We start from the raw sequence: 142401 nt of genomic DNA, 5'->3' as shown, positions 1-142401 counted from the left end.
AGCCCCGAATCAGGCTCCCTACTCAGCAGGAATCCTGCTTCTCCCTCTCCCACTCCCCCTGCTTGTGTTCCCTATCTCTGTGTGTCTCTCTCTGTCAAATAAATAAATAAAATTTTAAAAAATAAAATTTTAAAAAATAAATATCTAAAAAATCTAAAATCTAAAAAAAAAAATGGGCAAAGTTTGGGGTTTTTTTTTTTAGATTTTATTTGTCAGAGAGAGAGCACAAGCAGGGGGAGCAGCAGCAGAGGGAGAAGCAGGCTCCCCAGTGAGCAAGAAGCCCAATGCAGGAATCAATCCCAGGACCCTAGGATCATGACTGGAGCTAAAGGCAAATGCTTAACCGACTGAACCACCCAGGCGTCCCTCAGGCAAAATTTTATACTGGGCTTATTTTGAGCATTCTTAAAGTTCTGGTAGTGACCCAAGCATCTGTATTTTCTGAGCGGAGAATTGATACCTCTCCAACACAAACATCCCTCTCTTCAGTATTATTAAACTAGACTGGAAGCAGAACTCCAGGTGAACCAAATACAGATCATTCAGATGAGTAGCCACAGTGGCATCACCCCTTCTCCTTATTTCTTATGCCTTTCTTCGTATTCCTTTTTGCTTCATCTGATGTCAGGTCTGCAGTTATAACCAATGTAACCATCATTCTTTTTATTATTTCAGTTTGAACCTGGAGCCATACAAGACACCCCATTTTTAAAAAGATTTTATTTTTATTATTTATTTGAGAGAAATAGAGAGCATGAGTGGAGGGGGAGGGGCTGAGGGAGAGAGAGAAGCAGACTCCCTGCTGAGCAGGGAGCCAAAAACAGGGCGCAATCCCAGGACCCTGGGATCATGACCTGAGCTGAAGGCAGACGCTTAACCTACTGAGCCACCCAGGCACCCCTACACACCCTATTTTGGAGTAAGGATGATTTTTGTCTTCATGAAACTTTGAGATCACTGGACTTGAGATCGACAGTTATTTAGTTTTCAGTGGAAGAGAAATGTAGTAGCAGAAAAAACCTAAGAAGAGCAAGAGATTAGGAAATATTGCTGTGCTTCATTTTCCTGTAGGAATCCCCAAAAACCTGGGGCAGGGGTTCGGGCAATAGTTGCCCACATAGATGTCTACTGCATAAGGCTTTGAGATCTTCCTTGATGTACTCAAGGCTGTGCTGCCTACGGGACCAGAACTCTAGCAGAATCTGGCTCTACTTTCAGGAAACAAGACGTACAAAAATGAAACAATGTGTAGAAGTAGCAACTTCATTATCTCTTTGTGTATCCTTTTTGAACTCTAGCCGTGTGCCAAATACAGATACCATTATGGACCTTGGAGATACAAAATTGAATAATACATGGACCCCAGGAAAGGAGTACATTATTACTTCATTCTATGAGTGACCAGTATTATCCAGTGCCTTGGCTCTTCAAGGTTTCTCCCTCTTTTCCTTCCTCCCTTTACTACCCCCCTTTTTAAAAAGTTCAATGTTAAAAGTATGAGATATTTTATCTTAGACAGAGAATTGACTCAAGAATAAGAAAGTGTTGGAATCAAAACTCTCTGAAAACTTTGAGATACTGAATTAATAGTTAGATAAGTAATCTAAAAGATGAGATACAGAAATAGCTCTTCAAGTACACTAATGATACTTAGCCTTTCATTATGAGACGTCTTACCAGTTGGCATGAGCTGCAAGAAAATAAAAGGTTCAGCTGATGTAAAAGTTATTTATTGCCACATAATGGATCACACAAAACTTAGTAGCTTAGAATAACAGCTATCTTATTTGCTCATAATTCTGTAGGTCAGCAGTCTGGGCTAGGTTTAGCTGGGCAGTCCTGCTAGTCTTGCTGGTCTTATTACTATTCCAAGACAGCATAAATGGAAACTGCAAAGCCTTTCAACACCTAGGCTCAGAAGTCACACAGTGTCACTTCTGTCTCATTCTTACGGACAAAGCAAATCAGCAGGCCAGCCCAGATTCATGGGAAGGAAAACAGATTCACCTCTTAATGGATGGAATGGCAAAGTCACCTGGCAACGGAAGGATGGGAAGGATGGGAAGACATTGTTACAATCAACTTTGCAAATATACTCTATGCCTCAAATTAGCTACAACAGCTAAAAGACAGGACCTGAAATAAACTTCATCAGGAACAGATTTGGAAACCACTAATTGTGGTTTTAAACTGAATTGTGTTAAGGTATTGGGAAAAAGAATGTCAAAAACTAAACAGTCAAAAACCCTTGTCACAAGGCTTTGTTTACTCAACATAATCTGTCTCGTGCTTCCAGATCTCCCACTCACTCTCAACCCTCACCATTCTGGTTTCCAACCTCACCAGCTCCACTGAAATTGCTGCTTCCAGGTGTTGTTGCTAAATCAGATGGACACCTTCAGACTTCTTATCTGACTTTTCATCAGCTTCCACTGCCCACTGTTGTTTCTTTAAAACATCTTCCTCCCTTGATTGCTCTGAATTACTTTCGTCTTTATTCCTCTCTGACTCCTCCTCCCAACACGCATGCACGCAGGCTTGATTTCCCACTGTTTCTCTGTCCTTCCACAGCATCCTGTACATACCTGTTTCTTCATACTTACGTGTTATGAAATTACCTATTTTCTTATCTGTCTTACCGGACTTTAAGTTCCTTGAAGGTAAGTACCACATCTGTAAAGCCCGGACCTAGCACATAATGCCTAGTACTCAATAAATCCTCAGTAAGCTTTTTTTTTTTTTTTTTCGGTATTTTTATGGCCTTATTAACATAAATATGACATCTATTCATTTTCTTTGCTGCACACCTTGGCATGGGGATTGGTGACTCTGACAGCCAGTTGGGCTGCTCTTTCCACATGGCTTTACAATTCTTGGAGGACACATTATGAGCAATTCTGCACAGTAAGATTTGTTGCACATCAGCAGCACTTCAAGCTCCTTGACCCTGTGGACTAAGAATTTCCAGAAGCCACTGAGAAGCATGTGCTTTGTTTTGGTGTTGCTCCCAAAGCCAATGCTGGGGCATCAAGATCTGTCCTGCAAACCTTCTGTGCACCCTATTATCAGTGCCTCTGGATTTCCACCAGTGGCACCCAAGTTTTTTTTAAGATTTTTTTTTTTTTTTTTATGAGAGAGAGAGAGAAAGAGAGCATGAGCAGGGAGGAGAGGGAGAAGCAGGCTCCCTGAGAGCTGGGAGCCTGACATGGGGCTCCTTCCCAGGACCCTGAGATCATGACCTGAGCTGAAGGCAGACTTTTAACCGATGGAGCCACCCAGGCACCCCTGGTTGCACTTTATTTTGATAATATTGGTCTGACGGTGCCAGATGAACTTCCTGGTCCTCTTTTTAACAATCTTGGGCTTTGCCAGAAGTCTGAGGGCAGCCATGATGCTGAGTAGAAGACAGCTGCCACCTCCACAGGCAGTGAGTGACAAGAAAGAGGGGGGCCTTAGTAAGTTTTCACTGAATTAAATTGGGCTGTGAGGGAATAAAGAAATGTATGTTGCTTGTAGCAACAAGTGATATAAGACTCTTCATATTTATAGCCTTAGCAATCCCGCATTGGAAGAAAATACTTTCGGGAAATAATATGAAAGAAAAGGATCTTTATTGTCAAGAGTTAGAAAGAGCCATATTTATCATTGCCGGGGGAAATGCAAATAGTCAAAATTCTAATGAATTAAGGATCCAAACTATAAACTGTGGTAAATCAATGTGATAAAATATATAATTATTAAAAAGATCAGTGAGTGGGTTAAAAAAAAAATAGGGAACTCCAGAAAATAACAAGTGTTGGCAAGGAGAGGAGAAATTAGAATTCTTGTGTGTTGTTGCTGGTGCCCTAAAAAGTTAGACAGAGTTACCATACGACCCAGCAATACCGCTCCTTGGTATATGCCTCAAAACCTGTACATAAATGTTCAGAGGAGCATTATTCATCATAGCCAAAAAATGGAAGCAACCTAAATGTCCATCAACTGATGAATGTGTAAACAAAACAAATGTGTATCCAATCGATGGGATATTATTCACCCATAAAAAGGAATGAGGGACTGACACATGCTACAACATAGATGAACCTTTAAACATTATGCTAAGTGAAAGAGGCCAGGCACAAAAGACCGTATGCTATGTGGTTTCACTTGTATGAAATGTCCAGAATATGTAAATCCATAGAGACAGAAAGTGGATTAGAAAGTGAATTAGTGATTGCCAGGGGATGAGAGTGAACAAGATTGGGAATAACTACTAATCAGTATGGTGTTTCTTTTAGGGTGATGAAAATGTTCTGGAATTAGTGATGGTTGCACACCCTTATGAATATACTAAAAACAATTGAAATGCACCCTTTAAAATTTTATGGTAAGTGAATTTTATCTCAATTTCTAAAAGTAAAATAACAATATATTCCAAAGAAAAGCACAAAATAACATATGCATACTTCCTACAATCAGAAGTCTATTGATGACCAGAGAAAGACAGAAGAATATCATGAACTCAGTGTTTATAATTTATGAGCTTTTTATTATTTTAGGTAAAGTTGCTTTGAATAACTTTTTAAGACCTATCTACCAGAACATTATAGCAAATTTGCAAAGCTAAAACTGTAGAACTCTAAAATCCTGCAGTATGTATAAAACTGTAAAGGTCTAACATTTTACAAAGTAGGAAGGGACACATGTTAATAGGGTGCTTGTTTAGGATAACCTGTCTCTTATCAGTGGGGAGACAGTTGTAAGTTTTTGATGTAAGCAACAGCAAATTTCTCATGCTGGATTTCTTTTTCTGGGAAATGAGAATGGGGATAAGAAAGGCCAAAGAGGATCATTTGAGAAGTAAGCCATTAAGGTAGCCACCAGCCAGTCCCCTCTTAAATCAGTAGGTAGGTAATCAACAGAAAGAAACAACAGGGACACCTGGGTGGTTCAGTCGGTTGAGCATCTGCCTTCGGCTCAGGCATCAGTGGGGAGTCTGCTTCTCCCTCTGCCTGCTGCTCCCCCTGCTTGTGCTCGCTCTCTCTCTCTAACAAATAAATAAAATCTTTTTTAAGAAAAAGAAACAACAGTGTTTCTAGAAAATTTTGAAATAAAGAATGAAGACATTAAAATGGATTCACAAAGAGCCCAGATTCCTAGAAAGAAACAAGGCTTGTAACTAAGGAAATAGATAAAAAAGCCAAGGGAAGATTAAGTAGGATAAAGCACTTTTAATCAGTAATTTTAAAAATCCCATTTTTGTACAGCCACAGCCTTTAAGCTTAATGAAGTGCTAGAAGTAAAGACTTTATTTTAGAAATGAAAGCCTAGAAATATAGTAGAAGAAATAATTCTCTCATAAAGAAGGTGTCTGTGGCTAGAGTCCCTGGCAGCCATGGCCATCATCACCCTGGCCCTGGAGAGGAATTGCTCTCAAAGGTACAGGGAAGACTGAGGAGGAGCTGGAAGAGGATGACAGGATCTAGATAAATTACCGTAGGCAAGATCATGAAGTCTGACAGAGGTGTGCCCAGAGGGGGTTGGGTCCAAGCCAGAACTACTTTGGGACTCTCCTTCCCTGAGGCTCAAAAACTGTGCAGGTTTTTCCTGGGCAGCCTTCCTTTATGACCCTGGCTCTTCCTGTGGTCTTCAAGACTGAAAAGATGCAAATACTTCTCAGTCCTTCTTGAGCTCAGCACAGGGCTGTCAGGGGGAATGCTGGGAGCTCTACCTTCTTGTCCCAAACAGATCAACATTGCTTCTGCAACAGCTGAGCTGTCTTGGTGGGAAAAATCTGAAATTCAGTAATACTTGAATTTGAATTCAACATTATATATTAGTTAGGTGGTGGAGGAGTAGGAGACTTTAGTTTTATTTGGTTCCAGGAATTCAGCTAGATAGCTATCAAATCATTCTGAACACCTGTGAACTCAAGCAGAGATCTAAGAAAATAGCTGCAACTCTGCAAATAGAAAAGCAATTACTTTCTCCAAAAATGACAAGACAGGAAAACTCACCTCAAAAAAGAGGACAAAAGGCAGTACTGACTGCCAGGGACCTTATCAGTATGGACATAAGTAAGATGTCAGAACTAGAGTTCAGAATAATGACTATAAAGATACTAGCTAGGCTTGAAAAAAAGCACAGAAGACACTAGAGAATCCCTGGAGAAATAAAAGAACTAAAATCCAACCAAGTTGAAATCAAAAAGGCTATTAATGAGATGCAATCAAAAGTGGAGGCTCTAACTGCTAGAATAAATGAGGCAGAGGAGAGAATTAGTGATATAGAAGACAAAATGATGGAGAATAAAGAAGCTGAGAAAAAGAAAGATAAAAAAACTACTGGATCGTGAAGGGAGAATTGGAAAGATAAGTAATATGGTAAAGCAAAGCAATATTAGAGTAATTGGGATCCCAGAAGAAGAGAAAGCGGGGGTGGGGGGGGAGGTAGAAGGATATGGGAGCAAATTATAGTGGATAATGTCCCTAATCTGGGGAAGGAAGCAGCCTTCAAGTCCAGGAACCACAGAGAATCTCCCCCTTAAAATCAATGAAAATAAGTAAACACCTTGACATATAATACTGAAACTTGCAAATCTCAGAGACAAGCAAAAATCCTAGAAGCAGCTTAGGACAAGAGGTCTGTAGCTACAAGGATAGAAACTTTAGACTGGCAGCAGATCTATCCACAGAGACCTGGGAGGCCAGACAGGACTGGCATGATATATTTAGGGTGCTAAATAAGAAAAATATGCAACCAAGAATACTTTATTCAACAAGAATATCACTCAAAATAGGAGAGATAAAAAGCTTCCAGGACAAAGAGAAATGAAAAATTTGTGATCACTAAACCAGCACTGCAAAAAATATTAAAGGGGATCCTTTAAGTAAAGAGAGAGCCCAAAAGTAACATAGACCAGAAAGGAACAGAAAAATATACAGACAGAGACTTTACAGGTAATACAATAGCACTAAATTCAAATCTTCCAATAGTTACTCTGAATGTAAATGGGCTAAATGCCCCCATCAAAAGACATGGGATATCAGATTGGATAAAAAAGCAAGACCCATTGATATGGTGTCTGCAAGAGACTCATTTTAGACCCAAAGACACTTCCAGATTTAAAGTGAGGGGGTGGAAAACCATTTATCATGCTAATGAACATCAAAAGAAAGCTGGGGTGGTAATCCTTACATCCGACGAATTAGATTTTAAACCAAAGACTGTAATAAAAGATGAGGAAGGATACTATATCATAGTTAAAGGGTCTATCCAACAAGAAGATCTAACAATTGTAAATATTTATGCCCCTAACATAGGAGCAGCCAATTATGTAAGCCAATTAATAACAAAATCAAAGAAACACATTGATAATAATGCAGTAATAGTAGGGGACTCTAACACCATCCCCCTCACTGCAATAGACAGATAATCTAAGCAGAAGATCAACAAGGAAACAAGGGCTTTGAATGACACACTGGACCAGATGGACTTCACAGATATATTCAGAGCATCCCATCCTAAAGCAATAGAATACACATTCTTCACACATAGAACATTCTCCAGAATAGGTCACATCCTGGGTCACAGATCAGGTCACAACTGGTACCAAAAGACTGGGATCATTCCCTGCATATATTCAGACCACAATGTTTTGAAACTGGAACTCCATCACAAGAAGAAAGTTGGAAAAAACTCAAATACATGGGAGCTAAAGAGTGTCCTACTAAAGAATGAATAGGTCTACCAGGAAGTTAGAATTTAAAACAATTCATGGAACAAGTGAAAACAAAAACACAAGTGTTCAAAACCTTTGGGATGCAGCATAGGCGGTCCTAAGAGGGAAGTAGATAGCAGTGCAAGCCTTTCTCAAGAAACAAGAAATGTCTCAAATAAGCAACCTAACCCTACACCTAAAGGAGCTGGAGAAAGAACAGCAAATAAAGCCTAAACCCAGCAGGAGAAGAGAATAAAGATCAGAGCAGAAATCAATGAAATAGAAACCAAAAGAACAGTAGAACAGACCAACAAAACTGGGATCTGGTTCTTTGAAAGAATTAATGATTAATAAACCGATGGCCTGACTTATCAAAAAGAAAAGAGAAAGGACCAAAATAAATAAAATCATGGATGAAAGAGGAGAGATCACAATCCACACCAAAGGAATACAAACAATTATAAGAGCATATTATGAGTAACTATATGCCAACAAATTAGGCAATCTGGAAGAAATGTATGCATTCCTAGAGAGGTATAAACTACCAAAACTAAGCCAGGAAGAAACAGAAAACCTGAACAGACCCCTAAGCAGCAAGAAAATTAAAAAAAAAAAAATTTAAGATTGTATTTATTTATTTGTCAGAGAGAGAGCACAAGCAGGCAGAGTGGCAGGCAGAGAAGCAGGCTCCCCACTGAGCAAGGAGCCCAATGTGGGACTCAATCCCAGGACTCTGGGATCATGACCTGAGCCAAAGGCAGCAGCTTAACCAACTGAGCCACCCAGGTGTCCCAACCAGCAAGGAAATTGAAGCAGTCATCAAAAATCTCCCAAGAAGGAAGAGTCCAGGGTCAGATGGCTTCCCAGGGGAATTCTACCAAACATTTACAGCAAAATTAATGCCTATTCTTCTATGCTGTTTCAAAAAATAGAAATGGAAAAAAAACTTCTCAACTCTTTCTAAGGCCAGCATTACCTTGATCCCAAAATCAGACAAAGACCCCACCAAAAAGGAGAATTACTGACCAATATCCCTAATGAATATGGATGCAAAAATTCTCACCAAAATACTAGCCAATAGGATCCAACAGTACATTTAAAGGATTATTCAGCACTACCAAGTGGGATTTCTGGACTGCAAGTTTGGTTCAACATCCACAAATCAGTCAACATGATACATCACATTAATAAAAGACAGGACAGAGCCATATGATACTCTCAACAGATGCAAAAAGAAATTTGACAAAGTATAATATATATATATACTATATATATCTATCTATATATATATGTATATATCTTCTTTTTAATCAAGAAAGTATATATCCTTTCTTGATTAAAACTTTCTTGATTAAAACTCTTCACAGCATAGGGCTAGAGGGAATATACCTCAATATCATAAAAGCCATATACAAAAGCCCACTGCAAATATCATTCACAATGGGGAAAAATTGAGTTTTCCCTCTAAGGTCAGGAACATGGTAGGTATGTCCACTCTCACCACTGTTGTTCAACATAGTACTAGAAGTCCTAACCTCAGTATTCAGACAATAAAAAGAAATAAAAGTCATCTGAATCAGCAAAGAAGTAAAACTCTCACTTTTTGCAGATGACATGATACTCTATGTGGAAAACCCAAAGACTCCACCCCAAAATTGCTAGCACTCATACTGGAATTCAGCAAAGTGGCAGGATATAAAATCAGGGCACAGAAATCAGTTACATTTCTATACAGGAACAATGAGACAGAAGAAAGAGAAATTAAGAAGTTGATCCCATTTACCATTCCACCCAAAACCATAGGATACTTAGGAATAAACTTAACCAAAGAGGCAAAGGATCTGTACTCAGAAAACTATAGGACACTCATGAAAGAAATTGAAGAAAACACAAAGAAATGGAAAAATGTTCCATGCTCATGGATTGGAAGAACAAATAGAGCAATCTTTACATTCAGTGCAATCCCTATCAAAATACCATCAACTGGTTTCACAGGGCTGAGACAAATAATCTTAAAATTTGTATGGAACCAGAAAATACCCCCAAATAGCCAAAAGAATGTTGAAAAAGAAAACCAAAGCTGGTGACATCACAATCCCAGACCTCAAGCTCTATTAAAAAGCTGTAATCATCAAGATGGTATGGTACTGGCACAGAAACAGACACATAGATCAGTGGAACAGAATAGAGAACCCAGAAATAGACCCTCAACTCTATGGTCAATTAATCTTTGACAAAGCAGGAAAGACTATCCAGTGGAAAAAAGTCTCTTCAACAATTGGTGTTGGGAAAATTGGATAGCCACATGCAGAAGAATTACACCATACTCAAAAACAGACTCAAAATGGACCTAAATGTGAAATAAGAATCCATCAAAATCCTAGAGGAGAACACAGGTAGCAAACTCTGTGCCTCGGCTGCCTCGACTTCTTGCTAGACACAGCTCCAAAGGCAAGGGAAACAAAGCCAAAAATGGCCTATTGGGACTTCCTCAAGACAAGAAGCTTTTGCACAGTAAAGGAAACAGTTGACAAATCCAAAAGATAACTGAAAGAATGAGAAAAGATATTTGTAAATGTCTTATCAGACACCACCTCAAACCAGTCAGAATGGCTAAAATTAACAAGTCAGGAAACAACAGATGTTGGCAAGGATGCAGAGAAAGGGGAACCCTCTCACACTGTTGGTAGGAATGCAAGCTGGTGTAGCCACTCTGGAAAATAGTGTGGAGGTTCTGCAAAAAGTTGAAAATAAAGCAACTGTGACCAGCAATTATACTACTAGGGGTTTACCCCAAATATAACAAATGTAGTGATCCAAAGGGGGACGTGCACCCCAATGTTTATAGCAGCAATATCCACAATAGCCAAATTGTGGAAAGAGCCCAGTTGTCCACTGACAGATGAATGGATAAAGAAGTGGCATATATATACAATGAAATACTACACAGCCATCAAAAAAATGAAATCTTGCCATTTGCAGCAATGTGGATGGTACTAGAGGGTATTATCCTAAGGGAAATAAGTCAACCAGAGAAAGACAATTATCATATGATCTCACTGATGTGTGGAATTTAAGAAACAAGGCAGAGGATCATAGGGAAAGAGAGGAAAAAATGAAACAAGATGAAATCAGAGAGGGGGACAAGCCATAAGTGACTCTTAAACATGGGAGACAAACTAAGGATTGCTTAGAAGGGGGGTGGTGAGAGGATGGGGGAACTGGGTGATAGACATTAAGGAGGGAATGTAATGTAATGAGCACTGGGTGTTATATAAGCCTGATGAATCACTGACCTCTACCTCTGAAAGTAATAATATATTACATTTTAATTAATTGAATTTAAATGAAAAATAAATTTTTTTGAAAAAGAAGGAAGGGCACCTGCGTGGCTCAGTTGGTAAAGCAACTGCCTTCAGCTCAGGTCATGATCCTGGAGTCGTGGGATCGAGTGCCACATCATGCTCCCAGCTCCATGGGGAGTCTGCTTCTCCCTCTGACCTTCTCCCCTCTCATGTTCTCTCTCACTGTCTCAGATAAATAAATAAAATCTTGGGAAAAAAAATAAAAGAATGGCCGAAAGAAGTTCTCTAAACAAAAGGAAAATGATAAAAGAAAGAGCCTTGAAGCATCAGGAAAGAAGAAAGAACATGGCAAGTAAAAATACGGGTACATACAATAGGCATTTCTCTGAGTTTTTAAAATTATATTTGCTGGTTTTAAAAAAGTATAACACTGGTGTGGTTTTAAATGTATGCAGGAGAAATATTTAGGACAACTATATTATAAAATGGGGGAAAAGAAATGAGATATAAAAGAGGTAAGAAGTTCTACACTTCGCTCAGAGTAGTAAAATAAGGACCCCGGTAGAAACTTCAACCAAGGGAAGTTCTACAAAATCCCAGTCAGTCTGGGAGCCGAAGGAAACACGATGGCTAAATGTATTGTGATTTCCAGGATGAGATCCTGAAATAGAAAAAAGATATTAGATTTTTAAAAACTGAGAAATCTGAATAAAATACAGACTTCAGTTTAAAATAATGTATGAATATTGGTTCATTAATTGTGGCAGATTTACCATACTAATGTTTATAATAAGTATATGAGTCTATGAAAACTCACTCTACTATCTTCGCAGTTTCTCTGTAAATGTATAACTATTCAAAAATTAAAAGTTTCCTTTAAAAAATTGCTACATCAGGGGCACCTGGGTGGCTCAGTGGGTTAAGCCTCTGCCTTCAGCTCAGGTCATGATCTCAGGGTCCTGGGATCGAGTCCCACATCGGGCTCTCTGCTCTCCAGGGAGCCTGCTTCCTCCTCTCTCTCTCTCTCTCTCTGCTTGCCTCTCTGCCCACCTGTGATCTCTCTCTGTCAAATAAATAAAATCTTTAAAAAAAAAAAAAACTTAAAAAAATTGCTACATCATAAAAACAATCTTATCTTTTAGCAGAAAAAGCATAAGGATGAATCAAATGGCCTTTTTTTTTTTTTTTTAAGTAGCCCAGCCCGGAGCCCAGCCCATATGGCCTGAACTCATGACCCCGAGATCAAGATGCTGAGATCAAGACCTGAGCTGAGATCAAGAGTCAGACACTTAACTCAGCCACCCAGATGCCCCCAAATATTCTCTTAACAGTCAAAGGAAGGAAGGTTTCCTCATCTCTCTGTCCATGATCATCATCATCATCATCATCCATTTTAACTATAACACATAGAAAGTAACATACTTGCGATCCACACAGCACCGCAAATTAACAGATGTTAATCTTTTGCCACCCATGTTTCAGGACTTTTGTTTCTTTTTTGTTTCAGCTGAAGCTCTAGATCTTTACTATCTCTTTCCATTTTATCCCCAGAGGTAGCCACTATCTTGAGGTTATCATTCCTATTCATATTTTAAACTTTCATTACATGTGTTCACATCCAGATTCAGTGTGGTGGTATGTGCGTGTACTTGATGGTATCCCACTGTTCCTAACCATTTACAACATTGTTTAGATTTAACATTGTTTTGAGGTTGATTCACATCCATACATATAGATCTAGTTCATTCATTTTAATATCTGCCTGGCTTTAAGGTATGGTGGGGGTGCCCGGGTGGCTCAGTCAGTTAAGCATCTGCCTTTGACTCAGGTTAAGATCCCAGGTCCTGGGATCAAGCCCCTTGTCGGGCTCCTGTGCTCAGCAGGGAGTCTGCTTCTCTCTCTCCTCCTCCCCACTGCTCGTGCTCTCGCTCTCTCAAATAAATAAATAAATATTGTTTAATTTTTAAAAATAAATAAATAATAAAGTATGGTAGTACATTGTAAAACTATCTATAATTTGTTTATTAATTCTACTATTTTTGTATGGTAGGTTACTTCCACTTCTTGGGCCATTCTTCAATAAATGTCTTTTCTAAAATTTGTTTAAAATTCACAGACTCAAGAAAAAACAATCTGAGAACTACATTAAGTAAAAATCAACTTCTTTGTATATTTCTTCTGTGTGTGAGAGAGCAGCATGAAAGTTGTGGACATTTCATATTTAGAAACAATAACAGGAAACGTAACACTTTTAAAGTAAATAACTCAAAAGCAAAGTATACAGCTTGGTTCATTTCATGACCAGAAAAAGAGCAGTGAGTACTTTCAGTTTCTAAATTATACATTGTCTTTAGTTATCTTAATTTTTTTCAACAAGCCTGCATTGCTCTAATAAACTAATATCAAAGGTTTTTTTGAAATAAATTATTTTCTTGCTTTTATATTTTTGATATATCCTTGTCACCCTAACACAGGGGAATTTTAATTGAATGCAAAATCCTATTTGGTGGGACTTATTCTTTAGGTGTGAGATAAAGGTCCAAACTAATCCTGCCCCACACTGAAGGAGACAGCATGGTACTCAGCCTCATTTTTATTTGACCTGAGTATTATCAGGTCAGGAAGTGACCAGTTCACTTCCTATTGGCAATTATGACCCATCAAATGGCCTCTACCCATCTCATTACATCAGTTAGACTTGAGGAGGTTGGATTTTATCCTGTAAAGGATGTTTTATTTTAAAGATTTTATTTATTTAAGAGAGAGAGAGAATGAGCTGGGGGTGGAGCAGAGGGAGAGGGAGAAGCTGACTCTCCAACGTGCAGCGAGCCCAACAAGGGGCTCGATCCCAGGACCCTGAGATCATGACCTGAGCCAAAGGCAGAGGCTTAACTGACTGAGCCAACCCAGGTGCCCATGTAAAAGATATTATTAAGTGTTCTAAGGATACTTAGTTCTTCTGTAATGCATCTGGAGAAGGGTTTAGAAACATATGTAGTAACAGTGTAAGAGTGCCATCCATCTGCTACAAACAAAGCAGTCTTTTTAAAGGTAATGGATATGGGGCATCTGGGTGGCTCAGTTGGTTGAGTGTCTGCCTTCAGCTCAGGTCATGATCCTAGGGTCCTGGGATTGAGTACCACATCAAGATCCCTGCTCAGCAGGGAGCCTGCTTCTCCCTCTTCCTGCTGCTCCCCCTGCTTGAGCGCTCTCTCTCTCTCTCTGTCAAATAGATAAATAAAAATCTTTTTTTTTTTTTAAGATTTCATTTGCTTATTTAACCAAGAGGCAGAGATCACAAGTAGGCAGAGAGGCAGGCAGAGAGGGAGGGGGAAGCAGGCTCCCTGCTGAACAGAGAGCCCGATGCGGGGCTCAATCCCAGGACCCTGGGATCATGACCTGAGCCAAAGGCAGAGGCTTAACCCACTTAGCCACCCAGGCCCCCCTAGAGAATTTTTTAAACAAATGTAATAAAGGGGTGCCTGATTGTCTCAGTGGGTTAAACATCTGACTCTTGATTTTGGCTCAGGTCACAATCTCAGGGTTGTGAGATTAAACGCCACATGGGGCTTGGCGCTAAACCTGGAGCCTCTTAAGACTTTATCTCTCCCTCTCCCTCTGCCCCTACCACCCTCTAAAAAAAGGAAAAAAAGTACTAATGATGGTTATAAGAGATATGTGCATGCTACTTTGAGAAGAGTGTATTAAGGAAATCTCTGTCATAAGCCTTCTGTAATGCACTTAAAATTGTGTTTAAAACACGTGCAATAGAGACAGGGGTTAAGTGTGCTGTATGACTGGGACCTTGACAAAAGTATTATTCCAGAGTAATTTGAGTGACTTGAGAGATAAAGAGTTCAAGAAGACAACCCCATTGAGTTTTATGAAATCCTGGAATCATCCCCTGTTATGCATGTCTGAATCTGACCCTAAAATAGCATACCACCATACACTTAGAACTACAGTGAGACAGACCATCACCAGTGCCCATACTGGCCACTGGGGGCGTGTATGCAGCAGATCTGAATAGCACTTAAGACTTTTGGAAAGGGAACTGATGTTAAAAATACAATCCACACGTGGTCGGTCAGATCTCATGACCCTAATCAACCAGGTCAATCCCTGCAACACAAAAATATCAACATTTTCCATTGGATTTAAACAACATAATATCAAATGTCCAGATACAATCCAAAATTACTTGGCATATTAAAAAAAAAAAAAGGGAAATCTCAACTCACATGGGAAAAAAAAACAATGAACAGACAGCAATACTGAAATGACACAGATGTTAGAATTATCTTGAAAAAAAAAAAAGACATTAAAGCAATTATTATAAAAGTGTCGTAAGTATGAATATTCCTGAAACGAATCAGAGGATGAAGTCTCGGTGAAGAAACAGAAAACAGAAAGATCCAAATCGTAATAACAGTAATCAAAAAGAATTTTTTTTAAGTTACTGCATGGATTCTATTTGTTTCATATTACTTTTATAACAAATTACTACAAATATAGTGATTTAAAACAAAACGAATGTCATATCTTACAGTCATGAGGATCAGACATCAGAAGTGAATCTTACAGGGTTAAGATAAAGATGTCGGCAGGGCTGCATTTCTTTTAGAGGCTCAGGAGAAGAATCCATTTCCTTGTCTCTTCCGGCTTTTTCTTTTTTTTTTTTTTTAAGATTTTATTTATTTATTTGACAGAGAGAGAGATCACAAGTAGGCAGAGACAGACAGAGAGAGAGGAGGAAGCAGGCTCCCTGCTGAGCAGAGAGCCCAATGAGGGGCTTGATCCAGGATCCTGAGACCATGACCTGAGCTGAAGGTAGAGGCCTTAACCCACTGAGCCACCCAGGCGCCCCCTTCTTCCAGCTTCTAGAGGCTACCTTCATTCTTGGCTCATGGTCCCTTTCTTCAGTTTCAAAGCACATCACCCCAAACACAGCTTCTGTTGTAGATCTTTTTTGTCCCCCACAGTCCTGTCTTCCTTTTATAAGGATGCTTGTGATTACTTTGGGCCCACCTAGATAATCCAGTATAAACTTCCTATCTCAAGATCCTTAACATAATCACATCTGTTATTTGCAACAGAGAAAGAAAAAGAATTGAAAAACTGAACAAAGATACAGGGGTCTATGAAAAAAATAATACAGGGGGGAAAAAAGTCTAATATTTGTCATTAGAGTCCAAGAAAGAGAGGAGAAAGAATGTGGTACAGAAAAAATACTTGAAGAAATAATGGTTGAAATGCTCAAATTTGATGGATTACATAAAGCTACATATGCAAACAGCTCAGTGAATCCAAAACAGGATAAGCCTTTAAAAAAAAAACCCAGCCATGCCACATCATAACAGTTTCAAAATGAAGGGAAAAAAACTTTAAAGCAGCCATGGAAATGACACATTACTTACCAGGGAACAATAACTATGGATTTTGCATTAGAAACCAGGAGGGCCAGAAGGAATTGGAACAAGATTTTTTAAAGCACAGTTAGTTGATCCTTGAACAACTTGAGGGTTTGGGGTGCTAACTCCAGCACAGTCAAAACTCTGTATATAATCCTTTTGACCTCCTCATAAACAACCACTAATAGCTGAGTGGTGGCTGGAAACCTTACTGATAACATAAGCAGTTTGTTATCATGTACTTTGTGTGTTACATGTATTATATGCTGCATTCTTACAATAAAGTAACTTAGAGAAAACAAAATGTTAAGAAGATCATAAGAGAGTGGAGGGGGATGGGCAAAAGGGGTGACAGGAAGTGGAAGGTGCAGGCTTCCAGGTATGGAATGAATAAGACACAGGAATAAAAGATACAGCGTAGGGAACCTAGTCAATGGTATTGTAATAGCATTGTATGGTGCCAGATGACGGCTACACTTGTGTGAGCTTGGCATAAGGTACACAGTTGTGGAACCACTATGTTGTACACCTGAGACTAAGATAATATCATGTGTCAACTACTTCAAAAAAAAAAAGGAAGAAAAGAAAATCTTAAAGAAAAAAAATGCATTTATAACACTGTACTGTTTTGAAAAAAGATTGCATGTAAGTGGACCCACGCAGTTCAAACCTCTGTTTTTCAAGGGTCAGCTGTGCTACTGTGATCACGTAATTCAACTCCTTCATTGTATTGGTGTAAAAAGCAAGGTCTCTAGAAAGATGAAGTGGGTGTCTTGAATCACAAGGTTCTTTACTCCTGTCACTTGATATAATGACCACTTTTCCGTCCTCGCAGCTTCCTTGGCTTTTCTGAGCATGTGTCCTACACATTCCTTCAGCTGGAAATAACAGAAACCTGCTCTAACTAGCTCAAGCAAGAAGGGAAATAATTAAAAGAAGCTGGGGGCGGGGGGGGGGGGGTCCCTGATGGAACTCAAGATCAGGAGTGCAAAGGAGCTTCAAGAATAAATTGAAGTTAAAGCAGTGGGCTCTCTTCTTGTTTCTTTCCATTTCTGTCCACACGTTAGCCTTACTCTTCCTTTGAGCACAGACCGTTTCCCCAGTCCAAATGACTGAAAACCAGTAACTGCTGAGATTTACGTGTTGCGGGTCCAAGCTCGGGCTCTCACCAGCTCAGGGCTCCCAGAATATCTCAGAAGAGAGTAATGTTCCAACGCATTAGGTGTGTCCTCATTGACTGTAGTCGGGAAACAGTAGCATGACTGTACAAAGTGACTACTTCCATGGTAAACCTGGGATTATGGGTGGAGGGAAGTTCTAGGAAGTGAGTCAGAAGATAAGTGGGATAGAAGCGGTAACATCAGGCTTCCAGAACAAGTACGTACCATTTTTTTGTTCTTGACACACAATTACCCTAAGGTGTGTAGCAAGGTGTTGGAACAGATTTTCTGGGTTTACTGATTTTATAAAATCTACTCATTTGTATATATTGTCATTAGTTAAATGAAGTTTTCCAGTTTTCTCTTTCACTAGAATATTGAAATAAATCTTGTTATAATCTTGCATGGTGTTGGCATGGAATGTTTACTCTTTTCTTCTCACATTTCCACCAAGGGGAGGGAATGTCTCCTCCCCAGAAGTATAGATAGTCTTTGTCCCCTCTACCTCTTCCCAAGCAAAAAGTGATTTCACTGCTTGGTAAGAATGCAGAATAAGCTCTCGATGCTCACTCTTTGGGAATGGCCAGTCATTCAGACTCCTCCTGAGCAACCCTGTCCCTACAAGAGAGACCCGGAGATGCGTGGCTATGTCAGGAACTAGCTAGGTAAATTTAGCTCAGGGAAGATGTATTGGGAAATGCATCTGGCTGAGGTCCAAACCACCTTCTCTCTGTCAGCTCTTCCAGTAATGAAGCTCCTCTTGATCCCCAGATCAAGAGTTGTTGAACCTTGTTGATCATTGTGTCTGCTTCCTTGTGTTCCTTCCTAAACCTTGTTGATGCTTGTGTCTGCTTCCCCATTACTTTCCCCCTTTCAAACCTTAACACGTAGTTGTTCACTCACAGAAAAAAGAATTGTTCTTCTTTGTGGAGTTATATTACCATTTTGCAGCCTTTTGTGATTTGTATGAGACATTTCGTATTTTTCCTTGTAGATCACAGCTTTTGTTCCCAGTGGTCACATTTGCTGATTTAAGGACATCTAGATAAGTAAGGTATTCATGAGCTGACTTTGAAAGAACTGCTTTATTCTTAGGCACATACTCTCCTTACTCCCTCCTGTTTTTATATACATTCATTTCCTCTCCTCCTTAGGAAAAGAAGCCTTTTTGAAGAACTGGGATCTTTTTGAAGAACTTCTTTGTGGGATCAAATGCTATCTCATACTATCTTTAATGCATTTTTGTGGCTAGAAGTTCCTATGATTCTGTATTTAAATGGATCTATCTTAATTTCCTTTATCTAAATTCCTTAGATTCAAAGTCAGAAGACCTGGCTTAAGCTTTGGTTCTGCCATCCACTAGCTGTGTGACCTCCTAGCTCCTTTTCCTCTTTTATAATTTGAGAGAGCTGGCATAGCTGGAGTAGATAACAGTGAGGCAGGGAAACTGAAAAGGCTCCATTTCTGCTGTTTTCCTGCTAGGCCCTATTTACTCACATTCTATATTTCACTTGGCATCTGAGTAAAACCCAGAGAAGCTGCATTTCCACTCCAAGGGGGAAGCAAGAGAGTTAAGCATTCTCTGAGTTCCATCCTTGGCCCCCAAACACCTGCCAATGGCTAAGAAGAGCCGGGTACCAAACATGTTCTAGAACATTAGCTTCTAACAAACCTGAGTTGACGTAGGCATCAACGTTCCCTACCTACAGCAGTTAACGAAATAGCACCTATAATTCACTGGTCACTGACCTTTGGTCGGATCCTATCCTGGATTCCTGAAGGAACACATATCCGGGACCCCTTTCCAATGGAAATCCTTAACCCTCAGCAACCCCTAACTGCCCCCCTCCAACTCTCTTTTCCTTTCCCAGTCTCCCAGACACACGGTCTGCTATTCTCCGTCACTCAAGCTACTCAGTGAACTCCTTTCACTTCCCTCTTGCTCTCATTTTACTTCTATCCTGTGCAAAGCCAAGGAGCCTCTTGGCTGGGCCTGCGGGACCCCCTTCTGGATCCTTGGACCCAGGATCTCAGGTGAGGTCCCTTCCCAACCTAACAACCCATCATTTAATATTTCCAATAATGTCATGCCCCATCAGGTGGAAAGAGAAAGAATTTAGGATTCATATGGACTAAAGGTCTAAACTACATTTATTCTTTAGTAATCTATTAGTAGTTTACATAGTAATAGAGGTAAAACCTCCTAAAATAACCTGTTTGGATACAGAGGAGAGAAACCCAGATTATAAACCTTTGCTATCAAAGACTCTGCCAACTTGGCCTGGAGGGCTCAAAGCACCAAGGAATGGAAAGGAAATTTCTTTTGCCCAGGGTGCAACCTAGGAGCCCAGAAAAGCTGCCCGCATGGGTGGAAACTTAACTGGTTTCCAAACATCATTACAGAGGTCAATAGCCTCATGGTTGACCTTTGACTTGGGAGTAGAGTGGCAGCAATTAAGGACCTGTTCGCCTGAACCCCACCCTAAGCCTGAGACCTGATTCTACCTCCAGGTGCTTCCTGCCAACCTGGGGACGCCTGGGCCAACCTGAAGGACCCTGAACTTGGTTGATCTGTAAGAAAGAAGTTGAGACTAAAAGATTTGGTTTTTGGTTTTTGTTTAAGATCTATTTATTCATTTAAGAGAGAGTGTGTGTGCATGCAAGCAGGGTGGGAAGGGACAGAGGAAAAGTATCTCAAGCAGACTTCCCGCTGAGCAGGGACCTCTCCCCTCCCCAGATCAGGACTAAGATGAAATCAAGAGCAGATCACTTAAGCAACTGCGCCACCAAGGCACCCAAGATCTGATATTTTTATTAGAACTTTTTTTCCATTATGGAATGATTGAAAAATCATTGAAAAATACAGAACACAGAAAAACATGCCAAATCCCACCATTCAGTTTCAACCACCATTAATGTCTTGATGTGTTTCTTTCTTTCTTTTTTTTTTTTTTAAGTAGACTCCTCTGGGTGTGGAGCCCCCACACAGGCAAACCCACCACCCTAAGCTGAAGACCTGAGCTGAGATCAAGCTTCAGATGCTTAACCCACTGAGCCTCCCAGACGCCCCTTGGCGTGTGTCGTTTATCCACTGAATCATTTAAAACAAATATCACTTATGGCTGTCTGGTGGGCAGTGTGAAGCCCTGAGGAATCCGAAGTTAAAGTCAATGGCACTTCCCAGAACCTGTAGCATTTCTGTCCAATCTTTCCTCAGTAATTTTTTGTACAAGCAAAAGTGCTTGAAACTTCTCTCCAATTACAGAAACAGTTCCACCTCTCTCTTCTGTAGTTCCTGCTCCTTGAAAGACCCTGTCGAGCCCCGTCCAGGACCACCTTAGGCTTGGATTGATGCACTCTGGAGACTGTGGCAGAAGCTGGTGGTGGCCCATATCCCCCAGCCCCTCTGAGACCACCTGCAGCTGCCGTGGACGGTTCCCAACATGCTGCTGGCATCCCCCCCTCCACGTTCTCAAACCTAATTCTTTATCATTCTCAAGTTTTCTGAAATCAATTATTAACAAAGTCTTTGTTCCCATTATGTCGTTGCTCTGTGTGTCCACTATGTCTTAGCAGCCATCCTAGCAAGGGGACAGTTGAGGAGGTGGGGGAAAGTAGAAATGTACTGGGGCTAGATTTTTACCCTAGATTGTGTGTGTGTGTGTGTGTGTGTGTGTGTGTGTGTGTATGAGCATGCACATGTGTGTGTTTATGCATGTGTGTGTGTATGTGTGTGTGTGCATGTTTAAATCTACTCTTCCTTCTTTTAATTGGGAAAATACATACCTATGTTTAGAAAAGATATTTATCAAACAGACACATCTGCACCCTTAATCCCCTTCCCCAGAAGCAACAGTTGCCAACGTTCTGAGGTGTTTTCCCGGAAATATTCTAGGTATAAAAAGCATAGATGTTGAATACAGATTCCCTTTTTTTAATGTAAAAGATGGCATAATACACACTTCACACTGTGCCATATATATGGGGATTCACCTCAAAATAGAGTTACCTCACTTTTTTTCCACAGCGATGTTCAGTTGTTTGGAAATGTCCCTTTTGAATGGACATTTTGGTTGTTTAATTCATTTGCTATCACGAACAACTCTGCCTTGAACATCCTTGTACACACATTTTTGTATGCATGTATCACTACACTTCTCTCAACAATGAATATAATCAGTATCTTGTCTTTTGATAATTAGTAGGTGACAGAATATTTTATTTCATTTTTTTACTTTTTTCTTTTTTTGTTTTCTTATTTTTGTCTGTTTTTTCTTTTTTATTTCAGTTTTATTTTCTTATTTCAATGTGGTTTTTTTTTTTGGTTTTTTTTTGTTTTTTTTTTTTGACAGAGAGAGACACAGCAAGAGAAGGAACACAAGTTAGGGGAGTGGGAAAGTGAGAAGCAGGCTCCCCACCAAGCAAGGAGCCCAGTGTGGGACTCGATCCCAGGACCCTGAGATCATGACCTGAGCCAAAGGCAGATGCTTAACAACTGAGCCACCCAGGCGCCCCTCAATGTGGATTTTTTATATGTTTGTCAAACTATTGATAATTCTTTTTCAGTAAAGAGACTTTTTCTATTTTTTGCATATTTTCTATCTTACTGATGTAAGATAAAAATCTCTTACGTTAAGGCTGGCCCTCTACTCAAGCATCATGCTACAAACATGTTGTCTTTCACCTTTTCACTGCAATGTGCTTTTCCTCCCCAATTTATAGCGTTTTAGACAGCCTAATTTATTTTTTTTTCTGCTTTCTGGGTTTTGTGTCATATTTAGAAAAGACATCCTCACTTCAAAACTATTTCTCCCAGCATTTTTCCAGGTTCTTGGTTAAATTTAAGAGTCCAGAAATTATTCTAGGCCAGAAATCAGCCCTAATGTTTGTCTTTTCTGCATTGGCTCTGGGATCCATGATCCAGATTTCCCACGTCCCTGGCTTACTGGCACATTGCTCGTTGTGACCTGGGACCCTCAAGCCCTCTCCTGTACACCGAGTTCTTGGTTCAGACCCCAGGGGGAAGCCGTGCAGACCATTCTCACTGGGGCCCATGGGTTCCAGGTGGCCCCACGGGGAGCTGGATGCCCATGTGACTCAGTCACAGACTATCGCACTTCCTCTGTAAATTCGGCTGGCTCCGGTCCCCTCTCCCCTCCCATCCCCGCTGCTGAGCTTTGCCAGCCCTTCTCTGAGGGAATTTGCATCATGCAGCAACCGCAGGACTCTTGAGGACTGCCTCCCTGAGCCATGGTCTGTGCAGCTCTCCCCGTGCTACTCCTGGCCATGACTCTGCCCCCGGTGGAGTCTCCAGTTGCGCAAGTATCCCAACCCGTGAGTAAGACTGGGACGAGGACCCAGGGAAGGTCTCCAGAGCTGACACAGGGGCCTGTCAGCTTGAGAGGCAACCGGTGTGGATGAAGGGACAGGTAGAGGAGCAAGGACTGAAGGGAGAGGAAGTAATAGAGAAAAAGAGAGGCCAGTTTCTTATAAAAATCTCTGAGAGGTCAGTCTTGTTTTCCAGGGAGTGGGAGAGCTTTTGTTTCTTCGAGTCACTGTGAACTCCAGTGATGCCAGCTGCACTTTGGATGAAGGTTCTCCCAGTCAAGCTAACAATTTAAAAATGGAAAGAAAAGAAGAATTTTCCAGAGTTGGGAACCATGGGCATAGAGGACAGGAGAGACTCTGAAGACAGCGAAGTCGAGATAGCACTTTGGGATCTCTGTTTTCTCCCAGGAAGACATCTGCATCTCTATCCATATCCATATCTGTGTCTGTTTTTAGATAGTACGCATGTTCATATACAATTTTGAGAGAGGGGGGAGTTAGTGAGGAAATGATTTATAGGAACGAGAGACGAAGGGAAGATGCTGCCTTATGCTCACCCTCGTGGCAATTCCTATGGAGAAAACAGAATTTCCCAAGCCGCTGGGCCCCAGCTGGCTCTGCCCAGCCCTGCCCAGCCCTCCCCAGTGGCGTTGCAGACACTGCCGTTTCAATTAGCTTAGAGGCCCAGGGAAGGTAAATTCAGGAAGGAATTAAGCAAAGCATGTTGACTCTGTAGGGTGTGCCGGGTTCTGGGTTCAGGTGGGATTTGCAGGCCCTGGTGGAGTCCTCTGGGCTTCAGCCCTGGTGCCTCCTACCGGAAGCTTGCGTTCCTCTCCTGATGTGCCTGCTTGGGTCTAGCTAGGCGAAAGAAGAGCTTCAAAGAGATGGAGACATGCCAAATTACTCAGGCTGGCCTGAGTCCCCTAAGGAAGAAGGTGTCTCTGGGAGAAACTTGGGGTCAGCCTCCTCTCAGAGGTCTCTCCTCTGTGCTCTGTTCCAGGCACAGAGTCAGGCTGGAGGGGAATCGGGGCAGCCATTGGACCAAAGGAGTGGAGAAGGTGGTGAGTGGATGGAGTAGACAGGAGGAGGAAGCAGGGAGTGGAGGGAGGGCAAAGGGAGAGGACAGCGAGCAGGGGATGAGGCTGAAGATGGCCCCCAGAAGACTGGATTCATGGCTGCTCATGGTGGACACACAGATCCAGAGGCCAGTTCTCTAGCTGTGAGGCCTTGAGAAAATCATTCCCCTTGGAGAGCCTCATCTATAAATGAGGGTTTGGGGGAGGGTAACATGGAGTTGTGTGTGAATGCACCGTGGCTAGTGAAGGGTTACAGCTCTCTCAAGTCTTGTCAGCTCCTAGCTGGGCTGTGGGAGGTGGGATCTGCCTAGGGTCTGGGCAGGGACCAGTCAGGTATGGGAGGCAAAAGGGGACCAGCCCATAGCTTTGCCGCCTCTCCTCTCCAGCTGCCCCCCTCTACTCCTGTAGAATCAGTCCTGGCCTCGATCTATGTACAGCTGGCCTTATCAAACCAGTCCTGGCCACTGGCAATCTCCAGGACACTGACTCACCCCCTTGCCTCGGCTTCCTCTTTCCCAAGAACTCTCACTGGCCTCAGCCTCACGACAGGTAGGGGGGATTCTACGGAGCCCTGTCTCTCAGTGGCCCGTCCACCACTTGTGGGGGATGGGGGCTCAGAGAGAAGGGGACACGGGCTTCCTAGGTCTCCTGCAGCCAGCTCACCCTGACCGCTGCCAGCCCCTTCCATTTCCTGGAGGGCCTCCATGGGCAGGCTCCTTCCTCACCTCCCCACCAGACAGACCCTTCCCTTCCTGTTCCATGTCCCCATCTTCTAAACTTTGGCAGAGGCCCAAGAGGCAGACAGTGGTGGGTCAGATTTCTCCACCTGCCCCACCCCTGATGACTTGGCCCGGCAGGAAATCCTCTGCTGCTTTTCAATCTGAGGAGGCAGTCCCTGATGGCTGAGGCCCTTGTGACTTTGGGATGGCTCCAGACAGCCAGCCCTAGAACCTCTCAGGCATCAGACTACCTGGCGCTCTCCCACAGCCTGTCCACTTCTTGTCCCCACCCTCTGGTGCAGAGTGTAACGTCCACGGGGATGGGCAAAGCTATTGTGCGTGCCTGTCTGGGTACCAGTGGAACACCAGCGTCTGCTCCCATCACCGCCCCTGCCAGACCACCCACAACTACAGGCCCTGCGGCTGTCTGGTCTTTGGCTCTACTGAAGCCGGGTACTGCCAGTTGCTGCCACCTGGTAAGGAGGGTTGGGAACTTGGAAACCAATGAGCCCCAGTGTGTTTTCTCCCCTCTGACCCCTGTATTTCTGCCAGCTGGCCCAAGCCCAGATTTCTCCACCGGGCAGGAGAATTGCCAGTTATCCTGGGGTGGGGGGGGGTCACAGCCTTGAGCTTGGGACCTGAGTAGTGAGACTAATGAACAGTAGGGCTCCTGAGACATATGGACAAGGAGAGAAAGGGCTAGAGTGACTGTTGTTGACCCTAGAGGGCCAGGAAGGGGCTCCAGCAGCCCCAGGTTGCCTAAGGGAGGGAAAATCATGGGCCACAAAGCTTCCCTGTTTGGCTCCCTAAGACAGAGTTCTCCAACTGGACAGCAGCAGCCACACTCATCCAGTGACAAAACAAAGTGACAGAGTACTGGGGGCTGTGGGGAGGGAGTGAGGAGGAATGGGCTCCCGAAGATGGGGAAAGAGTGAGAGCTTAACCGCAGAGGGCCACAATTCCTGCTCCAAGGGGCCCCTGCCTCCTGCGTCCCTGCAGCCCCCGGAAGGCTGAGCCCGAACTCCTGGGTGCGGACGCCGGGCACCACTCTGAACCTCACCCTCGTCAAGAGCCGTGAGACCACAAACCTTAACTGGTTCCTGCGGCCCGCGGGCAGCCCCACCCCCATCCTCCTGCAGCCAGGGACACATGTGTCCCTGGCCTCCAGCCCGGGCCAGGCTGTCCTCAGCATCTTCAACGTCTCCCATAGATGGGCAGGTAGCTAGCTCCTCTGTCTTCCCCTTCTCTTCAGCCTTCTCTTCCCCTGATCCCCTCGCCTTCCTCCTCCTCCCTCTCTTCTCCTTCCTGCTTCTCTCTCCCCTTCCTTTCCCTTTGCATCTGTCCATTTATTCATTCTGGGGAAACAAAAGCTAAGGGGCCCGCTGATGGGAACAATCACAAGAGGAGAATGCCGAAGGTAGGGGGTCAATCTCGGCAGTGAACAGACAGTGTGTTCATGTCAAAATGTTGCAGTGGCGGCAGGTGGTTCAGGAAAGACATCCCCTAGCAGGAAAGGGGTTCACCTTGGAATTCATGGCTCCAGGCTATTTAAAAAGGAGCCTCTTCTCCGGGCCTCTTCCTCCTAGAAATCCTTTCGGGGGCAGGGATCTCTGTTGCTGGGCTTGAGAGGCCCCAGGGAAGGCAGACCTCGGGTGTAGCTTCGGGAGCAGCAGAGCTTCTGTGGCACAGGTGGGGCCTGCAGGAGCTGGGAGGTGCAGCAGGTGTGTATCCGCAGGTGAGTACCTGTGCTGCTTTGAGGCTCAGGGATTCAGGTGGGAGCTGTCCCAGGTGGTGGAGGTGCCGCTGCAGGCAACAGATGTGGCTCGGCTTCCAGACCAGCTCTCCATTTCCTGGGCCACCTGCCCTGGCTTCCAGCTGACCTGCTGCATCCCTCGCACACATCTGGCCTACACAGCTTCCTGGAGTCCCGGAGAGGGCAGCAAAGGTACGGAGGGGCTGTCGGGGTCAGGGGACAGGTGCAGCTGGCTCTCCAGTTCACAGGAAGCAGAGGCTGCAGTGCAACCTGAGTTCGGAGTCCAAGTCCAACCCTGTTTTTACCCCACGAGCAAACCTAATTGTATCGATCCAGCAATAACCACATGAGCGTAGATAACTTTGCAAAATGTTTTCACACAATCTTAATGAACTCTTGCAATATACTCTGTGAAGTTCATTTGATGATAGACCCTGTTTTACAAATGAGGAACCTGGCTTCATGTCCTGGGGTTAGTTAGAGACCCCTCGGGTGTCCCTCACCAAAATCCAAGCCTTGCCTCCGTAGTTTGATGCTCGTGTACCACTCAGCTCTCCCTCACTGTGTCATCTGCTTCTGAAGTTTCTAGAAAGACTGAGAGGACCTCTCTTGGCCTGCTGGGTTCCAGGTCTATTCCAGGTGCAGTAACTGTTCCCTCTCTCGCATCATTTGCAGCCTCCTCGGCCAGCGCGCCCGGCTCCCAGTGCTTTGTGCTGGCTGTCCAGCGCTGCCCTGCGGTGGACACCACTTACACTTGTGAGCTGCAGAGCCCAGGGCTGGCCCCTCTCATGGTCCCCATCTCTGTCACCATCATCCAGGGTATGTGGGGCTTGGGATCCAGCCGGCTGACCTCTCACCTCCTTGTCCTGGGTGCTCCTCGACCCTGCCCTGGGCCCCACAGCCAGTCTCCAGAGCCTGGTCATTCTTCTGCCCCAGAAAGGCTGGGGCTGGACTGTGGTTGCCAATCCTCCCCGATATCATTGTGCAGATGGAGACACCACCTGCCCAGGGGACTCCTCAGCTATTGCCTGGAATGTCACCAAGGCTGGCCACGTGGCACAGGCCCCATGCCCGGCAAACAGGACGGGTGTGGTGAAGCGGACCTGTGGGCCGGATGGGATTTGGGAGCCCGTTTATAGCAGCTGCACAGACGCAGAGCTCCTGGCCTTGCATCGCAGAGCCTGGGTAACGCTTCAGGCCCTGCTGCCCACACGCCTCAACCTCCATGCCCTACCCCTTTCTCACTCAGGACCTCACTTCAGAAGCCTTTCCCCCTGAGGCCGGCCTGAAGGTCCTTCACCTTCTCTGAACTGGAGCCTAGCAGAGCCAGGGAGTGTGGCAGGGGCCGGCGAGGGCCCAGTGCTCTCATTGTGGGGCATGTGCTATTCTCCAATCTTAATCCCACCAAGTGTCTGTCCCACGAAAGTGTCATTTCCTTCCATGTGGCTCTCACAATCTTGGTTTCCTGTTCCCTTGGGACTGGTGCGGGGATGGGGAGGAAAGACTGGGATAGAGGAGGAACGGCCCCTCCCTAATGAGGACTTGCCCACCCCCCTCCCGAATTCCTGCTGTTTTGTCTGTCTCAGCTGCTATGGGCAGGCCAGGGCCAGCCTACTGTGGAGGTGCCCCAGATCCTGGCACGGCTGTCGGAGCAGGTGACGGCGGTGAGCTCTCCCTCTGACTTGTTGGCACTGCTGGGCACCATATCATTCCTGGCCCAGGTGGTGGTGGATGCTAGAATACAGCTTACCCGCAGGGCCCTGCAGGTGAGCTCTCTGAGCCGTGGTGGGGGCCAGCTGGGTGGTGGGGGCCTGAAGCTCTTTACCTCTGGGCACTTCTGTCCCCCTGATATCACCATGGGCTGTCAGACAGCAGACCTTTCTAGAGTCTGAGTATCTGCTCCCCTAGTCCTTCTCTCCCCTTGGACACCAGTCTTTAAGGCCATGGAACGTGGAAAAGGTCTGATGCTGGGAACACATGGGAGGTCGGTGAAGGCAGGAGTGGGTATGAAGAAGTGAGTTCAGAGGCATTCATGAAGAGGCACCCTGCACCAGAAGCCCCTCTACCCCGCCCCCTGAAAAACACACACACACACACACACACACACACACACACACACACACGATACCTACATGGAGATACTAGAACACTCTTGGCTTGGCTAGACTCACCTAACCCAGCTCTCACTATGGGCAACAGTTGGTGACCAATAAGAGGCTTCCTAAAGAATAACTAGGGACAATGACACAACACACTCTTCCCCTCTGGGAATGTGTATCCCATGTGGGTGGATGGACGTGCATGTAGCCTTCTACTTCAGAACACCATCCCCTCTACTACTGGGGACCATTCTTAGCTTTATAGACCTATAGGGGTCAAGGAATTGGAAAGGGGCCCCTTAGGGTCTGGGTGACCCAAGGGATAGAGGGGAGAGAAAGACTGTCAGGTGGAGAGTCTGGATTGCATCAGGAGACCACATACTTGAAGCCATCCCAGTAGTGAGCTAAACAGCTCCCCATCCTTCCCCGACAGAAACTCTTCCTTCATGGGTCTCTCTTCCTATCCCCCTTGCTCTCCACCCTTGGGTCTTCTGCTGGACTAGGAAACGTGGGTTCGGGGCCTAGAGTTCCCTGTGCCCCTCGCCCAGTGCTGTGGGCTCTAGAGGCCAGGGCTCCGCTCTCCATTGGGATCGCTCTGTTGGGTGTCACAGGGTCTGCTGAAAACCACAGACAAGGTCCTCGACATGGACACCGACTCTCTGTGGGCCCCAGCCCAGGCCCAGAAGCCCTCGGTGGGCTCAGCTCTCCTGATGGCTGTGGAGACCCTGGCGTGCCACCTGTGCCCACAGGGTCAGCCCTTCTCCTTCAGCTTGCGGAACGTGCAGCTGCAGACCCAGCTCCTTGGACCTGCGTTTCCTGCTGACTACAGAGCCTCCTTCTCCACTCAGCCCCCCTTGCAGGCACGCATTCCCAGGCGCTCACTGGCCCCGCTGCGCCATAATGGAACTAACATCAGTGTTACTAGCCTGCTGCTGCGGAAACTGGACCGTCTTCTGCCCTCAAACTATGGCCAAGGCCTGGGGGACTCTCTCTATGCCACTCCTGGGCTGGTCCTCTCCATTTCCATCATGGCAGGTGGCCAGGCCTTCAACCAGGGAGAAGTCATCGTGGACTTCGGGAACACAGCTAGCACTCGCATTCCCCACTGTGTCTTCTGGGACCACGGTCTCTTCCAGGGCAAGGGGGGCTGGTCAGATGAAGGGTGCCAGGTGCAGACGGCCCACGCCAGCCCCACCACTCAGTGCATCTGCCGGCACCTCACTGCCTTCTCCATCCTCATGTCCCAAAATACTGTTCCAGAAAACCCCACCCTGGAGCTGCTGAGTCGGGTGGGCTTGGGGGCCTCCATCCTGGCACTGCTCGTGTGCCTGGGCGTGTACAGGCTGGTGTGGAGAGTCGTGGTACAGAACAAAGTTGCCTACTTACGCCACATGGCCCTGCTCAACATGGTGCTCTGCCTTTTGGCTGCAGACACCTGCTTCCTGGGAGCCCCACTGCTTCCTCCCGGGCCCCGAAGCCCGCTCTGCCTGGCTGCTGCCTTCCTCTGTCACTTCCTTTACCTGGCCACCTTCTTCTGGATGCTGGCTCAGGCCCTGATGCTGGCCCACCAGCTGCTTTTCGTCTTCCGTCAGCTGTCCAAGTGCCGAGTACTCTCCCTGATGGTGGTCCTCGGCTATATGTGCCCAATAGGGTTTGCAGGGGCCGCCCTGGGCCTCTACCTACCCCGAGGGCAATACCTGGGGGAGGGGGCATGCTGGCTGAATGGGAAAGGAGGGGCGCTCTACACCTTCGTGGGGCCAGTGCTGGCCATCGTGGGTGTGAATGGGCTGGTACTAACCATGGCTGTGCTGAAGCTCCTGAGACCTTCGCTGTCAGAGGGGCCCCCGGTGGAGCAGCGCCATGCCCTTCTGGGGGTGACCAAAGCCCTGCTCATTCTCACCCCCGTCTTCGGCCTCACCTGGGGGCTAGGCCTAGCCACTCTGCTGGAGAAAGTCTCCATAGTTCCTCACTACATCTTCACGATTCTCAACAGCACCCAGGTGGGTGACTATGTGGTGGCTGTGCTTGTTGCCCTTTGAGATGGTCTAAGTCGTTCCCAGTCCTTTCTCAAGGAGGTGTCATGGCAGAGCAGAAGAAACAGTCTTAGGAATTTTAGAAGACTTAGGTGTGGACCCCAGTTCCTCCCCTGAATATCTGGAGAACTTTGGACAGACCTCTGTGAGCTTTGGTTTTCTTATCCGTAAAACAGTGTCTGGTTTTGCCAGAGAGGTCAGGGAATTGTCAGCGCCCAAAACTTTGATATCTCCTTTGTCACCAAAGCAGTAAGAGAAGCATCTGAAACAGATTTTATGCACCACATGATGTGAATGTGCAGAAAACTCTAGATGGGAAGCCTCGGGACATGAATTAGGGAGACAGAGGCTGAGGGAAGAGGAGAGGGAAAGAGCTGGTTTTGGTTGATTCCTTCCTCCTTGACTAACTTATCCACGTATCTCTCTTCTTAGGGTATCTTCATCTTGCTGTTTGGTTGCCTCATGGACAAGAAGGTGAGTCTGCCCACCCAGCCCCCGTCTGACTTGCGGTGCCCAGGTGAGGACTTGGGCTGGCATAACCGGAGCATCATGTTACCTGCAGATACGAGAGGCCTTACTCCAACGCTTCTGCCGCACCCCGCCTCCCAAGTCAACCATCTCCCTGGTAAGTTGCTGCCTTCAAACCCTCAGTTCTCTCACTGAGAGCAAGTTACAAGCAGCTGTTCCACAGCCTTCCTAAGAGGCACAGCTAGAAGCTGAGAGGAGGCTGGGGCTCTCTTTTAGACTAAGGATGTACCGGGCTCAAACTCCCCAACCATGGAGAAAGGAGCCCCATCAGAGCAGTTAGAGTCAGGTTCCCGGGCTCCTGATTCCAACCTGGACTCCTGGGGATTCTCTTTGTCCCTGGCTTCTCCATCTGAAAGCCTGCCTCCGGTTACTATATGAAGGGAATAGCTGGGATCGGTAAGTCCGGGAGTCGGTGTAGCCAAGAGCAAAGTTCTTAGGATTACTGTGGGCCTGGCAGGAGGGCAGGTGAGAACGTGAAGATGGGTACAACCTCATCAAAGGAGAGTTGATGATGATGATAATAGTAATCACCCTGCAACTGGGCCTTTCTGCCCCTTCCTAGGCTACATATGAAACCTACATCCCAGAAGACAGCAAAGGAAGAAGTGAAGATGCCAGGTGAGAAGCAAGCCCTCCTGGGAGCAGCATGAGCAGCACGGAGTGAAGCCGAGGGTAGCAAGCAGTGTCCTGGCTCAGAAGGCTCCTCTTCATGTCATTGTCCCGGCCCAAGGACTGGAAAACAAACTTTCCCAGCATAGACATTTCTGGATGGGATGGGGAAGGTGGAGGCCACAGCAGATGGCCTAGCATCTTCTACTGCTTTCTCAGAAAGCTGGAGGCACTTTTACCACCACCAACCTTTGATTCAGTTCACTCTGAACATTCCTTTTCACACTGTCAAATATTTAATTATCCTGAAAAACCTTTGCTTCGAAGGACTTGCCATCGGTGGGCGTGGTGTCCAGAGGGCAGGGCAGCCTTGCAAGGTCTCCTTCACCAGCGCAGAGCTTCAAGGTGAGCCCTTTCATGGGGAAGGCAGAAGGTTTGAGTGAACCACACACAGGGCCCATGCGGCCCCTCTTCCACGGGAGCTGAGCATGTGCGGAGAGAATGTGCCTGAATCCACTAGGATGGACCCCGGCCCAGTGCTCTGAGCCTCTCTGCCCTCCCAGAGCTCAGCTGTTGGCAAAGACAAGCTAGTGTTTCCACTAGTCACGTTCCTTTCTCTTGCAGGTCACTTATCCCCATCCCTAAACTATGCAAGCAAAAATAGCATGAAAAACTAGCCAAAGCTACCTAATAATAAGCCTTCCTCTGCTGTAAACACAGTCGACAGATAGTAAAGTTCAAAATGATGGCAAGTAATGATTTTGCAAGTCTCAACCAGTTGACAAATCAATAGTTCTTGTTACAGATATATTTGATAAAAATTGTTTTCTTTTTAACTCTTCAGTGATTTCCTTTCTGATTATTTCTTCTCTACGGCTAGGAAGAACAAGGATGGCATAAAGACAGGAACTCTGATCTTCCAAACATTAAAGATGAAGGACAGATTTTGGTTTCTTTTCAAAGTTTAGGAAAAGGTGAAGCTAATAGGTCCCTCTTTCTTTAACTTTCACAACAATATCAATATAAATGTAAGTTTCATAGATGTATGCATGTAACACCAAGTCACTGATCTGAGCACCTATGTAAGAATGCATTAACAACTTTAAAGTACAGCGGAAATTACCACAGACCGCCAAGGAGTAAAGCGACAAGATGACAAACACTGACATTTAAAAGTGACAGGCTTTGGGGCCCTGCGTGGCTCAGAGGGTTGGGTCTCTGCCTTCATCTCAGGTCATGGTCTCAGGGTCCTGGGATAGAGTCCCACATAGGGCTCTCTCCTCAGCAGGAATTCTGCCTCTCTGCCTACTTGTGATCTCTGTCTGTCAAATAAATAAATAAAATCTAAAAAAAAAAAAAAAAAAAAAAAAAAGTGCTTAGGCACCCTGAGCCTGGATGGTTCAGTGGGTTGATTCTTGGTTTTCTGCTCAGGTCATGGCCTTGGTGTCATGGGATCCCCGGCGCTCTTGCTCTCTAAAATAATAAATAAAATCTTTTTAAAAATTATATTGAAAAAAGTGATGGGCTCAAGATAAAACTAGATATGGAAGAGAAATATTTAAGAGAAGTCTTGAGAGGACACAAGGACATCTAGCTGAATTAACTCATGGAATCCACAAGACGATGACAGGGTTCTGAAAATTTTTCAACAGGATAAATGAAAAAAAATTCTCATGAATGAGTCTTTGTTCATTAAAAAATTCATGGCTATTTTTATAAAATGCAATGGGAACATTTTCTGTTGAAATGCAAATGGATATGCAGTTGAAAACAGTTTTCTTTCAAACATGGATCTGTGTGAATATTTTCAATGTATATAAACCAGCGCAAATATTTTTCTAAATGAATTCAATTTTTTTTTTTTTTCAAAGAGAAGATACCAACTCAGCAGGGCGATTGCAACATTTCTAAGCCTCAGACCTGCCTCAGCCCCCAGGGGAGGCGGGAGGCAGGCAGCCACTGGAACAGCTAGAGCTCTGCCTGCTGGTTTCCCTGGCAACAGAGTCCTGTTTCAATCGCCCTTGTACTTCATTAATAGTTACAGTCTTAAGTTTTTAAATTATAAGATTATTTTTGAATATTTCAACTAATACACATTCATTTTAAAAGCAGCAAAGACTCTGAGTGTGCTTCTGTAGAAATCAATGTCTTATTCTCCTTCTCAAATGATGGCACGTAGTTCACGCTCTGCTGCTGAAAACACACTTTAGAACTGATCAGGGAAATGACAGGAAACCTTTGTTCACTTGACTCTCACATAAAAAGGGACTGAAAAGAAGGTTCTGCAGGTAAATATAAGAAAGTGAGGCTTAGCAGGAATTCCATTTCTAAAAAGATGACTTAAAGGAGTAAGTAGAGGATTCCCTGGCTGGCTCAATCTGTTGAGTGTCCATCGCTTGGTTTCGGCTCAGGTCATGATCTCAGGGGCATGAGATGGAGCCCTGCACTGGGGTCTGCACTCAGTGTGGAGTCTGCTGGAGATTGCCCCCCACCCCCCGCCCCGCAACCCGTGTGAGCTCTTTCTTTCCCAAATAAAATAAAATCAAAGAAAGAAAAAAAAAAGGAAAGAAGTAGACATGTGAGCCGACAAATGTAAAAAAGATGCGCATTCTAGGTGTTTATATCCTCAAAAAAGAGGCACTTGGTAAAACAAATTAGGACATATCTACCAAAGGAATGCTATAGGGTCATCACAAATGATGATGTATAGGGGCACCTGGGTGGCTCAGTCGGTTAAGCAGCTGCCTTTGGCTCAGGTCATGGTCCCGGGGTCCTGCGATTGAGCCCCATGTTGCTCTCCTTGCTCAGCAGGGAATCTGCTTCTCCCTCCCTCCTCCCCCCACCCTGCTTGTGCTCTCTCACCTTGCTCTCTCAAGTAAATAAATAAAATCTAAAAAGATGATATATAGCTACACCTACTGATACAGAAAAATGTTTAGGCTATCTAGCCAAGTAAGGCAGAAGGGTTCCTGAAGAACAGCATTATATTAGCCAATTCTGGTCCATACCAAAATTGGGTCCATTAGTGTCCATATGAATATGTGTGCATTGAGGAGGAAACATACCAAAATATTAACAGTGGGGATCTCTACTGGATTTTTCATTTTTTCTTACTCTATAAATATTTGAATTACTTCTTTATAATGAGTATGTATTTTTATGTTAGAAGAAAGTGATCTTGAAAAAGTTCTTCTGAACATTTTGCATATTTAAAAATAGAAACTCAACAAGCAAAGTAACACAAAGTATGCCCTGGAATTTAGATTGTATGGAAGGGTGGGCAACATTAGGGGTTCTTGAGAAAGTTTGAATCACCTTTTTGGAGTTCTGTTTTGGAAATCAATTCTGTCTGATCACTGACAGTCCCCTAAGTGTGGAGGGGGAAAGGGGCTCCCAGTTGAGTTGAGGGCAGCCAGATACATTGCCAACATGTCTAAATGCTTTGTCTCTTTCACAGTAATGCATTCCTTTTCAGGATAATATTTTTACTCAGTATGTTTGTTGTTCCATCCCCTACACTCTCCCATTTCCTCCCAATCACTGATCCCTCTTCACTGAAAAAGATCAGAGTCCCAGAAAAACCGCAGCAGACACAGACAGAGGACCTTCAAGTCACCCATTAAATCCCAGAGGAAGACTGGAGACCGGCTGATGTTTTTCAGTCCCCGAGAGAGACCGGAATTGAAGAGGCCTAGAGAAAATAAACATAAACGAGAAGGGATGGGGGAGAAAACAGGCTGAGAATTAGGATTCTTCTCTCCGGAAAGATGGATATAAAGAGGGTAAGAATTTTTGTTTTGCTGGTTGCTGTAGTTTCAGGATCTAAAATATGCCTGACACATAACAGGTGCTCAGTAAGTACTTACTGAGCAAATGAACTCTGCAGAGCACAGGAAGAATGTGGACTTTTACTCAGAGTCAGAGTCCCCAGAAGCAAACAGCTGGGGCGGCGGGGAGGCGTGGAGTGGGGAGCGCACTTCTGAGGTCTGAATGAAAGATGAAGGCAAATAAAGGCCCCACCCCAAAATGGTTATTTGGTGGAACAGAGGGTCTAATTAGAGTTTTATATGAAAAGAGAGATACTTAAGCTAGGATCTTTAAGAATAGCATAACCAGTTTGAGAGACCTGAGGACAAAGAACAACGTCTGCTTTAGATGGAGGCACCTAAACCCAGGACAACCAAGGGGGGTGCCTTCTGCAACAGCTACGCTCTGAAAACAGCTCAACTTTCTCTGATACACAGAGAATGTTCAGGAATAGCAAACAACTTACATAAAACTGGGTGAACCCGTGACTCAACTGAAGAACTAGAACTTTAGCAACACAAACTGAGTCCCACTGCCTCCTGCCCTGCTCTGAATGTTTTCGAGATAGCACTTAAAAATTTTTTTCTGTGGTGAAACACATGAAATTTGTCATTTTTTAAGCTTTTTAAAAAAGATTTTATTTATTCATTTTTTTTCTGACAGAGAGAAAGAGAGAGCACTAGCAGGGGGAGCAGCAGGCAGAGGGAGAGGGAAAAACAGACTCCCCACTGAGCAAGGAGCCTGACATGGGGCTCCATCCCAGGACCCTGGGATCATGACCTGAGTCGAAGGCAGACGCTTAACCAACTGAACCGCTCAGGCGCCCCGTTTTTAAGCTTTTTCTTTTTTTTAAGATTTTATTTATTCATTGATTTGACAGAGAGAGAGAGAGCACAAGCAGGGGGAGCAGCAGGCAGAGGGAGAGGGGAAATTTATCATTTTAACCATTTTCAGTGTACAGTTCAGTAGTGAGAAGTACATACACATTGTTGGGCAACCAATCTCCAGAACTCATCTTTCAACTGAAACTCTGTACCCGTTAACTCTCCATTCCCCTTACTCCAGCCCTGGTAACCATCATTCTACTTTCTGTCGCTAGGAACGTGACGATTTTGTACACCTTATGCAATTCGAACCATACAGCATTTGTCCTTTTGTGACTAGTTTCTTTCACACGGCACAATGTCCTCAAGGTTCATCCATGTTGTAGGGCGTGACAGGATTTTTGAGGCTGCATGGAATCCTACTGTTTGTGTACACACATTCAGTGGCCAGTGGACATTTCGGTTGCTTTCCCCTATTGGCTATTGGGAATAATGGTGCTGTGAATACGTACAAATTCCTCTGAGACCCTGCTTTCAATTCTATTGGGTATATACCTAGACACAGAGTTGCTAGATCATGTAGTAATTCTATTTTTAATTTTTTGAGGAACGGTCATACCATTTTCCACAGAGGCTGCACCATTTTATATTCCCACCAGCCGTGTACAGGGGCCCCAGTGTCTCCACATTCTCCCCACCATGTGTTATTTTCTGTTTCTTTGATAGTAGATATCATAATGGATGTAGGTGGTATCGCAATGTAGTTTTGGTTTGCATTTCCCTAATGACGAGTGATGTTGAACAACTTTTCACATTCTTATTGGTCATCTGTATAACTCTTTTAGAAAAATGTCAATTTAAATTCTTTGCCCATTTTTAAAAAAGATTTTATTTATTCGACAGACAGAGATCACAAGTAGGCAGAGAGGCAGGCAGAGAAAGAGGAGGAAGCAGGCAGAGCAGAACGCCCGATGCGGGGCTTGATCCCAGGACCTGGGATCATGACCTGAACTGAAGGCAGAGGCTTTAACCCACTGAGCCACCCACGTGACCCTCTTTGCCCATTTTAAACTGGGCTGTTTCTTGGTTGTTGAGTTTTAAGAGTTCATTCTATGTTCTGGATATTACCAGATACATGACTTGCAAATATTTTCTCCCCTTGGTTGCCCTTTCACTGTGTCCTCTGATGCACAGAAATCTTTTATTTTGATGAAGTCCAACCTGTTTTGTTGTTGTTGCCAGTGCTTTTGGTATCATAGCCAAGAAAACATTGCCAAATCCAATGTCATGTATCTTTTCCCATTTTCTTCTAAGAGGTTCACCATTTTAGCTCTTGTGTTTAGATCTTTGATCCACTGAAAGTTAATCTTTATATATGGTATAAGATAAGGGTCCAGCTTCATTCTTTTACATGTGGACCTCTCATTTTCCCAACACCATTTGCTGACAAGACTGTCCTTTCTCCATTAAATAGTCTCAGCACTCCTGCCAAAAATCACTGGACCACATAGAGAAGATTTATTTCTGGGCTTTAAAATAAACTGTTATCTCCAAGAGGTTTTCTGTGGGCCAATGATGGGGCTGAGAGCCACTGACCCCTCCAGCACCCCTCCACTGACTGCCTCTGCTGGGTTCTGAGCCTGTTCCCCGAAGAAGCTCAATGGACAAGAGGAATCTCTTCTCTTGGGTACGTCGGTCCCTGTGAGCAGAGGCTTTGAGCCCTAACGCCACAGCTGACAGCTGCCAGGGATCGAGACCAGAGTATTCCTTCAGAAATGAGTTGCACAACTGAGAAGTCACTTTGCTCACGCTAATGCTCTTGTTGAAAGATGGAGAGATCACAGCGATGCAGCAAAATCTCTGATTCACCACACCGCAGTTCTCCACGAGTAGAAGCCACGAAGCAGTATCAGGAAGAAATTCAAGAATTTAATGAAGTGGCAGGACATTGGCCACAGTCCACATTAGTTATGGGAATCCAGCAAGAAAACAGACAAACCAGAGACGTGCAACAAGAGAACAAAGAATCATATACATCAGTCTGCCTTGGAGCTTGGAATGAGCAAGTATCAAGAGCAAACGTTCAGACAGTTAATGGATAGCTAAAAAAGATCTCGTATACCAATGAAGTTAGAAGAGCAGCACTCCAAGACGGACACGGTACATTACAACAGCTCCAAAGAATCCGTCCCTAATGCATCTCAACAGGGCCTGGAGAGGAGGCACTTGGAAACAAATCAGAATGAATTACAAGCACATGTTGGACAGACCTGAAATGGCAGCGGTAATGAGGAAAGTCATTGAAATTGATGGGCGACAGCGTTGCAACGAACAGGAATGAATATTTCAACTTGAACAAGAAAACAAAGACTCTAGAGAAATCCTTTAAAAATAGCTCGAGAACCACTGTTGAACCTTAGGAAAGGGGAGGTTCTGAAAAGTTTATCTTTGTCAGCCTTAGTGACCAATTGTGACCTGAGTCTGAAAGGGAGCTGAAGAGTCTGTAAGCCTACGAGCTTCTTACAAGGCCTTGAATGGTCACTGGGACTGGCCTCCTAAAGTGAATGACTTAACAGAAAAATCCATCTCAAGCTACTCTTTGCTTTATCTCTTCTATTATATGAACAGTGTACTGTCAATGACATTCCTGAGATAACAACAAAAAATTGCAATTTTTTGACTTTATTCCAAAATGTAATTAAAAAACAGAGGGGCTCCTGGGTGGTTCAGTGGGTAAAGCCTCTGCCTTCAGCTCAGGTCATGGTCCCAGGTCCTGGAATTGAGGCCCGCCTCCGGAGCAGGGAGACTGCTTCTCCCTCTCCCACTCCCCTTGCTTCTCCCTCTCCCACTCCCCCTGCTTGTGCTCCCTCTCTCTCTGTGTCACTCTCTGTCAAATAAATACATAAAATCTCTAAAAAAAAAAACCACATTTTTTTTTCTTTAACTATTCTTAAGCTCTTATCTGGTCCTCATAACCTATAGAATTTTTTTTTCTTTTTAAAATTTTATTTATTTAACATAATATATTGTTTCAGGGGTACACATCTGTGATTCATCAGTCTTACATAATACCCAGTGCTCATTACAACACATACCTTCCCCAATTTCCATCACCCAGTTACCCCATCTCCCCATTCCCTTCCAGAAACCCTCAGTTTGTTTTGTAAGATTAAGAGTCACTTATGGTTTGTCTCCCTCTCTGGCTTCATCTTTATTTTTTTCTGTCTTCCCCTATGATCCTCTGCCTTGTTTCTTAAATTCCACACATCAGTGAGATCATATGATAATTGTCTTTCTCTGGTTGACTTATTTCCCTTGAGATAATACCCTCTAGTACCATCTACATTGCTGAAAATGGCAAGATTTCATTTTTGATGGCTGTGTAGTATTCCATTGTGTAGATATGCCACTTCTTTATCTATTCATCTGTCAATGGACATCTGGGCTCTTTCCGCAGTCTGGCTATTGTGGACATTGCTGCTATAAACATTGGGGTACAGGTCCAGCTTCAGATCACTACATTTGTGTCTTTGGGGTAAAGCCCTAGTACAATTGCTGGTCGTAGGGTAGCTCTATTTTCAACTTTTTGCAGAACCTCCACACTGTTTTCCAGAGTGGCTGCACCAGCTTGCATTGGTGTGAGAGGGTTCCCCTTTCTCTGCATCCTTGCCAACAACATCTGTTGTTTCCTGACTTGTTAATTTTAGCCATTCTGACTGGTTTGAGGTGGTTCTCATTCATATGGTTTTGATTTGTATTTCCCTGATGCTGAGTGATGTTGGGGATTTTTTCATGTGTCCGTAGGCCATTCGGATGTCTGCCTTGGAGAAATGTCTATTCATGTCCTCTGCCCATTTCCTGATTGGATTACTTGTTCTTTGGGTGTTCTTTATAGATTTTGGACACATATAGATTATCTGACACATCATTTGCAAATATCTTCTCCCATTCTGTTGGTTATCTTTTGGTTTTGTTGACTGTTGCCTTTGCTGTGCAAAAGCTTTTTATCTTGATGAAGTCCCAATAATTCATTTTTGCCTTTCTTTCCCTTGCCCTTGGAGACATGTCTAGCAAATTGCTGTGGCCAAGGTCACAGAGGTTGTGGACCTGTGTTCTCCTCTAGGATTTTGCTGGATTCCTATCTTGCACTTAGGTCTTTCATTCACTTGAGTCTATTTTTGCGTGTGGTGTAAGGAAATGGTCCAGTTTCATTTTTTTGTATGTGGCTGTCCAATTTTCCCAACACCATTTGTTGAAGAGGCTTTTTTCCATTGGACATTCTTTCCTGCTTTGTCAATTAGTTGACATATTAGTTAACCATAGTGTTGAGGTTCCCTTTCTGGGTTCTCTATTCTGTTCCATTGATCTATGTGTCTGTTTTTGTGTCAGTACCATACCATCTTGATGATTACAGCTTTGTAATAGAGTTTAAAGTCTGGGATTGTGATGACACCAGCTTTGGTTTCCTTTTTCAACATTCCTTTGGCTATTTGGGGTCTTTTCTGGTTCCTTACAAATTTTAAGACTATTTGTTCCAGCTCTGTGAAAACAGTTAATGGTATTTTGATAGGGGTCGCACTGAATATGTAGATTGCTCTGGGTAGCACAGTCATGTTAACAATATTTGTTCTTCCAATCCATGAGCATGGAACGTTTTTCCATTTCTTTGTGTCTTCCTCAATTTCTTTCATGAGTGTTCTGTAGATTTCTGAGTATAGATCCTTTGCCTTTTTTGGTGAGGTTGATTCTTAAGTATCTTATAGTTTTGGGTGCGATTGTAAATGGCATCGACTCAGGTCGTGATCTCAGGATCACAAGATCAGGCTGGATGTCTGACTCTCACATAGCACAGAGTCCGATTGAGTTTCTACCCTTCTCTTTCCCCCATCCCCCCATATTCTCTCTCTAAAATAGATAAATCTTAAAAAAAAAAAAAAAAAAAAAAAGGCAATAGTGCTATGAACACTCTTATACATGTCCTGGTACTTGTGTGCTGAGTCACAGACTGTGGGTCATTTACAAATGTACCGGATAACACCAGACTGTTTTCCAAAGTGGTTCTATCAATCTGTATTCTCACCAGTGGTGTATAATAGTTCCTATTCATCCACATCCTTACAACACATGGTATTCTGAGTCGTGTTCATTTCTCCTGTGAGTGTAAAACAGTATCTCATTATGACCCTAATTTTTCTTTACTAATCAGCATCTTTTCATGTTTATTCTCCATTTCTACATTATTTTCTAAAACATTCTTGTTAATAACTTTTGCCCCCCCCCTTTTTTTTTTACTGAGTTATCTTTCTTCTTAGTGATTTGTAGAGATCCTTTATATATCCAGGATCCTTTGAAAGACACACCTCTATCATATAGTAAGACACAGATATATCTCTAGGAGATACATATCTCTTTTGTAAGATGTATCTATATTTTTGAACTTTTTGTGGCTTGTCTTTCAACTCTATCAAAAGTTCTTATTTCAACATAAATTTATAGATCAATTTCTTCATGATTAGAACTTTAAATATCTTAAGAAACCTCCTTCTCTTCCCAACCTAAGGCCATGGTGGTATTTTTCTTATTTATTCTAAAAATCCTATTTTTTTCCCTAAAATTTTAAGGTTTTTTTTTTAACCTTTCATAATTATCTAGAGTTGAATTTTGTTATATCTATGTAAATATATTGGTTTTCAGGATTAAAAACTCCCATTATGTTGAATTTACCAATGAAATCATAGGGAAATGATGCTGGGAGTCTTAAATACCCTGTTAAGTGGTTAGTGCTTCCCTCCTTTGCCCAATCTGTCCTGAACTAGAGGAGGATCTGACTGCCAGTGACCTTCATAGATGTAAGCAACATCCACAAAAATGGCCACAACTGAGAGACCTGAGCTTCTTCAAAGAACTAGTACATATTTAGTGCATAATAAAAAGTTTTTATTTTTTAATTTTAAAATTTCTTTACACTTTACTTAAATCCTGGCAAACAGAGACATCCCCATTGAAATAAATTTACTTCCCTGGAGCAATGGGGAAAAAGGTGTTATTCTAAAGTAGGACCCTGGGGTGCCTGGATGGCTCAGTTGTTGGGTGTCTGCCTTTGGCTCGGGTCATGGTCTCAGGGTCCCAGGATTGAGCCCTACATTGGGCTCTCTGCTCAGTGGGGAGTCTGCTTCCCCCTCTCTGCCTGCCTCTCTGCCTACCTGTGATCTCTCTGTCAAATAAATAAAATCTTTGAAAAAAAAATAATAAAGTAGCACCCTCTTTACATTCCTTGCAGTCTCGTAGTTGACTAAGACTGTGAGAAGTTAACAAATGAGTAAAAGCAAATCTGCCCCCAAGCCCAGAGAACCACCCTTTACCTCCAGTAAAAAAATAAGGCAAACTGTTCAATATTTTCTCAGTTTATTAAGGTTAACAGGGTACTTATACATCTAAACATTTACTGTAAGTTGTCAGTAACATTTAACTCTGAATTATCTTTCCATAATTGTTTTAGGCACATTGGTTTGTAATTTATAGAAAACACTCATCTTTAGGTCACAAACAGGAAGAAGTATAATTTGCAAATGTTACAAAGATGATTCCAAATCTCAGCCAACCTCTTTCCCAAATTGCAACCACTCTTAGTATGTAATGAAAATAGAGACGAAAAACAATTGCTTAAACGTTATCACTGTGTGACTCTGGTGACTAAGAAATCCCTGAAAGAGCAGTAAGCCATGATTACTGGAAAGCTCAGAGTGCTAGCAAGGCTTCATTGCGAAGTATTTAACAGAAGGCCACAGACTGTGTTTTCCTAAGAGGAGCTAGGAACTATGGATGTCATTTAGTAATGCATTGGAATGGCATTGCCTAGTGCGAGTGTGCACGGAAACTCCAGGTCACCTCTTCATTATCTATTACTTTGGATAAGCTTCCACAATCATAGCATGGCCCTGAAAAGGGAAACAAAGAGTTCAATTAGAGCAAAGGAAGATGAAAAATCCAGCCAGTCCCGAGGCAAAAGAGAACAATGGGAAAAGTGCAGGCTACAGAGTTTGATCCCTGCTCTGCCTTTCAAACACTGTGTGACCCAATGTGCGGAAGGGGAAGTGTTGCTCCTAGCATCTAGCGGGTGGAGATCATGCTAAACATCCTACAACCCGGGGCGCCCGGCTAGCTCAGTCAGTCGAGCGCCCGACTCTTGACTTCAGCTCAGGTCATGATCTCAGGGTGGTGAGATGGAGCCCTGCATCAGGCTCTGCACTTGCTGGGGAGTCTGCCTCTCTCTCTCTCTCCCTCTGCCCACCCCCTGCTCGCTCTTGCACTCTAAAAATAAATCAGTAAATCTTAACACAAAACAAAACAAACAAAAAACCCATCTTACAACACAGAATACAACCCACCCCTCCCCAAGAATTATCTGGCCCAAAATGTTAACAGAGCCAAAGCGGAGAAACCCTACTCTGGATCCAGAATGCCCAATTCCTCCGCTAACCACCTCGTTGTGTTGGTAGCAGGCATTCGGCTCTTGATGAAACAATGCCAAGTTTAATCTACTTTCTAAGGTACATCATCTCCTCTCTCTGTCACCATACTATACATTTCTAGAAGAAAGGTACTGGGTGGTATTCTTCGTTCCTCCATACAAGCATCCAGGATTGTGCTACACTCTGCGTGCTCGAAGAACTATCATGGAACACATACTCAAAACCACAGGACACTAACCTATGCGGACCACCCACTCTGCACAGTACCATGCACTGGTTATCTCCCCGCATTAAGCCTGGCACAGAAAGACAGGAAGGAGGGCTCCAGTCCTGACTATGGTTTCCTGTGGCTGAAGCTACACAGACAAAAAAGTGCTTTTCATCATGAAGTCTGAAATACTCCAACCTACAAATAACTGACCTCTTATTTCTTCAAAGTTTCTGAGGCAAGCCATAAATAAAGGTTTTTAAGTCTAAGATATTTAAACTTTTACATATCTTATCGGCTCATCTTGATTAGCAACAGAAAGTTCTGTAATCTGGATGAAAACCAAAATCTGTTTCCATCAGGGTTGGGGGGAAAAAAAAAAGATGATAATTAGCCTGCCCTCCTTCTGGATTTTATTCCCAGAGTGAAATGCTGCAGCAGGTAGTAAGCTGTGTCTGCAGTGCAAGTAAGGCCAATGAAAGAAATCCAGAGAATACAAATTCCCCTCAAGTAAACAGCAATAAGTTATCCAGAAGTAAATAAATTCTCCAATTAAGATATAGTTCAGTTTTCAAGAAAGATAATTTACTTCTTGGAGAGATTTTATAGATAAGGTCTCATGGTGACTAGATAAATGAGTAAATTTTATTATAAAAGAAGAAAATATATCAAAATGTTAATGATAGTGTTTGCTGAGGGGATTACAGGTGATTCTAATTCTTTTCTATATACTTTTTGTACTTTCTATAATGACTATGTATTCCTTTTAAAAATAAAAAATATAAGGGCTCCTGGTTGCCTCAGTCAGTTAAGCATCCGACTCTTGATTGTGGCTCAGGTCCTGATCTGAGTCATGAGATCGAGTTCCACGTCCGGCTCCATGCTCAGCGCGCAGAGTCTGCTTAGGATTCTCTCTCCCTCTCCCTCTGCTCCTCCCTGCACCCCGCCTCAAATAAATAAATAAAATCTTAAATCACTAATATAAACATTATTTTAGGAATAGAAATAGCTTGGGTTTAAAAACCAACTTCCTTCCAAAATACTATCAGAATTAAAGTTGTACCCTCTTCCCCTCAAAAGAGGCTGCTTTTTTCCTGGTCGTCTGTCATCAGAAATACTGTTCTAAGGATGTTTCAAAGTTAAATGGAACACTCTCAGATGAGCTTGTTTTGTTTCCAAGAAAATGTCTTTCCAGAAGCACCTGTGGAGCTGCTGAGACGTACCTGCCCGCCAGCCGCACAGGCAGCCACTAAGCCATACTGGCCTCCGTCCTTCCGCAGTCTGTTGGCAGCCGCCATGACCAACCGGCAGCCAGTGGCTCCAAATGGGTGTCCCAGGGACAGCGATCCACCCCAGTTGTTAAACTTCTCCAGGGGAGGGGACCCAACCTGGCTCCCACAGAATAGACACAAATATAATGAGTTAACTTAAGAATCAGGCCGGGCTCTTACCAACAGGAAGGTAATAGAGACTGAGAACATGCCCAACTTAAATAACATCACATACTATTTTACTATAAAGAAGGAAATTCTAGGTCAATTCTGAAAGCCACAGACCATTTATTTTTCATCTAACATCAGAACTGGAAGAACAAAAGACAACCTAGAATTTTACTTCCATTTTTTCTAAAGATTTCCAAGAACTATTTTTCAACTAAGAAATAAATACATTTAATGAAATTTAAAATTCTTCATCAGGAGAAGCCTTCCCTTTCATATTTTTATTAGCAGCTGAATAAACTCCAAATACTACAGTGCCCTGGAAGTTCAAGCCTAATTTTAATCAAACGCTTACCTTGGTTTTTCTACCCATGTAGTTTTGTGCAAACCAATCAGAATCCATGGCTTTAAAATTAGCCAAAATCTGTCCCTACAAGGGAAAAGACCTTGTTATTAATGTCCCTTGCCATTAAATTTGAGCAAATCTTTAAAGCAGTTTTTCATAAAATTTTCCTAAGGAAACATTTTGCTACTTTTCAAAGGCCTCTAAGAGACTGCCTCAAAAGGTTGTTTTCAAACTGTACCATTGGATTCCCTTCTCTTACACCTCTTCTAACAGTGCAGTCGGTACTTCAAATATAAAGCTCTCCTCGTGTTTCACTCGCATCGTATGCCACACCTCATTTCCCACACAAACACGATTACATTTTTTATGGTTACAGTCCTTTGATATGTATCTTTTAAGTGACTTACTGAGAATGCCTCATGAAATTCAAAAGCATCAATATCATTCATAGTCAATCCTGCCTTTTCCAGAACTTTTGGAGTAGCATATGTTGGTCTAAAAAGAAAAAATAAGTAATACGTTAAGAATTTAATTTTCCACCTAAGAACTCCTTATTCCCCAAGCTGAGTTTAACGTAAGGTATTATAATGCCCTTCACTCATTCACTGATTCTACTGTACAAATATTAAGTGTATATGCTAGAGTCAGGGATACAGTTAATAAACAAACAACGAAAGAGAAGGACAAACAACGTGAAGAACCAGAAAAACACACAGTGCAAAGGGCAGAGCACAGGGAAGAGTAAGCCTAGTTTGAAGGACATGATGGAGGCCAGTGAGGGGAGAGCCGTGAGGGTGGGGGACACAATGTAAATATTAGGAGGCTTTTACAAAAGGCTACTACAAAGACTGTGTAGCAATATGAAGAAATGCTTATGATATCTTAATGAAAAAAAGAACACATAAAGGATTATTTTTAATCCTTTTAATCCAACACACACACACACACACACACACACTCACAAACACACACCAAAAAAAAATCCAACACACAAAACAATTATGAACTCAGAACTCAATGTACTCTATTTTCTTTTAAGTATTTTGATTTAAATCCTGTTAATTAACATATAGTACAATATTGATTTCTGGAGTAGAATTCGGCACTTCATGACTTACATATAACCCCCTGTGCTCATCACATGTGCCCCCCATCACCTGTCTAGCCTACCCCCTCACCCGCCTCCCTCCAGCAACCCTGTTTGTTCTCTATCAGAACTTAATGTACTTTAAAATCTATATAACAAACGTGGATAATCAAATACTTTCAATTATAGCCCAAGGATATACACTGCTACCTACCCAAGTAAGAGTTGATCTTTTGGATCCTGAGACACATATACGAAATCCCTAGGTGAAAAACAGAGGGGTTAGCTCCAGTAATAAAATAAAGAAATTGAGGCAATTTATTTGAACATGTACCTTACCTCAAATATGCCTTCGGCTTATAACCCAAGGCCAGAGCTTTTTCCTCTGCCATAATCAGCATTGCAGATGCACCATCAGTCTGAAGTGTTGAGCAGAACAATAATGTTAAATGCTTCAGCCTTTCTGGAAGTCTCTGTACAACCATCTTCTATGTCATGTTCCTAAATCTCCCAACTAATCACACTCATGCAGAGATTTTATGTAACAAACTTTCTTTCCATTTTAGCCATCATTAATTCACAATTCAAACCCACACTGACCCGTTTTTCAAGGACAAGGGTAGACGAACCTGTTCAAAAGTACCACATTATCAAAATGGACAAAGAGAACTGGTAACTTTAGAAATATGTATCGGGGCGCCTGGGTGGCTCAGTGGGTTAAAGCCTCTGCCTTCGGCTCAGGTCATGGTCTCAGGGTCCTGGGATCGAGCCCCGCATCAGGCTCTCTGCTCAGCAGGGAGCCTGCTTCCTCCTCTCTCCCTGCCTGCCTCTCTGACTATTTGTAATCTGTCTATCAAATAAATAAATAAAATCTTTAAAAAAAAAAAAAGAAATATGTATATATACTAAACTTAAGCTAAAAGATTTCTTATTTTGGCACAGAATATAAGAAATCTTATGAATTAAAACAATCTCTCATTTATTTGTTTTTACATTTTATTGACTATTTTGAAGCTGCCTCCTGCCTCCAGAAGGAAACAAAGACTTCGAGGTGATATGGAAGAAACAGGTGAGAACATCAGAACCATGGTCTTCCCTCCTTGGACACACCTCACATGCTTTTTCCCAACTGACAATCAAGAAGTTCAGAGATAAAGAGCTACCACTGAAAAAAAGCCCTTCACCATGACTGCAAAAGAAAAGAGTTCAAAAAAAAAAAAAAAATTAAAAATTTACTATTTGAGAGTCTGTAATATCAAAACAATTTCTACCACATTCTATAATATTTTTATAACTTAGTAACTCTGAAGAAACTAAGGAGCTACCACAAGACAGGGGCCATAAAGCCAGGAAATACAGAGAACTATACACAATAAATGGTTTATGGACATTACATTGATATAATGAGGCCCTGGGCAAAGCTGCAAGGAATGTGGGGCATTAACACATTTCCCATAACCCATGTATCTGTGATGTGCTGCCTCTGATGGTTTGTGTTTCTGATTTTCAGTGAATAAACCTGCACCGTTTGCACACCCGGAAGTGAACAAGGGAATTCGGATCTGGCAAGAGGAGAGCCCAGCCCATATGGCCCTATCATTCAGTTTGGTTTTGGAAATGATTATCTTATCAGTCCTTCACCACTCAGGCTTAATGGACTGGTGCATCAACCTACTGGAACCACTCCAGGCACCTTTCCCCTAGCCCGAGAGTGGGCATTCAGCAGTCACTTAACAACACCAAAATGTCAACACGTTCCCATGTTTCCAGATTTTGTGTCCAGGTAGGGAAGATACACTGTAAAAGAAACACTGACCAGCCGGACTATATTTAGAAAGTCGTACCCCAAGGTGGTAGGAGAAGAGAAACCACATCCTTTGAGCAGAAACAGAATCCATAGGGAGGTTTAATTGAGGAGCCAAAAAACAGGAAGGATATAAAGCTATATGCTGATAAGCAAAACAACCATGACAACAAAAAATGAGGGTAAACATGTATTCCATATGTTTATAGGAAGATGCTTATAGAAACTGCTTACAGGAAAACAGCTTGAGGGCCAGTAGAAAGCATCATTTTTTTAATAGTTTTAATTTTTTTTTTAAGATTTTTATTTATTTGACAGACAGAGATCACAAGTAGGCAGAGAGGCAGGCAGAGAGGTGGGGGAAGCAGGCTCCTCGCTGACAGAGAGCCCGATGCGGGGCCCGATCCTTGGACCCTGGGATCATGACCCGAGCTGAAGGCAGAGGCTTTAACCCACTGAGCTACGCAGGCACCCCTTTTTTAAAGATTCATTAGAGAGAGAGAGAGAGACCACAGATACCATGCAAGCATGGGGGGAGGGGTATAGGGAGAGAAAGAGAGAAAATCTCAAGCAGACTCTGTAATGAGCACAGACCCTGATGCAGGACTCGATCCTACGACCCAAAGATCAGGACCTGAGCTGAAACTAAGAGTCAGACACTTAACCAACTGTGCCACCTAGGCGCCTGAAAGCATCATTTCCTAACAATCAGTGCTGGAAGAGGTTATCTCGTCACTTCCCCTGCCTACTTTGCACGTCTTACACCACTCCTCAAATTCATATCCTATGTTCTAGCCAAGCTTTTCCAGAAAGAAACCCTTGCTCTCATACCCCCTTGCCATTCCCTTTGCCTAGAATGTATATAATGAATTCTTGAATTGTCTTGTACCCTTCAAGATTTGCTGTTCAAATGCCAGCTACTCTGAGGAGCCTCTTGGACTCCTGTGTGTCCTCTCCGTTAGCCTACACTCACAGCCGCCACCGCACCTTCTCGCTGCACTACAGTCACTGTAACTGACTTGCTAACCCCACTGCCTGGCGTAGCTCAGCAGTCTTCTGAGTCTTTAAATGACTGAAAGAGAGCTTTTTGCATCAGCATGGTGGCTGGATCAGGTGGCTCCAGGGGCCTTAAAACTAGGATTCTAATTTTTTTTTAATGATTCCACTTTAATATCTTTATAATGAATAACTATATTTTTACGCCTCTATTCATGATACATAAAATTGATCTACTTTAGGTTTTTCTATTTAGAGTCCACAAATAGGAAAGTCACTGATAAACACACAGAGCACACAGTTACCAGGAAAGAAGAATTTGCAGCTGTCACTGTGCCATAGGGCTTGATGAATGCAGGTTTTAGTTTGGCCATCTGCTCCAGAGAGGAAGGACGAATGCCATTATCTTTGGTAACTGTTTCTCTTCCTGTAAAAACATGAGCTTTTAACTGTAGGGAACTACAAGCTTTCTCTAACTTTTAGAGAAATATGTTCTAAAAACTGAAAAATGAAATGTAAACCACACCTATTTACTAAAATGTCTGTTAGAGTCATCAAGATACCAAATTTAAAACTATACTTTATTTTTTTAGATTTTATTCTTTTTAATTAATCTCTATGCCCAACAAGAGGCTCGAACCTAAAGCCCCGAGGATCAAGAGTCACACGCTCTATCAACTGAGCTAGGCAGGCACCCCTAAATTATACCCTTAGGACATCTGGGAAATCATCTAAATGGTCTAATAAAAGAAGGATACCTTACTTCCTTAAGATACTCATTCACATTTGGCTATTTTATACAGAAATCACATGAATGAAGTTTTTAAAACAGGTATATAGAAAAAAACTAAAATACAGCAGGAAGACCTAAAAGCAACTCCTAGAAAAACTTCACTTTTTAAAATGTTGACCTACTGTTACAACGTAAATTGAAACTTGAGTCTGTTTTTAAGAATGACTATTCTGGGGTGCCTGGGTGGCTCAGTGGGTTAAGCCGCTGCCTTCAGCTCAGGTCATCATCTCAGAGTCCTGGGATCGAGTCCCGCATCAGGCTCTCTGCTCAGCAGGGAGCTTGCTTCCCTCTCTCTCTCTGCCTCTCTACTTGTGATCTCTCTCTCTCGCTCTGTCAAATAAATAAATAAATAAATAAATAAAAGAGTGACTATTCTGGGGACGCCTGGGTGGCTCAGTTGGTTAAGCAGCTGACTTCGGCTCAGGTCATGATCCCGGTGTCCTGGGATCGAGTCCCACATCGGGCTCCTTACTTGGCGGGGAGCCTGCTTCTCCCTCCGCCTCTGCCTGCCATTCTGTCTGCCTGTGCTCGCTCTCTCTCCCTCTCTCTCTGACAAATAAATAAAAACTTAAAAAAAAAAAAAAGTGACTATTCTGCAAACAGAACCAATATACTTATTTGAAAAGTCATTTGGGGCTTTTGCAGTTTGAGAAGCAACTTGGAACTCCCCAACAAGTGGCACAAAACATTCTCCTTCACAAAGCTGAGCAAACCATCTGACCTGGCACTTTGAAGGGTACAACATCAGACAGGAGGCCTTCATCCTGCGCCTTCTTGGCCAGGCTGTGCGAGCGCAGCGCATACTCATCCTGGTCCAGTCGAGAGACAGCGAAGGCAGCGGCCAGCCGGTCCGCAGAGTGACCCATGGTCTCACTGGTGGAGAACTCAGCCACTGCGGGGAGCTGGGAAAGGAGCCATAGAGGATCAGGTATGCCATTACCACACATTCCGCCACACCTCGGGTTGTCTGGGGAACTCAGTCAAGACCAAGATGGGAGAAGCTTTTTGTGAGCAAGGCATCTCCGAGGAGGGCTCACAATTTCAAATTTTCTAACCACAGTCTTTTTTTTTTTTTTTAAATCTTGAGCAAATAATTACCCCTACCCAGTAATTAACAGAATCTACAACTACTAGAGCATAATCGACCCCAAGCTGTCTTACCTAATTCTAAATCTTTGCAGTGGGATGCTTTAGAAAAACACAGGTTCATATAAGAGTTCACAATCTTACCTCGGGTGATAGGAAATTCAATCTGAATTTTGAAATTAAAGACAGTCGCTGACCCAGAGTCTTGGCCTTATTGAGCTCAAGCATCATTTTCCTCATTTTCCTTGAATGACGAATAGGGACGTCAGACATTAACTCTACCCCACCTGCCACGACCACATCATACTGCCCAGAAGCGATCAAGCCAATACCTACAGGGCACAGGTGACACATAGATGAACATCTTTTGTAGAAATTAACAGAGCACTGATAAACTTCTTCATCAAAAAATTGCATGACAGTTACCATTATATAACATCTGTAATTAAACTTTTCATCTTTTCCCTTTTTTTTTTAAGTTTTTTTTTATTCGAGAGAGCGCGCGTTTGCACGTAAGCAGGGGGAGGAGAGGAGAGAGAGACTCTTCAGCAGACTCCCACTGAGCGTGGAGCCTGACCTGGGGCTCAATTCCACAACCCAAAGCTCATGACCTGAGCTGAAACCAAGAGTTGGAAGCTTAACCAACTGAGCCACCCAGGTGCCCTGCATCTCACCTTTTGAAAGGGATTAAGATAATTTTTTTGAATGACTAAAACTATATTCACTGCATTAGAGAAAACAAGTTTCATTCAGGCCACATGGACATGAGCTTCTGGAAATATCCATGGGACCAACCCTCAAACAAATTATATTCTATACTAGAACATTCTGAAGATTTTATAAACTCCCAGCTTCAGTTTTCAGAAAGATTTTTTTCCCCTACAATGGGAATTTCTGCTATAAGCTTGAGAAAGTCTGGCTTTTGGAGATGTAAGGCAGCCCCCTTCATCTTTATGACCACTGGCAAGTATTCTGTTGCTCTATCCAGAAGTTGTCACAGGCTTCACAGAATAGTGACTGCCCCCAGTCACTGCTTCTGGCATCATTCTGTGCCAGTCATAAGGCAGGATGCCCAAGCTGGTCTTCATGTTATTAAGAATGTCATTGTTATTAAGAATGCTATTAAGATGTCACAATGATGACATCTTTCAGGTTTCCTCAATTTTCATAATAATGGCCAAAGCTGCAAAATGTCCTAGGATTTTGCTAAGGTCTGTTAGGAGAATTTGTAACTAATTATAAAAATGCCACAGGTGTGAGAAGAGAGTGGCGGAAAGAGCTGTATTACAGCAGTGACTTATCACTGATGCCACAATCTTCATGGGAGAGTATCACATTAGAATCACCTAACTTTAAAACCTAGCAGGTTATAAATTATTTATGCTTTAAATTCAGAAGCACCCTCCTAGAGACATACTTTTCTAGCTGATAATCCCTACTGTGGCCAGCCACATTACTGATGGAGTAACTACAGGAATGGCTGTGTCCCTCAAGTACAGAGAGAAAGAAAAAAGCTGAGAACTACTGTCAAAAATCAAAAATGTTCGATGTAACCTTATTTTTCTAAAAAAAAAAAAAAAAGACAAATTTAGAGATCTATTAAGAATACTTTTCTATGGGGTGTCTGTGGCACAGTCAGTCGGGTGTCCAACTCTTGGGTTTCTGCTCAGGTTGTGATCTCAGAGTCTTAGAATCGAGCTCTGCATCAGGCTCCGCGCTTGGCGTGGCGTCTACTTGAGATTCCCCCCTCCCTCCGCCCCTACCCGCCATATGTTCTCTCTCTAAAATAAATAAGTAAATCTTTAAAAAAATCAAGGAGAATTAACAGGTACCTTCTGTTTTCAAGTAAACATACCTGTGGTCATGGCTTGGTTGGCAGAGATGCAGGCCATGGTGACAGTGTGAGCAGGGGTCTTGTCCGAGAAGCCAGCTCCGAGGGCAGCCTTCAGGAAATACATGAATGAAATGGTCACTTCTACAGGAAGAACTACCTAGAAATGATGCTTTGAGCACCATTTCTCTATATAGTGAATCAGGAAAGCAAGGAAGTTAATATTCTAGAATAATATTTGAATAAAATTAAGCCCATTACAGAAATGGCTTATTTTTCATCTAGCCATTAATTGACAAACATGGCAAAATTCTTGATAGCCAGTATCTAGTGTGGTAATAGGCTACGATACTCTTTTGTCACCTAATTTTTTAGCCAAGCTTTGCTCCAAGCCTTCAAAAATATCAACACATAATTCAATTTTAATTTAAGTTTTCCAATAAAGTAAACCTGTTAAATACAGTTGATGGAATGATGAAACACGTTGTGGAGTAGAAGCCTCATGATCTCTGTTCCTACAGCTGAAAACCTTAGTGGCAAAGCACAAGTCGTCAAACCAGAAAGTGACTTCTAAAGAACTGACCACTCATGAGCAAAATTCCCACTCAGGTCCCTCCCCTCTGAGTTCACTCCTCTCACTGCCAGCTGATCTCCCTCAGCGACCGTCTCATACTTCACACAGCACACAGTAGAGCCAACACGAAGTCAAACTGGAAAACTTGCCAATACACAGGAGTTCAAGCTGATGAAAGAACCTGTGCAATACTGCCTGAGCCCCGAGTGAGCCTCTGACAAATAAGGGTGAGACCAGGTAAACAACTGGAAAAAGAGAAAACCGTCCCGGATGATGACATTAACAGGTGCTTTAAAAGAGAATAATTTGATGGGTCTTGACAAGAACTCAGGAGCTCCATTAAGCTTGCAAAATGGCCTCCATCATGATGGCACATTAAGAATTATACATGAAATGAAGATATCTATTACTTCATTGTACTATTAATTGGGAAAATTATTAAAAAATCAACGTCTGATTCCATTTTAGCATATGTAAAGAATTAATGCATAGATACAATAAAATATGTTTATAATATTAAAGTTACACTTTTAAAATAATGCTCTCACTGCCCCCCCCCCCCCACCAATCACCCCCTGCACTATTTACCATGAGATTCAGGCTCCCACTAGGGGAATTCTTTTTTATTGGCCATTTTCTCAAACTATTTAACTGTGTTCGGAATACAAGATCTCCTGTAATTTGATAAAAAGAAAAACATGTTTCTAAAGTCTAGATTAAGGGTCCGTATTTTTTTTTTTTTTTAAGATTTTATTTGAGAGACAGAAAGAGGACACACATGGGGAGGGGCAGAGGGAGAGGGAGAAGCAGGCTCCCCACTGAGCAGGAAGTCTGATGCAGGCTTGTTCCCAGGACCCTGAGATCGTGACCTGGGCCAAAGTCAGACGCTTAACGAACTGAGCCCCAGACTCCATGTTTCTTCACTGATTTTTACTATCATACTTACACGCCCTATACACCATCATCTAGAAATTCAAGTGTGTCACAATACTGTATATGCAACATAACCTTCCTCCGGTTTTTCTAGGTAGGCTTGATACTAGGTGCTCAACCTACTTTGCTGAAAACTACACTCTGGCAATGGGATGTGAGCCTCTCAATGTAGACCATATTCAAAAGGAGCAGAGCAGCCAATCTCCAGGGGGCAGAGAAGGAGCACACATCAGTGGGTCAAGTGGAAAGGGCACTGAGGTCCTTACGGCCTAATCCTCACAAGGTCCTTTGTAGCATGTGTTATACCCTTGGCCCCAGCTGGCTCTCAGGACTGAAAGAGTTTTAAATAGAAGTGGTTTCTGGTGAACCTTGTCCATGTGCTTCTATTTAAAGCTTGAATAATACCTCTCAAGGCAAGCCTAGGCCCTGTTTAGTACACTAAGGGAAAAGGAGGAAGATGCCACATTGTTAAATAGGAGAGCAGGGAAATAAACAGAGGTCTTTCAGTAAATTCAGGGGAACTCTGCATCAGAACCTTTAGGATTTCCTTGAACATTATTAATACAGACAACAAGTCCTTAAAAAGTTCTCTAGCTGGAGGTCACACTAGCTTTTAAGTTAAAATACAACTGTAGAGAGATCTCTTCAAAACATATTCCCCCAACACCACCTTTCCCTGTAGCACTACAAAAATCACCCGGACTGCAATGCAATACGGCAGGGAGAGGGAAGCAAATGCTGGTCAATTAATACCTACGATGTGCACGAGATACAGAATTTTCAGACAAAACTTAGAGAAAAACATTATGGCTTTAAGAATTAGGATACAACAGAAATACTAAGAAAATCAAAACACTCGGTATTTACTTTTTAAGTGCTCTCATAAGAGTTTTTTTCCAGAATATAAAGGTTGAAAACGTATTATGAATAGCTTGACACACTCCTAAAATTGTCATATTCAACACAGTTAGAAATGTGAAAGCCCAAAGAAAAACCAAAAAAAAAAAAATCAAGACGGGGAGAAAAAACACCTTTCTGTTCTTCTTTCCTGCCTCTCTAATATTATACAGTTGATTCTGCGGGCTTAAGGTGTGCCAGGCCTTCAGCAATGTAAATATATGCTGTTAGGGAAAGATGTGGGGTAGAACCAGTACTTGCAGTCCTGCTCATTTTCCTTCCTCCTACCTGACAGTGATGGAAATCTTTGCCTCTACAGCTATAATGAACACGGTAATATGCAGGCACAAAATAAAAAATAAAGAAAATGCTTACTGGCACGCTGAAATGTGGAGTCACCTTTATCCAAATAATCACTTCCAACTTGAAACAAAGCCCAGAAAATGCATTTGGACTGTTCACTATGAAATGCCTGTATGACACAGCACGGAAGTTTCAAGGTCGGTTATCACCCTGGTTGCCACCAATGAACAGTACCTGGAGCTGTGCCAACTAGGGTAAAAGTAAACTCCTGTGAAATCGTTTAAGAAAACAACACCCCATGTGTCATCCAGTTAATGGGAATAAGTGAATAAGCAAGGCTACCTACCTCCAACAAAAACCACGTTACGAAATAAGTTCTTTGCACTATGTTGAAATTTCAAGTTAATTAGTAGCCACAGTAACATTACTGAAAGTCACATTAGCCATACTTTGCTATAATCTCTATTATCCTAAGAGATAGGACAAATGAACATATATCCGAAAGCAGCTTAAATAATCGATTTGATTTATAGAATAGAATAAATATATTAGCATAGTATATGTTATTTGATTTATATTATAACTTTTTTTTTTAAGATTTATTTATTTATTTACTTATTTATTTATTTGACAGAGAGAGAGAAAGAGATCACAAGCAGGCAGAGAGGCAGGCAGAGAGATAGGAGGGGGTGGGGGAAGCAGGCCCCCCCTGCTGAGCAGAGAGCCCGATTCGGGGCTCGATCCCAGGACCCTGAGATCATGACCTGAGTCAAAGGCAGAGGCCTAACCCATTGAGCCACCCAGGCGCCCCTATATTATAACTCTTAAATATTAAAATAACGTTTGTTATTCAAATTGTAAAATCACATTTAAAGTCAAATATAGCTTTAATGAGAGGGCACAGTTAAGCACCTACCTTTGGCTTAGGTCACTATCTCAGGATCCTGGGATTGAGCCCCATGTCAGGCTCCTTGCTCAGTGGGGAGTTTGCTTCTTCCGCTCCCTCTGCCCCTCCCCCTGCTCATGCTCTCCCTTCCCCCTCTCTTTCTCTCTCTCAAATAAATAAGTTAAATATTTAAAATATATGTATAGCCTTAATGAATTTTAATAATTTAAAAAAGTAATTCTGTTAACTGAAATTCAAGGTGATTCTCCTATCGATCTCTTCGAACAATACAGCGTTTTACTCACCTCTCTAGCCACATTGCTAGTTTTCACTTCCTGTATAACTGTGCCAAAGATGATGTAATCAACAACATCCTTTGGGACATTGGTCCGAGTCAGCAAACCCCTGAGAGTAGAAATCCAGAGCAAAAACACATTTCACACACCAATATATTGCCAGAGGTCATCAGATAAAACACTGTACTTCTTTTAAGACGTTAACTTTGAATTTAAAGGAATAGAGACCGTATCTTTTCCTTAATTCAACAAGCATGTGGCACCTTATCAAAGAAGAAATGAATGAATAAGTGATTTAAAAAGTCAACATTTAGGGGCACAGGGCGGCTCAGTCGGTTGCACACTGCATGTCTGACTCTTGATTCTGGCTCAGTCTGCTTGGGATTCTTGGGATTCTTGGGAGTCTGCTCCTGCCCCTACCCCTGGCTCACGAACGTGTCACTCTCTCTCTCAAAATAAATAAATAAAATCTTCTTAAAAATAAATAAGTAAAAAGTCAACACTTGATGTTCAATTGGTAATGAGAAATTAAATAGGAAGAATCAAAAATAATCCAGAAAAAGATAAAAGATACATAAACATAGTAACATTAGTAGAAACCTAAGTTTCAATCAAAAGAGAAAAGAGAGATATAAAATCAAAGACAAAAAAACAAAAAAGCTATAAAATCAAAGAACTGAAGTAAAATACCAGGTATATTAAATTTAAATTTGGCGTCTCAATATAAACACGATTCGTGTGTGTCTATACACACATACACTTGTCTAGCTCTGCCCACCAACAGAAACTAGAAGCAGTAACACTCCAGTTGCCAGTAGGAATAGAATGAGCGTATCTTGAACTCGGACTTTTTTTGGGGTGCAAAATGGTGGTTTTATTAAAGCATGGGGTGACCCATGGGAAGAAAGAGCTGCTGCCCTGGGGTTGAGAGGGGTGGCTGATTCTATACTTGGGAGTTGGAGGAGGGAAGGAAAAAGGGGAGTTTAAAAAGAACTTTCATATTCTAAAGAACACCTAGTGGATATCAGAGGCCTTGCCGTTGTCAAGTTAAGGTTGATAGACGAATGCTAAAACCACTTGGTGAAAGACTGTTGGAGAACATGGTGCTACCATATCACTCTACAGATTACTTACTAATTGCAAAAGAAAAGAGTGTACCTTTATAACCAAAAGCCCTGGCAGTGTGACCACCATGACTTAGATTTAGCATCATGTACCATGTGCCTCCTGACATGACAGAATACCACATGCTTTACCTATAAAGCATTCTTACGAAAAAATGTTTAACTTGAGTCTAACCAAGCCTCTAGAACTAATTTCCAGTTTATAGGAAATTCAAAAGAGAAGTTAAATATCATCAAGAAGAAACATCTAGAATATGGGACATTCTACGGGACAGGTGGCCTAGTGTTTTCAAAAAATCATTATCATGTGGGGCAGGAAAGAGTTGGCAGGAGAAAGAAAAAGTTCTAAATCGAAGAGACTAAAGAGTCATAACCATTTGTAATGTGAACCTCGACTGGGTCCTGATTGGAAGGAAAAAAAAAAAAAACTACTAAGAAAAGACATTATGGTGAAGACAATTATGGGGGATCTGACTACGAACTGAACATTACAAGTAATGGAATCATCATTATTGTCTTAGCCACAATAATGACATCCCGGATAGAGAGAAGATCCTTATTCTTAGGAAATAAACCCTGAAGTATTTTGGGCTGAAGATGTCTGCTTCAAGATGACTGCAACTTACTGCCAAAAGCTTCAAACCACATAGATACAACAAACATGGCAAAATGGTTAACAATGATTAAATCTGGGTAAGAGGTATTTAGGTTTTTTCACTGTATTATTCTCCCAATTTATCTTACATTTGACAGTTTTTAAAACAAAAAGTTGTAGGAAAACTTGCAAAGCACCAGTCTGGGATCATAATCAGAAATGGCTCCAACATCAGAAATAGGAAGACAAGCTGGCTATTCTTTCTTTCTTTCACCCATTCATTCATTCATTCCAGTAGGCTCCACACCCAACATGGGGCTTGAACTCACAATGCTGAGATCAAAAGTCGCATGTTCTACCAGCTAGGACCCCTCTTAATTTTTATTTTTGATACGCTATACTTGAAGTGTCTAAGAAAAGAGGTCAAATTCAGAGATTTGGGAGTCTTCCACATAAAAAAAAAATAAATACTTAGACGAGATTTTTCTTTTAGGGAAAAGCATGCGTACAAAGAAATGCTACGCTTTAAGAATAAAAATTTGCCAAATACTTTTAAGATAGAGAAAGAGGAAGAGATTCCGTTTTTTTTTAAAAAGTAGAGAAGAGTCATTCAGAAAAGGGAAGGAAAATCCTAAAGGCATAATATTAAGAAATCAAAGGGAGACAGGATCAGGTACAGCTGAGAGGTCAGTGCTACAGAATACAAAAGGACCCAAGCCAGGAGAAAGACGCATGCACTTAGTGCCCACAAAGCCATGATGAAGAGAAGCTTCCAAAGTAGGGTTACTGAAGAGCAGTCGGAATGGAAATAATCATTACGAGATTAAGGAGATGGGACAGTAAGAAAAGAGAAGCAATTGCTGCTTTCACTCATTCTTAAAGTCTGGCAGGAAGAGAAGAGACTGAGGCAGGGCATCAATACAAAATGAGATAATGCTCTACATGCTATTCCCACCACACAAACAGCCACATATTGTAGGAGTTACCTCAAAGTCCGCATCCATCTCAATCTCAGGTAACCACACCTAATTTTATATTCTCACTTGCTTTACACGTTCATCTTTAGGTCTCATTCTAGGCTTCTTTCTAGATAAATATCAGCTGTCTAAAATAATCACCAGATCACTAAAAAAAATTTTTACTAAAATCTCTCTCTCTCTAGAGAATCGATTACCACGGGTAATATTACTATCTCTAGAGAGAGAGAGATATATTGGAGTAAATATATATATATATATATATATATATATATATATATATATATATATATTGCATTTACTCTGATCAGTTTATACTGGCTAGCTAGCTACAGCACTCCTTAAAGAACACTGTCATGCCAAGAGATTATTTGCCAAGACCTCAAAATAAACATTTCTGACAGCTGCTTGAATTTGTACTGTACCTATGGCCAGAAAAAAGCACAAATAAATCTTAAAAGGCCAGTATTTGTTTCTCACCACATAAAAGTTAGAATATCCTAGATACGGAAATTCTACTAAACACGTTGTTTTACATGTAAAAACTAGAGAAAGTGCTTTTAATGAAATAAGAACTAAAATAAAACTGCATTTACTTACGAAAGTGCGGCTCTAGCCAAATCATGTGGCATCAGGTCCTTATACCTGGGGAAAGAAAAGAAACAAACTGAAAGCCTAGAACTTTAATAAAAAACACATTGGTTCTATTTGAAATCCGTAGAGATAACAACTAACACAAGCTGCTGTAAATGCCTTCATTTTACTATCTAAGGCAGTCCATCATCTCAAATGAAGCAACAGTGTGACTACTATCCGTCAGCGGGAACGTTCTGGCAAGCCTTACCGCCTACTGAGCTGGCTAAGAATGTTAACAAAGATGTGGCGCAGTATCTTACTGTTCAGCACGACATATGCTACGTGCTCTTTAAAACTAAGCTCCAGGAGTGCCTGGGTGGCTTAGACCGTTGAGTTGAGCGTCTGCCTTTGGCTCAGGTCATGATCTCAGGGTCCTGGGATCGAGCCCCACCTCAGGCTCCCTGCTCAGCAGAGTCTGCTTCTCCCCCTCTGACCGTCCTCCCCACTTGTTCATTCTCTCTCTCTCTAAAAATAAAATAAAAAATAAAACTAAATTCCACCTTCTAAATGCTCTTTACTTTCATTTTTAAAATACATTATTTAGGGACGCCTGGGTGGCTCAGTTGGTTGGACGACTGCTTTCAGCTCAGGTCATGATCGCGGAGTCCCGGGATCGAGTCCCGCATCAGGCTCCCAGCTCCACGGGGAGTCTGCTTCTCCCTCTGACCTTCTCGCTCATGCTCTCTCTCACTGCCTCTCTTTCAAATAAATAATAAAAAACAAAATCTTTAAAATACATTATTTATTTTGTAATGCCCAAAGGGACTTTGGCATTTGTATGACTTTTAAAGAAACTTTCTGAAGTAATTTGAGATTTATGACAGAACTGGAAAGATAGAACGGAGCTCCTGAATACCCTCTGTGTGGCTTCCCCTAATGCTAATATCTTACGGCACCATGATGCACTAGTCAACACTAAGAAATTACACTGGCACACTACTACTCACTAGGCTGCTAATTTTATGGGGGGGTCTCACCAATTTTTCTACTAATTCCTTCTTACTTGTCTGTTCCAAGACCAAATCCATGCATTTAGTAGTCATGCCTCTGTTTCCTCCGATCTGTGACAGCTTCTCAGCCTTTCTGTGTCTTTTGTGACCTTGACAATTGAAGACTAGGGTCAATGGGTCTGGGAGAAGAATACCACAGAGGTATTGCTTCATATCAGAATATACATGATAGCAACATGACTTATTCCTAGTGATGACAGTCTCTGCCAGTTTTCTCCACTATCTTTCCCCTTCTGTACTCAACTTGAGTAGAGAAGGACTCACTTAGTCCTGCTCTCACTCAAGGGGAGGAGAATGTAGCTCCATTTCAGAGTAGAAGGAATAATGAAGGATGTGTGGACATATATTAAAAGCATCAAAGTTATTAATGAATATTTGGGGGAAGAGAGTTTGAGGCTATGCAAAATCCTGTTTTTCAACATCTCCCACCCGCTAATTTTAGCATTCATTCGCAGATCTTGCTTGTAGAAATTATTACCGTAGTGTTCTAATGGTGATTTATTTATTTTCCTCGTTCCTGCTACATTTGTTAGCTGAAATTCTTTGGTAAATACGATGTGTCCCTTCTTCTTCATGTATGGATTTATTCAATCACTTATTTATATCAGATTGGACTCATACAAATATTCTTTGGGTTATGATGTAACACTCTGTCACCACCACTTACAGCATTACTTCTATAAGAAAATACTCTCTAGACTCTAAACCATATGTTTATTAATTTATTTATAAGATTTTATTTATTTATTTGATAGAGAGACAGCAAGAGAGGGAACACAAGCAGGGGCAGTGGGAGAGGGAGAAGCAGGAACAGGAAGCCCAATGTGGGGCTCGATCCCAGGACCCTGGGATCGTGACCTGAGCCGAAGGCAGACGCTTAACAACTAAGCCACCCACATGCCCCTAAACCATATGTTTAAAAAAGAACGTTTACTGTCTGTGTGTGTGTGTGTGTGTGTGTGTGTGTGTAGATGTATACGCATGCATCTCCCACAAACAATGTGCATTACACATACTGCTCTGTACTGTGCTCTTTACCCTTAACATATCTTCAAGATCTTTCTATATTAGTACATAATGATCGGCCTCACAATTTTTAGCAGATGCCTAACATTCCCCAGTGCGTTTTTAACATAGTGAATGCTTATTCAAAATATGAACACCAAAACAACCTAAGCGGAATAGAACTATTGCTTCATTTAGTTTGAATCTAGTTACCAAAGTCCGTTATCAGCTTTTGGACAGACCAGGCCTCACTTGGGGTCAAAAAAGGAGAGGAAAAGCCTAAGGAGAATAGCAGTTTGGTTCTGGGAAATTTTTGTACACATCTAGGATCACCCTGGTTCCATTTACTTGGGGTTGTGCTATGCTGGGATTTGGACCAGCCTATCAACCACAATTCTGATCATTTCCAGAAGGCCAAAGCAATGAATTAAAGGCCCTTGTAAATACCTGTAGGCCCATAGCCTCAGTATTCAAACTTCTGAAGAAGCACAGAAACAATGGAAGTATCTCCAGACAAAGAAAGCATATGTCTGTTAGAACCAAGGTATCTGGACCCACACTAGGTTTTCAAAATAGGACTGGTTCAATCTAAAACTACACTAGGCTTATTCATGAGAAAGGATAAAAAACAAATTTTTCTATATTATTTTACCACTAGCTTAACTTATTCTGTATTAATTTCATAAAAATGCTACCCATACATTAGTCCACTAACAATAGTATTATCTACTGGGTTACATTTACAAAGACCAATTTTTTTTGAGAGAGAGAGAGAGAGAAAGAAAGAGAGCGAGTGAGCACACACCAGTGGGGAGGAGGATCAGAGAGAGAGGGAGAAGCAGACTCTCCACTGAGCAGAGAGCCTGATGAGGGGCTCAATTCCAGGACCCTGGGATTATGAACTGAGCCAAAGGCAGACACTTAACCAACTGATCCACCCAAGTACCCGTATAAAGACCACATTTGAAAGTATCTTAAAAGAAGTAAAGAAAGTATGTGGGGTGATGGATGTGTAAATTAATCTGGTTGTAGTAATTATTTCACAATGTATATGTATATTAAATCATCAGTTATAAAAATTTAAAAAATCATGTTGTACAATCTAAATATATACAATTCTCATTTGCCAATCATACCCGAATAAAGCTGGGGGAAGAAAAAACGAGAAAAAGAAGAGCACAATCATTTCATACTTACGAAGTGCCAGACTGCAAGAACGGAATGCGAACACCGTCCACCACCACGACATTCCTTATGTTGGGTTTTGCTAAGGTTTTCTTTGATTTGGTCTGGGTGGCTTTAAGATAAAGTTCAAAGAACTGTTAATACAACTATATGAAGCCAGATGACATTTTTACATTTTTAAAGACAGACATTCTAAGCAGAATTACCTCATTCAGGACCAAGTTGCATTTGCCAATTGCCAAACCACTTCAATTAAAAAAACAAACAAAACAAAACAAAAAACACCAAGAAACAGACTAGCATTTACAAGTTTCCAAACGACATTTAAGGTAAATACAGAGATTATACCTAATGAAGAGGGTGTTTGTGCCATTAAGAAAACTGTTTCTTTCTATCAAATGTTTGGTAATCTATCACACTGAAAACAGCCAATGTGACACCTGTCATTCATGTTAGAAGTCAAAGGGGAGGGGGCACCTGGGTGGCTCAGTGGGTTAAGCCTCTGCCTTCGGCCCAGGTCATGGTCCCAGGGTCCTGGGATCGAGCCCCGCATTGGGCTCTCTGCTCAGCAGGGAGTCTGCTTCTTCCTCTCTCTCTGCCTACTTGTGATCTCTCTAATAAATAAATAAAATCTTAAAAAAAAAAAAAAAGTCAAAGGGGACCTGGCTGGCTCAGTTAGTAGAGCATGCGAATCTTGGACTCTGGGTTTTAAGTTCAAGCCCCATGCTAGGTGTAGAGATTACTTAAAAAAAATAAAAATCTGGGTGCCTGGGTGGCTCAATTGGTTAAGCATCTGCCTTCGGCTCAGGTCATGATCTCGGGGCCCTGGGGTGGAGCCCCACATGGGTCTCTGCTCAGCAGAGAGTCTGCCTCTCCCTCTCCCTCCACTGGTCCTCCTGCTTGTGTGCTCTCTCTCTCTCTCTCTCAAGTGTGCGCACACTCTGTCAAATAGATAAATAAAATCTTTAAAAAATAAAAATAAATTAAAATCTTAAAAAAAAAAAAAACCATGTCATCTTCTATAAGTGATATGCTATGCCAGACAGGCTCTCTCTCTTAGGAATCTACAAAAAAAGCATAAAGAAAAACACTAGTTGAGGCGAAAAGGATGCCATGAAGAAAAACCAGGGTACCAGCAAACTGAGGTCATTTGTAAGCCAGTTATGCAGCAGCAAAAAGCTTGAGTGAGCAGAGAAGCCAGCAGGAAGGGTGAAGGATATAAAGAGAGAAGCAGCAAAGCCAGGAAAGTGACATACTATCTGGCCATGAGAAAAACAAAGGAGCTGGCCCCTAGAGCTGCTTGGTTCCTAACACTCCCCAGCTGTAGTACACTCTGGCCCTCTTACCCTTCACTTGAGTGCGTCCATTAGTCACAATTAAAGACACTTGGCTTTGTGACCTCCCTACATTCAGAGGACAGAAAGAAGATGTGGGACAAAAGGTAAACTCGAGAGGCAGCAGGAGAGTCAGAAGAGAACAGTGCTTCACAGCAAAAACAGGAGAGTATCAAGGAGCACAAGATGGTCAAGTGTTTCAATCCTTAAGGAGAATGAGGACTGCAAAGAAGCCACTGAATTAAAAGATCTGCAGATTACTCGTGACTTACCTTGGAGAGAATGAAGCAGTAAGGGGAAGTCAGATGACATGTCATCATGTCATTCCACTGAGCTCATGTCCCTTTTATACACTTAGAGATAAAATTCAAATTCCTGACTCTTCCAATGAATTCCCTGCTTTACGAGTTCCACCTTAACCATCCCAAAGAATTTCCCCTTTCTCAACATGTAATAAGATGAGCGAGTCCCCAAGCCCTCACACTGCTCATTTGCTCATTTCAGCGTCCTTGCCTTTATTCATGTACCCTCCCATCTGAGTGGCCTCTTCTGTCCATCTAATTCCTACTTATCCTGCAAGGCCTGGTGCACATTCCACCTCCTAGTAAAGCCTTCCCTGATTAACTATGGTTACCTGTGGTTCTAGCCTCTGAACTTCTGTGGCAACCTCTGGGGCAAAAATTAGCTATTCTAAACAATATAGCATATTATAAAGTAATTACACTAATACTACATGCCAAATTTAAAAATAATAGTCATTATTCATTACGTATTGAACCACCACCCAAAGGACTCTCATTCTGTTTCTCGTGCACAATGGCTCCTACCCACATCAGAATTTTCTCAAAGGCTCCTTTTTATGTATCCCACAGTATATGGGTACACAATAGCAATGTATTGTAAGAATCTGAGTTGCGAGTTAAACTATCTGGGTTCTAGTCCCTGCCCTGCCAAAACTTTATTATTTGCTGGACTAGATGACCCCCTCCCAACTAGTTCCCCAGTCACCCACATTTTGGGAATAGGTCCTCCTGTATATGCTCATTAACAGAGAAGCCTATCACTAATTGCAAATTTAAACCAAAACCTAGGATTCTATGGCTGATATACATTCTGTATTTTACACATATAATTGAAGTCAAAGCAGATAAAATATGTGTCATGTATTATTTCAGTGGTGTGTGTATGTATATGGTGTGTTTATAGACATAGATACATAACAAATAGAGACATAACCATTGAAACGGTCAAAATTTCCATCAGACACTTAAGTCCCATCTAAAGACTGAAAACATCAATAAATTCTGTATCCTTCTGTTCTAAACCCTTCACCCTAAGAGTCCTGTCAAGCAGGGACATTCACATGAGCTTCAAGAGGAGTATGTTACAAAATTACTACAACCTAAAACCTGTCCAGCATAAGCCTGCTCCCTCCCCACAAATCAGGTGGTCACATTCCTCTGTCTTATCCTGTGCTTTCTTGTACATGATCTTCAGGCTAACACAAATCACAAATACACCAGGGGTATAAAAAATGCTCCAGTCTCACAAGGGTTTGCAATATAGTTGGAGACAGAAACACAAACACAGTTAAAGAATGGTATAAAGAAAAATGCTTGAAATGCCAGATAAATGCTTTCCTTCTGTTGGTATTCAGTTTGACCTTCTCCCAGTCGTCAAGAATCAGGTCCATTTGTGTGACTGCAAAGCAAAAGCATGTGGGCAAACATCTGAATTACGGAAAAGGTAAATGAGACAAAAAGGAATTATTCTTCATGAGGCTAAGACAAATCCATTTTCTAGCTAGAATTTAGAAGCCAGAAGAAATATAATTGTTACATGACAAAATGAAACTTTGCTAGGGGGGGATTAAGTAATAGATTTCTGACAATATACTATATGTAAAATATAAAAACATCATCTTACATTCATATTGGGTTTAGTTTTTAAAGTACTTTGAGATATCTTCATAACTTGAGGCCAACAAGCCTAAAATTATTTTTTTAGACAAAGAAATTAAAGCACAGGGAAGTAAAATGACCAATTCAAGACCACAGTGCCCAGAAAGAGACAGAACTGGAATAGAGTAGAGGTCTTCCAAATTCTGGTAAAGTACTTTTCTATCCAACTATTATCCAAGTAGAAATACCATAATAAAACCAAAATCATAAGCCATAGGTCACTCGAGGACCCAGGCAAAGAGAATAATGGTATGAACATATAAAAACGTTTTTAGCTCTGACCAGTGAAGATACATACCTATAATGGGTATAGATGCCTTCAAGATGCAGATCTACACTGGGTTTACCAAGGGTCTATATGACCATGTAAAATCAACACATTTCCCTACTTACTCATTTCATATTGACTAAGTAACATCCTTTTATTTTTTCTAAAGATTTTATTTATTTATTTGGGAGAGAGAGAGAGAGAGAGAGAGTAAGCAAGCGAGCACAAGCGGGGGTACGGCAGATGGAGAGGGAGAAGCAGACTCCCCACCGAACAGGAAGCCTGATGTGAGGCTCGATCCTAGGACCCCAGGATCGTGACCTGAGCCGAAGGCAGGCACTTTATTGACTGAGCCATCCAGGCATTCCCAACAACATTCTTTTATTTACTAGTTCCCCAGTCACCCACATTTCAGGAATACATATATGCTCTTGTATATGCTCATTAATAGAGAAGCCTATTACTAATTGCAAATTTAAAAATCTGACTTTGCCTTAAGAATGTCTGTATGGTAATCATCTCCAGGACTGACAGGTGAATGAACTGACCAGCAGGGTTCATGGTACTGCCATGACACCAGCAGCAGCCTCCTGTCAACTCTACACCATGCCACATCATTACTGGTTAGCCCTATACTGTTCTAATTTGAAGGCAACAGTGATGTTCTTGTTGCTCAGAGAAAAGGGAGAATTTGCAAATTAGTCTTGGTTTTTATTCAGAATTCACAGCTCTAGAATCTAACATTTAAACCAGAAACGTTTCTTTTACAAATTACTGTACCTGGAGCAGCTCGCAGCTGGGAGGAACAGCTCAGAGGTCTCACAACTAGAGGATAAAATAAATGGTTTACATAAAGCAGCACAATCAATACCTACGGAAGATGCTTAAAAATCTAAATTTCATCTTAAAAAAGAAAGAAGAAATTAAACTTACAAAATTGGACGGCCCATTTTGATGTATTGGGAAGATTTTTAAATGTGTAAGTCAACAGGGAAGTCATTCTGAAATCTGAAAAAAGAACAAAAATATATCCTGGATTATTTGAGCAATTTGTGGCTTCTAGTCTATGATCTCTGATAATCTTACCCGTGGTAACTATAAAGAACTGTAAAATTTAATGTATCACCAAGTAACTATCCTTCCTCTAATAATATTCTTATAGCTACACTGACAGGGCTTTCATAGCGTGCAAACAACAATTTTAGGCATTATTATTATTACACCCTTTGTAAGAAAGGAGAAAACTGAAGCATGCAGGGATTGACAGACTCTCCCAAAGATCCACAGCTAGCAAGAGGCAGAGCTGGGATCTGAAGCCGGGCAGTCTAGCTCCAGAATTTATGTCCTTCTCTGGGGCCAAAGGAGTAGAGAGGTTGCTGGACATGACCATGAAGCCACCAATGTTAATCTGCTGACTCTGAAGGCTGTATTGTGATTAGTACCTTGTGCATGTTCATATGTGGGTGAATGTACACTAAAGTGTTCAGGGTTGGTGTAGTGTCATGTTAGCAACTTACATCCTAATGCCCTAAGGAAAAAAAAAATTTGTGTATTGCACTTTCTAACTTTTTTTTTAAAGATTTTATTTATTTATTTAAGAGAGAGAGATTGTGTGCTGGAGGGAGAGGGAATCTGAAGACGACTCCACACTGAGCATAGAGTGCAACGGGAGACTTGATCTCACAATCCCAAGATCATGACCTGAGCTGAAACCAAGAGTTGGCTGCTTAACCAACTGAGCCACCCAGGATCCCCTCACCTGCTACTTTTTAATCAGCTTGCTATTGTTTCAAAATAATTTTAAAAAACATTAAAACCGTACATATTAAAAAATATTTAAAATATATTAGAAGCTCCCCTAAATTCTTAAAAAATGAATTCCTACAAATCATTATGAAAAAAAAAAATGGGCAAAGGACATGAACACACTGTTCACAGAAATAGAAATAACGAATGGCTCTTGGATACATGAAAAGAAGTTCAATCTTACTCCTAAAAGAAATGCAAACTGAAACCACACAGAGAGATACAATATTTGACCTGTGACACTGGAGACTGGAAGGTTTGACATACTCTGTGCTAAGAGTATGCACAAACACACTGCTGAGAGGCCATGTAGGGGCAATCCCTACGGAGGGCAATGTGGCAGTTGACTGTCAAAACTATAACTGCAGGGGTGTCTGGGTGGCTCAATGGGTTAAGCCTCTGCCTTCGGCTCAGGTCGTGATCTCAGGGTCCTGGGATCGAGCCCCGCATCAGGCTCCCTGCTCAGCGGGGAGTCTGCTTCTCCCTCTGCCTACTTGTGATCTCTCTTTGTGTGTCCAATAAAATCTAAAAAAAAAAAAACAAAACCAAAAACTGTAACTGCATCCAACTTTTTTTTTTTTGCATCCAACTTTTGATCCAGCAATCCACTTCTACTTCCAGGACATTACTAACGCACATGGGACATGAAGCATGTCATCACTGTTCGTAATAGCAAAATATCAGAAGAACCAAAAATACGGAACTGGTTAAGTAAACCACACTACAACCACCCAAAGAACATATTATGCAGCTATGAAAGATAAGGGAATGGTTATGCACCGATAGGAAACCACTGTTAACCTGCATTAACTGAAAAAAGCAAGGTGTAAAATAGTGTACAGCTACTAATTTTCATGTCAAAAAGAGGAAAAATAATATATGTATTTCCTTGTATCTTTACAAAATATCTCTGAAAGTAGAAACAAGACATTAAAAAGGAAGGAAACTGAGTAACTACAGGACAGGGTGTAAGGCAGACTTGTCATTGTCCATGTTTTATAATTTTTCAATTTTGAAATATGTTTTAACCTAAAAAAAAAAAAAAAGGGTAAGAATAAGCTGGTGATATATGCCTATGAAGGTGGTGGCAGCCAGCCTCCAAGATGGCTCCCAATAATCTCCACCTTTTGGTATTCATACCCTTGTGCAGTTGCCCACAACAGTGTACCACAGCTGGTCTGTGTAAACACAAGAATATGTCAGAGGTGATGATATGTCACTTCTGAGATTAAGCTATAAGGAATACTGCAGCTTTGCTCTTGTTCTTTCTCTCCAATCACTCACTCATTCTGGGGGAAACCAGCTGGCACAACTCAAACAGTCCTATGAAGTGACTCACATGATGAGAACTGCCACCTCCTGCCAACAGTCACCTGAACTTGGAAGTGGATCCTCAAGCACAGGCAAATTCTCAGATGATGAGTGCCCTGACCAACATTCTGACTGCAACCTCATGAGAAATTAAGTCAGAACAACCCAGCTAAGTCACCCCAGAAGCTGTACAAAACAGTTAATTTTTATTGTTTTGGTCTGCTAAATTTGGGGGTAATTTGTTACACAAACACAATAGATAATATAAAAGCCTTTAAAAGATAGATAATATAGGGGGGCCTGGGTGGCTCAGTTGCTTGAATGTCTGCCTTCGGCTCAGGTCATGATCTCAGGGCCATAGGATCAAGCCCCACACTGGCTCTCTGCTCAGCAGGGAGTCTGCTTCTCCCTCTCCCACAAGTAAATAAGTGGAATCTTAAAATAATAATAATAATAATAATAATAATAATATAAAAGGCTCGTTTAACTTCTCTTGGGTCTTTATAGACTAAAAGAGGATGCCCTAGGACTTTAAAAAAAAAAAATTAAATTTTTCCAAATACGTGGTTTGAAAAGAGATGAAGGAATCCAAACTCTAGGCTTATCGCCCTAAAGATATTCAAAAGACTCTAGCCAGACAAGCCCATGAGATGAGAACCCCAGTTTCCAGAAGCTACATATGACACAAATTTGGATACAAATTCCCTTAAGTAAGGGTGCCTGAGTGGCACAGTCTGTTAAGCGTCCGACTCTTCATTTCGGCTCCAGTCATGATCGTAGGGTCCTGAGACAGAGCCCAACAGGCCAAGCTCAGAGTGGAGTCTGTTTGGGACTCTCTGTCTGTCCCTTCCACTGTCTCTCTCTCTCTCTAAAATAAATACATAAATAAGTCTTTAAAAAAAATTGTCTCCCTCTCAAAAAAAAGATAACATTTCAAATGCAAAAAGATAAATTATTCACTAAATTTTGGGGGGAAATGCCTAATTATCTGGAAAAAAAACTTTAGGTCCATAACTCATACATGTAGAAATCAATTCCAGATGTGATTACTCTAATTATATATATACATATTTTAACTATAAAAGCACTAGTAAAAGGTATCAGAATATTTTCATATTCTTATACTGGGAAAGACTTCCAACATATGGCACAAAACTCAGAGGTCATAAAGGGAAAAGAGTAAATAATGGTTCTAATTAGATAAATATGTAAAATATCTACACAGCAAAAAGAAACTAAAATAAAATTAAAAGGCAAACAACAGATTCAGAGAAAATATTTGTAATATGTAAAACAGACAAAGGGTTAATATCCATAACCCATAAAGAACTATTACAAATTATAGCAAAAATAAAAATAATCTATAATGGAATCTGTGGTTTTCACAAATATCCATTTGACTCCATTATGCAATTACCATATATGTAGTTTACATGGGATAGAATCCAGCCCAGCTCCAGGATTTAAACCAATCAGAATAATTTCATTCTCTTTGCCAAAATCATTGGTTCAGGTAACCAAGGCCTAAAACAATGGTGTGTGGTATTGACTTGATTTAGGAATAATAATCTAGTCAGTCTGACATTCTAGTCAGTATTATGCCTAGAATTCTGGAATATAAATCTTTCCTTCTGAGGCTTAACACAGCTACCACAGTTTGCAAACAGGCAAAAAGCTAGTCTGAGCATAGAGCCAATCAATCCCAAAAGAGGACAAAGCTGAGAATTTCCAAAAAGGAAACTAGAGCCCTAACTGACTCATATCCAAAACCTACTCTCCTTTTGTGCTTCCTCCTTGTTAGAAAATAAATCCCCTTGAATTTGAGTTGAATTTTGTTATTTGCAAATGAAAGGTTCCTTACTGATACATGCCTAAAAGAAAAAAAAGCAAATGAGCAATTCACAGAACTAAAAATGTCAAAGTATCAAAATTTTAAGTGTTCAACCTACTAACAAAAACATTTTTAAAATTAAAACAAGGTATCACTGTGGGGTTGTAAACCTGGCAAAAAGTAACAACATTGTTAACACATAATTCTAGTAAGAATAGATTTAGGCACTTCATACACAGTTGATAAAAGTGTAAACTGTTAAGGTTTTGGAAGGGAATTTTTACTTACGTAACAAAATTTAAGTTGTGAATTTCTGAGCCCAGTAATTTCTAAAATTGGTCTTTAACCTATAGAAATACTCAAGATGTGTGTGTAGCATACACAGATCTCTGGCCTATAGAAATATTCGATATCTATGTTCACTGTAGCACACTAGCCACTGGAACTAATCTAACTGCACATCAGTAAGAAATGGTTAAATAAATTATAGTACAAACATACCACGGAACACTACGCAGGAGTTTGAAAAGAAAAATAAAAAACATGATATACATATATATTCTAACACAGGAAATGTCCATAATATATATTAAATGAAAAACAAACTGCAGAACAATATGCACAGTAAGACACCACTTTTATAACAGAAAGAAAAAGTCCATAAAGTTAAGAGTCTATATACAGAAGGAATGAAGAGCTTTCATTTCTTTTTTTCATTTTTTTTAAAAGAAGCTTTCAGGGACGCCTGGGTGGCTCAGTTGGTTGGACGACTGCCTTCAGCTCAGGTCATGATCCCGGAATCCCGGGATCGAGTCCCACATCGGGCTCCCAGCTCCATGGGGAGTCTGCTTCTCCCTCTGACCTTCTCCTTGCTCATGCTCTCTCTCACTGTCTCGCTCTCAAATAAATAAATAAAATCTTTAAAAAAAAAAAAAAAAAAAAAAGAAGCTTTCATTTTATACTCCTCTCTCTTCTCAAAAAAATCTGTTACAATGAGCATTTTTTTAAATATTTTATTTATTTATTTGACAGACAGAGATCACAAGTAGGCAGAAAGACAGGCAGAGAGAGGGGAGGAAGCAGGCTCCCTGCTAAGCAGAGAGCTCAATGTGGAGCTCGATCCCAGGACCCTGGGATCATGACCTGAGCCGAAGGCAGAGGCTTTAACCCACTGAGCCACCTAGGTGCCCCTCACTTTTTTAAGATTTTAGAGCATTTTATTTTTTATGTATGGTGTAATTCTACTTTCATTTAAAAATCTATGTATATTAATATTTATACAAATATATAAAAATATACAAATGCATACAAAATGTCCAGAAAAATACACAGCAAAATGTTTTAGGTTTTGTTGTTTTTTTAAGCAACATGTTAACAGTAGTTATCTCTGGGTGGTGGAATTATAGGTGTATTTATTTTCTCTGTAGTTTCTGAAAAATAATTATTACTTATTCAATAATTAACTAAAAATACATTTCAAAAGGAAGAGCAACTAAGCAAACTACCTTGTGGGAGGGTTAACTTTTATTGTCATTTGCTCTAAGCTTTAGGAAATAGACCTTTTTGACTCAAGGATTTGGGAAGCATGGAAACTCCAGCGGAGTAGGCTGGCATAATCTGTGGAACTATGGAAAGATTCATGAAGTTGCAGACACCTGGGGGTAAGGGAAAGGAAGAAGGTGCTCAGCAAGTAATGAAAGCAAAATGGGTTCGAGAGTTGCCTGGGTGGCTCAGTTAAGCGTCTGCCTTTGGCTCAGATCATGATTCCAGGATTCTGGGATTGAGCTCCCCATCGGGCTCCTTCCTGCTCACCGGAAAGACTGCTTCACCCTCTCCCTCTTCCCCCACCCATGCTCTATCTCATAAATAAACAAAATCTTGACCAAAAAAAAAAAAAAAAAAGCAAAATGGAGTGGCTTAACAGCCTAGTGTTAACACTATCATTAAGACACAATGGAAGGACACAGAGTCAAAACCAGACTGTCCAAATCCAAATCCCAGCTCCACCCTAGTTTTAGGATCTTCAGCAAGTTACTTAATCTTTCTGTTTTAGAGGAAGATGTAGATAATTCATCTGTAAAATGGAGATAATGTCAGCACCTACATCAAAGGGTTGCTGTGAGGAATAACTAAATTAATACACACAAAACACTTAGGACAGTGCCTGATACATAGCAAGGGTCATATATGTTTGCTATTAATATATTATGGAGCAGTGGTATAAATCTACTTAGTTCCCCTCTCCTAAGCCACAATAAGAATAACATTTCTGCCCTGATGGAGCTTGTGATCTCGTTGAGAGTACAGGAACAAAAAAGTGAGCCAAGACAGGATGGCCTTTAGCTAACAAGAGTTTTTACACTTTTGAAGAGTTGTAGAAAACAAAACAAAAAATATATGAGATCAATACGGGCTTGCAAAACCTAAACTATTTACTATCTGGCCCTTAACAAAAAAGTTTACTACCCCTTATCTAAATAGTAAGCACTGAACATAATTATATGCACGAGGGCATTTTGAGGGCAGAAGGCAAGCTTTTAACTGTAAAAATCTTATGAGTTGGGAGGGCCTCCGGAGATCAAGAATCCTTTTTGCAAGTTAATGTTATTTCGTTTGGAATCAATCGCATTATTCAAGGACTCTTACCCATCTTTCCAACATAAAACCAGCTATTATGCCAACGGAGAACTCGTGACTAAAATTTGATAGACGTGGGCTCTATCCCTATTTCCACCACCTGTGGCCATAGATATGCCCACCCAAGCTGATTTATGGGCTTCATCTACAAGGTGAAAGGAATGAATGACAAGATGGTGATGGGCAGATCCCTTCTAGGTTAGAAAATCCTCTGGAACATTCATTCTCCCCCAAGGATGGAGAAACAGCTCAACTCCTGCCACACTCCAGGCCCGAAATGGTCACGTGACCGAGTCCCAGTCGAGCAGCTGCGACCGGGTAATCCCAACTCCGCGCTCTAAATGTCGACAGCCGCTCACCTGGCTACAAGCAAAACGAGTGAAACACACACACACCCTGCAATTCAGCCCAGCGCTTTATGCCGACACACACCCGAGCAAACAGGTCGTTAACCCGAGGTGATAAGTTAAAAGACACGGTGACACCGCTGCTCAGAGCTACACGCATAAAGCTAGTCCCAGTTACGGCCCTGATGGCAGTGGTCCCGCAGACCCAGTCCTATGGGGCCTCCCTCCGCTCCCCGGAACTCCACTCCCCGAGGAGAAGGGAGGAGGCCGCGGGCACTGGCGCAGGAGATAGGAAAGGAACTGCGGCTGTCGCTGCAGGGAAAGGCCAGGCGGGAAGCCAAGCGCACTGTCCATCTCACCTTAGCTCTGTCCTCTCGAGCTCTAGCTGCCGACACGGAAGGTTTAGCCTCAAGAGCCGGGACTAGTCCTGACCCAGGGGCGGGTCCTTCCCCAAAGGACCCCCTTCACTCCCGCCCCCGAACCCCTCAGGCTGCCCATCGGCCGCCTGTCTGGAAATCCGGGCACCGGCCTCCTCTCTGGGCCCCCTGCCGTCCAGTGGAGAAAGCGACCTCTCGGCCCCGTTAGCCGGAAGCGAACGGCAGGGCGGGGAGCCAAAGGGGTTTTAGTCAGGCAGTACGTCGGGCGCCTATCTGGGGCCAGGCTGAGCAGAAAAGTCCTCCGCTCCGCAGCCCGCGTCTGAGCCCTTTCCACTTTCGTCCTCTTCAGCTCAAGATGGTGGCCTCACGGGCGATAGGCAGTCTGAGCCGCGCCACTGCCTCCGGGATGCGCCGCTGCCCAGGTGAGGCCTGGCTAGGAGCGCCCCGCAGCCCCGGGCAGAACTCTTGGGAAGCCGGAGGTAGCCTCGTAGCCGCGTCTCCCTTTCGCTGTCGCCTCCCCGCCCGGCCGGGGAACGCAGCCCTGCGTCGGGGGGAAGGATGCCCCTCTGGGACCCAGTCTCCTGTGCCCTTGCGCAGACTGACCCTTCCTCTCTCCCTGCTCCCGAGTCCTGCAGCGATTTCAGGCTCCGTAACCTCACGTTTCTGGGTGCTGCCCACCCGGTCTAGCCCCTTCCGCGAGTGTCTCCGGCGCACTTCTGGCGTCACGCCCCTCTTATTTTCTTCTGTGATGGCTTCGGACCTGACCCTACTATATGGGGAGTTCCAGGAGGACTGGGACAGTCCACTCTGTCACATCTTTGTGGCTCCACATCACCTTACTCGTGACAAGAGCTGTCTTAAAAGCTTCTTAGGTGTAATGGACCAGCCTTGCAAATTACTGCTACTCCCAGCTCCTTTCCCTCAAGACCATTCTGTACCTATTACCACGTTTAAATGAGGAGCTCGAATGTTGCAGTTCCAGTAATCCCAGTATGAAGGTATAGTGTGTTAAATTTCAAGGGAACGTTCTGCAACTTGCCTGAAGAAATATTTTTTTAAATACACAAATACGCTTGTCCTGTCTGTGGACACCCTGAGGGCAAGGTGATGGGGAGGGAGCAAATATCTGAACCCCAACTTAAATCATTTTAAAAACTTTTCTAATTTTGTTTCTGACGGTACCCGGTTAGGTTTACATTAGCTGTATTTTTCTCTTCAGACTGGCAGTGAAAGGGTTAAAGTGGGTGATTATGGAAAATCAAGCGTTTTCCTTCCATCTCAAATCTGTCAGGTGAAATGTAACCTTTTATTACGTGTTACACTTAATACTGGCTGCTAATCAGAATTTTCATTTGTAATATGTCTTTCTCCTGAACACGGTAGCTGGTAGCTGGAGGCTTCTGTACAGGGTAGCTGGTAGCTGGAGGCTTCTGTAAGGGATTAATTTTGGATTCAGACTTTTTCTGAATCTCCACCAATGTTTGTAGTTTCCACAGGACTGCTGTGTGTGTGTGTGTGTGTGTGTGTGTGTGTGTGTATACCAACCATAATATTACAAAAAATTGATACGTAAAGACTAGGAAAAGTTAAGAAAAAAGTCATGCATTATTAGTCACATATAGTAACTATTAGCATTTGGTCATTTTACCTTATAGTTTTGTTGTTGTTGTTGTTTTCCACGTTTATGGTTTAAGGCTTTATGAAAATCACATGTATATATTTGTACTTGCCTATGCATTGGTTTTAAGGTACCGCTTATGGATTAGTAGCTGCTGTAACACTGAGCTGGTAGTCAGGTCATGTGGTTTCCAGTCACTAGTGTAACTTTGGACAAATATCTTGGTCTAACGGATCTTTATTTTCCTCATCTGTAAAATGATTGAGACTTCGGATTTTCTTAGACAGGAGAAATAGGATAAAAGAGCAATTCAAAGCATTAAATTTGGACTCTGACTTTGGTGCTTGAATCTGGCCTAGCCTTTTACTCTCTAGTGACCTTGGACAGTTAATTTCTTCTGTTTTCTCATTTGTGAAGTGCGGAAACTTTGTGAACTTAAAAGGAGTTATTCTAAATTTAAAGCAATTTTTCATGGACTAAACGTTCAGTACATGCTGCTATTAACTCTTTTCTGCCCTGAAGAACTGATTCTGTGTATCTGAGAATTTTTAGAAAAAATTTTTATATTTTATATATGTAATAACAAGCTTAGCTTTTCTATATTTTTTGTATAGATATATATATACACATGTAAATGTATATTTCACCAATAAGAAAATATGGCTTATAGTTTTTGTCCATTTGAATAACAATTTATGAATTTTGTGAAAACATATCTGGAAAGTGAGTTCAAAATTACCTGCACACCTGGATTGCCATTTAATTCAACATATTGGTCTTTTACCCTGAAAACCTGTGCCAAAGCCAGTGTTTAATGAGATTATGACATTTACTGGTGGATGGATAAATCTTTTGAAACTGATTTGTTTCTTTCATAGTTCAAACCCATTCCTCCCCCACTAATACTATAATTCTGAATATGACTGTCAAATGACAGTCAAATGACAGTCACAACTTGACCAAGATATCTTAATTCCCATTCCTAAATCTAAATTTCTAATTATGTAAGTGGTAAAATAATTTCATTGAATTAGAGGCAAATAGTAAATAATGTATGTTTAAATTTGACTCACTTGCTTAATCCTATCTCTTCCCCCAGGGTTGAATATTGAGAAAAGTTGTTGATTGTTACTACCAAAGTAACATTTTTATATTTGAAATTTGTGTCAGCCTAATGCACCTCTCTCCTCTGCTATAGTTTTAGGTTTTGTAGTATCTTCTTGAGTTAAATTATCAGATGATTAAGAAGTAGGACAAAGGTTTCTCTCTTTTGCTGGCACAGTTGATGTAGGCTAAAGTTCACCTAGCTGCTGTGAAGTTAACTTTCCAGATTACATAATGGTAAGCGCTAGATTTCAAAAGCAAAGCTACCTTGTAGCTACCAACTTGATTTTTTAGCTGGCCGGGGTTTGAATTCAAGATAAGTTTGTACACTTACTGATTTTCTCTTTTTTGTTTGTTTATCTTGATTTAGAGGAAGTTTTGTGTATGTGAATACGGGTGTGTGTGTTTGTGCAGCAGAGGTAGATTAGTGGTAAGGGTTTAAAATGATTTGAACCGTAACCTAACGAGCACCAACCTGCTATCTCAAAGAGTTGGTCTTTAAAAGTGCAACCTATGCTAGGCCCTCGCACCTGCTCTGTTTTTTTGTTTTGTTTTTTGTTTTTGCTTAGCACTTATCTCCTAACATACTTCTTTACATATTTTTTTGGCTGTCTTCCCACCCCATCTTTCCCACCGTGCATTCCCAGTCAGTCCATCCCTACTCTCATCCACTTTACCCTGTTCCAGCTATAATTGCTTATTCCCTGCTTCGCCTCCCACTGGAATTTCCATTTCACAGGCAAACTCCTTTTTATGCCAGGCCTGTTTTCACCTCTTCATGTATCTCTACTGGGTAGGAACTGAATCTTCCTATGATATGTGTGTGTGTGTGTGTGTGTGTGTGTGTGTGATCCCCTGCTGCTATAGAATGTAAGCTACACAGAGTCAGGGATTTTATCTTTTTGTTCACTCCATGTGCCTAGAACAGGGCATGGCACATGGTAGGCCACAAGGATTTGTTGTTGTTGAATGAGGGAGTGCGAGCTGATGTTGGAAGAGTTACGCGTTAGTTGGAGGAAACACCTGCTATGGATGCAGTGATTAGAGAACAAAATAGTAAATAATAAAAATCAAAAGGGATTTTGAAGGGAGGGGAAAGATCGCTGTAGATGGAATCTCATGATAAGGCCTTGTAAAAGAGGGTAGAGCCATGATACAAAGATAAAAAGGAGTGATAAATACAGATGATTCAGATTTTAAATGATGGTAAAGCAGAGAAAGGAAGTGTGTCCTTAGAGAGGTAGAGGCATGATGATTGAGGATATGGCTGACTTCTATCTTCATTTACTTGTGTCTAGCACTGTGACTTACAGATACTTTTATAATCATTACATCACTTTTATTTCTGTCTTTATAAGAACACTGAAGTGCACTAAGAGACTTGTTCATGGTTATACAGCTTATAAATATAAACGATGGTTGAAAAACGTGATGGTTGAACCTAAGTCTTAACTCTCGGGTCCTTTCTCTTTGCACTCAGATGGCTGATTTGGATTAGCTTAAAGAAAAAAATGCAGACAGAAACAGAGATCACCTCACTCTGGTACTTGCGTCATCTACACAGCTTTCTTTTAATATGTTGCTTGCCTTTCAAACTAGTGTAAAGCTGCTATTTTCTGTGCCGTCTTTTCCCCTCTCTTTAAGGACTTGCCGGATAGGGGCACCTGGTTGGCTCAGTCGAAGAGCATGAGACTCTTGATCTCAGGGTTGTAAGTTCCAGTCCCACATTGGGTATAGAGGTTACTTAAATAAATAAGACTTTAAAAAAAATAATAGGGGTTCCTGGGTGGCTTAGTTGGTTAAGCATCCAGCTTGCTTTTGGCTCAGGTCGTGATCTCAGGGTTATGAGATCCAGCCTTGTGTCAGGCTCCACGCTCAATAAGGAATTTGCTTGAGATTATTTCTCTCCCTCTGCCCACTCCCTCCCCACCCCCCGGGCCCTGTGCATGCTTTCCCTCTCTCTCTCTCAAGTAAAACTGCAGGATAGAGGGAAAGAAGGAGGAAGCAAGAGCTACTGCTAATGGTCCCTCTCCGAATCCACTGAATCAGTGGGTTCTCCAAGTCAGTGGCTCTCACATGCCCACTTGTTTGCTGTCTGCTTCAGTTTCCTTTTTAAAAAATATGGACTCTTCCACCCGGTTAGATCCACACATGCAGTCCCCCTTGGATTCAGCTGCCTCTGCCCTTTGTGACTCCTATTATCTGTATAAGCCCCAACTGACCCATATGATATCTATGCTGACCTATAGATAGGGCCATCTCTATGCCCCTATTCAGCAGGAAGAAGTTACAGAAGATGAGACCTTCCACCCTCAGCAACCTTAAAGATTTAAGGGTCAAAACTGTTCAGTGGGAGATGATGTGGGAAACAAAGGCAGAAGAGAAACTATTAAATTTCCATACTACTTGTAGCCCATTGACAAGTCCTTGAAACAGGCAGAGTGACATTCCTCTAGAGATTCAACTGCCTCAATGTTATTAGGCCCAATTTTATCATAGGCCCAATGTTATCAGCCCCAATTACTTTGCTTAGGGCAAAAGACAATCCTAAATCCTACCCTCACCCCCCCCTCCCAGGATCCTATAAGTCTCCTTTAACATATAAAAATTCCTTTGGAAACTTCCTTTAGCTCTACTCCCCAAGAGACATGTTAGTGATCCTCCCCCAAGCATATGACCCACCGATATGCATCTGAAGGGTCTCATGACTGAGTTTCTACTGAACAGTAATAAATGACCTTTCCTGTCAATGGCTAGCCCCCTCAGGATCCTTGTTTCCAAAATACCTGGGAGGCTTGCACTATCCCTAACCCCTCTCAACTTGAAAATATATAACGGGCCACCACTCCTCAGGACCTCAGTGCAGCTCTTTCTGCCCATGGTACTGTCCTCATGCTTTAAATAAAACCACCTTTTTGCACCCAAAACAAAAAAAGGGACTCTGAGGCCCAGCGCCCTTAAATTCTGATTCTGTGGTTCTAGGTTATATGTCACCCAGACATTTGTGAGTGTATTTGAGCCTACCCCACTGATTTTAATGTCTAACCTAGCTCTGAAATCACTTCTCAATACTGCTATGGAAATCGCAGTCCGGCTGGATATGTTGGGAAGTCTTTTGGGTCCTGCTTTGGCCATGTGTAATAGTTCCCCAATCCAGAAGGGTCCGTGCCTCCTGGTCAGACATAGACCATGATCAACTTAAAAATGGGTATAGTTCTAAAGTTTGTTTCTAAATCATGTAGAGAGTGTTTTTGATAGAGGTGATGTTTAAAAATTTCATTTAGACTACTACCATGACATAACATGGCCAATGTGGTTTAATTTTTTGCCCATTACCTTTGATTATCACTGCATGCTAAGGCAGTCTAAGACTCTTGTTTGACATCCCTCAATTCTGAGCCAGATGAAGGTAGGGGCTTTGGAGAATGAGAGACTAGGCAGAAAGAGAGACAGATGGTCACAGGCCAGTGGGAAGGTTTAGCTGCTGAGAGGTTGCTAGGGATTTTTTTTTTAAAGATTTTATTTATTTATTTGACAGAGATCACAAGTAGGCAGAAAGACAGGCAGAGAGAGAGGAGAAAGCAGGCTCCCCGCTGAGCAGAGAGCCTGATGTGGGGCTCAGTCCCAGGACCCTGGGATCATGACCTGAGCCGAAGGCAGAGGCTTTAACCCACTGGCCACCCAGGCCCCCCAAGATTGCTAGGGATTTTAACCTTTTTTTTTTTTTTTAAATAGTGCTCCTAAATTAGGCAGGCACTCCACTCTTTTGCATTATATTGTGCATTCCAAGACTGTATGCAGCCCCAATGCTGTATATTTCAATGAAAATCAGATATAAAAAAGTTTTAATACTAATAATTAAGAATAAAATAATGGTGGAATATTATTCAACCATAAAGAATGCAAAGTTGCCGCTTATAACACCATGGGTAGAACTAGAGCATATTATGCTAAGCAAAATAAGTCAGTCAGAAAGACAAATACCATATGAAGTCATTCATATGTGGAATTTAAGAAAGAACAGTGAGCAAAGGGGGAAAAAGAGAAACCAAGAAGCAGACTCTTAACTAGAGAGAACAAACTGATGGTTACCAAAGGGGAAGTGGGAGGGAGGGATGGGTGAAAGAGGTGATGGGGATTGAAGAGTACACTTACCATGATGAAAAGTAAAATAATAAAAGGAAAGATTAAATTTGCTGATATTTAATATATGAATTGATAGAGGTACATGCACATAATTTCTTTTAAAAGGAATAAAACAAATACTGAGGGAAAGCTAGTACAAGTAGCTAATAGTAGAGATAATGAAGGAACCACTGGATATTATTAAAGCACTAATTCCCAGGTACAGGTGTTCATGTATATTGTTACTACGCTCATGTGTATTGCTACTACGCTCACTAATTATTAAGGGATGATTTGTTTTTATTTTTATTGCTAAAGAAAAAGTAAATTTTGTTCTAGGATATTGGACAAGGTTTGGAATAAGGAGTAAAGGATTAAAGAGGTGTATAGGAGGGGCACCTGGCTGTCTCAGTAGGTGGAGTATGCAACTCTTGATCTCAGGGACATGAGTTCAAGCCCTGTGTTGGGCATGGAACCTACTTAAAAAAAAAAAAAAATTGTAAAAAGAAAAAAAGATACCTAGGAGATAGGGTTTGAAGTGAACCATGAACATGAAAGACAAAGGAAGAAAGAGCAGGGTGTTTTTAAAGAAGCTTGGAAGTTGTAACTAAGGGATGTGGACCCTGTGCTGGCCTCCAGAGTAACTTGGTTACTACCTAGAGCAAGATGTTTAAATTAGAGCAAGACAGAGGTGACGCTTTAATGGTAGTAAGGAGGTAGAGTAATTCCCAGAACAAACTTTGGATTTTTGCCTAAGAATTTCACAGTGTTCCCTACCTTCTGTCCACAGTCCAAGTTCAGTCTTCTCTTGTGATGGCTTGTGCTCAAAACATCATCTTATCATTATTATCTGGGAGAGCCTCAAGTAGTGAAGTGATTAGGAGGAGGGAGAAGTGTAGTGGGTCTTTGGTCCTCCCCATGGTAGGAGTATTCTCGGTAGAGGGCAATAGAGCCCTGTTCAGTTAGAAATTCTTAAAATAGCAGAGTGTGACTGGACTATTTCATAAATGGCCACTAGTGCCTGTTGATGTCACCATTTTTTAAAGTTTTTATTTGAATTTCAGTTAACATACAGCGTAATGTTAGTTTCAGGTATAGAATATAGTGATTCAGCCCTTCCATACAACACCCGGTGCTCATCACACGTGCACTCCTTAATCCCCATCACCTATTCAAGACACCCCCCCACACACACTTTCTGGTAACCATCAGTTTGTTCTCTATAGTTAAGAGTCTGTTGCTTGGGGCGCCTGGGTGGCTCAGTGGGTTAAAGCCTCTGCCTTCATTCAGCTCGGGTCATGATCTTAGGGTCCTGGGATCGAGTCCCACATCTGGCTCTCTGCTCAGCAGGGAGCCTGCTTCCTTCTCTCTCTCTGCCTGCCTCTCTGCCTACTGGTGATCTCTCTCTGTCAAATAAATAAAATCTTTTAAAAAAATAAATTTAAAAAAAAAGTCTGTTTCTTGGTTTGTTTCTCTCTTTTTTTCCTCTTTGTTTTCTTAAATTCCACATATGAGTGAAATCATATGGTATTTGTCTTTCTCTGACTTACTTTGCTTAGCATAATACTCTCTAGCTCCATCCATGAGGTTGCAAATGGCAAGATTTCATTCTTTATGTCTAAGTAAAAATCCATTGTAAATTATTTTACTTTTGATAACACTGGAAAGTCCATCTCCATAAAAATACAAGAGGATGTGGCTAGAGAACATGGTTGAGTATATTTGTTATATACCTGGGACTGACAATATGGATTGCTTTGTAGATTACTTATTTGCTACTGTGTTCATTTCCTATTGCTGCTGTAACAAATTTCACAAATTTAGTGTCTGAAACAATACAAATTTATTATCTTACAGTTATGGATGTCAGAAATGAGTCTCACTGAGCTAAAATCAGAGGTGTTGGGGGCGCTTGGGTGGCTCAGTGGGTTAAAGCCTCTGCCTTCGGCTCAGGTCATGATCCCAGGGTTCTGGGATCGAGCCCTGCATCGGGCTCTCTGCTCAGCAGGGAGCCTGCTTCCCACCCACTCTCTGTCTACTTGTGATCTCTGTCAAATAAATAAATAAAATATTTAAAAAAAAAAATGTTGGCAGGGCTGTGTTCATTCTGGGTGACCTAAGGGAGAATTCATTTCCTTACCTTTTCTAGCTTTCCAGGTGGAGGCTGCCTGCTTTTCTTGACTTCAAAGCCAGCAGAGTGGGGCTAAGTCCTTATGCTGCCATCTCTCTGGTCCTCCTTGACTCTCTCTTCTTCATGATTACATTGGGCCCACTTGGATAATCCAGGCTACTCTGTCTCTCTCTCTCTCTGTGTGTTTAGTTCAGCTAATTAGCACCTTAATTCCCTTAGCCATGTAACCTAACATATTCACAGTTTCTGGAGACCTGGACATCTTTGAGAGGGCAATTCTTCCACCAACCACATGTACTATTTAAATAATCTCATAAGCTGATCTTTTAAATGAAACAGATATGGTAGTAGTCACAATAATGGCCTAGAATACATTATTCTCATTTGGGGGTTTTTGCTATTGTTATAAATTCCAGCTTTGTTATATTTAGCAAGTACTACAACAGTTATGTTTTACAAAGTAATTAATTTTGAATGCCTTTTTCTTGTAGGTTATATTTGCCGCAACTTTTCAGGGTCCTCTGCTTTGCGAAGTAAGTTTAATTTCTTACTGACATGCTTACACTGCTTTTTAAATTTGTTTAGCAATAAACGTGTTTACAAATAAATTGTCTTTCCCTTTTTAGCCAGAACCCATATTAACTATGGAGTCAAAGGGGATGTGGCTGTTGTTCGAATTAACTCACCCAATTCAAAGGTACCTAATTTTAACTTGCTGCAGTCTCTTTCTCCTAATACATTCATGAATCCAGCGCTGAATAGGAGGGAAAGAAATCCACCAATTTGGCAGTAATCTCACATGAATTTGTAGTTTTGATAGTTTCACAAATTGTTCAAGGAGTGCAACTTTCTGGAGCAGAGGTCCTTGTTTGAGAATTCCTTCTAGATGACCGTAGGTGTCAGATTAACATCCCAGATTAATGAAATTAGCCTTCGATTGCTGTGTCGCATGCTGAGGTGACTTATTAGATAAGAACCAAAGTGCAAGCTTTGTTTTATAAGAGAAGTCACCTGTTCATCTTAACTACCAGGTTGTTACACATGCTTTCCTCATTACCTGCCTGATGTCGTTATCTGTAGAAAATTGTCTGGGTTAAATGTGGTTGTTAAGCTTCCTGAGGAACTTGAATGAATGACTGAGTGTAGTTCACATATTGGAAGTCAGGTTCTGTTCTAAGTGAAGCCTCATTTGTTTTTGGCAGATTCAGGAAAGCATGGGGCATTAATCCAGTCTTTGCCAAGAAGACCTTTATTGCAGGAGCTCATGCTTTTCCCCCCATCTAAAATTGATGTTAGGAGGGGCGCCTGGGTGCCTCAGTCGTTAAGCCTCTGCCTTTGGCTCGGGTAATGATCTCAGGGACCTGGAATCGATCCCCACATCTGGCTCCCTGCTCAGCGGGAAGCCAGCTTCTTCCACTCCCTCTCCCACGCCCCCCCCGGCCCCGCGTGTGTTCCCTCTCTCGATGTCAAGTAAATAAAATCTTAAAAAAAAATGGTTGGTGTTAGGACACCTGGATGGTTCAGTTGATTAAGTGTCTGACTTGATCTCAGCTCAGGTCTGGATCTCATGGTTGTGAGTTCAAGCCCCACATTGGACTCCACACTAGGCTTAGAGCCTACTTAAGAAAACAGATAAAATTGGTGTCAAGTTTTCATATTTCAGGAATACTGTTACTAAAGGCCTAGATGGAATAGGAGGACATAGATGGAAGCAATTAACAACTATCACAAATTAAGGAAAATAACCAGTCCCCCTCACTAGGATGAATTTTGGTGCCCACTGACCAATGAGTCAAACTTAAGGTATTTTTTTCAGAATTTTCTAAGTTGAGCATTTTTTCTGAGCACAGACTCAACACATCCCTATAGTGGGAAGTTTGAAAGCTATACAGAGGAAAATAACAAGTCATTCATACTACAAACCCAAAGGCAAATACCTTCAACTTTTTTTTTTTTTTTTTTTCAGTTTTATTCTTTGGAGAGAGAGAGAGAGCATGCACAAGTAGGCAGAGCAGCAGGGAGAGGGAGAGGAGAAGCAGGCTTCCCGCTAGGCAGAGAGCCCGATGTGGGGCTCGATTCCAGGACCCTGGGACCATGACCTGAGCCGGAGACAGACATCCAACTAACTGAGCTAGCCAGGTGCCCTGACTTTTAACATTTAATCCAGTTTCAACAAATAATATTTACAAAATAAGATCATATTATATGTCTAACTTTGATTCCTTTTTTTCTTAATGTTATATGAATTTTTCCTTACTAACAAGCATGTGTAGACTTATTTGTAGCTCACATATGATTCAGATTCTTAGGAGTGTGACCCTGAATTTCTCCTTTGAGTAGATGTATTTTGTGTGTATGTTAAAGATTTTGAGTCATTAATGGGAAGACACTGATGAACTACTACAGCCAGTTCAAAGAAGAATCCACAGTACCTACAAATTTATAGATCAGGAATATTGAAATAAATTTGCAAATGGAGACAAACTGATTTTTCCACATGGAGCTGGTTGTATCTTCTGGGACAATTCATTTGCATGCCTGTAGACAAGAATATTTTTTAATTGCTTTCAGTTATCTACACAGAGATTTAACATAATTCCAAAGAAGCGGAAAAAAGATAGCACAGAATGGTGTGCTATAGATAATGCAGTTTCTTTGGAAAACAAAATTTCCCCTATCTAAATAATGTTACAGGTGGAAGTTGTCCTCTTAAAATTCATAGGTTGAAGCTGTAAGCCCCAGTGTGATGGTATTTGGAGGTGGAACTTTTGGAGTTAATTAGGTTTACATGTGGTCACGAGGGTGGAGCCCTCATGAAGAGATTGGTATCTTTTTTGTGTGTGTCAGTGGTTCTTTTTTTTTTTTTTTTAATTTAAATTCAGTTAATTAACTTACAGCGTATTACTTCAGAGTGTATGTACTTCTGATTTAAAGCCTTAGATGTATGTGTATTTCCCTTTGGCAGGTGAACACACTGAATAAAGAACTGCAGTCTGAGTTCATGGAAGTAATGAATGAAATCTGGGCTAGTGATCAAGTCAGAAGTGCTGTCCTTATCTCATCAAAGCCGGGCTGCTTTATTGCAGGTGCTGACATCAAGTAAGTTTTCGAAGATTGGAAGTCACATTTTATCTTGGCTAATAGTATGTTTCTCAGGCCTAATCATTCCTTCTCTTAAAAGAAGGTAGAAGTAAATTCTCTGAACGTTTTCTTTTTTCAAGTTATTTTCACAAGTGTAATAAAGTTGATAGAAGAAGGGCTTGTTGCTTAAACCATGTAAGACTAATCTTCCTTAAAGAAGTCGAAAGCAGTTCTAAGAATATTGGCGTAGAATAAAAACTATTGTACAATGAAACTATGAGGTGCACCTTTTTTTTTTAACCCAACAGACCAACAAATATTTAAGTTTGAAAATACCGTGTTAGCAAGGACTTGGAAAAATAAGAAAGTTAATATATTACTAATAGGAATGCCAATTGCTACAGCACCTTTGGAAAACATTTTGACAGCCTTTAATGAAATTGAAAATGCACGTATCGTCTAATTCAGTGATACCTCATCTAGCTATATATGTACTAAAGAAATCCACCCTTTGTTTTTAAAGACATGTGTATAAGGATGTTCAGCCCTATGTAGTTTAAAATAATGAAGAATTTGAAGCAATTAAATGTCAGTTATTAGGGAAATGGGAAAGCAAACAAACTTTCATATGATAAAATACTACAAAACGGCTCAAAGGAATTAACTAGATCCACAACATAATGTTAGAGCTCAAAAATGTAATGTTAAGTTTTATAGACTTTTATAGACTTTTTAAAAAAGATTTTATTTATTTATTTGACAGAGAGACACAGCAAGAGAGGGAACACAAGTAGGGGGGATGGGAGAGGGAGAAGCAGGGAGCCCGATGCGGGGCCCCTATGACCCAAGCCTAAGGCAGATGCCCAGTGACTGAGCCACCCAGGTGCCCCTTAAAAAAAAAAAGCAAGTTATAGAACATTCTGTATAGCATGTAGTTTATGTAAACATTTTAAAATCACAGTGAGATGCCTCTGTTATTTATAGATACAAATATGTAATTGGTCTGGAAGGATACATTACAAGTATTTGAGAATGGTTGCTTCAGGGAAAATGAAGTAGCTGGTAGGACTCTGAGGTTGTCAAAGGGAACTTTAGTGATGCCGCTAATATTTTCTTTTTTTTAATGGTGGAATTTATGTGTATGTAACGTGCTTATAGTTTTTTAAAGCATGTATAAGGAGGTGAAATTCTATCATAGCGTTAGTTTAATGGGCTAAAATGTTACCAGTTGTTAATTCTGTCAAATACAAGCATTCGTTTTATTATTCTTTGTACCTTAGGCAATGATAGCCAGCATTAGAGGCTTAGTAATTTGTACTTAAGGTGTTTGTATAGTTTTAAATCTTGCTCCACATTGTGTACTCTTTTTTTATGTATAGTAATTAGGAATTTATAAATATTTTGGTGTTTTTTTTAGAAAAAGCAAAATTACCTGTATCAAGTGCTTTTTCTTCTAGCTTAGTTATTTGAGCCTAGCAAGGCACTGACATACCTAGCACTAGCTTCCTATATCCAGAGGATAATACTTGGCAGCTTCTGTGAGGCTAGCTGAGCAACTCCCAGTATATAAAATGCTAAAAACTAGTTATATTTGGTCAAACTTAAAAAGCCACTTTAAATGCGTTAAAGAACAAAGTAGCAAATGAAACAAACTGAAACTAAAGGACATGAAGTACATTACTGTTGTTCTTTTATACTCATTAGGAGATAAATAACTTGAAAGCTTTTTTTTTCCATTGTTATTTTGATTGCTGTTCAATCTGGGAGTCACTTGATAGTAAAAATGGTTAATGTGATAGTGAAAATATTTACCAGAAGATGATTTTCTCATGTACAGAAAGCCTTGTGATCTAATGTGTTGTTTTTTTTAATAGAAAATAAAATTACACAACATGTTTTGTTTCATGTTCTCTGGATCCAGAAGTCTGACACTTTTTATGGAGAGGTGATGTGGCTTTATGGAGAGATGATGTTGCTGATATTAGTGCTGAGGCAAAACCATTCTTAAACACTTGAGTATTTGAAGATACACTATCGAATATTGGTAGATGATAGGGCAGGGATACAATGGATGAGGTATTGAACAAAGTAGGGTATAATTTCATCTTTTTTTTTTTTTTTTTCTCTCTTCTCTGCTTTCATGTTTACTACAGCATGTTAGCTTCTTGCAAGACCTCTGAAGAGGTAACACAAATATCACAGGAAGGACAGAGAACATTTGAGAAACTTGAGAAGTCCACAAAGCCTATTGTGGCTGCCATCAGTGGAGCCTGCTTAGGAGGAGGACTTGAGGTATTGATTTCTTTCAAAGTCATTGAGATGTTGTTCAGCATATTGATGGGAATTACAAGCTGCAAACCTCTAGGCTACGATTTTGCCTGCAAAAAATTCTCGGAGGAGGATCAGCTTTCTTTTTAGTTGTCAAACTTCTGGATAGGTTTCAATCCTTATTTCATGGCACAGAGCAAGTAACCAAAAGTGTGATGTTTTCATTTTTATAAATTGAGAAGATTTGAACTACATCTCCAAGGTCGTCTTCAATTCCCAAAACCTGGTTCAGGTTTACACGGCAAAGATTCAGAAGTGTGGTCTATGCTTTCGAGCTACTTAAGTCTAGATGAGATTCACAGAGCGTAATATGTGTTTAAGTGCTTTGTGAGCAGTAAAGATGGTGAATAATTTAAGATTTTAGAGGAGAGATGCTTGCTAGACTGGAGCATGTAGGAAAGGAGAGGAGAAAATAAAATAACGTTTAATGAGCATTTATCACATACTGGGCTCTGTGCTAGACACTTTCACATACATTAATTAAGGAAACCTATGCCTGGTCCTAAGAAATCGGCAGAAATTGGTTAATCAGAAAATAATGGGGAAAAAGATCATTTCACATATGGCATGGTATGAACAAAGACAACAGTGAGCAAAGACAACAGTAGGTAAAGCCTATTCGATCACTGTAAGTAGGCCTGTTTGGTTGAAAAGGAGGGTCTCTGTAGGATACAGGCCTTCTTAACTTGGCGTGCAATGTACAGTGATGTATGTGTATTTTTCTGTTTAGACCTAGCTTTCAGCAGGTTCTTAAGGAGATCCAGAACCCCAGGAAAGGTTCATTAGGGGGAAAGTATGAAATAAGCCTGGGAAGCTAAATTATAGAAAGCATAAAATACATTCCTGCTTTATAAGTAATCTTTAGACCTTCGCATATCTGAAGATATTTATAAAGTTACATTTTCTAACATTCTAATTTTTTTTTACTTGTTTGAAGCTTGCCATTTCCTGCCAATATAGAATAGCAACCAAAGATAGAAAAACAGTATTAGGTACACCTGAAGTCTTGCTGGGAATCTTACCAGGAGCAGGAGGCACACAAAGGCTGCCCAAAATGGTGAGTTTAAGCCTCCTTGTGACCTTTAGAACCTCAGTACTTATGGGTCCCTTTATCTGTTCTTTTTATTCAATTATGGTTTGGTTTTATTTTGTTTTTGCAGTATTTGGTTTATTTAGGTTGGCATCGGGGAAGAAAGCATAGTTTATTTTTAAAGCAAAGATTAAGAGTTAAGTTACAGTAATAAAGAGAGCTCCTCTGATAGTATTTAAAAAGTCTTAACATTTCAAATGACAGGGAAGTTGGATGGGAAAGGTGAGTATGCTAAAATTGTTATCGTGCGTTAAGAGGAGATGATTACATTCAAGTTCACAGGGATAACAGGTCTCTTCTTCATACATTCTCTAGTTTTGGCTATCAGACAATTTTCTAGACTAAGCTGCTATTTTGAGAACACATGAAAATACATAATACAGAACTGGAGATTCAAATAGAACACAGACCTATTTGTTAAGCAAGAGAAATGTAACCTCAAGTTATGCTTATCTTTACTGAAGACGTAGTTCTTTTAAGACATCTGATTCCAACTTATCTTAGATTTGGAATGAGTCTACCAAAACTGCCTTGGATACTTAACATCATAGAAATAAATATGAATTGCTCTTATAATTCTTTTTTTTTAGGATTTTATTCATTTGAGAGAGAGATAGAGAATGAGCATGAGCAGTGGGGGAGGAGGCAGAGGGAGAGGGAGAAGCAGACTCCCTGCTGAGCAGAGAGCCCAGTGCAGGGCTCCATCCCAGAACCCTGAGATCACGGCTTTAGGCAGATGCCTAACTGAATAGCCACCTAGGCACCCCATGCTCTTGTAATTCTTTATACAATCACAGGAACATTAAGAGTTGAATCAGTATTTCACAGAAGGTGTTTCCCAGGTAGCAGGAACTGAAAAATCTGTGGGAAATGGTCCTCACTTTGTATTGACAGACATAATGACTTTACTTTTCTACAAAAGAGAAAAAAATGTAACTGTGATGCTGTTTCTTTTTTTTTAACTTATTTAAATTCAATTAATTAACTTCTGTATTACATAGTTTCAGAGATAGAGTTCAGTGATTCATCAGTCTTATGTAACACCCAGTGCTCATTACATCACTGGTCCTTTAGATCTATTTCCTCCGATACAAAAGGCATAATATGGATATTCATTGTATAATTTAGAAACAAAATAAAATATGGGTGTATAGGATCAGTAGCAAATTTTATTACTGTTGTTTGGTTTATTTTCTCAATTCTACTTTTTTAAATTCCTTGATCAAAATGAAATTTTTAAAGATTTTATTTAGAGAGAGCATGTACATTGGGGGTGGGGGGACAAAGGAAGAAGGAGAGCCCCATGCAGGTCTTGATCCCACAACCCTGGAATCATGACCTGAGCTGAAATCAGGAGTTGGCTGCTTAACCGACTGAGCCACCCAGGCATCCTAAGTCCTTGATCAAAATTACGATTAATTACTAATCCCTAAAGAAGTATAAAGGTAAATATTTACCTTTCTGGAACATAATAGTTTTTGGGGGTTTGTTTTTATGTGTGGGGGGGGAGTTGTTTGTTTGTTTGTTTACTTTTTTAAAAAGATTTTATCTTTAGGTAATCTCTACCCCAGCATGGGGCTCAAGCTTACAACCCTGAGATCAAGAGTTGCATGCGTTCCAACAAATCCATGGGTCATATTTCATGATAACTGTGAGCCAGATCTTTCTCTTGATTTGGATCATATCAACTGCTGTATTCTATAGAACCAAAAGAGACCAGTCAGGCTTTTGAATTCATAAGGAGAAGAGAAGGACAGTCAGACTTAGAGGCTACAGAGCAATGTTTTTTGTTGTTATCTTTTTTTTTTTTTTAAGATTTTATTTACTCATTTGAAGACAGAGATCACAAGTAGGCAGAGAGAGAGGAAGGGAAGCAGGCTTCCTGCTGAGCAGAGAGCCCGATGCAGGACTCGATCCCAGGACCCTGAGATCATGACCTGAGCCAAAGGCAGAGGCTTTAACCCACTGAGTCACCTAGGCACCCCCAGAGCAATGTTCATACCCACTGAATCCTACAGCTTCAGGCACTGTTAGTTCCTCAATGAAAATAGGGCTCAGCTGAAATACTCTTTGGAGGGAAGTTGATATGACCTGGGCATAGAAAAATAGGAAGATTTATGATATTAGTTTTCTGATAATAAATAGTGTGCATTCCTTCATAGAAATTGTCAGGAGGATTTATTGAAAGCATAAATAAGCCTATATGGTGTAGAAGATATTCCTGTGTTTCTTTCATTGTCTTGCAATAGTTGGTATTTGAATGTTGTTAGAAACCATTCTTCAGGTACTTACGTAAGAAGCTCTAGCTGAGTTCTATTTTTAAGTCTAAAATTCTTATTAAAAATATTGTTGGGCACCTGGGTGGCTCAGTCAGTTAAGCATCCGGCTCTTGATTTCAGCTCAGGTCATGGTCTCAGGATCCTGGGATCAAGCCCTATCCCCCACCCCCCAACCCTAGGCTCTCCCTCTCTCTCTCAAATAAATAAATCTTTTTCAAAAAAAAATTTAAAAATACATGGGGTGCCTGGGTGGCTTAGTGGGTTAAGCCTCTGCCTTCAGCTCAGGTCATGATCCCAGGGTCCTGGGATCGAGCCCCGCATTGGGCTCTCTGCTCAGTGGGGAGCCTGCTTCTCCCTCTCTCTCTGCCTCCCTCTCTGCCTACTTGTGATCTCTCTCTCTGTCAAGTAAATAAAATCTTTTTTAAAAATTAAAAATACATAAATAAATAATGACATTGTCAAAATCATCAGGTTTCTCAATCTCCACTAGCTCCACCAAAGGAATTTTAAGTATTATATAAATGACATAATACATAAATGCACAGTTTTAGGAAACAATTATTTCTCTACTGTATCAATTCCCTAAGACAGAAATCTTACATATTGAATTAAAAGAAGAGATACAGACATTTTTGCTTCAACGGGAAGTGTCTAATCCCAAAAGTTACCTAAATGTATACTTTGTGTGTAAAATTTAACTGGTTGATAAATAGCATAAAAATCTGGTTTGACTTTCCTCATTTATTTATTTTGCTCTGTTGAATGATTGTAATTGTCATTCTGGTATTCTCCCCTGTACTCTGATCCTTGCTTGCTTGGTAGGTGGGTGTGCCTGCTGCCTTTGACATGATGTTGACGGGTAGAAACATTCGTGCAGACAGAGCAAAGAAAATGGGACTGGTTGACCAATTGGTGGATCCCCTGGGTAAGTGGTAGCATGCCTCAGAATTGGGCCTTACGAAGTTTGTTTGTTAGTTTGTTTGTTTTAAAGTTAATATTGGTTAGAGTGAAATCAAACTCTAAAGAAATGAGTCATTCTGAAGAGTGAAGTTTTCTGAATATAGCTAATACTAAATCCTCTCTAACATTAATCACCCCAACTTTTATTTTATAAATTGGACATCAAGAGTACAGAATTGAATCAAATCCTTATTTTTGGTTCTTAAATTACCTGTATCGTTATTCATGATAACCCTCCTTCAATTTTTTTGTGTCTGTTTTAATAATACAATAAACATGTATGAAACAACCTGAGAATGTCAACAATAGTTGACATCTACTGATGGGCTGCTTCCCTCCATACAACTTCCTTGCCTCCCCTCACCCAATTGTATGTTCATTATCCTCTTGCATTTCTTAAAAATCAGCATTATTGAGATGTTCGTTATATACTAACAAATTTACCAATTTTTAATGTACAGTCTCAGTTTTGACAAATATGTATAGCTATGTAAGCACCACCACAATCATGTAATAGGACATTTTTAGTTTATAGCTTTTTGTGTTTTCTTTCATTTTAGCTAATGCTTTTGAGATTCATTCATGTTATTGCATATTTCAACAGTTTGTTCCTTCTTAATGCTGAGTGTTATTCCATCATACCGATATACCATAATTTGTTTATCCATTCATCAAATGATGGAAGTTTGAGTTGTTTCCAGTTTGGGGCTGTTCAGAATAAAGCTGCTATGAACATTCATCCACAAGTCTTTATGTGGACATAGATTTCATTTCTCTTAAACAAATAACCAGAGAGTAGATTGGCTGGCTCATATGATAGATTTGTATGTAGCTTTTAAGAAACTGTGAAGTTGTTTTCTCAAAGTGGCTGTACCGTTGTGCATTCCTAGCAGTGTATGAAAGCTTAATCTAGTTGAGAGCTCTTCAACTGCTTTACATGGTCAGTCTTTTTAATTTTAGACCTTCTACCAGAAGTGTAGTAGTATCTCATTGTAGTTTTAATTTATATTTCCCTAATGACCAGAGATACAAAGTTTTTTCCGTATGTCGATTTTCCTTCTGTCTATCTTCTGGTAAAGTGTCTGTTCAGCTGTTTGGCCCATTTTGTTTGAATTTTTCTTACTACTGAGTTCTCAGAGTTCTTTATATCAGAATACAAGTCCTTTGTGAGATTTGTGATTTGCAAGCATTTTCTTCTTGTCTGTGGCTTGTCTTTTCATTATCTAAGTGAAGAAATTCTTAATTTTTATGAAGTCCATTGTATCAGGATCTTTTATGGGTCATGCTGTTGTTGTAGCTAAGAAATCTTTTCCTAGGTCGCCTGCATTCTGCCTTCGGCTCAGGTCATGTCTGGGATCAGTCCCGCGTTGGGCCTTGCTCAGCTGGGAGCCTGCTTCTCCTTCCTGCCGCTCTGTCTGACAAATAAATAAATAAAATCATTTAAAAAGGGGGGGCGGGGAATCTTTTCTTTACAAGACCGCAAAGATTTTCTCCTATATTTATTTCTGGAAGTTTTGTGGTTTTGCGCTTCCATTTTTATATGTGATCCATTTCAAGTTAACTTTTGTATGTGGTATGAGTTAGATAGAGTTTTGGGGTTTTTTTTGTTTTGGTTTTTTTTTTTTGGCTTTTTTTCAAATGAATATCCAATGTCCTGGCACAATTTGTTGAAAAGACTCCTTTCCCCATTGAACTACTTTGACGCCTTGGTCACAAACCAATTGATTCTATATGTTTGAGTCTATTTCTGGATTTCCTATCTCCAGTTATCTACATATCTTAAGTCAATATTATACTGTCTTGATTATTGTGTTTTAGTAAATCTTGAAATCGTGCAGTATGACCCCTTTTATTTTGGTTCTCTTTCAAAATTTATTTTGCCTATACTGGCTTCTTTGCATTTACATATAAATTTTATAATCATCTCATCTATAACTGCAAAAGTACATGCTAGGATTTTGATTGGAATTGCACTGTTGGGGAGAATTGACATCTTTAACATACTGAGTGTTTTCATCATGAATAGGGTATAACTCTGTTTATTTAGGTCATCTTTAATTTCCGTGGTGTTTTATGCTTTCCTTTGAACATACCTTGCCCAAAATTTGTTAAATTTATATTTTGGTACTTTATACTTCTAGGACATTATACTTTTTTTAACTTCAATTTCTCATTATTAACCACTTTTATCTATGTGTGTTTACATATACACACAAATTGATTTTTGTACATGGAACTTGTGTTCTGTGATTGCTAAATTTATTTATTCCGGTAGTTTTTTCTATAGATTTCTAAGGAGTTTTTATTTAAATAGTAATGTCTATAAATAAAGACATTTGGCTTTTTCTTTTCCCATCTCGTTGGCATTTTTTTTTTCTCGACCTACTGCAGTGGCTGAGATCCTTAAGTACAGTATTGGATAGAGTTGGTGAAAGCAGATAGTGTTAACTTGTTGCCCATCTTAAGGGAAGAGCATTCTGTCTGATGCTGTAGGGTGGATGGTGTTAGCTGTAGCATTTTTATATATGCCTTTATCAGACTGCAGACATTTCTTTTTATCTATAGTGTGCTGAAAATAGATACTGAATTTTGTCAAATGTTCTTTCTGGACTTAATGAGGTGATTATGTGGTTTTTGTCTTTTTTAGTCTATTAGTAGTATCAGTTACGTTGAATTTTGTTTATTGAACCAGACTTGCATTCCTGGAATAAACTCTACTTGGTCATAATGTATTATCCTTTGTTTAAGTTGACTGGATCATCTAAAGTTTTGTAAAGGATTTTTATGTCTGGTCATGAGAGATAATGATCTCAGGGATAATGTTCTTGTAATAGCTTTGCTTGGTGTTTGGTATCAGAATAATGCTGGCTTCATGAAATGAATTGGAAAGAGGATTCTTTTTCCCTATTTTCTGGAAGATTCTGCATAAAATTGGTATTTTTTCTTTAAATGCTTAATAGAATTCATCAGTGAAGTCATATATGGACTTGGAGTTTTCTTTGTTGGGCAAGTTTTTATATATGAATTCAATTTCCTTCATAGATAATAAGGCTATTCAGGTTCTCCATTTTTTTGAGCAAGCTTATAGTAGTTTGTTTCTCAAAGATTTTGTCCATTTTATTTAACTTGTTAAATTTATTGCAATAAAGTTGTTCATAATACTTCATTATTATTCTTTCAATATCTTTATACTCTGTAAAGATACATATCATTTATACTCTTTAATTTCTGATATTGATAATTTGTGTCTATTTTGTCCCTGATGAGTCTGGCTAGAAATTTATCAAATACCAGCTTTTAGTTTCATTGATTTTCCTCTGTTGTTTGTGTGTTTGCTATTTATTGATTTTAGCTATTCTTTACTTCTGCTTGCTTTTGGGTTTAATTTGTTCTTTTCCAGTTTCTCAAGGTAGAAGCTAAGATCATTGTCTTAAGGCTTTTTTTTTTTTTTCTAACATAAGCATTTAAAGCTGTCAGTTTCTCTTTTAGCATTGCTTTATCTGCGTGTTATAATACTATGTTTTCAGTTCCATGAAGGTCAGAATATTTTCAGATTTCCCATGATTTCTTCTTTGACCCATGTGTAATTTGGGAGTGTGTTATTTAATGTCTAAGTAAGTGCAGATGTTTCAGAATCTTTCTGTTACTGATTTCCTTTTTAATGCTGTTATGATCAGAGTGTGGTTGATCCTTATTATTTGTAAGCTCCTTATGTGCAAATTCACCTACTCGCTAAAATTTGTTGTGACCCCCAAAAATAATATGTATGATGCTTTTGCAATCATTAGTAGACATGTACAGAGTGGTGAAAAATTCATTATCTCCCAGTGCAAATGTTCCAGCTGAGGGCAAACAAGGCAGCATTCTGCTTTCTTATTTCAGCTCTCATATAGCCAACAAGTATCCTTTTAGTGCCTATTTAGTGCCATATTCTTTTCATTTTTTGTGCTTTTTGGTTGTGATTTCACTGTTTAAAATGGGAAAAGCTAGGAGTGGAAAAGTACTGAGTCAGAGTAGAAGTGGTGTCTTTAAGGTTTCTCTTTCTTCCCCTAATAAGGAGGCCTCATGAGAGGCACCTGAATTAGACTTTGGTTGGAGGTCCCAAAGAGAGGGGATTGAGGCACTTGGAGTAAGAATGCAAATGTGTATCCATAGCCAGCAAGGGATATCTGAGTTATTGACTGGAACTCCTATTAAAGTCTGCAGTACATTGGCTGTGCACCAAGTCTGCTGTGGGAAGGACAGCTCCCTGTGAGGCCTTCTGGGTAAAAGCCTTTCTAATTGCCTGTGGTTGGGCCTGAAAAATCACACATAGGTTTTTGGCCCGGAGCTGGGCTCCTCAGTTTCTACAAATAGTCATGTGGCCACAGCCATACCTATTTCTACTTCCCATTCCCTTAGCAAGTACCTCAGCTGGTCGTGGTTCTTTGCCTAGTGGGGTGACCTTCATTCCTAGAAGGTCTGGGCCACTAGCAGTCCTGCTTGGATTGAGTTGTCCTTTTCCATTAACTAATTACAGGCCCCAGTAGCACTAAGAGGACCCCCTAAGAGATCTGTCGTATTCAAGACCTACTGTTCCTTATTCCAGTTGTAAGTAGGAGAATCAGGATTGTAGCTGGAATCGGTGTAGAATCAGTGTAGTTGGTAATCAGGATGAATAGTCCTGGAAAGGGGCTGCTGTGCTACAGCAGTGCACTTTCAGATGTCGCCTGAATGTCCTACCAAACTATCTACACACCAGGCCCAAGTTTTCTCTTCCCCGATCATCTGGTCATAAGGAATTCCCCATGAGTCCATAGGGGCAAACTGGGACAGAGAAGGGGGAGTAAGGAAACTTTGGTCACTTGCTCATACAACGTGTGCCTTTAGGGTCTGCTCAAGCCCTTTCTCACATACACCAGTTCCTTTTGATCATGGAGTGGAGTGCTGTTGCACACCATGAACTTTATGGCTTAGTGGGCCAGACAACCTCCATTTCATGATGGGCAGCTTAGGTCACATGGTAATCTGATACCCTATGGTTAATTAAATTTTGAGTTCCTGCCGAGGCCCACTAGCAGGCCAAAAGCTGTTTCTCAGTAGGAGAGTAGTTAATGGGCTTTGTTCCAAATTCCTCGGTGTCTATACTATGATTTGCCTGTAGGGTCCTCTCAAGGACGCCAAACAGCCTCCCTGTCTACCACTGAACTTCATGCACCATCAGGTCTGAATCATATGGTCCAAGTAGCTTTTCTTCCTGGGCCCCACTTAAAACTAGCAGCCTTCAACTTAGTAAAGGGGCTAGAGTAGCACACCCAAATGAAATATTGGTTCTAACATCCCGAGAGGCCCACTATGCTTGTGCCTGTTTTTCTTTGGCAGGAGGGGCCAGATGTAACAACTTCAGCATAATATCATCAGTGTAATGAACCAGCATGGTATCTTGTAGAAGGGAAAGACAATCAAGGTCCCTGTGGACTAAATTATGACATTTGGCTGGAGAGTTGATATACCTCTAGGGTTAAGACAGTAATAATATATTGCAGACATTGCCAGGTGAAAGCAAACTGCTTCAGGTAGTCCTTACCAAGAGCTATTGAGGAAAAAAGCATTTTCTAGATCAGTATATGCATAGCAGGAAAAAGATGTGTTAATTTGTTCAAGCAATGAAACCACATCTGGCACACCAGCAGCAGTTGCACTTACTACCTGATTAAGTTTAAATTTAAATCCACTGTTGTTCTACAAAGGTCCATTTATTTTATGTACAAGCCACAGCAGGCAAGTTGAATGAGTGGAAATCACCATCTTTCAAATCCTTGCTGGTGGCACTAATCTCTGCAGTCTATCCGGGAATGCAGTATTACTTGGTTCACTGTTCTTCTGAGTAGAGGCTGTTCTAATGGCTTACATTTGTCCCTTCCCATTTTAATAGCTCTCACTCCACAGGTCAGGGAGCTAATAAAGGGAGATTGCTAGTTGCTGAGTATGAGTATTCAAATTACGCATTCCAGAAATAACCACAGGATGGGTTCAGGGACCCAGTAGGCCCACTCTAAGATAGAACTGAACTATAACTCCATGAATTACTTGACCACATAAGCCCCAACTCTGACTGGTGGACCACAGAGATATTTTGGGTCTTCTGAAATTAGTGTCCGTTCAGAGCCAGTGTCTAGTAATCCCCCCAAAAGTCTGATTATTGTATTTCCCTTTCCCCAAGGTGAATGACCTTGTAGCGTCCCTTTGGGGGAGGCTGGGAGAAAGATTAACAGTGTAATCTCCTTATGGAGATGCAGCCTCCCCTGATTGCAGGAGGTTCTGAGTCTGTAAACTGGCTTATTTCTAGGAGTTGACTGAGGTGCCGCGACTGTCTTTGGTGATTTAGATTATTCTGTTTACTAGAACTAGAATTCTTTCACTTACACAGATCAAGTAAAAATATAATAGACTTACGATCTGTTTCTTTTCTAGGGACACTTTGGTCAACTAGCCAGTGCTGTAGGCCTCTGTAAGTCAGACTATTCTGATTACTTCTTTGGTTCCACTGTCCATTATGATAACCATACTTAGTTTGCCTTTGGTGGTGAAGTGTTGCTCTTTGACCTTGGCCACCGTAGGATCCCAGTATCTCCATTGTATTTAGGGATCCCAGTTGATGGTAGTGGTTCCCACTGTAGTTTCTGACCTACAGAGAAGAACAATGACAGAGCCCTTCAAGGATCCCAGGCCTCTTCTCCCAAATTGATTTCTTAGAGTCATGGTAAAAGATATGTCCTCAAGCCCTTCCAAATTGGCTGAGCAGGTCCAACATGATAAATCGATGTTAACATTGAAATTTCCTTAAACCTTTCATTAACTTCCTCTGCTGCTCACCAGCACATTTCTAGCATTGCGGCATCATTTAATGCTGCTTATTTTCTATTTGTCCTCCCTGTTCTTTGTTCCTTTTTTCTTCCTCCTTTCCTTTGGATTAGTCATTTCTTACCCTCACTGTTGGGCTTTTACTTTGCTTTACCCTTTTAATGGTTGCTCTGAGGTTTAAATTGTACATCTTTAATATATGATCTATCTGGAAATGATGTATCATTTTACATATAGGGTAAGAATCTTAAAAGAGTAGACCTTTGCACAACATAGGTTTGAACTGTGCAGGTCCACTTATACACATTTTTATACAGTACTGTAAATGTAAATGTATTTTTCTTTTCTTAAGATTTTATTTGGGGTGCCTGGGTGGCTCAATCAGTTAAGCGTCTGTCTTCGGCTCAGGGCATGATCCTAGGGTCTTGGGATTGAGCCCCACATCAGGCTCCTTACTCAGCAGGAAGCCTGCTTCTCCTTCTCACACTCCCCTTGCTTGCGTTACCTCTTTCACACACACTCTCTCTCTCTCAAATAAAATCCTTTTTAAAAAAATAAATAAAAATTTAAAAATAATAAAAAATAAATATTTTTTTATTTATTTGAGAGAGACAGAGAGAGAATGCGCACAAGCAGGGGAAAGGGGCAAAGGGAGAGGGCAGGCCAATCAGGGAGCCCAACTTGGGGCTTGATCCCAGGACTCTGGGATCATGACCTGAGCACGACACAGAAGCTTAACTTACTGAGCCATCCAGGTGCTGCTCCTTATTTGCTTAATAACATTTTTTTCCCCTAGCTTACTTTATTATAAGGATACGGTACATAATACATATACAAAATATGTGCTAATCAGCTGTGTTATTGGTAAGGCTTCTGGGCAGTAGTACGCTATTAGTAGTTAAGTTTTGGGGGAGTCAAAAGTTACGCATAGATTTTCTGCTGCAAATGGGATCAATGTCTCTAACCCCTGCATTGTTCAAGAATCAACTAGTTTCATTTTTCCCATTTTTTGTGCTATTGTTATTAAACATTTTATTTCTAAATATATTCAACATTCCTCAGCATATTGCTATTTTTGTTTTAAACTGTTATCTTTCAAAGAGATTAAAATGACAAAGGCATCTTTTAAATTTACCCACATATTTGCCATTTGGGGTACTCTCTCTTTGTATAGCTGGCAAGTTCCCATCTGGTTTGATTTTCCTCTAACTTGAAGAATTTCACTGACATATTCTGTAGCATAGGTCTGCTGGCAGTTAAATCTCTGACCTTTTGATTTGTTTGACAAAGTCTTCATTTCCATTTCATTTTTCAGAGATATTCTTTTTTTTTTTTTTAAGATTTTATTTATTTATTTGACAGACAGAGATCACAAGTAGGGAGAGAGGCAGGCAAAGAGAGAGGAAGGGAAGCAGGCTTCCTGCTGAGCAGAGAACCCAACTCGGGGCTGGATCCCAGGACCCTGAGATCATGACCTGAGCGAAAGGCAGAGGCTTTAACCCACTGAGCCACCCAGGAGCCCCCAGAGATACTCTTGATGGCTATCAAATTCCAGGTTTCTCATATTTTCTTTTGGTACTTTATAGATGTCTACATCATGTTGTGGCTTACATAATGTCTGATAGATAGTCTGTTCTCATTTTTATCTTTGTTCTTCTGTATGTAATGTGTCTTCCTCCTTATCCCCCACCTCCCCAGCTGCTCTTTGTTTATGACATGCCTTGGTTTGTTGTGGTTACTCTTGGTTTTTTTTTTTATGTTCACTGGGCATGGGATTCATTGAGCTTCTTGGATAGTGGACTGACAGTTTTTATAAAAATTAGAAACTTTCTGGCCATTTCTTCCAATATTTTCCCATCTCCCCCACCTCCTTTTCTGGGGCTCCAACTTCACATATGTTAGATTACTTGATATTGTCCCAAAATGAAGCAGTTTTTCAGTCTGTATTTTCTGTTGCCACGAATACAAGTTTCCTGATCTTTTCTTCTTTGCTATATAATCTGCTATTAATCCAATCCTGTGTATTTTTCATTTCAGGTGTCAATTTTTTTTTTTTCATATCTAGAAGTAACATTTGATTCTCTTTTATGTATTCAGTTCCTCTTCATTATGTTTCTGTTTCCCTCTACCTTCTTGAACATATGACATGAATTTATAATAGCCTTTCTAACATTGTATCTGCTAATTCTGTCTTCATTTCTGCATCTCTTTCTAACAGTCAGTTTGCCTCTTGTCTTTAGGCCATTTTTTCCTTGCTGCTTTTATGAAGCATGCTTTTATGAAAAGAAGCCTCAGGTAGTTTCATCTTGTGCATGTGCAGAACAGTACTCAGCCAGGGGACCCTCTGTAGATCTCTGGAGCTCTCCTTTCACGGAGCAAGTACCCTCCAGGATTCTGCTTCACAAATTCCAGTGGCATTGGCCTCCCTACGGGCACATTGTGACTTCTGTGGGCCCTGTGCACTCTCACCCCTCAGCAGTTTGGGGCTCAGTTCTTTCTCATCCTCTTTCACATACTTTCCCAAGAGAGCACACATCTTAAGGGAGAAAGTGGTTACCTGTTTTCTTCAGCCTCCTCCCACTATTTTGTTTCCTACATACCACAAGATGGTACAAAATTGCCTTTTCAACCCCCAGCCACCACTTCCTTCCAGGCTTTTGATTGAGAGCCTCCTAGAGGCTCTCATGACCCTGTAAAAATAGCTTTGGATTTTTGGAGCCTAGCTCTTTAGTTTCTTGCCTCAAGCAAGTTAAATAAGAGCAGATGCTCTCATTAGAGCAGAAGGTGAGTTGCATATTCTTGGCATGCTCCTTTCTCTGTAGAAGTACTTTATGTGCTGATTGTTATGACAGTGTGAGGGATTGCCCTCTAGCTTTTTGACCTAGCCCTTCTAACCCTCTACACCACCCTAGAATTTCATGACTATTCCATGAGGAAGACTAGCTTTGCATTTGGTTTCTTCTAGCTTCTGATCTATTGTCTTTGACCTCCAAAAACTGATCATTTCACTTGCCCAGAGGAGCATCCTTCTGCTTAAGCCAAGTAGTCTAATCTTTAGCCCATGCCCAGAAGCAACACATATCCTCAGGAAAGAAAATACCCAGCAATCCTCAGGTCACCTGAGACAGGCTCTTCCTGCTCTGGAATTTTAGTTCATAGGGTCCTAGGTGCTTCCACCACTCTCTCATAGCTCTACAAATGTGTAATTTTTACAAGTTGTTCGTTTTTGTCCACAGTTTTGCAGTAAGAATACAGGCCTCATGAGATATTCTACATCCTACTCAGAAATAGAAGCCAGACTGCTAGGACCTAAGACCTTGTTTCTATCTAGAGCACATTGTTGCACCTTTGCTCAGCGTTACTTCCCTTCTTTGAGTCCGTAGTTGATGACTTGCCACCTACCAGTTTCTAGTCCTGCATGGAAAGCTATGCTGAAAGTGATTTACACTCCAGTCTATTCTGTTCATTTTTACAGGACCAGGATTAAAACCTCCAGAGGAGCGGACAATTGAATACTTAGAAGAAGTTGCAGTTACTTTTGCCAAAGGACTGTCTGATAAGAAAATCTCTATAAAGAGAGACAAGGGATTAGTAGACAGTGAGTGTCATTATTAAAGAACAAAGGCAGAGGTTCTCTCCAGAGAGTTTAATTTTATTTGCTGTGAAATAAGAAGTGGGGAAGAGGTAAATGCATTATTTACACCAAGCATAGAGTCATTCTGAAGGAGTACAACAGCTCTGCTCTGTGATCAAGTCCTAAGCCTTACACTGGTTGGTTACAGCCATTTATTTTTAACTTTTTATCTTGGAAAATTTGAAGCATTAGTATGAAAGTGGAATAGCATAATGCTTAGCATTTATCAGCTAATTAAACCAGGTGTATAGAAGTGCCTTGGGTTGCAATTTGGATTTTGTATATCAAAGTAAAGTTCTTTCAGATAGCTACAATTACTGCCTTTTTATGGCGTTTATAGAACAAACTAATAAGGGAGGCTACGCTTTTTCCAGTAAGTACCTAAAAGCGTTTTCTTTTACAGAATTGATATCATATGCCATGAGTATTCCATTTGTCAGGCAACAGCTTTACAAAAAGGTGGAAGAAAAAGTACGAAAACAGACTAAAGGCCTCTATCCTGCACCTCTGAAAATAATCGATGTGAGTCTCCACCCCATAGTCCCACATTCCTCATGTTTCCTCCCTTTGTGTAGAGCAGTATTCTTTATTGCCGTTCAGAACTGTATCTGCTGCTACTGAAGTTTTTTGGGTTTGTTTGTTTTTTAAGATTTTATTTATTTATTTGACAGAGATCACAGGTAGACAGAGAGGCAGGCAGAGAGCGGGGAAAGCAGGCTCCCTGCTGAGCAGAGAGCCCGATGTGGGGCTCGATTCCAGGACCCTGAAATCATGACCTGAGCTGAAGGCAGAGGCTTAACCCACTGAGCCACCCAGGCTCCCCTATACTAAAGTTTTTAATTCTGTTACAGTACTCACTAAAAATAAAGCAAGCTGTGATGGCTTATAAAATGATATTTTAAGAATAATGAGTGCCGGGCATAATGAGTTTAAAAGTACCAGTTACAAGCCAGGAAAAAAGTTACATCAGTATAACAAAACCAGTAAAATATTGGGCATTAGTTAAGAGGTAGTTGAAACAAATTAGTTTGAAACCATTGCCAGTACCGAAAATGTCTCCTTGACTTCCCCATTGTCAGAATTATAAAAAAAGGTGTAGTGAAGTTCTGAAAAAGATCAGGGAGGACAAGTACAATGATCACAGGGTTAAGAACTTCCGTCTAAAGGTAGACTTTGAAACTTAGAAAGTCTTCAGTCTTCAGTCTGGAAAGTCTAAGATCAAGAGAGCATATAATCTAAGACTTCGAATATGGAGAATAAATCAGCCAGCAAATGTCTTTAGAGGAAAAGACAGCAAAATGCATAAAATAGGACGCATGAGTCCCTTCCCTCACCCATCTCCCAGTGTGGGCCGGGGAGATTCGCCGTGTATCTGTGGTGAGACAGGTGACTGCAGTGTAAGGGCTACTAGACGCCAGCATGAGACTGCCAGGTAATTGGGACAGAGGAAGATTGCTAAATGTACAGAGGAGGGAACAGTCACTGTAAGGCAGAGAAATGAGGAAGAGCCTCATAGAATTTGACCTGAGCTCTGGAAAGTGGTAGAGAATAGATGAAGACAAAGTAGTACCAGGTAGGGCAGGCATTTTGAGCACGGTTCCAGAAGCTGGAAAGCATGAGCCTCTTCAAGGAAGCAGCCACTCGGTCCTGTCACCTTTCTTATTTCACTTCCAGACTTTTGACTTAATCTTTGAAGACTGATGAACTAGGGGCGCCTCGGTACCTCAGTTGTCAAGCGTCTGCCTTTGGCTCAGGTCATGCTGGGATCGAGCCCCACATCCAGCTCCCTGCTCAGCAGGAAGCCAGCTTCTCCCTCTCCCTCTGCTTGTGTTCCTTCTCTCGCTGTCTCTCTCTCTCTCTCTGTCAAATAGTCTTCTAAAAAAAAGATTCACAAACTAGTGGTTTTACTGTGTTAGTCCACATCTCTCTGGCCAGTCCCTTGCAATAATGAACAAGTGCTTTATGTGTTTTTTAGGTAGTAAAGACTGGAATTGAGCAAGGGAACGAAGCTGGCTATCTCTCTGAATCTCAGGTAAAGTTCTTCCTTTCCATTTGTTACTATAGATTCAAGAAACTCAAGATCTAAAACCCTGTGTAAAGCTAAATAAAGAAAAAGTACCCAAAGCCTACCTGAAATGTTTTTCTTCAGTGATTACAATTTCTTAGGGTTAATCTCAGTGAGTGGCTGTTAAGAACACCTTAGTGGTCTCAGCTGTTTGAACTTGTGCTCAGTAATGAGGGCTTAACTAGGAAGAGAAGGGCCAGAGCTCTAATCCTTTCAAAATGAATCACTGGGATGTTTATGTTCCGGAGTTGGGCTGGGCTGATTTTGTTGTAATAAAATCAATATATTGATAGAAAAATAGGTTTCTTACTTGTTAGTGCCTAGCTTTAAGACATTGAAGGCCAGCCTCTCTTTGCTGAATCAGAGAGTGGAAGGAAATGTTGTGTAGCCACTTAAAGGACACAGAGGGGCCTATGAACCAGCCTCACCTCTTCCCACTTTTCCAACAAGTTAGTGGTATTGTGGATTTAAGAGGTTTGGGTTGTTTTTAAGTTTTAAGCAATCATTGAAGAATGACTGTTCGTTGATAATAAGACAGAAGGTGTCTCAAGAGCTCAGGGACAGGTTCAAAAGAAAACCTTTCTTGTACTGGGTTGCTTACGCTTCACAACTGGGAAATGGCAGAGCCAGGATTCAAATCCGGTCTGTCAAACCCAGACTCTAAATCTCGGGTTCTTAAGCAATGCCCTCTGTAAGCATTAGGGTAGTTTTCAAAGTGGCAGGTGTCCTGCAGGCAGCCTGCTTTAGCGAAAGGGATCCAGAGTTGGGAGCCCTACCCACTGGTGCGAGTTCCGTTTCTGCCACTTGACGTGGCATGGTGACTTAATTTCTCTGGGCTTCCTCTTCCCAGTCTTCAAAATGAGAGTTGGTTCAGAGGACTGTGAAGGGTCCATTTTGGCCCTGACACTCTAGTTCCACGAAGAAGGTTGGTTACCGCCACCTCTGGTGCAGAGTATCCGAGAGCTCAGATGTGTCCAGACCCTTTCCAAAGCAGTAGTGCAAACGTACTGCCGGTGAGAAGACACCCCGGGCCCCCGGAGCACCCAGGGCTCCGCGTGTGTTACCTCTGCTCTGTAGGGACACCCGACCAAAGGAACCCCCATCACTGAGACTCTGAAGTTCTACCTTTTCTTGTTCTCCTTTACTTTTCAGAAATTTGGAGAGCTTGCAATGACCAGAGAATCAAAGGCCTTGGTGGGACTTTATCATGGTCAGGTCCTGTGTAAGAAGAATAAATTTGGAGCACCACAGAAGGAAGCAAAGTAAGTTAAACTCCACCTAGGGAGCTCTTGTAGGTTTCACTACAGAGCTAAATTCATACCTTCCGTCTTGCCTCCATGTACCTCTTCTCTCCTGAGCACCTTAGATCCCTTTTCCTACTAAGAACTTACTGGCTTTCAAAGTTCCGCCTGTGCTGAGTTTTCTCCGGGCCTGTCTAATGGCTCCTACAGAGGCTTTCTTGTCTGCTATTGATGTCCCCTAGAAATCTGGCTTATAGCCCCTGTTCCCACACCAAACACACACACTATGCACTGTTTAATGATCTTGTGTCTCCCTGTGACTTGAGAAACCATCTCTGGGGACTCACACTTCTTCCTCCCTAAGAAAAATAAAAGTCTCATTCTGACTGTTAAAGCTTGTCCTTCTAGCTTACAACCTAAACACTTAAGGTTCTACTTGCCTGTTTCATGTCATTCTTTGCAGCAAGCCTTTCAGTGCTGTGCCGCCCAAAAGCTCTTCAGCATTTTAATTTCATAATGCCCCTGAATTCACCTTCTAGCTCAGTGGTTCTCAGCCTGGGCCATGTTACCCCCGAAGGATCATTTGATGATGTCTGGAAGCATTTTTGGTTGTCACAGGTGCCTCTGGCATCTAGTGAGCAGATCAGGGGTGCTGCTAAACATCCTATAGTCCGTGTAAGAATTACAGTAATCTAATCCAGAATGTCGGTAACGCCAAGGTTGAGTCACACTGCTCTGTATGAAGTACTGTGAGGGCTTTCAGAGCAGCTGATATTACTGCCTTCTCCACCCTTCATCTTTAATGAAATTACAATCCAAAATAGAAGTAAAACCGGTAAGAAATTTGGGTGAGGCAGATACGATGCAAGGCCAGAGGGCTAATTTCCAAATAGAATATGAACTGTGACCGTAACTGCTTCTCCAGGACGCATGTTGATCAGGGCGGTCAGTACCTGTCCGTGGCATTTGTTCCATCAGCGTGGCAGTATGTCACATTCGATGGGTGAGGTTAACCACTTCATGCTGCAGTAGAACAGATGGCCCCTGAGTCGCCGTCTCTGCACACATTCTACGATAATCAGACATAAACAAGGACAGCACCGCCACCCTTTCCCCACGCGTGGCACAAATAGAAGACGAATATGCTGCCAACTTCTAATTATGTAAGAGGGAAACTTTATCACAACAGGAAAGAAAAGGAAGCAAGAGGGGGCACCTGGGTGGCTCAGTGCTTTAAAGCCTCTGCCCTCGGCTCAAGTCATGATCCCAGCATCCTGGGATCGAGCTCCTGCTGAGCATCGGGCTCTCTGCTCAGCAGGGAGCCTGCTTCCTCCTCTCTCTCTCTCTCTGCCTGCCTCTCTGCCTACTTGTGATCTCTGTTAAATAAATAAAATCTTAAAAAAAAAAAAAAAGAAAAGCAAGAGAGAAGAATACTGGATCCTGCAAAATTACAAAACTATAAAACACACACCAACTTCTACCTCTCCGCCAGCCTACCCCTTTACCCCCGTCCCGCCATCTATGAAAAAAATGGCATCAGTTAAAGAGACTACCTTTGCAGCTGAAGAGAGGCCTCTTAAATTACAGAACCTAATGAGCCACTCCAGACTCCTACTCCTGTCTGCATATACCTCTTCCTGTCATAGGCAGCTAGCATATAATGCCATTTGGGTAGGGTGTTATTATACCAAATACATAAAAAAGACAGGCAACATCCACATGAGTCTCATATAAGAAATAAGAAAATGAGGACAAAGTACTTAAGCTTGTGAAAATTCTCCTCCCCTCCCCCCAAAACAGCCACAATACAGAAGAAAACTGTAACAGAATACTTCCAAGCTTGAATGAGATATCCTTAAGTAAGCATTTACAGATAAGGGTGATCTAAGAGTTGACCTCACTTGGGAAATAAGTTGAGGAAAAAGGCGATGAATTAACTATAGGGTACCCAAGGCAGGATAGGTTGAACGGAAGATTGACTAAGGAAACTTGAAGAACTGGAGCCTGGCTGCCTCAGTAGGAAGAGCACATGACTCTTGATCTCAGGGTCGAGCTTGAGCTCCATGTTAGGTGTAAGATTACTTAAAAACAAAAAGAAAACACCTTAACGAAATGAAGAAAAGGTATCCTTTCTCCTGCTTTCCCTACTGCCAGTAATGCCTCTGCTTCCTCCGCTTCTGTCTCTAGGCTCTTCCCCTCACCTTCGATAATCATTTAAATTCCTTATCTGTTTGCTCTTTTTTTTTTTTTAATGATTTTATTCATTCGGGTGTTGGACTCTGCACTAGACGTGGAACCTGGCTGAGATTCCTCACCCCCACACTGTTCAAGTGCTTGCATGCTCTCTCTTGCTTTCCCTCTCCAATAAATAAATAAATAAATAAATAAATAAATAAATTTGAAAGTCCGTTTTTCTTTTAAGATTTTGTTTATTTGACAGAGATCATAAGTAGGCAGAGAGGCAGGCAGAGAAAGAGGGGGAAGCAGGCTCCCCACCGAGCAGAGAGCCTGATGCGGGGTTCGATCCCAGGACCCTGGGATCATGACCCAAGCTGAAGGCAGAGGCTCAACCCACTGAGCCACCCAGGCACCCCTGAAAGTCAATTTTTAAAAATAAAAATTATTTAAATTTTTTACAGATTATAAATGATTTTAAAAACTTTATTTATAGATAAAAATCTTTAGATTTCTTTAATAGATAAAATCTATAGGTAGGTATAGATTTTTACAGATAAATATTATTTAAAATACCTTATTATTATGCTCACTTTCATTGGTTTATTGAATAACTTGGGCGATCTCCCACTTTTACTGAAATGATTAGTTTACCAAAAGTAACTCGTGCTTTCCTTCCAGGCACCTAGCCATTCTTGGTGCAGGGCTGATGGGAGCCGGCATTGCCCAGGTCTCTGTGGATAAGGGCCTGAGGACCATACTTAAAGATGCTACACTAGCTGGGCTGGGCCGAGGACAGCAACAGGTGTTCAAAGGGTAAGCCCACTGTCTGCCTCTGTCAGCAGAATGCTGTTAGTTTTTTGCCATTACATATTCCTTTTTCCTGAATGTGGTGAGTATTGGATGCTCCGTAGTTAAGCTCTTGCCTTTGATTTTTAGAGACACTAGTTCCTTCACCTTCATTTTATTGCGCATATTAGAAACCATTAACATCATTGGAATCTGTAATGTCTGCGGAAGAGAAAACCATCAGATATTTTTAAATGCCATTTGTTTTATGCTTTGGTATCAGGACTAGAAATTCTCATGTTTGTGAGTTTTGATGGTTTCCATCTCACTGTCATACTGTTATGGAACACTGAAACAGCACGACCCTGGGGAAGACGAGGATGTGAGGAAATGTGCCGTAACTGCATGTTGAAGGTGGGGCTGGGGTCAAAACTCTTGAGCCTTCTGTTTCTTGGCTGGCGATACTGTAGAGAAGGAGGAAACAGATTTGGTTCCACCATGTCTGAAGCTTTACGAACTGTGTCTCCATCTTACCTCTGAATTAATAAAAACTGAATATTACTCTCCCTCCTCCCCACCTTCCCCTTCCCTCCTCCCACACGCTGCCTGTTTTACAGAGGGGGAGAAACTGAGCAGCCGCTTAGCCAGACTAGAAACTGGTTTCAGCTCAGGTCTGTGCTTCAGTGTAGTGGACAAGCTGGCTGCATGTGGCCTGTCCTACACGTGACTTCCAGTTGAATGAGGTTTTCTTGTTTTGTTTTTTCTTTGTTTTAGATTTATTTACTTATTTGAGAGAGAGAGAGAGAACACAAGCGGGGGTGGGGTGGGGCAGAGGGAGAAGCAGACCGCCCACTGAGCAGAGAAGCCCAGTGCAGGGCTCGATCCCAGTAGCTAGGATCAGGACACAAGCCGAAGGCAGAGGCTTTTTGAGGCACCTTCAGTGAGCTTTTTTGTTGTTGTTTCTCAAATGGGTTATGTAACTTCAGCCCATTTTGACCTCTTTTCTGCAGGGAGGCTCTTAATGTTGCTACTGTAATGCTATACAAGATGTGGCAGGTTTAATCATTTTGGCAGATTATTGTAAGGTAGCATGGAGTTGAGTAAAAGATTCGTGACCAAAAGAAAAAAAAAAGGGCCTGTACTCGCTAACAGCACTGCCCTGAGACTAGCCTGTAAGCACCCCCAAACATCCTCTCATACGGTCACTGAAATGGGAAATTGCTGCTCTAGAATGGGTTCCACCCCCTGTCTCTTTTGGATTTAGGTGGCCCAGCTTTCCCTTTGTGCCTCAGAAGCCTCAGGCTCAGGCGACTGCCCCTCACCACACTGCTGACTTGTGGCCTACACGTTTCCTATCCTCTCTTGGTAACAGTTTCATTAGGCCTCAGAGAGACTAATAATGTTCTGAACTCCGACAAGCATCAGGTTTGCTAACTCCTGACATCGTTGTCAGAAACCAAGAGATTGGACTTTTAAGACTTTGAATACTTTGAACTTACCTTGTGGCTTTAATTTTTCTTTTATTAGTGAATGAGATTTAGCTCCATTCTTCATTCAGAGGAAAATTCTAGGTCAGTCATTCTGAAAGTGTGGTCAGATTATAACCCAAGAGAGCCTGTTTTTCTTGGCACTGAAAAGTAATCCGTTAAACGTCTGAGTAGCAGGAATCCTTTTTATTATCTCCCTATGGGCAGGAAGAAACTTTGAATCAATATTTTATGTAATCAATATATATGCTACTTAATATATGTTGACTGGAAAGTAGATTAAGAATATAAGAAACAGTGCTCACTCTCTCTTTTCCAGAAGATTACAGTTACAGAGTAACAGGATGGTGTGTAATAAGGTGCACGTCCCTGTGGTCTAGGACACGTGTTGGGTGTTTCCTCTATTACACGTAGAGAGTTACCAGAGCTGCTTCTCTGTCTTGCCATTCCAGTATTTGTGATTACTCCTCTTGGCAAATTTAAATGCTTGATGAGTGATAGAGTTTAGGTAAGTTTCACATATAGAAGTCTCTCACTGGAGAAAGAACATGGGCTTGGGGCCAACCTGCCTTTGGCCTGGTACCCTGTCATTTGACCACATGTCCCTCTGAGCCTGTTTGAGCAACTCTTTTCCCTCAGAGCAGAGTGACAGAACTGCCTTGCAGAGCTGATGAAAAACACAGCACAGTGTCTGTCCAGCCCGTGGATGCTCCACAAATGTTAAGTTTCCTATCTTCCCTTCTGACTCGGACTGTGTTTTTTCTAGATTAAATGATAAAGTGAAGAAGAAAGCTCTAACATCGTTTGAAAGGGACTCCATTTTCAGCAACTTGACTGGGCAGCTCGATTACCAGGGTTTTGAAAAGGCTGACATGGTGATTGAAGCTGTTTTTGAGGACCTTAGTCTTAAGCACCGAGTGCTAAAGGAAGTGGAAGCGGTAAGTCGGAGGCCTGTTGTACTTGAATCAATCATAGCCTAGCAGTGGAGGACACAGAGACAGGTTTTTTAAAAGGAAACTCATGGTTCTTTTTATAGGGCTGTTCATGTCCAGACCTGTCAGTTTTTCTGTGAACCCATGCACAGTACACAGGTTACAAAGGTCAAATCTGAGTCCTGAGGTAAGAAAATCAAGTAGCACAAGGCTCGTTAGCGTTCTGTGGGAGTTGGGTCACTGAACATACAGATGACCTCTTGGAGTGTAGCCAGCTGTCTTGACACTCGGGGTCAGCTACAAGCCATAACTAAACTTCTGCAGGTCTAGCCGGCACAGGACGTAGGGGAGAAATTCTCTCCCCGGGCAGGTTTCGGATGCTTCCTTTGTGGAAATGGTGCCTTCGTCTTGATCGCGAGTGCTCTGCATGCTGTGTGCAAAACAAGTGCCTGTCAGGGATGGTGTAAAGAGTGAGCCCAGAGGAGAACAAATATAGGAATGAGTACGAGGTAGAACCGAAGCCTGAGGGTACACACGAAATGCCACTGGCTCGGCAGCTCTCCCGGTGTCCTGAGCAGTGGCCGTACTCTTACAGAGGCCTCTGTGTGAGGGCGGGCCCTGCTCTGCCACGCACTCAGCCTGCAGAGACACTACCGACAAGCAGCTGTGCTTGGGACAGCCTCCGCTTCGGAATCCATGCCCTGGGAAATCTTTTGACACAGGGTAACATAGATTCAGCTGGGGGGAGCGTTCAGAAGAGCCGCGTGGATTTGTATCCCATCTGTGTGGAGTGGCATTGCGGCGCAGAGAGGTAGGTGGTGTTCCCAGGGCTTGGGGGGCGCTGCTGAGCCGGCGGCGGGTAGATCCTGGTGAGAAGTAAAAGCAGACAGAGGCAGCGTGCTGAGACCACCATTGACCAGCTGACAAGCTGATGGTCTTTGCATTTGGAAAATCTGGGTTTGGGACTCCCGGCACGGAGAAGGGTGTCTTAGTTCTAGCAGCGGGGAAACTAGGGATCAGGGGAAAGAGAAAGAAGGATCAGATCAAGAGAAGTGCAGACTCTGAGCAGACGCTACAGTGTTGACCTCCGGCTTCCAGAAGGACAAAAAATCAGGGCTTCTTAAGGTCTGGAGCTCAGAGTGTCGCTCCTGCTTTCCATTGGTAAAGGCAAATCACGAGATTCAGGAGGGCGGAACTAGGCTCTGCGTCTGGATGGCAGGAAAGCCCCACGTGAATCAGGAGGGGAGGAATTGGAGCCGGCTGTCCAGCTGCCTTTGGAGACACCGGCCTGCTCTTCACGATGTCCTCACCGGTGTGAGACGCCCCACCGCGCAGACCTGCCGCTTGAGGCTCCTGACTTCCTTGCAGTCATGCTCTGCTCTCAGTTCACACTTCTGACGAGCTCAAATCCTGGGGCCTTTACACAAGCTGACTGCCGAGCCAGGTGTTTTTTGGTTTTTGTTTTAAAGATTTTATTTATTTAACAGAGATCACTAGTAGGCAGAGAGGCAGGCAGAGGTGGGGGGTGGAGAGCAGGCTGAGCAGAGAGCCCGATGCGGGGCTCGATCCCAGGACCCTGGGATCATGACCTGAGTTGAAGGCAGAGGCTTAACCCACTGAGCCACCCCGGTGCCTCCGAGCCGGGTTTTGTCCAGCAGGAGCCTCTTTAGTTTTTTCCTGGTTTTCCTTTAAAAAACATCTTAATGCGGTATTCTACCTTTGTCCCCATTACAATTGCTGTCACTTTACACTCAGCTTTTCAGGGTGTTGCGTGTATCTTGATCCTTGACTCCATCTCCGTGTTAGGATTTTGCCTGTCCCGGTATGCACAGATCTGACAGGTGTGCCTTCCATGTTCTTTGTGCGCGCAGCTGAATAAAGACATGAGTAGTTTGGGATCGCGAACAGAATGCTGAGACGTTCTGCATTAGAGACTGTTCTCCAGGATGATAGAACAGTTAGTAGGGTTCGTGTGCCTAGATTAATTACAGTGGTGCAGTTTTCTAATAGCACCCGGTATAAAACGAGCTGGGCACGCATGCTGTGGCCGGTTCTTATAAAGGTAAAGCGTAAGGGGATTGTCAACTTTCAGATTCCAGAGCAGCTCCAAACAAGAAGAGGGACGGATATGCATGCTGAATCTTGAAATGAACGAGAGTTGACTCAAGGTTATCTTTTCAGTATTTATCTGAGGTCTCATTTACCAAACTGCCGAGATGCAGTCGCCAGGTTAGGACACTGAACCAGAACTAGAAGGCGGCTGAATGGGAAAGAGAACAAGGCCGACACCCTTCCCATCACACAAGCGCTGGGTGGTTGTAAATGTCGACCAGATAGTATCTACTGTCTGCATGGTTGTGGGGGGAGCAGGGCCGGGCCCAGGTTTCGAGTTTTAGCTCTGTCCGGGCTCCAGTCTTCTCCCAGGCCTACGGGACACATTCTTCAATGCTTTTCCCCCGCAGGTGATTCCAGATCACTGTGTCTTTGCCAGTAACACATCCGCTCTCCCAATCAATGAAATAGCTGCTGTCAGCAAAAGACCTGAGAAGGTAAATCTGAGCAGAGGGAAGACCCTGAAATCTTCTCCTGCGTGGGCTCCCTGAGAAAGGCTTAGAGCATGAGCAGGGCCTGGCGTGGATTGTAGGGTGGAGGGGTGATGATGTTTTCCCCAAAACTGGGCACAGAGCAGCTTACACCGTGACCACTGTGAGATACGGGGTGAAGCACAGCCAAAATATACTTTAACGGGTGATTTGCATCCTTAACAGCTCTTATTTTTTATGTTCAGACTATAAAATGGACCTTTTTTACAATTAGGTATTTAAAGATAGGCCCAAGGGTCACCTGGCTGGCCCAGTCAATAGAGCATGTGACTCATGGTCTCAGGGTTGTGATTGAGCCCCATGTTGGGTGTAGAGATTACTTAAAAAAAATAAAATCTTTAAATTTTAAAAAATAGAGATAGGCCCTTAAAATAAGAGGGGATACTCCAAAATATCACTTCAGCTACAGAGCAGACACTGGTGACAGTCTAAGACAGGCTTGGTTCCAGTTCCACATCCAGGAATAGATCAGACAGGGTGGTGAGGTGTGTCCACCTGTAGGTTCACTTAGAACTTCTACCCAGGGTAGCACTTTCAGTGAGTGTTTGGAATGATGCCTGGAAGTGTGTCTTTGGGCTTCTGTCTGCCAGTCACCCAGGGAAAGTGAAATCACTCGAAGAGAAATTAAACACCTCACCTCCCTGGAGGATGGCAATTAGCCTCAGCTAAGCAGAGCCAGCCGGAAGGAGGAAGGAAACATAGAAGACTCGTAAGCAGCCAAAATTGTTCAGACAGGTGCATGTATTGAAAACACAAAAGTCTGTTTGTTCCTATTCTAATAGCTCACGAATGCAGGGTAAGCTTGTTTCCTAGTGCACCTCGGATTGGAAGCGATGCGGGGCCTGACAGGCAAGTTCAGGGATGTCAGGAAACGGTCACAGGGAGAAGAGTGATGCTGAGGAAAGACACAAGAACACTATAAAGGCAGACAGTCTGGCCGTGTCACCTCATCGGAGCACCACGGCAGCATTCAAGTCCGTGACGGAGAATCTTTGATGTTAACTTCCCATTTTCCCAGTGGAGCGGAAAAAGCATCTTGCTTTGTAGTCCTGGCCTCCAGGGACCTTGGATAGTTTCCGTCACCTGCTTTTCCTGTGTTATACAAAATTAAGGTGACAGGGCTACAGGGAGGGTGACCAGCCATCTGCTTATCCAGGACAAGTTGGTCACCTTTGGCATAGCTTTCTTGACTGCTACAGATTTTGCCTGGGGTAGTGATTCCATGAGTGTTTGTACAGTTGTCAGAATCATCGAAATGAACATTTCAAGTTCTGTGCATTTTACTGTGTCTAAGTATATGTCATAAAGGCTAATTCCTTTCGCTCACAAGTACTGAGTCTGAATCAGGTCCTGTCTTTTTTAAATAGTTTAGACACAAGTTAAGGAACAGTTTAGGGTTTAGAAGCAACTTTAGGTTTGGTAAGTTCATGGAACATTTAAGTGACCTGTGCATTACGTAATGGAGAGTAGGCAGGCTTTGGAACAGGCCAGCTGCGATGGAATCCCACTGCCATTCACTAAGGGACCCTGAGCTCCCAGTCTTAACCTCCCGATGACTCTTTTCCCCTCATCTAGATAAGACTGACTAGTTCACAGAGTGATGGATTAAATGTAGGGAATAAATGGCACAGGCATTAAAGAACAGTGGGTAGCCAGCAGTCAGCAAATGGTAGTAGTTATCATTAGTTGTATCTTACAGCTAACGCAAGAGTAGGAGGAGCAAAACTATCAGTTTTAGGATTAAATCATTCTCTCCCACAGCAGTTCAGTTGGGAGGACTGTCTAGTTAACTTGAGGAGGAGGTTCTGAACTTCAGCATATATCAGAATTACCTGGAAGGCTTCTTAAACACAGTACTGGGCCCTGGCCCTAGCCTCTCATTCAGTAGATCTGGGTCTGGGGTGGACCGGAGAATTTGTAGTTCTAAAATTTTCCAGGTGATGCTCATGTTTCTGGTCCCATTACTTCACTTTGAGAATCATTGGTTTAATGAATCTTCGGGTGCATTTGAATGTTGATAACTTTAAGATTAATTTATTTGAAAAAGAGAGAGTGCGGGAATTGGGGAGAGGGACAGAGGGAGAGAGAGAATCCCAAACTCTCCGTTGAGCGCAGACCCCGACACAGGGCTTGATCTCATGACCCCGAGACCATAACCTGAGCCAAAATCAGGAGTTGGACATTGAACCAACTGAGCCAGGCATCCCTGAATGTTGTTATTATTTAAACCCAGTATCCTGGTAGTGAGACCCATGTGTGTAAAAAGCAGATACATCTCTGACAGTCCAGCATATTACTGGGTTCCTCTGCCTACCTCTGCCTCCCCCATCTCAAAAACAGTGGGCCCTCTAAACCATCAGTGTCAGTAATGGGAGTGGAACCTTCATTCATTCTTCCCTGATGAGTCTAACTGGGTTGTTAGCTGTGATTTTGGCACTAATTGTTAGTAGGATATGTTGCCCTAGAAGCAGCTGGAAGAAGACTCCAGTGAGCCCTCTGAGAATACTGAGCTTTTTATGAAAGAACCACAGAGCCAAACTACTCAGATGACCTCCCTTGCTTTCCTACCAAAACAAGGAGTGCTGTCCGCTTCCCTCCCCGTGGACTTAGACCCGGTGGCTTTGTGTTCCCCGTGCAGGTGATCGGCATGCACTACTTCTCTCCTGTGGACAAGATGCAGCTGCTAGAGATCATCACTACTGACAAGACGTCTAAGGACACAATGGCTTCGGCCGTAGCCGTTGGGCTCAAGCAGGGGAAGGTCATCATTGTGGTTAAAGTAAGGAGTTGTATAACAGAGCGGCAGATCTGTTAAGATTCCTTATACCTTTAGGCTTATGACTATTCTGGGGCAAATAGGTCACCTTTTAGTAGGATTTCCCCTTGGTTGTGTGCAGTGTGGACTGGGCTGCTGAGTCAGTGTCTGAGGGGGAGTGGCCGGGATGTGGCAGGTTCTCCCAGCCCTTCCAGACCTTGCAGGTGGCTGTGAAACCCTTTGCTGTGCTCTTTGGTTCAAGCCGTGCTGCCTTGGCTGTGGCTTCCCCTGCCATGTAATTTTGACAGTTCTGTTTGGGAATATAAATCGCCTTGTATTTGAGAGGACACGTGGGGAAGAGAACCTTCTTTTGGCCTTGCGTCATACCTACAGCAGAGGGGCCAGCGAGCTCACGTTCTCTCCCTTGGCAGGATGGACCTGGCTTCTACACCACCAGGTGTCTCGCACCCATGATGTCTGAAGTCCTCAGAATCCTGCAGGTCAGTGCTGCTCGCGGAATGTCGGAGGCGTCTCCCACTTCTTAAACCAGTCCTCCACACTGGTACTGTTAAGACGAACAGGCTTCTTTCTAATACATTTAAGTCCAGGCTCTTCTCCAAGAAGGCCCTTTTGTACCCGATCCTTCCACACTGTGGTGGAAAATCACGGCCTTTGCTGCCCTCCAGTGGGCAGAACTTGAGCTCTGCTCCCTCACTCCCCTCCCTGCTCCCTAAGACCAAACGCCTCCTGACAGTGCTCCTCTGCGCGGCGGCGTCTGCCTCCCTTAGAGGCGGGAACCACCTGGAACAGACAGGCCCGCTTGGCACAGGCTCCGGGGGCGATCTCTGCTCCCGGCTGTGGGGAAACCTCGCCCCGTCTGCCGTGGAATCTCATCACTGCTGAGGGTCCGAATTGCAGACAAGAAGGAAATGAATAGTGTGTTCACCTCTGAATGACGTTGTTCAGGCCTTAAAGTGCTGTGGGTTAGGGAAGGCCCGGACTTTCCCCCGGTGGCTCCCAAACCCCCTTTGCTTTCCCTGAGTGGGATGGCCCTAGTCCTGGGCCCGGGCAGGTGGCACCCTGGAGAGAAGCAGGTGTCCGACCGGCCCTGTGCCAGAGGGCCGGCGTGGGGAGCCCTTGGGGGAGGGTCTGGAATGCCTTCCTCCTCTGAGGTCCCTGCTTACCTCCCACTCAGGAAGGAGTTGAGCCTAAGAAGCTGGATTCCCTCACCACAAGCTTTGGCTTTCCTGTGGGTGCTGCCACACTGGTCGATGAAGTGGGTGTGGATGTAGCAAAACACGTGTCAGAAGATCTGGGCAAAGCCTTCGGGGAGCGGTTTGGAGGTGGGAGCGTAGAACTGCTGAAGCAGATGGTGTCCAGGGGCTTCCTGGGTGAGTAGCCTCAGAGAAAACGAACACCCTGAGAGCAGAGTTTCCTGAGACACACAGTTCCAGAACGCCCGTGGGCGAGAGTCTTTGCTAAACACAGAGCCCACGTCAGGGGGAGTTTTTTAAATGATTGCATGACAACCCTGGCCTGAGGCCCTGCCATTGCCCAGGGTGTGCAAGCCAGGCATGTTCCTCTGGCCCAAGGCCTCTCACACCTGCGATCCTGCGGGAGCAGACTCGGCCCCCAGGCTTTACCGTGCTGTCTGGCCACCTGTGCCGAGGAGGTGACCCCTCTGAGCACAGAGAACGTGGCTGAGGCCTGCCAGAGGTGGCTTTCTGTCTCGGCAAAGGGGCAGCAGAAGCAACCCTAGGACCGGGGCATCTACTAGGCCCTGGTGTTGCATAATGGCTGGAAGGAAAGCTCACCCAAGTGCCCTTTCCCACCCACATCCACAGACTTGCAAGCCCCAAGAAACACAAGATCATTTTTCTTTCTTTGCCAGCTTTGCGGACAAATGCAAAATTTCTAGGGTGAGCTAGACAGACACATTCAGGGATACAGTTGAGAGGCTGGAGCTGTGCATCAGACTAGGAGAGAAGAGAATCCGCAGGCCTGGGCTCTGAGATTACGTCATTCTCCCCTCTCTGGCTTCTTTTAGGTCGCAAGTCTGGGAAGGGCTTTTACATCTACCAGGAGGGTGTGAAGAACAAGAATGTGAATTCTGACATGGATGGCATTTTAGCAAGTCTGAAGGTGCCCCCGAAGTCTGAAGTGTGAGTTAAGTTCAGTAGCTAATAGTGCGGAAACCTGTTTCTCTTCAGCCCAGGGCTGCTCGGCCCTCCTCCAGCTTTCCTGTGCGAGTCCCCTTAACTGACCGGACTCCCTTTGCCCTTCCACCTGCCATCTCGTTTTCTGCGCGGCATCAGGTCAGCCCTACGGCTGAGCCTTGGAAAGACCCCTGCTCCAGCCTTCCCTCTGCAGGTCTGGAGGGCGACTAGAAAACCCGGCATCCTGGGCCCTCGCACCCCGCCGGGCCCTCGCACCCCGCGGGGCCCTCTCTGTCCTTCATAACTGACAGCTGCTGGTGACGGGAGATTCTGTCTGCTCTGCCCAGCCCTGCGTAGCGGCAGCCTCTGGCTACTTAGGCCAAAGAGCTCTGAGCCACCTTTTCCAGGAGCAGAGCTGGCCTCCCGCGGGCTCGTCTCTGCACCATGGCGAGCCGCGGACTGGCTGGCCCTGGGAGCGCCATTCGCTTCTGCAGCCGCAGCTCCTGCGTCCCTCCCCGGGACGCCTCATCTACTTCATCTCCCTGAGCGTCTCCCCCTGTTGGCAGCTCCTCCGACGAAGACATCCAGTACCGCCTGGTGACCAGATTTGTGAACGAGGCGGTCCTGTGCCTGCAGGAAGGGATCCTGGCCACACCCACAGAGGGAGACATCGGCGCGGTCTTCGGGCTCGGCTTTCCCCCGTGTCTCGGAGGTTGGTCTTGCGGGTTGGGCAGGCAGCTTGTGCGGCCCGAGCGCTCGTCCTGTCTCCTGCAGCAGGTCCTGTTTCTCCTTTTAGGGCCCTTCCGCTTCGTGGATCTGTTCGGTGCTCAGAAGGTGGTGGACCGGCTCAGGAGGTATGAGGCCGCCTACGGAAAACAGTTCACCCCGTGCCGGCTGCTCATCGACCACGCTAACAGCCCTAACAAGAAGTTCCACCAGTGAGCGGGCCCTCGGCCCCGCTCCCCGGCCCCTCACCCAGCTGCCGGCAGAGCGGCGTCTGGCTGCGTCGGCGTAACCAGAAGGCAGGCGAGCTCTGGCCCTGGGTGTGCGCCCTGATTAAAGTGCCTTCAGCAAGGACCGAGTCTCCCTCCCGGTGAAGTCTGGCTGTGAATGTGCGCTTCATGCCAGGAGCCCGTGAGCCCCCCCGAGGGCTGCTGTCTCCAGAGCCACCCTGCTGCCGGCTCCGCCAGGGCCCGGGGTGGCCGGGGGTGACCCGGGCAGTTCTGCACCCAGCCACGTACACGAGAACAATAAAAACCAGCTCTTAACAGCCTCTCTGCCTCCCTGCTGCTTTGTCTTCTTTTGTCCTTCTGGGTTAAGGCCCTCCCTTCAAGGATCTAGAATAAAGCCCTGGGCTTTTGGGGTGTGAATGGGTTGGGAGAGTTCTAGCAGCACCTTGAGAGAGCGGCCGTGATGATGAAGGGGGACTGCACGCACTGAAGCCTTCAGAGCCTGGCCGTGTAGACCCGCCCCAGCAGGCTGCTGCTTGCCGTGGGAGACCGGCCTGACGGAACGGAGCCGGCGAAGTGCCACAGGCTCGGAGGCCCGGGTGCAAGAGCCCTCCTTCCCCGAACTGTAACGCCTCTAGCACCATGGCACCCAGTGCTTTTCGCAGTGGAACTCATGCTCTCGGGATGTTAACACTGGAGGGAAGCAGAGGAGAGACCATGTTCCCGGCCAGTAGATCCTGCTTGTCTGGGCTGGCCCGGAGCGCGGAGGGACGGGTGGATCACCGGAGACCACATGGTGAGCTGTTGGAGTGCTGAGCCAACCCACCGGTGCTCCGCCCTCCCGGTGCCCTCTGGGCCGGGGAGTCCCTCTGCTCCTGTGCCGGCGGCAGCAGCCCCCACTGTGTGGAAGCAGCCTCGGGGCTCCTGCCCAGTCCGGTGGAGGGGCCCACACTGCACATATGCGGAACCGAAGTCCCAGCACGCCGTGACCCACTGCTCCTGCCTCTGCTCCACGTGCCGGCGCCTCGCCGACCCCTGGCGCCAGCTTTGCTGGGACCCGTGGACAGAGAGCCTCGCGCCGATTCCACGGACCACTTACGGGTGCTGCGAAGCCAGACCCAAAACCCGAGTCACCTGTGTGCTGGGATTTTCAGATGACCAGTAGGAAAGAGGGAACGGATGCTCTCCGCAGAGCCACTAACGGGATTCTAAATGGGGGCTCTGGGAGGGCGTCAGGTGGGCATTTGGTCAGTGCAGGAACTTAAACTTGGGCCCGGGCTGAGGACAGGGAGCTTTCCACTCAGCAGCACTGGGAATTCCGTTGAAACGCTGGTGGGAGATGGAAGGTTCTTGTAGGGGAGGGGCTGAGGAGGGGCTTTCGGAAGGGAACCCAGGAGTGGGCCACACGCACACCCCACTCCAAAGTCCTCCCCTGCCTGGAGGCCCATGCCTTGTACCTGCCGGTCCCCTGGGCCCTCCAGAGAAGAGGGTCGACACCCAGAGTTGCCCCCCGACTCCTGTTCAGTGCTCTAGCATTTATTTCACAAGTCCTTGAGGATTCACAGAGTGATCGGCAGGGAAGCCCGACGCTTCAGCAACAGCGTGTGTGCTCTACTTCCGGACTCCCCTTGGCCCGGAGCGGAGGCGACTGCTCGGGGCGCGAGCACCAGCGTGGCCTCACTATACTTCAGAGGAAAATGGAGCAAATAAATATCTAGGTAGGTAGGCTAGGTAAGGCAGAAGAGAAGGCTGGTCCGGCTGGGGCCTGCCACTAGTGGCGTGAGGAGAGTTAGTGCAGCCCCGAGGGAGGGGGACCGGGAGAGTGGGGGGTGGGGGGGCCGGATGGTTGGACACAGCGGCCAGCTGCTCCCGGTGCCAGCAGACTGCCATGCCCAGATCCAGGCCCCAGAGACCTGACAGGCATAGGTACAAGCGCAGGAGGCCTGGGCTCCAGGAGCAGGGAGAAAGCCGGTTTTCCCAAACTGCGGTGCTTTCTCTTTCCCAACCATCCCACCTGTGCCAGTGACAGACCAGAGAAGGACACCAGATGTTTGCAGGAGTCCAGCGAAGGGGGCAGGAGCCGGGCAGAAGTGGGAGTGCTTGGAGGCCACTTGCCGCTACAATCCAGGAGCAGCTGACCTCAACCTACCCGCTTCTCCAGGGAGTGAGAACCTCAGACCGGACCCAACTCGCAGGACGGAAGGCAGCAGCGGGGGCGCTAGAGACGTCTGGAACATCAGCCTCCCTAGCTAGGTGAGCGGGTCAGCAGCAGAGCTGTGCTCTTCCGGAGTCCTCCCCGCCAACCAGTGCCCTGAGCCAGAGCCTTGAGGCACAGCGGCACAGGCTTGACACACCTGTGCTCAGGGCCGGGGCCCGAGTTCATACAAGGGGAAAGGAAGGGCCCCCAGACTCTGGGGCGGCCAAGGCCCAAAGCCCACAGAGCACGGGGCGGGGGGGCGGGGGCACTTGGGGAATTTGTGCTTAAATGATGGCCCGTCTGCCCTTGTCTCTAACCTGATCCTACAAGCTTGAGAGGTGCAAGATGTCTGACGCTCTCCATAAGGGCGGGGGAGGATGTCAGGTCACCATGCCGGCCAGCTTCGGACACCCCACCCCGCCACCGTGGGAATCGCAGCAATGTGTCCCCGGGCCCAGCTGCACACCGGTGCCTCTCAGCACAAAGGCCAGACGCCCCCATTTCCAAGTGTGTCTCCCCTGGATTCCCTCAGAGGGGCCGCCTGGCTGCCTCAGTCTTGGCACGGATTCTCCTTGCAGGAGGACCTGCTCTGGGCCCACTGTGCCCCCCGCGGACCCGTGGCTAACCCCCGGGGCCTCCACGCCAGCGTCCCCGGCTGTGCGGCCGCGAGCCGGGACGCTCAGATCTTGGGCCGCCAGCCTTTGATGAACTGCATGATCTTCTTGACCTGCAGCTTCGTGAGATGGAAGTCATCGGCCAGGATGTCCTCGCTGAGCTGCACGAAGATGCTGCCATCAATGCGTTCTCGGGCAAAGAAGCTCACCACGTCCTCCGAGAGACCGATGAAACGCAGACTTCGAGAGACTTCTTCCAGGGAGAGCGCAGACAGGTCAGCAGGGGGCTGCCAGGAGGAGGCATCCCGGCCTCCCCAGCCTGCGGCCCCCTCCCGGGGACTGGCAGGAGGCCCTTCCAGGCGTCCCTGGGGCAGAAGGAGCCGTGCTCCGCCTGCCTCAGGCCCCTGCAGGCCCACTGGTGACAGCGGGGTGGGGACCTGCCGCAGCACCAAACCTTCCGGTTCAAAGGCCTTGGGGGGTCCAAGTGGCAAAAGACAGGGAGCCCCCACCGCTCTGGGCTCCTGACAGCGCAACAGCTCGGGCTCTGGGGAACTGCCCTGGCGCAGCTCGAAGGGATCAAAGGACTCCTGGGCTGGCTCCTGCCACTCGGAGGAAGAGGACGACGAGGTGGGGCACGAGGGGGCAGCAGCTGAATAGGCCTGGCCTGGGGAGCCTGGGCCTGGAGAAAAGGCAGGGCTGGAGGTAGCCAGGGGACCCGAGTTGGTGGTGGGCCCAGAAGAGGAGGCCGCTGAAGGGCCTGAGGAGTAGACAGGCCCCGAAAAGGGGTTGAGAGCTCCGAATGGAGCAAAGCGTTTCTGGGGGTGCGAGGGCTTGAGCAGAGGCGGGCAGCTGTGGTACGCCTGAACGGGGGTGTCAGCCCCCAGGAGGGAGGTGGCTCGACTGCTCAGAGGCTCTGCAAGGGCCCGGGCGGCCTGGCTGGGCTGCGTGGTCGAGGGCGGGGGTCCCGGGGATGGGCGGCTGGACGAGTCGCCTGCCTTGCAGTCTCCCCAGGTGCATGGGTAGCAATAAAGGGAGTAGGCGTCCGGGGACGGAGAGCCGCTGCCGCTGCGGGAACCTGTCCTGTGGGCAGAGAACGAGACACACGCGGAAAGGTAAGCCAGTGCAAGAGGGAAACGCCACAGGCTCCTAGGACACAGCACACTGCTCTGCCGGGCCAGAGACTGCCAGTCGGATCTCAGGAATGCCTGCTCGCGCCCCAGCCCCCAAGGCCCAAGACCCGCCCCCGCCACCCGGGACTGCCCGTGTCTGTCTTCCAGCCTCTCCCACCCCAGGAAAAATTAAACTAAACTGAATTACATAAACACTTTAATAGAACAAGGAGCAGTCCCTGTGGCCGATCCCAGGCTGGAGGGAACCTGAGCAGGGTTCCCATCCACTGGTCAGGAACAAGCTGAAGCAGGAAGGTGGAAAGCAAAGCAGCGGCCCATCCGCTCTGAACGGCAGGCCTGGATGCTTCCTCCCTTGGCTCTGGCTCCCCTCTTCCGGCCCTTCCCCTCCTCAGTCCCCCTCAGGAGGACCCAGCACCAAGAGAAGGCAGGGGCTCACCCATCCTGGAGGCCAGATGAGTAGTAGGAGAGGCTGGAGCTAGGTGAGTGGACAGGCTGCAGCTTGGGGAACCTCGGGGGCACCGGGGGGCTGCCCGAGAGCCGGCCGCTACCATTGCCACCCCGGGGAGGCACAGGGGGGGCATTGAGCAGGCGGCACTCCTCCTTCACCTGCAAGCAGAAGGCCATGACTCCACGCCCTGTCCCAAGCAGTGGACTCTCCTAATCCTCCCTTTCCCAAGCAGCTGGGCAAGAAGGGTGTCTGGGCCTGACACTTTGCCACGAGACTGCCTTTGCCTTACCTCCAACTACTCACCCACCCCACCCCTGGTAGCCTCTCCAGCCTGTGTCACTCTGAGAGAGCCCACATACACCATCTCCCACGGCTTTGGAAATCCATCGTGAGTGTAAGAGAATACAGAAGTAGATCAAAACAGGTTAGTCAACCTAGTCCCTTAAGGAAAAGGAAAGTGGGGGGCGCCTGGGTGGCTCAGAGGGTTGAAGCCTCTGCCTTCGGCTCGGGTCATGATCCCAGGGTCCTGGGATCGAGCCCCGCATCGGGCTCTCTGCTTGGTGGGGAGCCTGCTTCCCCCTCTCTCTCTGCCTCTCTGCCTACTTGTGATCTCTGTCAAGTAAATAAATAAAAACTTAAAAAAAAAAAAAAAGGAAAGGAAAGTGGTATTGACAGGGAGAAGAAAGGGAAGGACAAGTATCTGCCATTTGTACCCTTTTTTTATAGGTCAAATACTCAAAGTGGACTCTCAGGGCTGTTAATAGCTATAGTCCATTTCTGTGGACAAGTATGGTTGGGAAGTTCTGCATTAGGCATAAACAGGGTTCCTTGGTGCAGGACTTCTCAGAGCCTTTAATAAACCAAAGTTCTGTGGCTCCAAAGTGAGGAGGGAGTGAGCTAGGAATCATCACTACATATTTGTAAATTTATTCCATCATGGGACCAGTCTTTTCACTGGACAACTTAAAGGATTCCTGTTCTGTGGGACCTTCAGGGCCCGTCCCAAATTCTTTCAAGCTAGAGACCTACTAGCATCTTTGTCTCCAGAATTTCCAGTGCCACAGTCTCCAGCATCCTTTACTACAAATATGCTCCTAAGTCTTTCCCCTTGTTCTTCTCCCCTTCTCCTGCCCACCCCCCATCCCGTCACACACACTCCAGGGGCTGGAGCCTGGGGCTCAGGAGAACTTGCCTCTGGCTGGCCACCTCCGTCCCCCGAGGAGAGCGAGCCCCCAGCTCGGCTCCTTGCCTCCCACCCTTCCCGCCTACATCGCGGCCACTCACCGCCTCGGACTTGGGGGGGACGGGAGGCGGCGGTGCCTCAGGCTCCAGGCGGGATGGCCCCGGGGCCGCGAAGGAGATAAGGTCGGGCCCCGGGGCCGGCCGCACCCGGCCCTCCGAGAGGCCTTCGACAGCCTGGTGCGTCCACAGCTCCTCATAGGGGATCTCCGCGGGCAGAGCGGCGGGATCCGGGGCGCCGGCCCAGTCCGGGCTCACGTACTCCTGGTCGCCGTCGCCGGGCGGGCCGGGGGCGCGCACAAGGGGTGGGGCGCGCGGGGGCGCGGGCAGGCAGAGGCGCGCGCGGCGCGGGCTGGCGCAGTCGTCGGTGAGTTCGGCCGGGGCCTCGCGCACCGCCGTGGAGTACTCGTCGGGGTCGAAGCGCTCGCGGCAGTAGGAGGCGCTGTCGCGCACCAGGCGCTCCACGCGCGGGTCCCCGGCTAGCAGGCCCTGCGGCAGCGCGAAGCGCGGCGTGTCGGTCAGCAGCAGGAAGTGCAGCGGCGCCGGGCCCTCGCGGCGCAGCGCCAGCCCCAGCACCACGGTCTTGGAGATGATGCTGACCAGCTTGTAGCAGTGGCCCTCCCGCACCGGGTGCAGGTCGTAGGGGTTGCGCGGCGGCCGGCTGGGCACCAGCACGTTCACTGGGAGCCGCACGCGCTCGATGATGGCGCGCACGGTGTGCTCGCCCTCCTGCATCTGCAGCTCCAGCGGGCTGCGCGTGCTGAAGCGGCCCTGGCACTGGAAGGGCAGGCTCAGGCTCTCGTTGGTGCGGTGGTTCATGCAGATGAGGCAGGGCATCTTGCCCTTGATGGCCCTGGTGCTGCCGCCCGTGGCCCCCGCACCCCCGGGGCCACCGCCGCCGCCGCCCACCCCGGCCAGCGCCCCGGCCCGGCCCAGCTTGCGCAGCAGCGTGGTGAAGCGCGAGCGCTCCTTGGTGGTCTTGGCGCACAGGATCTCCGCCTGGCCCATGAGGGTGAGCTCGTCGCCCGCGTGCAGCGTGAAGTTGTACACCTCGCTGTCCTCACTGAATTCGCCCGACACCACCTGCGGAGCCCAGAGACGCGGGGAGGCCTTAGCCAGAGCCCCAGGGAAAGCCGCCCTTTGCAGAGCGAGCGTTCTCCGGGCTGAAACCTGATCAAGACCACTGGACTGGGGGGTCGGGGATGCGCCTTCCCTCCTGGAGAGGCCCCAGAGCAGCTGTGCAGCCTTGAATGAGCTACCTCTGGGGCCTTCACTGCCTCCCGTAGTAACTCTCACTTGAAAGGTCTGCTGTATGTAAAGTGACATACTGGGAAAATATCCAATAAATGAGAACTTGTATTATCGTTATCTTTACAATTTCGGCAGTAATAATGCTCCATCCACTCACTCAACAAGGCTACTGTGAAGAGAAATGAGTTGACGGATAAGGGTTGGTAAACAGTAAAGGGTGATCTGTACACAAGCGGGGGACTGTCAGTACTGTGTCCCCCTCACCCCCCCAACAACCACTACCCCTACACCAGTGGATGCTAGGACAGGCTGCCCTGAAGGCCTCCAAGTCAGGGCATGATGCTTCACACACACTTACTCCTGCCTCACCCCTTTCCAGAAAGTTCTGCAGGCCAGGGTCATTCACCTAGCTCTCCTGATATGGTCCTATCAGGCCAAATGCTGTCAAGGAGCTGCCAGGAGCCACACTGACACCTTCTGCCTAAGGGCAACCCTCCAACCAGCGTCGGGGCACCCTGCCTGGTGTGGCAAGGACTGACCTTGACACTGAAGGTGATGGCTTCCATCACAAAGATGCGGTCAGGGAAGACGCTGGCCACCTCCTCCACGCTGCTGAAGTACCTCACTGGCTCCCGCACATCCCGGGCCTGCTCCAGGAGCTTGAACTTTCCTGCAAAGGAGAACACAGGCTGCTAGGGCAGGCCTTCCTGCTAGTCCCTTCCTGCCACACTCATCTCAGCCAGTCCCACTGGAACTCCAGCAGGCAAGAAGGCAGCTTTGCATTAGCAGGAGGCGGGAGATGCTGGTCGGTTGGCTCAAGGGCGAACGCGAGCACAGACTTAGCATCTAGCACCACAGGGAGGGCTTGCGGGTGGGTGAGGAGGTTAGTGGCTGCCCGCCCAGAGAAATCCAAATGCAGAGAGGCAGCTGAGCACTCGCACACAGAGCTGGCCTCTAGCCCAGCATCACCGTGGCACTGGAGACGCTGGCTTCTGGCTTTGTCCCAGCTCCACTTTGACTTGCTCTGACCCTAGACGAGTCCCTTCCCTTCTCTGAGCCCTCATCTGAGGGTGCTGGAGCAGGAAATTTGGGGCCCTGTCCCGATCTGGAATCCAGTACCTTGGGTGGCTGTGGCATGCACACCGCTGCACTGGGCAGACCAGGGGCTCAGCCGTAGGCCTTGGAGGCCCCAGAATCACTGCTCAGGCCCCAGCTCTGTTCTCAGACCCTGCCCTGGTCCAACATCCAGCCACACTGTCCCAGAGGCCTCTGAACTGAGCCCAGCAAAATCCCCTCCCGCAGAGGAGGCCTTCCAAGCCTGAAGTCCAGGGCGGCTTTGGCTGGCTCAGCGGAGGCCCCCAGTAGACACGGACTTTCAAAGGAGGTGGCTAATCCATGAAGCTGACAGCCTTGTGTAAACGGTCACACCTCACTGGCCACACACGTGTTATGTGCCCACCTACTTGAGCACAAAGACGGGCTGTGAAACTCCCAGACATGCGGACAGATGACCTCTTCTCAGACCTTCCACAGACAGAGGGGGATCTCGGGTGAGGGGACAATAGGCCAAGGGGAGATGAGGTGGCTCTTTAGCTTCCACAGTCTTCCTGGGGGTTGCTGCCATCACGGCCCAAGCATGTATTTGTTCTACCAACAGCTATGGAGCACCCTCTGTGTGCCAGACGTTGGGCTAGACCCGACAGAGGGTGCAAACCTAGGGACTTTGACAGAGTGGGCATGACGGTGAGCACCCAGGGCTGGCGAGCGGGGACCTGGAACTAGAGAGCCAGAGGACCACGGACTTAGAGGCAACCTGCCTGGCAGCCCGAGGGGAGCTTGGGAATGAGAAGAGTTTAATGGAACAGACCACGCACACAGAAGGGCTGGCATGAACCAGACCAAGTCGCAAGGGCAGACTGCTGCCCGATGCGGGGAGTCCCTGTGGCCTGGACTTAAGGGGAAGACAGCAGAGGACGCAGCACCCACGTGATGAAGAGCTCTGAATGCCAGATTAAGGCGGAAGGATTATCCTGAAGCTCAGGAAAAAATGAGCTCTTGGCTTTTTGGCTTTTCGCCTAAGTTCGACCCCAATGAGATCAAAGTTTTATACCTGAAGGGCTCCAGTGGGGAAGTTGGGGCCATGTGTGCTGGGTCCCCAAGATGGGCCCCCTGGTTCTGTCTCCAAACAAGGTGAGTGAGGACTTCACTCAGGCCAGTGGTAAGGAAGACAGTGACACTGACCATTCAGGACAGAAAGGCCCAGATTGAACTCGTGCCTCTGCTCTGATCATCAAAGTCCTCAATGAACCGCGAAGAGACAGAAGCAGAATGACCAGAATCACAGTGGAAACATCACTTTTGAGGAGTTGTCAACACTGCCTCACAGAAGTGGCACACGTCTTTAGCCAGAGAACTCTCTGGAACCATTTAAGAGATCCTGGGATCTGCCCAGTCTGTAGGTGGCAATGTTGATGGTTGCCACCTTTGTGACATCATAGATGGCAACAACAGGGGTGCAGGAGAATACCCCACTAAGAACCAGAAAGGAAAGTATTTCGATAAAGGGTCATCTGAGCCTCCGAAAGGAAGGAAGGGAAGGAAGGAAGGAAGGAAGGAAAGGAAGGAACAAAAAGAAGGAAAGAAAGAAAAGGAAGGAAGAAAAAGAAATGAAAGCAATTATAGTGTTTTGAGCAAGGAAATGCCAAGATCCAAGTTGAGCTCTGTAAATAAAGTGGGGCAGCCGGTCACGTAAACCAGCAGTGTCCGTGCTGCAGGGGGGCCGGGACAGCAGCTGGGGGAAGAGCGAAATTGAGCAGACTGCATCGAGGTCTGCAGAAGGAAGACTGGTGGTGGATGAGGAGGAGGCAGGGGAGGAAAGGACTCGGGCCACCAGCCGCAGCGCAAATGGAGCTGGCAAAACAGACGCTTCATGCCAGACAACAAACGGAAGGTTGCTGGAGGGAGGTGGGCAGGGAATGGGTCAGACAGGTGACGGGGATTAAGGAGGACACTTGTCCTGAGCACCAGGGGTTGTATGTAAGCAATGAATCCCTAAATACTACACCTGAAACGAATATTACACTGTATGTAAACTGAAATTTAAGTTACAACTTGAAACTACAAGAAAGAAAAAAAAAAAATGGAGCTGGCAGAGCTGCTAACTGAAACCGGGAACCCGGAAGTGACATGTTGTGGGGCGGAGCCAGTCCTGGGACCAAGGGAGGCCCTCCAGGGGTGTTGGGGGGTGCGGTGAGCATTCTGGGGCAGGGCTTGGGGACTCCCGGTCAGAAGTACAGACTGAAGGTCACCAGCCCATGGGAGGAGGGAAGAGCAGAGATCTTAACCCCCTGGGAAGACTCTTTGCAGAAAAATGCCCACAGCTGTACTCCTGGCATGAACACAAACACCATTCTGTATTCAGTGTGGGGGATCCTGGATTCCCCAAAACCCAGCCGGAATCCCAGACCTCCCCAGTGCTGGGTAGGAAGCACAGAGGGCCAAGCACGGAGTCCATGAGCATCTAGAAGCAGGAAAGAAGGGAGAGCGGAGAAAGAGAAGGGCGAGTGCCCAGGAGAAAGCTGGGAAGGGAGTCCTGCCCTGACCACTCTGAGACCCTCCTAAGATGTGCCACAGCCCTTGAAGGCAGCAGGGGTGTCGTGGGGACCGGTCTGGCAAAGAAGGTCAGAGGTCAGGTGGTGGGAGTTGGGGGAGTGCTGCCCCTCCCTCACTGGGACTCCATCCCCCCACACACACACAAGCCCCCCCACCCCAAGCAGCCATGCGGGGCCAAATGCCCACTGCCCCCTGTGGTGAGAGCTGGAGCCAAGTCAGGGCTGCAGCCCAGGGAGGATGTGGCTGGTGGATCGATGTAACCATGGTAGCCAGCACCCCCCAACCCTCCACCGCAGCCTGGGCCCAGCACCGGTCATTACTTCAGGAGGAAGGAAGGAAGGGAGCCCTCCCGGGACTCAGGCGCTAGCCCCTGGAAGCCTTTACTCCCCCTGCAGCCTCCTCTCCAGCCTTCCCCTGCCTGAGACGCCCCGCCCCCCTGCAGGCCCCGCAGGCCCCGCAGGCCCGGGAACCTGCCCCTCTACCCCCCCCACCCCCGCAAGCCTGCCCCTGCTCCCTGCCCTCCCCTCCTAGAACACACGCATGCGGCTGCCCAGCGCCCCATCCAGCCCAAAGCAGCCCTGCTCGTCTCCCCCTCCTCCCAGCACCCGAGCCGGGCAGCCATTCCCTCAAGAATGATGGGTAAATGCACACACTTGGGGGCGGACAGACCTGGTTGTATCCCATCCCTGGCACCAACCAGCTGTGTGACCTTAGGCAAACAATTTAATCTCTGTAGGCTTCAGTTTTCCCATCTGTGAAATGGAAGCATATGGCTTAGCTCCCAGAGTGCTGACCAGAGCCACCCAGCTTCGAAGCGGGGGGCCACCTCAGAGCAGCCAGGTTCCCCCTGACTCCCCCCATGCCGGGCTGCCCTCCCCTCCCTGCCACCACCCCTCCTGCCCCTCCCAGGTCCAGAGCCACTGCCCCAGCCCAGCCCATTATTAATTCATTAGGAGGAACTGGGCTGTGCACTCAGCTTCCTCATTACTCCGCCTGCTCCTAAGGGGCCTGGCCTCCCCTCCCCCACCGAGCCACCCACTGGAAAGATGCTGATGGAGTTGTGCCTCTCCCGCAGGCCAGCTGTCACCCCATGACCACACCGTCCTCATGCACTCAGAAGCACCAAAAGACATAGGGGAAGGGCTAGGAGCCTCCCACACTAGAAGCCTCTTCCCTAGGAGGCTGTGCCTTGGTTTCCCGGATTTTTAATCACACAAATGAAATAGGACAGTAAATTCACTCTTCGGATAGTGAGGGCTTTTTCCGATTATTGCTTTTTCTCTCAAGAAGACAACCAGGGACCTCTTCCTAGACAAACACCAGATAGATCCCTAGCCTGGGAAGTTTCTAGCTTCCAAGCAGGCCTTCTCAAGGGCTCAGGACAGAACCCCAGGTCAGAAAGACACTTGAGAGAGTTTTCTCATCTTTTAAATGGGATGTGAGGACTCTGAGGATTACCAACTTCTCAGGGTTGTTGTAAAGAGCAGAAGCCTTTGTCTTAGTCCTATCTCCCTGGTTCAGAGGAGACCCAGGAAGGGCTGGGCTGGGGGGCAAGCTCCTGGAGCTCCTGGAGCCTCATGTGAGTTTAAAATGGAATAAGACTTTCTCACAGGGTGACCGTGAGGATAAAATGAGGAAATGCTCAGCTCAGTGTCTGGAAGGCAGCCATGGGCTTAAACACACAGGATCTGTGAGATCGTGGGCTCCCACAGGGGCGTCGCTGGGAGGGGGCCAGATTCCTATCCTTCCCACCCAGGCGACGACGACCCTGCATTGCCAGGGTGGTGTAAGGAAGCACCAGCCCAGGAGCGAATCTCCCTGGGTTCTAGCCCACACGCTGCTGCCCACTAGCCAGGTGACCCTGGGCAAGTCACTTCCCTCTTAAACCCTCCGTTTCATCGTGTGTAAAATACAAGGGCGATGCTTTCCTTTTCCAGCAGAATCCTTTTTTCCAACAAAATCTGCTGGAGGATATCAATATCATACATATAAAAAACAAAAGTAGTTCATGAGCATAATCTTAATTAAAAGCCTAAAATTTTAACACTAAAAAGTCCATCAATGAAAGCAATGAATTTAACACAAAAATTGGGAAGATCAGGATTGCAGTGGCCAGAGGCAGCAGATAATCAGCCCAGGCATCCCTTCGTTTCTGAAGCACTTCGGTTACACGCTACTGAGAAGATCCTGGCCACGTTCTCTCCGAGGGTCTGTACAAAAGAGGCTTCATGAGGCGGCTCGCGGTACACACCCCACATCGCTCACTGGGGTTAAGATTTGATTCACAGCAATTTGAGAGTGTGGGTATTTTTTTAATCAGTCATTTAAAATCTATTTTCAAATAAAATGTGACTCAAAGGTTTGCAACAAGAAAACCAGGACTCCCCAGAACAGTATGAAAACCACTGGACCCTAACTGGCCCGTTCCAGCCAGGCCCTCGCTCTGCCCTGTGACTCCAAGCAAAGGGGGATCAGCAACAGCTTCTCCCAAGCCCCACACCCCTACCCTCCTGCCTCCACCCCCCAGTGGCTCTAGGTCATCTGTCCCTGGCTGGGCACACCTGGGTACTGTAGGGGGATGTCAATCTTGGGTCCGATGACGTAGTGGCCCTCCTCCAGAGTATGGGCTGTCACGGTTGTCCACTGACGGCAGGAGTGAATGAGCAGGATATCTCTCTCACTGACTCCCTCGGCATACTCCCCTGGGAGACAAGGGGTGAAGAGGAAAGAAAGGTAAAGCCAACAACAGGATGGGCAGAGAGAGTAAGGAGACGCACTTCTTCCTGAAGACCCTGACTGGGGACAGCTCCCTGTGATCCTGTCTAGGTCAATGCTCAGGGGACAGGCAGTTTGCCAGCTGTGGCCTCAGGGCTATGAGTCATGCCCCGTCTCCCAGGGCCCCCAGCTCCGTCTCCTGACAGGGCCCCAGCAAGCAACCCAGCCATAACCCTGAGTCCTTTACCAGCTGTCCCAGGTCCAGTGCCGCATGGGGCCCTGGCTAGGGGGGAAGTGGGAGGAGCCCCTCCCAGCAGATGAGCCAGCCCTGACCTCCAGGAGCACTTAGACCTGTGAGGAACTGAGAAAAAAGACCACCTTTGATGTTGAGTGAGAGTGTCTGGGCACTCCCAGAGGGGAGCAGCAAACTAGCTGGGGGCGGAGTGGGGATTTACGGAGCAGCAGACACTAGAGCTGGCCCACGGGCCCACCAGCAGGATTCTCAGCCCCCTAGTCAGTGCCCAAGCCAGGTGAGGAGGGCCTTGTTGGAAGCACAGACAGGGCTGGGACAGGGCTGTCTGCTGCGGGTCCCAGCTGAGGGCTCCCCCAGAGCCATACATCACTCGAGTCGGAAGAAGAGCAGGGCTTAGAGGAACGGATTCCTGCCTCTCCCATGGGCAGCCCCTTGTCACCCACTGCCCCAGGAGCCTCCTACACTCAGAGGACCTCAAAGGAGAGAGAGGAGCGTCTCAGATACCTGTGGCCCCTCTCAGAGAGGCTGTTTCTTGGCTCTCCCTTTGTCAGCCCTTCACCCTCCCAGGCTCTGGCACACAGTGATGAGGTTGGGGTGGGGGGGGGTACTTTGAGGGGGGACCTAGTTCTGGGGAGAGCTGCACTGGGGCAGAGGTGTTGGGAGGGGCCCGGGCCCAGGAGGCTCCAATCCCAGCAACGGTTTCCAGGGGAGCCGGAGGGGCTGGCCCAGCTTCCAGGAGGCCCGTGGAGCGGTCTCCTGGCTGCAGCTGGTGGGCAGAGAGGGGGTGGGGGATGCCTCCTTCCCAGCCTTCTCAGACACAACTTACTAAACTGCTACCACCCAACCAAATGGGAAGTGGTTGGTCCTGATGCCAGAGGGCTCTGGACATGGGGGGGGGCGCGCAGAACGGAGGATGTGTTCAGGTCCTTGGGGGAGGGCCTGGCTCCCATTGTGTTGGTGGGTGTCTGAGCCTTCCTCCCCAACCCCTCCCCTCCTGGGGCAGAGAAAGCTCTCCTAAGCCCCAGCCGCCCCACCTCCCTTCCACAGGGACACGGGCCACAGCCACACAGGGCACACACCAGCAGCCATGGGTCATGGTCCCCAACAGTTGAGCCAGTGCAGCCACCTGGCCCAGTGACAGGAGCTCGTCACGCCACTGACACAACTCAGTCCCACAGCCCCACAAAGGGGACTTTCCCAAATGCATAGGCATTCAAGGACCTTTAAGACTTCAAGACACACTTTTGTTCACATAGTCACACTCATGGTCACCACAGCGATAGCCACCACGGTCACAGACACCCAGACCATTCACTCATCCATTGGGTAAGTCCACAATTTTTACTCGGTAGGATGTCTTCCTTCCAGGAGGCTGCAGCCCAGCCTTAGGACAATAAACTATGACAACCAGCACACAGGACTCAAGGCAAGGGTGCCAGAGGGGTCATGGGAGTCCCAAAGAGGCCTGCCCAGACTGGGGAGCTCAGAAAAGACCCCCAGGAGGGAGTGATGCCAAAGAGGATGTGTGGGAAGTGGCCAGGCAGAACCGAGGGCCCGCTTAGCCCATTCACAGGCAGACACATACAGCCTTGATGCTGACACGGAGGGTCTCGGGAATCACACGTTGACGACCCAGAGGACAAGACTTTGGGCTGCTGAGCAACCTGTCCAACGGTGACGGCCCGGCCCCGGCCCCGACGCCGCCACGGAGCATGCCCAAGAAACACGCTGATGCTCACAGTGCCTACTCCTTGCGGCCTCGGGTCGGAGGAGGGGCTGCGGGCCCCATGGAGAGGAGAGGAGAGGAGCCTGTGGCCGCGGGCCCCATTAGCATTCAGGGAAGCGAGTGTGCCAACGCGGGCCAAACCCCTATTCTTCTCACACACAAAACCCCCGGCCTGGCTGCCAGCCCCGACTCCCGCCCCTCCTCCAGCCGAGCAGCTCCCCTTCCTCCAAACGGTCCCCTCATTCCGTGCAGCCTCCAGGAGTCCCCTTTCGGGCCCCCACGCACAGTCCCATCAGCGGAGCACCCGGGCCTCTGGGAAGTGGGGCAAGACGTGGGGGAGGGCCGGGGACCCAGGGGCACGCCCGGCGGGAGGGCCAATCATTCGGGTCTCTCCCCGAGGTGGCCTGCCCGCCTGGGGCCGCACACAGCTCCCCAGGACACGAAAGGAAGGTGCAAGAAGGGACCCAAGAGGGGTCAAGCAGGGCTGGGGGCGGCGGCGGTGGGAAGACAGAGACCGAGGCCCAAGGGATGCAGGAGGATAGAGGTGAGAGGCGGGAGACAAAGGGACAGAGGGGGCGCGGCCCGGGCGGGGGGGTCTGAGAGCAGCGGCGAAAGGGATGCACCGACGGGGCGGGCACGGGGCCTCCGCTACGCTTCGGGTTCTATCTGGCCCAGAAAACTCTGTCCCGGCCCGGCCTCAGTGCCTGTCTCGGTTTTCTGTCCCGGTGCCCGTGCGCAGGGCCCAGGAGGCGGTGGACCCTGGGCTCTCGGGCTCCGGGTCTCCAGGGAAGGCGCACCGGGAGCTGCGCGGGACCGGCGCTGGGAGCGGGAGGGCAAGGGCCACATCCTCACGGTTCCCTCCCCCACACCTGTCCGGAGAGTCTCCGATGTCCCCGCGGACCCCCGGCCGCCCTTCCCAGCGGCCCGGTACCTGGCCCGAGGCAGGCGAGCGTGGGCAGGCGGCAGCGGCTGACGATGAGGTCGAGCGGGAAGGCGCCCATGCTCCAGCGCAGGCCGGCCAGCCCGGCCGCCAGCTTCTCCATGGCATGGGCGCCCCCGGGGCTACCGTCCCGGGACCCCCGACGGCCAGTCCCGCGCGGCCCGGGCTCGCGCGCCCGCCGCCACCTCCTGGGGCCGCCGCGGCGCTCCCCGCCTGGCGGCCCGGCCCGGGCTGCGGGAGTCACGTGGCCGGCCTCCCCGCGGGGCGCCTGCCCCCGCCCCCCGGCCCTCGCCCCACCCCCCCGGCCCGCGCCCGCCGCCAAGTCCCGCCTCTCCGCCCGGAGGGGGCGCGCCAGGCCCCTTCCCCGGGCGTCCAGGTGACAGCTCAGGACCGAGGACCCAGGCGGTCGCCCAGAACGAACAGGAAAACTCGCGGCAGCATCTCCGGGGCGGGAGGGCAGCCTCCTCTATCCCACCGAGTGCGTCTGGACCCCCTTTCCTCTCCGGGAGCCGCGCCTCTCCTCGCCCCCTCGTGCCGCCGCCGCCTACCCCGCGCCGGTCCTGCTTGGCTTCCCGAAGCTTCTGCCCGGAATAGGGCAGCTGCGCTCTCGGCCTCCCTGGCCTCCATCACCTCCAGCTTCACACGACGAGGCCGCCTCGTTAACCCCATTTTACTGATGAGCAGACTGAGGCTCAGAGAGGCCAAGTGGCAGCTCGGCTTGCACCCCGGTTTGAATACAAAACCTACCGCCTTCCCCGGTACTCGCCCCCTGAGCCCCCACTAAGGGGCACTTGCGAGCTCCCAGCGCCCTGTAACCGATTCTCCCGAGTCCCATGGGCCGGGGGGCTCCAGCACACACACAGCACGCCACGCACACCCGCTCCGGTTCTCCGCGTAAGACGACCGAGGTTCGAGCTGGGGACCGGAGCTTCAGGTTTCGCTCTCATGGTCCTTTTTCTCATTCCCTTAAGGGGCTCTTCCTTTTGTGCTGTCCGAGCCTACTCCTTCCGACCCCACGTGGCTCCCGCGCAGGAGCTCCTCGTGGGAAGCCCTTTCCAGAAGCCGCGGTGTCTTCAGCCGGGCGGCGCTGCGGGAGGACCTCCTTGGCCCTCCGTGTGTCTGCGGCGCCTCCTGCAGGTGAGCGGGGACCCGTGCACGCCTGCCGAGGGTCTGTGGGCCGCGGAGAAGCAGGCCTTAGCCCCTAGATGGGTCCTTAAAGGGCTCCACGGACTCTAGTCTTAAGCCTCCCAAGCCAGGGAGAGCCCCACACACGTGCATGCAAGCCCTCTCTTCCAGGGGACCGACCTCCCACATCGTGTGACCTGAACCCCGTGAGCGGTGGCACCAGGGAAGATAACAACTTCGCAGTGCAGAGATTTCAGGTCACCTGTTCCATCTTTTGCAGAGGACAGCAAGGGCAACTCCAAGAGCAGAAGGGCCCGGCTCCAAAATAGCAAAGCAGGAAAGTGACTGGGAGGCCCGGCCCTCCGGTGCTGACTCCATAACCAACTCCCCCACCAACGCCCAGCCCAGCTGAGCCGGCACCCAAGGACCTGAGCAGCTGGCCCTTGGCCTTGCTCTTCCTCCAGCGCCTGCAGTTGTGTCTTGGGGTAACCCAGATGGTCTGTGGGGGTGGGGATGAGTTTTCTCCCTGGGAAGTGGCCAAGAGGAAGGCAGAGCAAAGAGAAAATATAGGTGTCTAAGGCAGGCATGGAGGGTGGGAGGCAGGAGGATGAGGAAGTGGAAAGAAGCCAGTGGCTGAAAGGAGCCTGAGTCACTTTGTCTTTCCCTGCCCCGCAGGCTCTCCTGAGTAGAGTGACCCCATCAGCTGTGATCCAAAGGAGGACACTCAGAGTGTAGAAGGGGCTCTGCAGAGCAATAAGCATAAACCAGACTCTAGGACAGCGGGTGCAAACCAGGACTGGGCCCTGTGGTCACCCTGTCTCAGAAGGATGCCTCTGAGCGAGGTTTCTCTGGCTCGGCAGGAGCTCCCCCCGACTCACCCCAGCTCTAGGCCTTAGTTTCCAGCTCTGGGCCTCCATCCACCCCGCAGGCCTTCCGTTTCAGCAATCACACCTGCATTCGCTCTTCTTTTACCTTTTACCCCGGCTAAGGAAATCACCTTTCACCTGGTGCCCCAACCTGGAAATCTCCTTAACCCTACTTAAATCCACCTGGTCCCCAAGTCCTGACGATTCTGCTTCTGTGGCATGTGTCCTATGGAGCTCTTCCCCCTCTCCAGCCCTGCTTGTCTCCGCCTGACTTCAGTTCCTCCTCCAGTCTTCTCTCCCTGACGCCAAAAGCCCGGTCTACAGTTCTGGGTGGGGGCTGAGTCAGGGACCACACAGGTGTGAGACATCAGGCAAAACCACCTAACTGTCTGGACCCACTTCCTAAATGTTGTCGAGTTCCAGAACCTCTCCAGGGCTTTTTAGGGCTTGGCAAACCTCCAGGGACTGGACACAAGTGCCCAGATACAGAGGTCCCTGGATTTGCTTGGGGCTCAGGTGCCACGTGGGAAGGAATTCAGTGTCACTTAGAGCCTGAACTTCTTAGAGCTTAGGCAGAAGTTTCTGGAAGATGGCTGGCGGGACAGAGAGCCAGAAAGCACGGTGAGGTAGGAAGATGGGCCGGTAGAAAAAGCCTCTGGATCAGGAAGTGAGAGAGCCAGGGGGCCTGGGTGGTGTATGAAGCCGTGTCTGAGCTCTTCCCAATGGAGAGTGTGGGATGGGCTGAGACGGAGAGGCCAGGGCTGCGGCACTGGGATCCCAGCTGCTCTCTGGTGGTGTGGCTGCAGGAAGAAGGTGACTCCCTACTGGGTGGAGGGGAGGACACGTGAGATGTCAGTGGTGTGGAGGAGGGGGCGGGGAGGGGCTCATAGCCCTGGCAGAAGTCCACTTTTGGCGCAGTGGCAGAGTTTAGTCCAGCAGCCCATGAGTGGGGCAGAGCGGTCAGTGGAGTAGAAAGATGGCCAAAGTGGCCAGCACTGGCCAGGGCTGTGTGTGAAACAGCCCCGCCCCACCCCATCTAGAGGACAGAGTCTACTCTGAGTCCATGAACTTCAGGGGGCCAGAGAACACCAAGATAAGCACCTCTGAGAATTCTAGGAAATACTGTAGCCAACATTTTATTCTAGAAAATTCAAAACGTACACAAAAGCAGAGGTAAGACTCTTATGAATCCTCCATGTAGCTCTGTGCCCCTGCTTACTCCTCTTATTAATTTTTTAAAAAGGTTTAACCCGGGGCGCCTGGGTGGTTCAGTCGGTTAAGCATCTGCTTTCAGTTCAGGTCATGATGCCAGGGTCCTGGGTCAGGCCCTGTGTTGGGCTCTATACGCTCTATACGCAGTGGAGAGCCTACTTACCCACCCACCCCCCATGCTCTCTGTCTCTCTCACTCACTCGTGCTCTATCTCAAATAAAATCTTTGGGGGAAAAGATTTTATTGAGATATAATTCACATACTGTGCAATTCACCTACTTAAAGTATACAATTTAGGGACACCTGGGTGGCTCAGCTGGTTAGGTGTCTGCCTTTGACTCGGGTAGTGAGCCGGAGGGCTCAGTTGGTTAAATCTGCCTTCAGCTCAGGTCATGATCTTGGGGTCCTAGGATCGAGCCCCGCATCGGGCTCCCTGCTCTGTGAGGAGCCTGCTTTTCCCTCTGCCTGCTCTGCCTGCCGCTCCCCCTGCTTGTGTTCTTGCTGACAGGAAATGAATAAAATCTTTAAAAATAAAATTCAATGTTTTTGGTGTATTTGCCATATTGTGCCATAAATATGATTTGTATCTGGCCTGGGCAACGGAGGCAAACTGTACTGTTATTAGGTGTTTCTAAGGCAAATGTACCACGGCATGCCACACACCCATTAGAAATAATGCTTATGAAAGAATCGTAATGATTTGGGGAAATCCTCATTGTATAGGGTTAATGTAAAAAAGCCAGGATAAGGGGTGCCTGGGTGGCCCAGTGGGTTGAGGCCTCTGCCTTCGGCTCGGGTCGTGATCCAGGGTCCTGGGATCAAGCCCTGTGTCAGGCTCTCTGCTCAGCTGGGAGCCTGCTTCCCCCCCCCGCCCCCGCCTGCCTCTCTGACTACTTGTGATCTCTGTCTGTCAAATAAATAAATAAAATCTAAAAAAAAAAGGATAGCATTTCAAGAATAAATGAACTAAAAAAAAAAAAACCGTCAAAGGGAACAAGCTCTAATTTTTTTTTTAAAGATA

General features: G+C 44.7%; 4 protein-coding genes and 1 pseudogene across 4 annotated transcripts; 3 read left to right on the top strand and 2 right to left on the bottom strand.

Annotated features, from left to right (window-relative positions):
• The first annotated feature begins 22776 nt into the window (after window positions 1–22776).
• Window positions 22777–31749, top strand: ADGRF3 (adhesion G protein-coupled receptor F3). Its single transcript, XM_032866994.1, has 13 exons — window positions 22777–22909; window positions 23904–23964; window positions 24388–24528; window positions 25001–25174; window positions 25698–25916; window positions 26434–26643; window positions 27127–27270; window positions 27440–27636; window positions 28038–28217; window positions 29162–30550; window positions 31016–31057; window positions 31146–31208; window positions 31674–31749. Exons 1-13 carry the CDS (start codon window positions 22826–22828, stop codon window positions 31731–31733), a joined length of 2964 nt encoding a protein of 987 aa, XP_032722885.1. The 5' UTR covers window positions 22777–22825; the 3' UTR covers window positions 31734–31749.
• A 6377-nt stretch (window positions 31750–38126) lies between these two features.
• On the top strand, window positions 38127–38847 carry LOC116873249 (annotated as a pseudogene).
• Window positions 38848–42739: 3892 nt separating this feature from the next.
• On the bottom strand, window positions 42740–75768 carry HADHB (hydroxyacyl-CoA dehydrogenase trifunctional multienzyme complex subunit beta). Its single transcript, XM_032866992.1, has 16 exons — window positions 75689–75768; window positions 68331–68405; window positions 68178–68222; window positions 63847–63946; window positions 60599–60643; window positions 57312–57411; window positions 53438–53525; window positions 51727–51914; window positions 51218–51398; window positions 50009–50130; window positions 47243–47322; window positions 47118–47165; window positions 46224–46311; window positions 45826–45900; window positions 45255–45419; window positions 42740–43289 (listed from the first exon to the last, which is right to left on the bottom strand). Exons 2-16 carry the CDS (start codon window positions 68395–68397, stop codon window positions 43254–43256), a joined length of 1428 nt encoding a protein of 475 aa, XP_032722883.1. The 5' UTR covers window positions 68398–68405; window positions 75689–75768; the 3' UTR covers window positions 42740–43253.
• Window positions 75769–76000: 232 nt separating this feature from the next.
• HADHA (hydroxyacyl-CoA dehydrogenase trifunctional multienzyme complex subunit alpha) lies at window positions 76001–122210 on the top strand. Its single transcript, XM_032866991.1, has 20 exons — window positions 76001–76128; window positions 85176–85217; window positions 85311–85381; window positions 87650–87783; window positions 89919–90057; window positions 91031–91150; window positions 94285–94387; window positions 104741–104863; window positions 105303–105421; window positions 106875–106931; window positions 108117–108226; window positions 111062–111196; window positions 113423–113594; window positions 116051–116137; window positions 118830–118970; window positions 119378–119446; window positions 120142–120337; window positions 120994–121108; window positions 121669–121814; window positions 121899–122210. The coding sequence occupies exons 1-20, from the start codon at window positions 76062–76064 to the stop codon at window positions 122042–122044; spliced, it is 2292 nt and encodes a 763-aa protein (XP_032722882.1). The 5' UTR covers window positions 76001–76061; the 3' UTR covers window positions 122045–122210.
• A 2695-nt stretch (window positions 122211–124905) lies between these two features.
• On the bottom strand, window positions 124906–138395 carry GAREM2 (GRB2 associated regulator of MAPK1 subtype 2). Its single transcript, XM_032866990.1, has 6 exons — window positions 138169–138395; window positions 135105–135245; window positions 129471–129601; window positions 127726–128763; window positions 126430–126599; window positions 124906–125943 (listed from the first exon to the last, which is right to left on the bottom strand). Exons 1-6 carry the CDS (start codon window positions 138278–138280, stop codon window positions 124929–124931), a joined length of 2607 nt encoding a protein of 868 aa, XP_032722881.1. The 5' UTR covers window positions 138281–138395; the 3' UTR covers window positions 124906–124928.
• Window positions 138396–142401: the final 4006 nt, after the last annotated feature.

The sequence above is a fragment of the Lontra canadensis genome, unplaced genomic scaffold (assembly GCF_010015895.1).
Source record: "Lontra canadensis isolate GAN:19392208 unplaced genomic scaffold, GSC_riverotter_1.0 scaffold32, whole genome shotgun sequence".
In the NCBI taxonomy this organism is placed as follows: domain Eukaryota; kingdom Metazoa; phylum Chordata; class Mammalia; order Carnivora; family Mustelidae; genus Lontra; species Lontra canadensis.
This window is presented reverse-complemented; position numbering and strand designations above follow the sequence as displayed.

Coding starts and splice junctions, on each gene's coding strand:
- ADGRF3 (XM_032866994.1), top strand. CDS start 22,826: ATGGTCTGTGCAGCTCTCCCCGTGCTACTCCTGGCCATGACTCTGCCC. Junction 25,175..25,697: donor CTGCCAGTTGCTGCCACCTG/GTAAGGAGGGTT, acceptor GCGTCCCTGCAG/CCCCCGGAAGGCTGAGCCCG. Junction 30,551..31,015: donor CGATTCTCAACAGCACCCAG/GTGGGTGACTAT, acceptor CTCTCTTCTTAG/GGTATCTTCATCTTGCTGTT.
- HADHB (XM_032866992.1), bottom strand. CDS start 68,397: ATGACTTCCCTGTTGACTTACACATTTAAAAATCTTCCCAATACATCA. Junction 57,412..60,598: donor TTGGCTAGAGCCGCACTTTC/GTAAGTAAATGC, acceptor TTCTACTCTCAG/GGGTTTGCTGACTCGGACCA. Junction 51,915..53,437: donor CAACCAAGCCATGACCACAG/GTATGTTTACTT, acceptor TGTGCCCTGTAG/GTATTGGCTTGATCGCTTCT.
- HADHA (XM_032866991.1), top strand. CDS start 76,062: ATGGTGGCCTCACGGGCGATAGGCAGTCTGAGCCGCGCCACTGCCTCC. Junction 104,864..105,302: donor AGACAAGGGATTAGTAGACA/GTGAGTGTCATT, acceptor TTTCTTTTACAG/AATTGATATCATATGCCATG. Junction 121,815..121,898: donor CTTTCCCCCGTGTCTCGGAG/GTTGGTCTTGCG, acceptor TTCTCCTTTTAG/GGCCCTTCCGCTTCGTGGAT.
- GAREM2 (XM_032866990.1), bottom strand. CDS start 138,280: ATGGAGAAGCTGGCGGCCGGGCTGGCCGGCCTGCGCTGGAGCATGGGC. Junction 135,246..138,168: donor GCTCGCCTGCCTCGGGCCAG/GTACCGGGCCGC, acceptor CTTGTCTCCCAG/GGGAGTATGCCGAGGGAGTC. Junction 128,764..129,470: donor CCATCACCTTCAGTGTCAAG/GTCAGTCCTTGC, acceptor TGGGCTCCGCAG/GTGGTGTCGGGCGAATTCAG.